General features: G+C 40.9%; 2 protein-coding genes across 3 annotated transcripts; one reads left to right on the forward strand and one right to left on the reverse strand.

Annotated features, from left to right (window-relative positions):
• The first annotated feature begins 6,732 nt into the window (after nucleotides 1-6,732).
• On the forward strand, nucleotides 6,733-15,591 carry LOC124265307 (protocadherin-11 X-linked-like). Its single transcript, XM_046700102.1, has 3 exons — nucleotides 6,733-9,462; nucleotides 14,135-14,243; nucleotides 15,125-15,591. The coding sequence occupies exons 1-3, from the start codon at nucleotides 6,733-6,735 to the stop codon at nucleotides 15,589-15,591; spliced, it is 3,306 nt and encodes a 1,101-aa protein (XP_046556058.1).
• A 15,403-nt stretch (nucleotides 15,592-30,994) lies between these two features.
• On the reverse strand, nucleotides 30,995-81,852 carry LOC124265136 (protocadherin alpha-4-like). 2 transcript variants are annotated; one of them, XM_046699931.1, is made up of 6 exons: nucleotides 81,711-81,852; nucleotides 60,430-60,547; nucleotides 40,864-43,683; nucleotides 33,406-33,519; nucleotides 33,152-33,275; nucleotides 30,995-31,822 (listed from the first exon to the last, which is right to left on the reverse strand). In XM_046699931.1, the coding sequence occupies exons 3-6, from the start codon at nucleotides 43,525-43,527 to the stop codon at nucleotides 31,407-31,409; spliced, it is 3,318 nt and encodes a 1,105-aa protein (XP_046555887.1). In that variant the 5' UTR covers nucleotides 43,528-43,683; nucleotides 60,430-60,547; nucleotides 81,711-81,852; the 3' UTR covers nucleotides 30,995-31,406. The 2 variants fall into 2 exon arrangements, with proteins under 2 accessions (XP_046555887.1, XP_046555892.1); XM_046699936.1 differs by lacking the exon at nucleotides 81,711-81,852 and adding an exon at nucleotides 70,354-70,645.
• Nucleotides 81,853-144,179: the final 62,327 nt, after the last annotated feature.

The following is a 144,179-nucleotide window of genomic DNA, read 5'->3' on the forward strand; positions in this document are numbered from 1 at the left end:
TATTCGTGGAAGGCGATAATAACGTTTATTTAGACCTTTATTCGTGTTAGAGACTACTTTCAATAATACAACTAACCCACCACGGCTTAGAGGCTTTCAGATTACATCTTTGATATCTAGAGGAGATACATGACATGATACCCATTGTTTGACATGTAGCCATCAGACCCACTTCAGCTTGATTTTCTTTATATCTCTGTTTGCTCTTCAAAATCTTCGTTTTTAAAAGCACGGATTATTTCTACTCGGCTACATATATCATTGTCCGACAGAGAGCTGGGTTGAAAGCTATTTGCTATGCGCGACGTGTCACAGGGTTATCTGTTCCGCAGGGCGAGCTTCTCCCTCCAGCTTTATTCATAATACGTGCTGAAAAATAGACGACAGACAATTATTTGATAATGCTATCCTTATCACATTGTAGTGCTGTTAATCGATATTCCTACAATGGATGCATGGGGTCGGGATTTGGAAGATTAGTCTATAAACGTCATGCCAAGATCTCTATGTTAGTTGTAGTGTCGGGAGGCCACCTGTAGCGAGTTACAGGGTTGGGTGTACCTTGTCAAGTAAAACACCGTCCCCCTGCAGGGAGACAGTTGTAAACCCATTGAAATGTACTGACACAGAAGTGTTGTCACTTTGTAATTGCTTACTATGTATTTGAGCGTGAATGTTGATAAACACTGCCATAAATGGGGCACCACGTTAACTACAATGAAACTATATATAAATTTATTTGGCCATATATTTTTAAAATCTTTCCTAATAGTTACCTATTTGTCAATATATATATTTATTATATAAAGTACATATACGCCAAAGAAGCGGTGATCTTTTGTTGTTATTTCTTGATGTTTTATGAAAAGTAGAAATGGTGCAGTGGGGCTTTATTAACCTCACGAGAGTCATATCCGGTTTTACATATGAGTGAGGGGTGAGTTAAGTTGAACGCCCTCTTGCACATTAAATTAGTTATATCGCGATGAGGTTGAGACGGTAAGAATGCTTAGACGGTAGCCACTTTGGTGAACTCAAACAAAAATGAGGGCGAAATAATGGATTCGAACTCTACTTGACCAACACTAAAATCATAAATTAATTCATACAGAAAAATCAAGGCCGATATTTTGTCATTGAAGGCTTAAAATATGCAATAAATTGTATGAGAAGACTGATAACAATAACTTCCAGATAGTGTAGTTCCCCTTCATGTCGCCAATACTCCAGGAGCTCCTGCACTTGGTGTCTACATCACAACATTTGAACTGCAGTCACAGTCTAAGTAAGACTTGCAGATGTTGGGTAGACATGTAGTACATATGTTCCCGTTCCCGTGCTAGTTCAAGTGAACATGACTTGTCTTGCACGAGTTGGTAGCGGTTGCCATCGATGCACACCCCGAAGCAACACTAGTTGATGGGGGTTCCTAAACGTTTGCTTATAATACAGGTGGAATCGTACACTGGACTTGACTTCTGATTAATGGAAATGGTTAGTCGCTTAATTTGGGACGTGTACGAAGATACACAACATGATTCCCACAGTTTGACATTGACAGACTATATTTCAGGCGATGAAACAGTTGTTGACAATAGCAACCATGAATGTTATTTTGATAAATAATTGGACATTTATACACTTAAATACCACATAGGTAGGCAAATGTATAGTCTGTCATACAGACCCTGAAACAAATATATCCAAGAAAGCCCATGCAAGCCTAGAATATGTGGCAAGTCTAGATTTTCACAGTTTCAGGAAATGAAGAAAGTCTCCGGGCACCTTTTCATTATATGTTATGATTATTTTTTTTATGAACATTTTTTCTCTCTGTAAAATATGTTCATTTCAAAGTCAAGACGTTAGTCTAGCAGATATGCAGTGGTGTATATGTTACAGTTAGATTGTGAAATCAGTCATTTCGTGAAATGACTATTAAATATTTCAGTCATTTTGTGAAATAACTAAGAGGGGCAACCATTCAACTATCCCTACTGCTCGTTCTCTTTCTTCCTGGGTTAACCTTGGTATTCTCTCTGAGTGACTTTATGTGCAGTGATATTGTAGTGTTGGACAGGTCATTTATACTGATTTTTCGCACGATCATTCACATGTATCCGACTAAGACATGTGTTTCGTCTTTCTGAGAGTCGGGGCCACAAAATACGTTTGGCGATTTGTTTCGTGCATCATGAACATTGGCAGTCGTTATCAAGCATATTTACATCAAATTTGATGGCTAACTTGTTTGAGTGGCATTTGTGGAGGTTGGGAAGTACAATATAGAACAAACTTTATGGATAACAAGTTCTTTTTATTCGCGAGTGCGACGTTTCGATACAGATTAGACATTTGGTGCTTGACAACGGTACAAGAATCTGTATCGAAACGTCGCACTCACGAATAAAAAAGAAGTTGTTATCCATAAAGTTTGTTCTATTTTAAATTTGATGGAAACGTCCAAACCTATTTATATAGCCAATAGCCAAATGGCTGATCCTGTTAGTCATTTTAAGAAATGACTGAAATTTTTAGTCATTTCACGAAATGACTGATTTCACAATCTGAATAGTATTCGAGAATAGGGTACTATACCAATAAATAGTTAGCACCAGTGTGTCATATTACAATGTATAAGAATACTGTAAGAAGATGACGATGATGTTGATGATGATGATGATGATGATGTCGATTTGGAGATTTAACGCGCGAATACTATACACATGATTCGCGCACTTAAATCAAAAGACTCTGGACATCAGCAGTGCAGACTGATCGATGCCCTGTAACCAGATCCCCCTTGACAGGTGGTAACTGACCGGCACGCTGACCATCAGCTGTCACTGATCTTCAACATGAGGTTCAACAACCACGATGTCCAGTAGGAAAATAAAGGAAGAGGAAGGGGCATGCCAGGCACATGGTCAGAGCAAATATAACAAAAGTTGTGTCAACTCTGGCTATTCAACACTGATATTAACAAATATTGTAACACTAGGTCTGTGCTAATATGTACCCACTATTAACATTTCCTGGTCCACTGTGCCAATACGGATCTCAATGGTATATGTTGGCTTGGTATTGTCGGGAGGTCATTAGGCGCATGTTGATAGCATGTCGATATCATGTACATTTCACATGTGCTATTTACTTAAGTCCGGACAGGTGCGAGGTGTAAGGCTTCATACGGGATTTCTAACTTTTGGAAAGGTCGGAATTTGCTGGCATTCTTGTAAATGTTGCTTTTGGTAAGAAAAGAATGTTGAACCAGACAGGATCAGTTCAAGAAGCATTTACAGTCACTGAAACAAAGGAAGTCACAAATAAACTTCAATGAAGGTTGCGATTTGATCATAGAACTCATGGTGAGGCCCATTTCTTCACGAGTTTATGAGGTACGTTATACGTTATTACATTGGCTGTTTGCAATTTTCATTTCAGTCATTGCATGCAGTTACATTCACATGACGGGAACAGAAGTTCAGTTTTGGAATCGGGTGGCATTATGCTAATATCGTTGTGAAGGGGGCAGTGGGGTGGCCTAGTGGTTAAAGCGTTCGCTCGTCACGCCGAAAACCCGGGTTCGATTCCCCACACGGGCACAATGTGTGAAGCCCATTTCTGGAGTGCCCCGCCGTGATGCTGCTGGAATATTGCTAAAATCGGCGTAAAGCTAATCTCACTCACTCACTCGTTGTGAAGGCAAATGATTTCATCTGAGACGCTGTGTGACCCAGTTAACTTACTAAACCATACCAAACAATGTTTTCACTTAAAAATGAAATTTTAACGTTCAGTTAAATGTAAATCGTTCAATCGTGTTATGTTTATAAAGGTAGGTGACTTGTACATAGGTCTTCGTGTGCTAAACATTTTATGTCTTCCATATTTAGCTGACAGGCCGTGACATATCTAAAATACTATTCAAAACGGAGTTACATCAAGCCTACTTCAGTTTCTTCCAAATATACTCGCTGAAGGATGCACGTCGTGACACATGAAAGGTGGTATTTCAGATCCATTAAGGATTACCCTGTATTCATGCATACAAGTTCACTTATAGATTCTGTATTCATTCACCTGTACTATCACGGGCCTTAAGCAAACGGTGGTATACCCCGCAGTATCGGGCATGGAACAAACAGTTATGAATGTTTAAACAAATGTATAGGCGGAGCCGCACCATGTTCACACAATATCAGGACATCTCTCGGTCATAGTGCAAACACACTGATCATTAGACGGCTGTGAAGTACTCGGTGATTGTCAGTGCTATGTACGGTGCTTAAATACTTGAGCCAACTCACTCGGGGTATCCGTATGTATATACGCTAACGATGGTTGATATGGGTCACCATCGGTCAACTGGTGGCAGCCAGGTGTCAGGACAATAATAATGTTAAGTATATACGATATACATGTCACATTCTGTCTGGAAGTACAAGGAGAACCAAACGTTTGCATGATTGCTGAGTTTAGGTCCAGTGTACCGAGTTACCCTTGTAACGTATGGAGTGAGTGAGTTGGATTTTACCCCGCTTGTAGCAATGTGGCATCTATAGCACTGCGGGGAACACCAAGTACTGGCTTTTAACATTGCATGTTGAATCGAACCAACTACAAGGCTTCTCGTCTACACCAGGCAGGCAGGTATCGACAGGAAGGATTTGGGTGTAAATTGGACTATGTTGGCAATGGGTAAAGCCTATTTAGTACACAATTACCCAAATACAGGGCGAATATCAATTAGCACTTCGCAATGAGCTGACACAACTTGTGTTGTAACATATGTTATGATGAAAATTCTGGTTGTTAAAATCAATGTATTCCACTTTAAACTGAAAATATTTGTTCCAATACATCTGAACAAGGCATTAATCGAAGCTGGGTTGCCTTGAAAAGTGTTCACACTTGAGATTCAGCAATATGTGTATATCTCATCGTGACTATTGTGTACTTTCAGTTCTGATTAGATGGAATTAGATGAACACTAATCAGAATTGGTATTACCGGTCTGTGTTTGTATTTGCAACACAGATAATGTGTTCTGTAAACCCAAAGTAGCTGATCAATGTCTTACCTTTATAAGTGCATGACAATATTGGAAATATAAATCTAAATTTAGAAATCCTAAACGTTGGTGGTAGTAATTGTTCGATCTGACAAATCAATTGAACATCATAAATATTTTGGATTTCATTAAACACACATAAGAATATTTACTTTGAATGTAAACTGACGTGCAAAAAGCATGTTCTTGAATTTGACCTAAAAAAGACAAACGCTATCAAGTGCCACCAAAATACTTCAAACGTTAGGTCCAAAACTGACACTCGTATACCCAACCACCGAATAACCATATCTTGAGTATTTCATGTTTTAGCCAACACCTAACAGTTTAGTGTCAAGCCACGAATGCAGGAGAGGAGTCAATCACCCTAAAATATACAAAGTATCAAAAACATTATAATTATATTTATATGAGCCTTGTTAATATCAAATCTATGTACAAAATAATCCACTAAATAATTGCCTCAGAAAAAAATGTTAATGACGGGATTATTAAACCGAGCACATCTCTTGAGCTAATTGACAGCCCCACCCAGGAGCCGTCGCGTATAACTGGTAGTCCAGAACACAATCATGTTGTGCGAATTGTCACATGAACACTGTTATAGCTCATATAAAATTTTAAATGATTAATTAAAACATAGCTTTACAACTGGAAAAGATTTCTGAATATTTTTAACATATAGATATCATGTACAACAAAATCTAATAAAAGTAAATGTTATACACTAAATTAAAACCGTTCGAGGTCTTTACAAACCAGTTTAATTGTAATGATGTCACAACAGAAAACTGATGAATACGATTTGTGTAATTCGCCAGACAAGTGATTCGCAATTTAAAGCAAAGACACTTCTTTGATAACTGTAGAGGCGACGGAAACACACCAGACACATCTGACAGCCATATTACATGTAACAGTTGTTCGTTTAGGGGAAGTGAAGACAATCAGACTAGGTCGGGACATTGTTACCGAGACTGATCCATTTAGCCGTGAGCACAGTTCTGGATATCCGGATATCCGCGTCCGTTAAAGCGCCCGGCGCAATAATCTTCAGACACGTGATATTCTTAGAGAGTCATGGCTGAAATATTGTCGATTTTAACTCACTCACTCACTGTTCTTAGAGAGGATGAAGTGTTTGACCTTGATAAGGATGTGAGTGAGTGAGTATGGTTTTACGCCGCTTTTAGCAATATTCAAGCAATCATCATGGCGGGGAACACCAGAAATGGGCTTCACACATTGTACCCATGTGGGAAATCGAACCCTGGCCTTCGGCGTGACGAGCAAACGCTTTAACCACTAGGCTACCTCACCGCCCCTGATAAGCATGTGTTAGTGGGGACCATTATTCTTACCAGCAGCAATAGTGTGCAGCATACACAATGGCGTTCGGATAACTTGCTAGTACTGTCGACCTCACCCGTTCAAAGTTTCAATCCCAACTTTCTTTCTTTCTTACATGCTCATGCTGTTGATCACTGGATTGTCTGGTCCAGACTCAATTATTTACAGACCGCCGCCATATAACTGGAAGACTGCTGAGTGCGGCGTAAAACTAAACTCACTCACTCTTTCCTTCTTACTAAAAGCTGCTTTACTGTTTCAGGCTTACTCACTGACGCACCGTCCACGCCATTTGGAACTAGCCTGACATGCCTTCTCCCTCTGTGATCCTCCTGATAGTGACCTTGACCTGCCTACCTGACCCTGCCCACCTAGTTCAAGTCATCTCATTTGACCTTGTAGAGGAGCAGGAGGTCAACGTTGCGGTAGGATCTGTCACGGACGTTCTGGAACTGGATGAAGAGAAGACGGATGACCTCTTGGCCTCTCTCCGGTACAGTGTCCTGCCTCATGGTTATCCCCACAGTTCCCTGTTCCGGATCACGGATGGGAGGGGGGAGATATTTGCCGTGGAGAGAATCGACAGGGAAGAGATATGCAGTTTTGCAACGTCGTGTTCTCTCAACCTAGAGTTGGTTGTGCAATCGTCAACGTTCCAGCTGTTCAAGAAGGTCCGGGTTAATATTGTAGTCATTGACGTCAACGACAACGCTCCCACGTTCCCGTCGAAGTCTGTAGCTCTGGACATCTCGGAGTCCGTGTCCGTCAATTCGTCGTTTGCGGTTGAAGGAGCAATTGATCCGGACACTGGACGCAATGCTCTTCAGACATATGATATTCTTAGAGCAGACGGAGTGTTTGACCTTGACATTAAAAAGAATCTCGATGGCGGCAGCGTTGTAAATCTTATTGTTAGAGAAACCTTAGACAGAGAGCGGAGGGATTTCTACAGAATTTATCTAATGGCGAAAGATGGTGGAATTCCTCGCAAGTCTAGTCTTCTAATGGTTAATATAACAGTCACAGATATCAATGACAACGCACCAGAATTTCCATTTGCACAATATAACGCCACTGTCAAGGAGGTGGTTTCTGTTGGCCACGTGGTTCTGGGCATTACCGCATCTGACGCTGACGCTAGTGTCAGTTGGAGACCATTTTATAGAATCAGCCCTCTCCAGTCAGGTGAGGCGAGAAAGTTTTTCAACATGAATCCTAGAACAGGGGAGATAACCGTCATATCCCCGCTGTCAGAGATCCAAGGAAGAAAACTGAAGTTCGTTGTGGAATGTGTTGATGGTGATACTCCACCGCTGGTTGGCCAGAGCGAGGTGGAAATATTCGTCCAGGATACAGAAAATACAGAGCCAGTTATAAATCTCAATCTTCTGAATGGCGGAATGGTGTCAGAGTCCTACAAGCTTGGCACAGTTGTAGCTCACCTTGCCGCAAGCGATCCGGACTCGGGGAGAAACGGCTACGTCAAATGTTCCATTGATAGCTCGACATTTGAGATCCAGAACCTCGACGTCAGTGAATACAAGGTGACCTTGAAGCGGTTCCTTGACAGGGAATCTGAGAGCGAAGTCGGTGGAATTATCACCTGTCAAGATGAAGGTGAACCTCCCCTGAACATCACTGAATCGTTCACAATGACAGTGTTTGATGAGAATGATAACGAACCCACCTTCACTAAAGAAGTGTATGAGATTACTATAGAAGAAAATAACCAACCTAACATCACCCTGCTGCAGGTGACGGCACTCGACTCGGACTACGGTGATAATGGGAAAGTACATTACTCCATCACAGAGGGGCGTGACTCTGGTGTGACGATTTCTCAACAAGGGGAGATAAATGCGCTACTCTCATTCGATCGAGAAGATAAGGCACGGATTCTGTTGATTATTATGGCTAAAGATAACGGCACTCCTAGTTTAAATTCTACTGCAACGGTTGTGATTAATCTTCAAGATGTCAATGACGTAGCCCCGACGTTCAGCCAAAGTATTTACTCATTTGAAACTCCTGAAAACCTGCCCCGAGGAACTCAGGTAGGTCAAGTGTCGGTGTACGACCTTGACGATGGAAGAAACGGCGAAGTGTTCTTAAGTATTGAATTATTATTCGAGGATATTGAAAGTTTCCCGATATCTGTCACCCAAACAGGGGAACTGAAAACAACCAGACCCTTAGACAGGGAAAGGGAAAATCATTTTGAGTTTGCAATACTCGCAACAGATAAAGGAAGAGAGCCCATTACAAGCACTGCTAAGATCTTTGTTGATGTTAATGATAAGAACGATAACGCTCCTGTTCTTTTCTTCCCATCTGAAATAAATGACACTATTTCTGTAACTTACAACACTGATCCGGGTACAGTCGTGGTGAACATTGATGCTATCGACAACGATGCGGGTGATAACGGCAAGCTCGAGTATATACTGACATCAATTGAGAGGGTAGAAATAAGACTTGAGGGCGTTGATTTTGACGATCAAACGGAAGAACTATTTAGCCTCGAGTCCGAAACAGGGGAGATAACTCTAATACGATATCCTACCCTAGATGATTTGGGAGTGTATTCTCTAAACATCATGGTTCGAGACCACGGTACTGTGTCGTTGTCGACGAACACCACGTTAATCCTAGAAATAGTTGCTAGTAACGAGACAATAGTAGCTCTGCTAACTGGTACGGCGGAAAGCAATAACAACACGACGATAGTAACGGCACTGGGATGTCTGACCGGCCTCGTCATCGTTGTAGTAGTCGTAATAATCTTTACTATTAGGATGATTGATAGGGAGAGAACGCTGAAACGTCAGCAACAGTTGCACGTGAAAGTGGAACCTCGCGACGGCGACTTGAAGTATGATGGGGAGATCCTTGAAAGTGGTCACAAGCTGACACGTTCTTTGTCGTCACCGAGGCTGTCTAGTCAGGTGTCCCATGGATGGAAGTTCCTGTCAGCGTGGCATCTGGGGTCCGGCGACAGCAGCAAGTTGGCGGCAGCACACAATTGGGCGAGGAGTAAGGTGAGACATTTGTACCAAAATACAGCAGTTCATTATATACACCATTCAAATAAACCAATCCAAATCTAGTTTTATCATCGGTAAGACCACATGGGTACAATGTGTGAAGCCCATTTCTGGTGTCCCCCGCCGTGATATTGCTGGAATATTGCTAAAAGCGGCGTAAAACGAAACTCACTCATCGGTAAGAGTTGAGACCGAATGCTTTAGGCCATCACGTTATGTGAAACAGACTTCAAATGAAAATGAAACAGTTTGAGAATACATGTGCTCTCATTTCATCTCTTGTTTCGAGGAACGTTTATCGCAATACAGCTGGTTGTCACATGTCTGTCAGTGTAAACATTAAAGTAACTCACAGAACCTTAATGGAAAGTAAACTGAACATTCATAAATAAATAGAAACGGAAGTCCCAAGGAAGACAACCAAATATATAAATCATCCATACACATGGACGAAACAATAATCAGAGGATCTGGTTTCCTGGGAATCCCGTAGTCTACAAGTTGACGAGGGGCTGAAGGTTTCCTTTAATTCCACTGTCTGTGAGATCCCATTGTCTGTGCACTCAGGCATGTGGTTATGAGACAGCACTGAGAATACTATCCCCCACAAGAGCAGCCCCTAGTTAACCTCCCCTCGTTGCACCCTTTATACGGGATTTAAAAAAGTCATTTCTCTGACCAGACCACTTAACTTGGCCAGGTGACATATTACTTTTCGCTATCTCGTGCATCTAAAACGTATTCAGAGTACTAGATGTATTGAATGTTGTCTCCAAGTGTGGATCGGTAGCAGGCAGGAATTTGGAGACACGCACTGGCTTGGGACGATATTGGGAAGCGTTGCTATGCAACGAAGAAAACAATCACGATCTGCTCGTGCATCGCGGGTTTCTGTTGCAATATGCGTTTGTTGCCATGGTAATACTTAAGGAGCAGGAAGAGTTAGATATGAAAGTATTCAGTTGAAATGAAGGAATTCAACATAAAGTGAGTCTGTGTGACAGATGTACAAATAAAACATCCATCAGTGTTGTTTATGTCAAGTTGGAGAAAAAGAACATCCTGTTTCTCTATCTCTGAGATTCTTTAAGGCGGACACATGGAGTTTATAGTTTGGAAGGCTTCCATAATGGATTCTTTATTACAACAGGTGATGCTGATTTAGACATGAATGAGAAGAATAAATGCAGATTCTCCTCGCTCAGAGCAGTATTGATTTACCACTAAAGCTGAACGAACTTACAGATTGCAACCAAATTATGTTTATTACCAAAAATCAAATAGTAAATAATCATTATAGATTAAACACTAAAGCTGAACAAATTGTACAGATTCAAATTCAAACATTCATTGTTTGTCATATTAAAATCTACAAACATACGGACCAAATTCAACAATGACGTCGAGCCTATTCTACAGATTTTATACACATTGCTTGTTACAATAAAACCAAGTGTATCACTTTTGTTCAGAGCGTCATTGATTCAACAGTAAAACAAAACACGAATTTTACAGTTTTTGTATTTTTGTATATACTAGACATTTTGAATAATATAATTTGGGAAAGGTTAGCGATTATTTCAGTGTTGGTGTTAATTTCCATAGACTACAACTTGTAAAACTTGTCCTGTCTTCTTGGTCAGTAACTGGGTTTAGGATAGTGTGGTTTAGAAATCGGATTTAGACAACATAGATACGTGTCAGTGCACCAACTGAAAATGTGCATTCCTATGTTACATAAAAGTCACGGTCAGATAGCTAAATACATTTCAAATTACCTTTTTATGTGTATAATTAATAAATTAAATTAATTGAAGTATAAGTAATATAATTTGTTTCCATAACTCTACATCTTTCGACAACACACTGACGCATTGACGTAACAACTCCATCACATCTCGTTACGACGTTCAGGTCTGTCAACATTCACAATAAAATGGTAGGCTACGGCGGAAAAAAAACTCCACCATGTTGTCGACAAAATGATAACCAAATACCATCTATTAGTGAAGAAAACCCTTCAAGTGATTTATGAACATATGCGACCAAGTTCAGGCACTTCATGAGACAAACACACTCATACATTTCAAAATCTGTCATGATTATAAGAACTTATTTCCTCAAACATTACAAGACACAACAGGTTGTCGGCCCTCCATTTGTCCCCCATTTTCCTCATCCAACAATACACCCTCCCAACTCCAGGGGGTATAATAGCCCTTGAGAAGACCGAACTCAACATCTCATGTCTCGTTATCGGCGCTGGCATCCCTAGTTTATCCCCTAAATCTTTATGGGTTTTCTACTCGCCTGGAAATAATTCACCCTTTATAGGGTGAACCCTTAAATCCTTTCAAGGGAAGATCTCCTTTCAGGAGGCCCTTTGTTCCGGTAAGTTTTTGTTGGCAAAAATAATGACGGCTAATTTACGTATGACCATTATAGGGATTCGGGCGCTGGTTCTGAAAAAAAGAAGCCGAAAAAGAAAGGTATTTGTATTTTGAGGACAAGCGGATTTGAAAATGAGATGGTCAAAGGAGAAGTTAAGGGGCTTTGGACAATGCATCTGGTTTTTTTCTTCTAACGACAAGATTTAGTGATTTTTCTGTATGAGAATGCAAGTCTCAGATCCAAGTGTGATGAATCACTTTGAGTCCTGCACCATGGCCTCCAGTCCACTTTGAAGTCTCTCTCTTTGCTGGAGATAGCATCTGACGTTTGGAGTAGTAACAGTGAGGAGTCTGGCCGTGAAATGTAGCCTCCGTGATCACCAGACGTCGTGGTGGTTTGCTGGGGCTAATACACTTAGGTGTGGTGTGATGTACGTGATTGCCCACCAAGTGCACATTTTCACTGATAATTGCTCATTAAATTAAGGGTTTTGGTTAGTTTGAGCACTGTAAAACTCGACATTTCGTATTTGAGGTCCGAGTCAGTCGGAGTGTCGATGTTCGACTACTGTATCGGTGATGATTGTGCTTGGACCATGAAACTACATCGCCTGAACGAATGTATCCAGATGGTCGAGTTTGTAGAAGACATCTCTGCAACTGACAATATTCATCAAATATATTAAATCTCAAATTACAATGTAAAGCCGCCCCAAGAGATATTTGGGAGAACATTATTTGGTTTACTTTCAGGTTTACTTCCCACAACCGTTAACTGGACGGTTCATCCTTGTATTGTTTGTTTGGAAGCAGAGGCCAAAAAGGGTCCCTTCTCAGACCAAAATCCAAGCGCCCACCCGATAATATTTCATGATCTCTTATCAGCCTGCAATGCGTCTTGAATGGAAATCACAGCAGCGACAAAGACCACTGGCATTACATGTCTCATCTGTCTGCCAAAGTTCACCCAAAGATTTGAAAGTATCAGTAACGTACAAAAACACTGAAGTCCGCATACTTAATCAATCAACAAAATGGAGTTAACAGTTTGAAGAACAGGTCAACGAGTTTTCAGACATCGCGTTTCCATGTCAATTAAGTAAATTTTGTAAAGTAGAGATACTGTCGGTGTAATATGATCGTGATATGTTTCATATTCCAATATTATTTGTACCACACAAAGCCAATATGACCACCTGCTTCACCTGTACAAACGCCATGCGACATTTATCGTTAACTTTTATTAAAAATTGGTTTCTGGTGAAACGGCTCACAAAACAAATCCTAATTAACTGAAAGCCCACGTGGTCTGTGACAAGGATATTGTTTACGTCTGACACTTTAAATGTTTTGGCTATCTACGGGCTTTCTCACGCGATCGCACGGTAGTTGCCGGCACGTGCAACGCTATACACATTTAGCTAAATCTGCAGTAAATGGCTTCATGATAATCCCGCGAAATTAGTGCAGCCTACCACGCGATGCGAAAGTTTCTATAGTAGTGTTTTATTTAGTCTGGAAATGGCTATCAGACAAGGGACAATGAAGCTCTGACAGTATGGGGCTAATCGCAAGGTTATTACTCCGCGTTCAATGTTGTCCACTTGTGAGAGTTTCCAGATTAGCTGAACTCTGAAGTGGACATTGAAATGTATGTCAAATATAAAGGTTTTATCTATGAAAGACTAACATTACATCCAGTAACGGGTGAAAAGTTCACCGAATCGTGTGATTTACAGACTAACAAGGCGCAGACCTAGGGAACCTGTGCTATTCACAGTTTTAGGATTCATCGACCACTGATTAATTTGATCAATATTTGAAAGTTAGCTTCACGCCTCCTTGGCCATATCACGACGGGAGGCACTCAGCATGGGTTTCTCACCTGTGGTGGGAATCGAACACGGACCTTTGGTATGACGAGCAAACACTTAAATTGTCACGTTGAATAACACTTGTGTATTGTGATGTCAAACTACTTCATATCAGAGAAGAAAATACGTCCTGTTCGATGTATCTTTGAAAAAGGTTGTTATTCTGATATTCTCACAATCCATTTGTGAAGCTCTAATACCACATTGGCCATGTTGATAACTTACTATATTTAATCTAATTATTATTATAAAAATTTCTTCTTTGAACAGTTTATGGATACTTTTGTGACAGTTTATAAGTTGGAGATCCGACTTTTGTAAAATCAAATCAACTGATATTATAAGCGGTTAGTGTGATCATATTTGTCTATTTTCTCTTCCTGCACTTCTTTCAAAACCCAGACAAGGAAGGTATCCGCCGACAGCAACGACAGTGGTAACAGCGGAAGCGACAGCGGCAAAGGGGGGAGTGACGACGATAACCATAGCAACGAGACTTCATCCCTTCAAGGTGACAATCATAGTATCAATATTTTCGTCATATTTAATTCATTCCGATGGAATTTTATACGAAAGACGTGATGTAATGCGTTGATGAATATCTGTTGAGATGATATTGGCATATTGTATGTATTCCGTAGTCAATGAACCAGTCAATGGATTCCGAGTTAGGATTCATTGTCTTAAAGCATCAGCATGGTTTTTCTGGTGTATATGTTAATAAAATTAATTTCAAACATATTCATTATCCATAGACGCTCCATTATAAAAAAATATATTATAAGACATTATGCCACTTATTTCTCTTGTTTTAAATGTTAATTATGTATTTTAGTTGATTTAGGTCCTGACGTTATACACGCATATTAATATATATCTGTCTTTGGTATTCAGTACATGTTTGTTTTCGCGTGATGGTTGTCATGTGATCGAACGGGGACGTTCTGAAAGTGGCATGTGCATTAAGAATGGTTCCGTGCCGGATATATACTGCTGCGTTCTGTAATGTACTCGCCCATGCACGTGTGATAGCACACTGGTGCCAAGCCTAGGTCACGAGCTCATGGAATTCGTTTACAGTGTATTAGTCAACTGAATCTCAAACATGTAGTGTACTCTTGTAGTCTCTGTTATGCCAGTAGTATGAGTGTCGCAGACTTCCGGTAGCAGTCGGTTTCCCACGTGGAACCATCAGTGATTCCCAGTGATTTATTCATATGATTTTTCAACACTATTTCAGATTTTACGGTCAACGGATTCATTTCATTGGCCTTTGTCCTGATAGTTGAAACGAAAATGGGTGCACCCTCCCTTTCTCAACAGTGTGCACCCCCTTCTCAAAAAAGCTATATTTTATATTTTGTTATATACTATTGTAATAATCATTTTCAGGCAACTCAACGGACAGGAAGCTCTTAGCAACTGACTACAATCCGCCCGAACCAGAGTACAGTGTCGTTATTCGACCAAATAAGGAGAAATTTGACTGCATGCAGAGCAGACGACTCTTGCCGAAGCTGGACGAGATTTCACTGCCCTCGGACGAGCTGTATGCCGACTACTGCAGTTTGGATACAATCAAGGAAGAACCAGAAAGTCCCTATAAGGAGATCGATTTTCATTTTGAGACCCCGGTTCCTAAATTGCGACAGCCGAAAAAACTGCCTCGGAACATCATGAAAGATAACGAAGATCAAGGACTCATAAGGGCTAAAAGTCGAAACGATCTGCGCATGTCCGGTGACAGTTCGGATGAAGAGACTCTGAAGAGGGCTAGTGTCGATGGCGTCAATTTGAAATGTGGCGATTCCGTCATATTTGATTTAGATCTGCAGAAAGTTGACGATATCTTCGTCTGATGTTACTATGACTGTTGTCCATATTTATTGTAAGTATGACATATTTACCATAATTAAATTACAAAATCATCCATCCATTCATGTACATATGTAAATGAAGATTCTAATCACAGTGAGTGAGTGAGTGGATTGAGAATGACGTCTTACTTTGCAATATATTGTGGCTATATAATGTATCGTTCCTGGGTCAGACAAACAAGGGGTTGATAGTATGAACATCTTTAACATACAACCAAGCCTCTACCCGAGCACCACACTCATACTATGCAACAAATGGGACCACCCAATCATCTTTTAATGCTTGTTAGTTGTTCCTTGCCGTAGTAAGCAATATTCCCTCTGAATGATGGCGGCCTATAAATATGGATCAGCCCCAAGATTCAGTGGGCGACGATGTCGTATTGGCCACAGTCATTTACCGACTATCTGCTGAAAACCCCCCATGTGTGTCTCTTTGCGAGCACCTCAAGCATTTCACGCCTCCCTGCAAGGGACTCACATTATGATGCAACAAACCTAAAAGATCTGTTCTCCTCTGAGCGCTCATCTGATAGTGAACCCTGATGATCTCCATGGTTGTAACTATAAATTGTAACAAATGCGACTAACAAATTGATTTGTATCTTTTTGAAATAAAACTCATCCGAGTATGTACTTACAATGTTTATTAATGCAGGTTCTCGTCACTATCGGGATGTCAGTTAACACAACTTATACATGGTTGTACATCTTTGTATCTCTCTCATGTTCATTTGATCGGAAATCGATCATTTGATCGGAAATCTGTCAAACATGTATTGACTTGTATGGACTGATTATGTTTATTAACAAATGCAAATTACAAAACATTTGCGAGGACATTATGCATTGAAAGTTATCTTTGTTGAAGAAATACATATATTTCAACAATCTGAATTACCACAAAATTGTATTTTTAGTGACGGATTTGTGTGCCGTGTTGGTAATATGTCAATGTGTTTTGATAACATGTCAATACATGTATATATAATGTGATGCTTTCATTATCTGACCATGACAATTTTAGTTTTGACAAACGACAAACTAAAATACTGTGTTAATCAACGTCACTACCTTGTAAATACACACGTAATTATTTCATTGTTCATACCATAATTTTACTCTCCTTCACACGCAAGAAAGCTATAGTGCTGACATTTCAGAAGGTATTTACTCATGTTTGGAAATATAATAATTCCATGTAAATATTTCATAACTTATATCATCAAGGTAATATATTCCAAACTCCATCGAATTTCGTCACACACATTATTCATATCATCAGATAATCACACTGTATTTGGGTTGTGAATGTGATGACTTATCTGTTCGTATCAATTAATGTATTTATTTAATGTATATATGTATTGCAGTTTGATCTTTGCAGGGCAGTGTCTGTATTGTTTTTATTTATATATATTTCCCTTGAAACATTTATTGAATAGATTCAATTGCTGGGTGGGAGAGAGATTGTATTTGATTCAGTGTACAGGTATGTGTGAAGAGTAGCAGTTCAACTTGTACACATTCGATTTGTATCAATTCCATGTACCGTTGAAGACAATCAATTCCATGTCAAACAGTAACGAGTCTCGACGTTCTCTAAAAGGTAATCACATCCTTGTCCAACGGTGGCAGCCATCAGAAACACACGCAGAGGCAAGGCAAGTGTTCACCAGCACAGGAATCTGATGTAGCCAAGACAGGGAATTGCACAGGGCATCATTTCTGTTACTGATGTGTCAAAAGTGGATTTTTGCTTCACTGTAAAACAAGAAAGCTCTACTGAGACCGTGAATGTTGTAACAGTCGTTATACATGTTCTGGCAGCTGTAAATACTAATAAAAGTAAAAACACATACTAATGTATATACAAACATGTATATAGATGCAACGTCATTGTTGTAAATAAAGCATGTAGGGTATTCATTGATTGTTCAGTTCTCTGTTGAAGGACAAATGTATGTGTGAAGTATTACATACCTGTCAACGCTTCGACAATTACAGACGCAACTATTTGTACTCTGGTCGTTGAGAGAATAGAGAGTTAGGTTTACGTCGCTTTGTACTGACTTATCCCTGCGTGTCAGCCTGATGTAGGAGGAATGCCGAAAGTGATGGAAGTCGTAGCCGTTTACCTCTTTAGAGAATCTCAAGACCAAGCGTAGGTCTCACACTCCCCGAACCATAAATATTTTCCCTACAGCCTAGGCCTCCCTGAGTGAGTGAGTGAGTGAGTGAGTTTAGTTTTACGCCGCACTCAGCAATATTCCAGCTATGTGGCGGCTTCTTTTCCTTATATTTTATGATTATAATTTAGGAACATTTTTTCTGTAAAATACGTTCATTTCCAAAACTAGATTTTAGTCGGGTGTTAGTGCGTCAAATCAGGGTGAACCTTGGATTCGAACCAGGGACACTGGCTCAGCTGTATCAGGTACACTGGACCGCGAATTACAGCGCTATATACCACTATGCCACTTGTGTCAAGGAGCGTAACTACCTGTCGCTACTGGTAGCGCATGTCATCACTGATGCCCATAGCCTTACCAGCTGGAATACAACACACATATGTATCTGCCACGCACCTTGTCACCTTTGTTGAGTAACGAACACATGTATGTATCAGTATATCCTGTAACAAAAACAAATCTAAACTTGACTTTCTTCTTTTTTTAATCGAAATTTACACGTTCTCAACATGTTCATTTTTTATATGTATAACTGATTAGATTAATCATTTGGACGAAGTTTCAATTAAGCAACACGTAAAGTTATCTCCAGGAAACAAAAACATTACATCAAAAGTTATCTGTACAAGCCGACAGGCTCCCATATTCTGAACTCACATTCACAGAAACATCAGTTGGCGTGTCACAGCCTATGTTTTATGATTGTCAAACGATAAATCAGCAACAACGCCACATTATCAGGAATCACTTGATGTATATTTATGTAAATCGAGATAAGTATAAGTGGCTTGACACCCCATGTATTTCAGCCAATTTTATCTGCCCCTCCTTAATTGGGATTTTTTGGCCTCTTGAGTTGCGGCTCCACCGGCAGGGGGCGCTGATTGCGACGAGTCAGGTGATATCCATATGAGTGGGAGCGCCAAGGGGGATAATGTGAGATGGCTTCAAACCATATCAACTTTTTGAAATGTTTTTTGTGTGATCCAACATGGCAAGCTGTTGGATGATAATGGGTTGAGGAGTGTGATATTTGGTTGGTGTCAACATCTGTTTTGTGCTAGACCTGAGAAATGATATTGTTTTCGCATACACTTGCTGTCTTCACTGATTATCAGTGATCCATGCAAATAATTTTCAACACTATTTTGCTTTTTACGCCCAATAAAATCTGTTTTTGTGGATAATCGACACTTATTCTCTGCACCGACGTTGACGATTATCATCGAATAATCATCATACTGTACTTGCGGTGTTGTTCGAGTTTCAGACAATGCTGTGAACTACAAACTGATACCAGAATGTTGGTATATCAAATATGTTTGCGCGTAGTCAAACATAAACGGTCTGGATACTCAAAATACAGGAATCGTCCACAGGAGTACGGGCTGGTCCTGCAAGAAAACATTATCAAACAAATCATCGCCTCTGTCCATACACCAAAACCTCGTTAAACCGGACCCCTGTTTCTCGATATTTACTACCATACAACTGGGGGTCTTGACACAGTAATCGACGAGTGCTAATATTATTTTAAACAATGCCATTCTTTTGTTCAATATGGCAGTCAAAGTAAACATAGGCTCAGTATTATTCGTATAATAGTGTAACGAATAATACTGAGCCTAAGTTTACTTAGACTGTTCAGTGTGGATTATACGATCAAATGTAGCTCCATTAAGGAACACGTTACACAGAAAATGAAAAATACAAAAACAAAACAAAAACAAATGTGAATTCAAAATATGTGGCTCCAGGCAAAAGGAAGTATACACCTGAAAATTAGATTTGACCAAACAATTACAAACCTAATCATGTCATTACTGCCCTGAAAACATTTTCCGAACTATCCATATATATTTGTAAAATTATAAACTAATATCCTTAATTAAGCCACTTAACCCAACCTTCTGTCCTTCCTTCCCCAATACAGAAAACACAAGTGGTCAGGTAATCAGGGACAGGTTGCTGCAACAGAACTTTGTGGTAACAGTCTATCCGCTATATCCGATTTCTTGTCCAGAAGGAACTGTGTGCTGAACCATAGGTATGCGATGTTTAATGTTTCTATGCAGTGCTTTCTACAGCATTATCGCATTGACGACATTGCCAGAGTCAACGCATTGTAACTGTTTCATGTGACGTAATTGTTGCTATGTCCGAGAGTAGACCCTCTCTGTACATACATCCATGAACACGGTTCTGTTCACTAGAAACTTACAGTTTCAATGACATACACACACAGAATATAAACATAAACGTGTTTCCTTTGACAGAACTATGAACCTCGATGTCTGAGAGACTGAATTAAATTGTAATTAAGTCGGAGACGAATCAGAAATGTAAATGTTTTAAAACGAAGAAATTCAGGCACGTGTACCTCAGTCATCCGTGTATTCGCCTATATTCTGTCTCTGTCTTGATTTAACTCTGAACAAAGATATGGTAAGTTTTAATTCTCACATATATTGTTATGTGTCTCAAAGTCTTTAATGTGTGTGTGTTATTTGGTCTGTTCGAAACATTCAGTGCTTGTTCACGTAATTGCAAGTGCCGTGTTATGTTGGCAAACCACTAGCCTGTCTCATATACCTGAACCACATTATATTCCCTACCTACTAGCCCTCCCTGCAATGCTAAAGGCCTAAATGAAGCAAGTCTAGATTTCAATCTCCCACTTCACCCTTTTAAATGTAGATGGGTTTATTTGTTACTATCAAATTTATATACAGTGAGACCCCAGATACCCGGACCCCAAAGATCCGGAAACCTCGCCTTCAGGTCCATTTTCATGAAAAACCAAGCTCTTACGTTATAAAAGTGACTGTCTATATCCTCCAAAATCGGCTTATAGACGGTAATATACGGTAAGCCTGGATGACAGAAATCCAGATATCCGGATATTCAGTTATCCGGGCGATTTACGTAAAAACGAATGTGTCCGGATATCCGGGTCTCACTGTATATTCAAAGACGAAGGGCTAGTCTAGCAAACCGTCAGATTCTATATGCACGCTCACAGGCATGTTTCTCGGGTTTGGGAAATGCTGCCTCGTCTACAAGAAATGACAAATTCTGACAGACAGAAAATATCCATTATAATTATAGATATCTTTTGTTAAAACAAATGGGAAATGGTTTTACATTTCCCGGCGGATGATATGCTTTCTAACATGTTTTATCATCCGGCCATTGTTATCAACAAACAGCATGCTCAGCTCTGACAAGTTTCAATTTGTTATGTAACACAGTCTGATTAGTTCGTTTAAAACGTACTAGGCGAGTCTAAGGTCTTTCTTCAAGACCACATATCACCATTTAACTGCTGCTTATCTTCATGTACGTTTGCACTTGAGCGGATTTTATACCACTCAAGTTGTTAGCTGGCTTCGAGTCGCCAAGATAAAACGAATTTTCATATTTCAAGTATTTCATTTGGCGTTTTACTGGCCCAATCTCATGTACATATCTACTGTTAAGTGTTGTTCAACATAAATATTTTCCAAATCGGTTCAATCTCCCACTCTTTGCCAAGCAGCTGTTCCCGCTTAAGCTGTTACTGTCAACACGTGCGCCTCAGATCTCCTTGGCAGAAGAACTGGAAACGAGGTCCGCCATTTTCAAAATGGCGGGGCGGATAAACAGTGCTGAATTAATTACTTTGAATGGGGAAATTTGTTTACTGTCCCAGCCAGTTCTTTCCAATGTGTAAATTGAATGTCGCAGTGAAATAGACAACCCCGGAAACATCCATCATCATGTGTAGGAGGAAATGGTCTGGTATGTTTCCCTGGAATAGACAGACGTCTTGTTTCCGAACAAACGACCTAGGTTTCACTCTGAGACTTACACATGTTGCAAATTTAATAAACAACGTTTAAATTCTAATCTGAGTTGATACTTATTTCAACGCTTAAAGCAGATTTATCTCAGAGATACATGACGATAAATCAAGAACGTGATAAAATATACGTTATAAATTCACGCCCACATACTTGTAAATGTATTATCAATATGTTTTTATTAAATTATACAAATATATAGAACGTCTGATGTCATAAGTAGGGATGCGCAATATAACCGGTTTACCGGTATTTACCGGTTCAGACATGAAAACGATACGTATTGCGATACGCTGATCGAAAACCGGTATTTTGACTTGCATTCGGAAAACTTCGTAACACTCGGAAATCTTCGGATATTTCCTTTTTTCATTTGTGTCAAATATTATTCACATTTTTTTTTTAATCATGAATAAAAGTTGTTATTAAAGCTTAATCAAGCATAGTGATTTTGCTGTGTATTTGCTCTATAAATCAAGCATTACCTCGATTATAAGTAGTTTTTGTTTAAAAATACTTCATGCAATATATTGCAATACATATCGTAATACATGCTTTCGCATCGCAATATATCGCAATATGAAACAATACCCACCCCTAGTCATAAGACGACGTATTGTTGTAGATTATGTCTGATTAAGGTCTCTAACAGGCATAGTGATATGGAAACACCGCTTGTCTGGAACTACTGATATCTCGATATGTTTTTCCAGGCGTCGAGAAAATGCAGTTTTACTGCATGTTGGTTCTATTTTTAACTACATAGGTGTTAATAGTTTATATTCATATTATGTATCAACATCCTCCGCTTATATCACGTATTTGTAGCTGTCCGATTGGTGGCTTTCATTTTCTCCCAGTCAAATACAATGTGTGCACAAAGACCCGATTTGTTTACAAACAACACCATACAGCTGTAATACTGATGCAACAAATATCTGCTCATGATATAGCCACAATTGCACAATCGACTCTGCTTTTGGCAGAGATTTCTTATGAATGTGGAAAGGGATTTGTCGCATCTATTTAACACATTGTACAGGTGTGCCGATTCGAACTCGGGTCGAGACGAGAGAAATCGTCAACTGTTTTGCTATTCCATCACCACGGTTTAAACAGCGAAAACACCGCGCAATCGATATCATTACTGAACGTCTACTTTTAGTCAAAGAACCGTTACCAAAATTCATGATGATTTATCATGTGGGAACATACCGTCCCGATTAACGGGGTTTCTCGGCATACTAGTAATCCAACAACGAGAAATGAGAAATGGGTGTGGAATGTTTCAACATGAAATGCACTTGAAACAAGGCGGTCCATCATCCATCTGTCACAACACACTCTCCATGTGCACACGTAACCCCAGCTGTAATTAACACACATATACAGGAACCGTCCTGTGGAGATAGCGATCAACTGAGTGCATGACACTGTATCTGACGATATGATCACTAGCGGGTGCCTATAGACAAAACAAAAATTATCTGCTCTTGTACTGGCAATGTCAGGGTCGCACACCGGTGTCAAAATAAAGGGGTTTTATTTGTCTTTTCGCGTAGTTTGTATACATTAAAAAGTGAATTTTCTCAGCCCACTGATCGGCAAACATGATAAATTTAGATTCTCTTGAATTATATAGAAATGATGTATGTGTACCCTTCACATGTTGAAGGTTGATCCTGAATGGATTCCCAACGTCAGGCTTCCTTCGTGTCCGGGACTCGGGACTGTTGCTGAAATGGCGTTAACGTGCTCACTGGGTTTATGTTATACTTGTTTATTTTCGATAAAAACTATAAATACGAAGACTACAGAATTCGAAGGAAGCCAGATGTAAGAAGCCAAATGTGGGAACTTGAAGAAGTCAAATGTCGGAAGCTTCGTGAATCAAATATCTTCCTTAATGTGGCGTCTCCGTTGTCATCGTCAACATTGATACAACGCACGTTCTCTTGAATAGACAATGCGGAAGCAGAAGTGACAATAATGCAAATATCAGTTATGCTTACTTACTAAGCACCTCATTATGCTATTAATGCTTGATGTTTTAAAGTAGTATATTTGTAAGTTGTGTGGACAGTTTGTATTGTTGTTCAATCATAAAACAATTAATACAACAGAAAGTTTGTTATTTGTGATTTGCAGACATGAAAAAGTAGATCAAAACTCGAAGATTCTTTAAGTTTAATCCCATTTTCACAAATTAGGTTGTACTAAATTATTTCCTTTATTTGCGTGGTCAAGTCAATGTCGTGTGAGTCATGTTGCACTGCACAGCTTGTGATGGAGGGCAACACGTAACACATGCTACTGTAAGTCACAAGCTGTGCAAATAGAAGCTGGTTTCGGACAGAAATGACCCCTTGTATATGCTTATTACAGTGTCCAGCCCATACTGTTATCTAACGGTCAAGTGGTCAATCAATCAAAGTCACGCATTGCATCAACACTGTAACACACCATCAAGTCAATATGTAAATTTCACTCAATCACATACTGGTCCTATTTACAACGTGTTTCGTTATCTAAGTCATACCAAACGCATCGCATGGAACAGCTAACTCACAGATCAGGGCGATTAGGTTGCGATTAGATTAGCTCTAAATTTGTACCCTCAAACCACATTAAGTCGAACCAGCAATTTTCAACACCCATGAATCAAGAGCTGGTTTTAAAGTGGTCATTACCGCCGATCGGTAAAGACCGGGCGTTGTGACGTCATAGTTGTTACGTCACTACTATTGAATGCTGAGTGACATCCCTCGAGGCTTTGAACGTGTCTGTTGGACAGAGCGTCTGGTAGCGTCAATAGTGGAGTTATATTTAGATGATTACAATAGAGAAGAGAGTTCTGTGAGATTAAACACTTCTTGTGGTGTTTAATGAAGTTTGGGCCGTGGTCTGTGATTAAAACGAAGTTAGCGTCAGTGTTATTGATGACGGAGGTGAGGGAGAGGAGAGGGCGTGGGGGTCGGGGAGTAATAGTGGGGATTAGGTGGGATGTAGAGGAGGGTCGAACCACTGATCGGTCAGCTATATCCCATTCCTAGGTCAGTTCAAGTTAGCCATTAATTTACTTGGAAATAATTTAAATCCAAGTGGCACATACTTATTTCCTTATCAGTTGTTATGTTTACATTCTTTTAATCACCATGTTGTTTATTAAAAGATGCAGAGTAGGCGAATTTTAAAACCAATCGTGTGCCGTGTCGCATCAGGGGACAAGTGCATGGAGGGTTGGGTTTATTGCAGATTTAAACAGTGAGTGGATTAGTGGGTTGCTGAGTGAGTGGTTGAGTGGGTGGTTGAGTGAGTAAGTGGTCGAGTGGTTGTGTGAGTGTTGTGTGAGTGAGTGAAAGAGTGAGTGAGTTAACAGCTCCAATATGTGCACTAACTTGGTGATAGTTTAAGGATCCTAATCGATCGAACCTGGAATTCGAACCCGGACCAGTGGTTCCGGTCAGGTTGACCACCAGGCGAACAGTATACAACTTATAAAATCATGCTAGACCGAAATATGCGTTATATTATGAAACAAGCACATAGATACTCCATCAGCATGGCAGTCTGTGTATATTTCACGGTTTCCATTCCACATTATGAAACACCTTCCGATGTGTACGTACCTGAAATGGTTTCCGGACAATACAAATAAAGTATTTGTTCACACCAAAGAGACACACGATATTGTACAATATAATATTTGCAAAATTTAAGCCGAACTGAAATATTCACAACCTAACTCCCTGTGAAACAAATCTGTTGGCAATGTGAATACAAGATGTCAGGTTCTTTGGGTTATGCATATGTAATTATCTATCTCTCAATGAAATGCAGAAACTCACAATGGAAAGCGATATGTTCTGAGGATTGTCATTTTCTTGTTATATTTTCTTAATATGTTGAATTGGTCCTTGCCTCGTTGGAAAATTCTATAAGAATAACCAGTTCCCAGTTCCTGTTTACAGGAAAACCTCGTTATTCCCGAATCTCCATCTTCCGGACAATGCATGAGGACGTCTGTATGTACGTTAACATTTACGTATATGTCCCTATCATCAATTGGCATGACCTTTCAGTAAGGCCGATTATGCTCCACATTTCGCAAACACTTGATGTCATCCTTATTTTACACGCATATCCATAAACACATGAGCACGACATATTCGGAATGGTTTTGTCACATCTATTGATAACAAGGGCATATGTTAATCGCCACGATTTACATACGATCTAGAATCCATATTTACAGAACTACTTACCATTTTCGCAAACATCTGGTGTCATCACTGATGTTCATATAATGTTCCCAACTATTTTGCTTTTCGCCTAATGGAATTTCTAATTCGACGGACATTGACAGCGGACTAGCCTTGCTCCAAGGCTGTACTGAAGGCTGAGCCTATGAATGTATAGTAATTCTATCCTTTGAAGAGGCAAGTCTAGATGAGCGGACAAGGACGCCAGACTGTTAAGAGGGATATTTTTATTTTTGAGAAATTATCATATAAACTATTAATTATTACCTTAGGGACTTAAGCAAGTCTAACAGCGGATAATCGAGGTTGGTTATTCTCATGCGTTCACGTTCATATGTGCAGAAAGTATTCAATTTGTGTTCATACCATTTTGAATAGGGCAATTATATTTTTCGTATGCACATTAGTTGGTTGGGATAACTCGATAGACGTTTGCTTGTTTTATTCTTATCCTATATGAATTCTGTAAATGTGCACATATGCGGGCATCCTTCATTTTCGTGATGATGTGTACAGTTTGGGGAACGGACATGTAATATTAATGACGTTGTCGATTTTTCTGTTGACAACATTGTCCTTCTCTCTCATTATTCTAATGACCACTGGTCCATTTGAAATCACCATTACTCAAACTTGACACCTTTCCAACGATTCCAGCAACACATGTTACGATCACATTCGTCGTCATCATGGGGGGTCATCACGTGACACCGTGCAGCGGAGAGAAATCGATCACGTGACAACACCTCCACCAGAAATGGTCACGCGATGTTATCGGAACTGTCTACGCGTCACTCGGCGTAGGAAGCGGTTTCACTTTTATTCCGAATAATGCTATCACTTAATCTCGGAAGACACCTATTCAGCTTGTACATTTCGTTGTCAATAGCGTGTTAATTTCAAGGTCTGTAGGTTCCTCGTCAGGTAGGGAGTGGACTGTCATATCATCACTGCCAATTTCCTCACTCCAACAATTGACATCGACTGTACACAATTTAACAGAATTGTCAAAATATACAGAACCGAGGCTTAAATGGACAAAGGCCGGCCCCAATCGAGCAAACGAGTGGTATTCTACTCTGATTGTGCGGCCACTGCACGGATAGAAGTAATCTAGAAATTGAATGCTATCTTGTCATCACATGGTCAATATCATTATAAAATCTGCTATATTTCAGCCTATAGATTGATAGCATCTCGCTGGGCCGGTGTAGTGTTACATGTCGACTAGTCTTCCGGCGCTACACCGGTAAACATGGAATGACTCATGGTCAGTATTTTGAAAAGGAAAGAATTTCTTTATTATGACCGAAAATAGCTAATAGGATATTAACAGACATATCCAGGGTGATATCTCCATGGTGAGACATACAGGAATGTGTACATACAGTTTAATATTAGTCTGTCATACAGACCCTGAAGCAAATATATCCAAGAAAGCCCACTCAAATCAAGAAAATGTGGCAAGTCTTGCTTTTGAAAATGAAGAAAGTCTCAGGGCTCCTTTTCATTATATCATATTTTTTACTATGAACTTTACTAATGTAAAACATGTTCATTCAGAGACTAGTTGTTAGTCTATTTAAATATAATCATGTAATTTACAATTTCTTCACTCAAAGGATGTTTTTCTCATGCTTCCTCAATACTGTATTTCACTGTACAGTTAATACCCACGCATTACATAGGTATGTTCTCTTCCATAGTTTAAAAGAGCTAGCTGTTTATTATATCGGTAAAAGCCCAGCTGTATAAATATATAGCGGCCAGTAAATAATGCAGTCTGGACGAGACCAATCAGACAACAACGATCCACGGCATCAGGATTCGAAGACATGGCACCAGGATCCGAAGACACACCGTTTACCAACTCCCCGAGCCTGCCCATTTCGTGTATATTGTCACCTCTTATGACATACATAGGCTGCAGAGGTATATTTCCCCACCTGAACGTATTACTCCAGGAACCGACTGTAACGTGTGTTTTTGGTTTTGGTAGTGACCAAAATATCGTGTGTCTGTGTTGTTTTTCAACAACGGGCCCATAGTTAACGGAGCTCGGTGGGTTCACGTTCTTGGTAGCGTCTTCCGATTCGTCTAATGCGTCGCTTTTAGCTGGACAATGTTGCATCTCTTTGGTGTGTGGAGATCTTTCATTTCGGGTGTGAGTTCGCTGAAGGTTTCGCTCTCAATATTATCCTAAGTTTGTGGGCACCGTGTGCCAGAGCAGCAAACATGGAGGACCTAGCCACCTCGAGCCTCCGACTCACACACTTGACACTCTGTGAACCAAGGAGTGGTTTTCACTATCAGCAATATTCCAGGGGCTCCTGTCACGAAGCAACCTTCATAAGGTTAACCATAACTCCCATTCTTTTAACATTGCACTAAGGTTACCTTAATGACTTACGATCACCTGGAACATGAACGGGGGATCACCAGGCATCGAACCCGGGCTTCCAACAAACGCTGTAACAACGAGATTTCAGCCCCCAGCCATAAAAGACAAGTACTCTGCAGAGCGATATAAAAATGAATTCTCTCTCTCTCTCTTAACAGAGTGTGGTGTAGCCAAATATAGTTAAAGGTTTCCTTCGTCATGCTATGGTCCGTGTTATATTATCCACATACATACATGTATCTTGTATTGTACAATGTGTAAAGGCACATTCCGTGTGTTCACACCCCGTAAAGAGTCGGGTTAAAACTCGTCTTCAACAACCCCTGCTTGTCGTAAAAGGCGACTAACGGGATCGGGTATTCAGGCTCGCTAACCTGGTAGATGCATGTCATCGTGAACCCACCGAGTGTATCGATGCTCATGATGTCAATCACTGGATTGTCTGATTACGACTAGATGGTTTACAGACCACCCTGGAATATGGCAGACTGAGGCGCCAAACCCCAATCCAGAATAAACTCGCGTTCCCAAAATATTGATAAAAACGTCGTAAAACCTACTCACTCGTGTTTTGGCACAAGTATGGGACTTGTTCTTGCCGCTGAAGCATTTTCAATATATTCTAGTTATTTATAAAATGTTATCTGAATTTGACAACAAGACAGGGCGTCGAATAACTGTACTTGTTTGCATACACAATGGCATCTTTTTACGATCACTGTTGCAATATTTAATATTATTTATGTTGAAATTGCTCGTCTCGGCGTGTATGATGACGACAACGCTTTAACCATTATGTATCTCCTACAATACACCCATCACATTACACTTTAAGTACCTTGTCCTACCTTGGAATATCAACATGATTAAACGAGTTCCTAACAAAAGCTCACACGAAATGCCAACAAAAGCTCACACGAGCATAAACCAGGTCCCCATTACCGCCGGACCTCTTATTCAGATTTTATTGCCAAAATATTCACCGAGCTTAGAACGACGGACTTCATTCAAGAGGAGTCGTGTGACAAAATGGATATTAGCTTTAGGAACAAAACATAGACTTGCCATCTCGCCTGTTGATAAATCATATTTTTATAATTTATGCTTAAGAACTATTGATAACGTTAGCACTTATTCACGATATTTATTCACTGGAACTTAGGTCTTCCGCGTGCGTGATCGACATAATCTCCCGCCACCTGTGAGTGTGGATGTTTGTTGAACGATAAACTGTGTAACCGCCGACATATATTAAAGATTGTGTGTGATCTCTCATCGATTTTGACTCAACAACAGATCTTATTAAATACATAATTATAAATAAGAACGACGGGTCGTTCAAGTCCTGCTATATTAGATGATGTGTCGGTGTGTATGTTCTCTGTGTCCTTCACGGTTGACAAGTTTGTAAAAATGTCTTTGATCAGTTGTACATCGCATACGATATCGATGACAAATGAAGTTCTTGAGTATCTAAATATATTGACACTCCTGAATAAATATGAGTTCATAAATACCTATGTCAGCATGTAAAATACTGACCTCTGTCAAGCCTCAAATAAGAGATAAAACTCATTCGTCTAACGGTAAAATGTTATCGAGTTATAACCGTTCTTGGTAATAGAATTCTTTACGTCAAATTACATAATTATCCTTACCACTAAAAGACTTGGGAAAGTGATAAGCAACAAGGACTATCTGGTAGATAAATGTTACTGCTATCGTTTCTTATCAACACTTTGATTGTACGTGCCTTTCAAGTGCTTATGAACAAAATAATAATTGATTTCAAACACATACCAATCATGTGTGAATTGTACGACAGAATATAGTTATAATTACCTCCACCATTCTCGTTTCTTTATTTACAGATGTGGTTATATATTTGCTACATTATCCATTCCATTAAAAAGTAATAATAGTACAAATATCTCTGTAAAATGATTATTTTGAGAAGCAACATCTTATGCAAAGAATGTATGTATTTAATCAGCAAATGTCGTCCCCAGTGTATATGAGATATGCATCAAACGTCAGCTCGTGTTTATGTATATCATAGAGACGTCCTTGTGGAAATGCGAGTCCTATGGAACACGGAGGTTATACTTGCACGTACACTACAGGACGTTTTCTAGTGATGTCAAGGCGGCGATGTGGCGAGCGAAACAATACAGTTCTTTCAATTTCAAAAACAATTAAGACATTTTCATAATTTGAAATATTTTAATATTTGCATCATTTGTGAATGACGAATGTCTATATACAAGAATGTATTTTAATGACACAGCTAACCAACATATCAACAACTCTGAAACAGACAAACTCAACAATTATCAACATGTACAGCAACCTTAATGAGGGCAACGTACACGACAGTTTTCACTTGAAGAAAACATATCAATATGTGTCTTTGGTTAAACTATTGATGACGTAAGTATCGAAACAAACTTTACCTACTTAATTTAATGTACGTTGAAAACCATTTTAAGATTGTTCAAACATTAAAATCCTAAATTTGAACAATTTACACATGTCGTATCGCAGCTCTCACTCACACGACGATTTACTATTCCAACTGGTCCCAGTTCTTGCACCGAAAAGTGTTCAACGTTACCAGAATTTGCCTGCCTGGTGGTCGCTATATGGAAACGTTTCGGCTCCAAGACGTCTTTTGGTTGGGACTGTGTGTTTTTCGAAGTTTGATTGTCAACTACGGGAACCTAAAAGCACTAAATTCGTTCATATGTGACGATCACAGATTGAGGGTATTCTCATACATAAGGCACGACCGAAAATACTGATTGATTAAATATTTGTATGCAATATATTGTCTTTAAGTACACAGTTGTATTCACAGAGTAATAATATCAGTGTCATATTGCCGTCTACAAATATCCTTGGTCGGTATTGCAGTTCGTTTTTCATTTACATCACGACATGCATTGTTGAATTCTTGATGCATGCAACATGGCGCCCATGAAAAGATGGCTGCTTGTAGCACCTTTGCCAACACAAACTTATGCATGTTGTGTTTTAATACGAACATATCACCAGAAACATTAAATTGCACTTTCATCCACATAGTCGAAAAGTCGAAGCATTACACAAGGACATCATTCATTCTTGGAATTGTAATATCATTAGACAGGTGGTCGTCGACCGTGTAGCTTCCCGACGTCGTAGTGTCGTCATCGTTGGCGTCGAAACTGAGGTTCACATCGTCGGAAAACATTCCCCTGGAATTCTCTGTATGACCATTTACATAGAAAGGGCCATCGTTGAAATCGTCACTCTCCATAAAGTTTCTGTCAACGGGAAGATCCGATTGGAATGTCACGTGTTTAGCAGGGCGTTGACTTGATGATCGAATATTGGACTGACTAGCATTGGGAATTTTTTCGAAACTGTTCCCGATGGTTCCTCCAAATGAATTAGTTGACATTTTCCCGAGTCCTTTCACATAGTCAGATGCTTTCTTCTGGCGGTACATTTGGCGGGAAGACAACGTTGTAGACACTGGAAAATACACAAACAAAATATTTAACTTATAAAAAAACATGAACAGAAAATATTTGGCTTTTTATGAGGAGACATACCTACTTAACTCTTACTAAGACTAGAGATGTTAGCACTTTATTACAACAATAGGACTGTCAATTTCCAATCTGTATGCCAAATATTAACAACACTGTTTATTAGCTCTGCTGATGTTTTTCCTGAGTGAGTGAGTGAGTTGAGTTTGACGCCGCTGTGAACATTTTCCCCTGCAAATTGAGAAGCTGGTGACACATTTTCCACTTTCTGTTTAAATTTGTTTATTCTCATCATGAAGTATTTATTCTACCGTTATCATATACAAGTGTTGTATTGTACAGAGTATTGTCAGAGTATGAATTATAGACTCAATGTATAATAATAACATATAATCTTCATAACCTTTGTAGGATGGATTAACGCCAAAATGTATCTTTCTATACTATTTGAAAATAAACATCATCACCAAACAGAAAAAACCCTGAAAACGTCACAAGGATAAATATTGTCAAAAACATTAAAAATATCTAAGACACAATTTCACTGGACCTTGTGGCTGACCCGTGGCTAAAGAAGCCGTCGTCCAACGCCTAATAACAGTATCCACACGTCACTGCACATGCCTAATTGACTGTCTCCATTAAGTGTCTCCGATAATCCCTATTGGATTATGCTGTAGTTGTGGGGCTGGGAGGAAGCCCACAGTGGTGACTGATGCGGGGATATGTCGTTAATGACTGTGACTACACTTCGGTCAAGTCTGACCTATCTGTGATAATCACCACTGTAAGACATGCAATCTACATGCTGTTATTGATCGATCATGATGGTCACTGAGTGCGGTCAGTCACGGAAAGCTGAAGTCGAATCTGGACTCGCTTTGAAGTGGCCAGGAATATATTGTTGTCGTTAACGCTTGTTTAGTCGGGATTAGGCTAATGGGAATTGGAAGCAAAACGACTCGGTCACTCACAGTTAATTATTGAAGCAAAAAGGTATTCTATAAATAAATGCCACGTGCTGTGGGCAGTGGGAAGAGAAAGTGAATCATACTTAAGAGAGCCTAATTCTGAAGCTAAACATACATTTACCATAATGGTTTTACTTCCTATACATAAATGTTGGAAGGGATATTGATAGGGTCGTGGTTAAAATGCTCACATCGAAGGCTTTCGTATTCGATTCCAAATATGCTTACAAATGTGGCGCACATTTTTATGTCCACTGTTATGATATTGCTGGAGTATTTCTAAGCGCGGCGTGAACTCTCGCCCAATCTATTATATTGACTTGGAACATTGAAATACATACCTTTCTGCGTGACTGGAGATGCACGTCCGTGACTATCCTCGTCACTTCCGCCCCGACCACTGTCGCTGGTTGTTGTCTCCCCTGACGTATCGCTGTTGGCATCGTCGCTGCTGCGTCTTGGAGTCTAAACGGAAAGGAAAATATCTTTAGTTCTTTGCTTAAATGATTCACACCAATTACATAGAGAGGTGTCAAAGAATTACAACAAAACGACCACATCTCTTTAAAGGTTCCGTATATCAGTGTGTACTTACGTTAGAATCCACGCCGTGCATTCTTAGCAGATCCTTGTGGATCTTGAGTGCCGTCGACCACTCGTCTGCCGTGGTGTTGCCAGGATACATGCCGTCGTCGCCAGGTTGGGTATTCTGTAAATTAAAACATTATAAATTAAAAAACTCGTCATATGTAGACTCGATCATTAATAAACAGCTGAGTGTTGTAATAAATACCGTTATACTGAAATAGAAGCGACAAGACCATTTCCGTCATAAAGAATATCTGCTTAACTCATGTGTGATTCCGAGTATACCACAAACATGTGTTTATGATGAAACCAGGTTCAGATGGACACACTTAGGGCCAAGGAAACGGACATTCCATTTTGTGTTTTGATAGAGATATTCCACGTTCAGCCCAGACATTCCGATGAGAAGTTGGAGGACGCCGATACACTACATCGTTACAAAGATATCTACATACTGAAATGTGTTATTTAGGTAGACATACCATTACGAATTAAGCGGTTTTCATTGTATATATTATCATCTAGAAGTGAATTATCATCTGAAAGTGAAAATACACATGCTGTCATACCATGGTGTCTAGCGGAGGTCATATACATATACTTTGAGTGTAAAAGTCGTACTGGGAACAAAGACATTAGAGCAACCGGTAAATATATAACTTTGCTGGGGTTGAATGGGTACGTTATTCACAACTGCTTTCCTGTAATTCAAATTGGTTTTGCTTTTTCTGGCCAGGCATGCTTCCATACAGACTCAAATGTCATCGCCAGGCAATCAAGTCGAGCAGCCGCATCGTGCCTCACATCTAGACTATTGTGTGCAACTGTTTGAAACTTCCTCGAGTCAGTTGTAAACTGTTTGTCCTTCAGATAAAGTTGGTGAAAGGGGGCGAAATATTATCACAAACCAGGATTTGTCTAATAATACGAGCATAGCGTTTGAAATATGCACAACGCAATACACCCGTCAACCCGCTCCCATAGGCGATTTAAATTCTACATTCGTCAAGAACAAAATCCAATTTGTCAAGCCAGTGCTAAGATTTAGTCCGTACAAAGTGTTCATTAACCGTGAAATTGAAATACAACGCAGGATAAATGTCTTACCAGGGTGTTGGTATGTACTTAATTTCCTTTTCTCGCGCTATCGGAAATTATGTCATTAGAGGGGCTGATTTGTCGGAAGAATGGGCACCGTTGGAGATAAGATTTCCCTGTGTCCCACCCGAAGGAAGGTCAGGGAATATCTCAAATGTCCACACACCCTATTGGGGTTTAATCGTGTGATATACTCATACACCTTCATCGAGTAACATATTTACTTTGACCAATCCCTGTAAATGTAGTCTTTGTTAACCTTTGCGTAACGGTAAATGATACTTGATCTTTGTGAACATGTCATGTAATGGGCAATCTCAGTTTCGTAACAACTAGTTTCTCAGACTAATAGACGATTGAACCTATGTGTGAACATTGGAAACGTTGATTATTCGCTTTTAACAAACATAATGAGGATTAAACGTCAAAAGTACAAATATTTTAGTGAACATTCTGCGTCTTTGTCGAATGTACCTTGATTTTTTCAACCGACAGATGCTCGTTATAGTTTTGGCTTTTACCATATGCACTGATGAAGAAGATGCTCAATTTTGAACCATAGGCATTCCTTATTAGAATGATAAAGTATCGGGCAAAAGAAAATATACACTTAAGAAGTGATTTGACAAGAGATCGTACCAAAACGTTACTTGGCTGAAAACAGTCGCCCAAAACATAAGTATGACACACGCATCAAATACATCACCGTGGAATGGTCATTTCTCATTTGTTTAATTTTTGTCACCAATACAAGTGGGCGTATACTTTATTTTGACTGGCTGTTTAGTATTAAACTGTTATTTAATAACAAGTATTATGCGCATATTTATACGTACATATTTCATTGGCTCTAATAAAGAATAGTTCATAGCATGCTTACTCAAAGAAATACGTGCATAGGTTATATCACACGAAAAGAATGCCTTTTCGTGATAATATTTTGGCAAATAATGGGATCTTCACGTCAGATTATCAGATGTTTTTTTATGAATTATTTAAGTAATACGTTATATTTCTTTGAAATTGGGATAAAGAAAGTATGACATGGTATGACTACAAACAAATTTTGAATGAAATTACCGTATTCACATATGCTTACAAATTAGTGCACCTCTTAAGCATGACGATTTCAACGGTATATTTAAAATATGTGTTAATGGTTAATACAAGTTAAACACGTACTCATAACAGTACAATTCGTAAGATATTTAAAACACCAAATGCTTAGATAAACAGATCTCGATTTTCCGACAAAAAAAGATTATATTAGGCGCAAAAAGCGAAATAACGGTAACATTAATATGAATGGATTGCTGACAAACGTTCCAACGTTTAAAACACATGTACATATGGGAGGAGAGGGGTTACACAATTTAAATATTAATCATGTCATGATTGTGAACCTTACAGAATAGAGCATGTTGTCAGGTTATGATAATCTATGATAATCTATATCCAGGGGGATTTAATAGAGATCTATTTTTTTCAACGTTCAATTTGGATATAACGCTTCAATGTTTTATTAAACTACCTGGACACATCATGACAACTTCGATTATCTGAATACATGTATACCTATCAAGTTCTTACACGTTGTCTGATGTCGATAGGTACTCTAAAACATTCTTGTCGGTCACAACTTGCTTATTCCGAGGTGATAAATCAGGCATGCGGTGCCATATCATTAACGCTTGGTTTAGGTGGGATGGGTCTGTGGGTGGGAGGTATGCCTGTGCACAGAACGTACCCGTGTCCCACAGAGACGTTTGAAATTTAAGATACGTGTCAGTGATTCCCTAAACATGACTCTTCGCTAAATATTTGAAGAAAAAAATTGAAGCACGATATTATCAAAGCATGAAAGTACTGTAAAATACAGAAACATAACAAAAGAGCGAGTGGTGCATACATCGTGACACTAATAACAATAAACAATATTGTTGTTTTTTGTATTTTCTATATTGATGGTTTGCATTTGTTTGTGGTCGTTAGGTATGATAATTTAGGCTCTCATTTGCAAATTACTTGTTAACAAAATTGTTTCGAATTCCATACAACATATTCTCTAATTCTGTGTTTCTAACAACTGGAAGATCCTTCAGCAATCAATGAACAAATATAACCCAGCTAACTACCGCCACATCAGCTGTGCAATCTACAAGAAGCCATGTCTGTTGCGTCATGCCGACACTCGAGATGTCTGTAGCTGACAATGCTTGTCAATTTCATCAATTTGCGTAATTAACCTAGAAATGTCGCAACGAGCGTCAATCAAAATGTTTGATCTACGAAATTGAACACTTATGCTCTCAACTACCGTGCCTTAAACACTGCAGTAGGTCAGGGGTCTGGTTTTCCGCCCGGGGAAGGGGATACGAACTGGGGTGTGGGGGGAAATGTTAACGAAGTATAGGCAATGGTGTGTATGTATGTAATTAATTGCAGAAACAGACTCGTCAGTTGTGTAAGATGATGTTAACATCAATACTGAAACCCAGGGTGGTCGCGAATGCATTAGATGTAATCTGCGATATCCCACCAGCATTTGTTAACGACAATTTTGTTTATTTTAAAGTGCGCAACGCTGTGGTTAGTGATTGTAGAACATGCTCCCTATAAGATATATCGAATTGCTGTAATTACAGGCAGCTGATACCATCGCCTGATAACGTCATTTTGTCGATAATATTATCAATATTTTGGGGTTCTAATTTTATTTTTGAACTAAAAATGTATATTTTTTTTTTAAAAAAAATAGTACACGTGTTTAGAAAAAAGCTATTTGAAAATGGAAAGCTGGTTTATATTTCAAATTTGCGTGTAAGCAGTAATTATTTGTCTTCTGTACAATAAAAAAGACTCGGTATATCTCGCTCGGCGTTGTTGCAAGCATTATTAGTTGCCAATCAAGTTTAATTTGTTTTGCAATTAACATGGTTCGGTGACATTATGTTATTGTATACAGGGGCTGATTGCTCGTTGAGACAAAGCATAAATCTGTTTAAGTAATCGCCCCAGGCATGTGGTAATGATAACTTAGGTAGACTATTTACCTTGTTATCAGCATGTTTACCTTAGCAGCACATGTCATTTTTTGACATGTCAAACCACGTTTGTTAAATAAAAACAATGTGACAGACGTGCGATTCAACATTATTTTGTAGATTTGAAAATATCAAATTCAAGGATATTTTTTTCAGTTCATTCCCAGTATACATTAAACATCCCAAGAAGCATCAATCACTGAGACGACATTTGTTTTCATTTACAGTCAGCACATGTTTTTATAAAAGTACTCAGTTGGATATCCCTGGAAATTTATCACAGATAATATATATCTATCAGCTTACTTTCTCAGGGCCTCAACTGCCGAAAGGGAGATAAAATTTGACAATACACTCCGTTTCGGCGACTTTTCTTTCCGTCTAAGACGCTCTTATCATCAATATCCCCTTCAAAGTGTTGTATTCCCCAACTCTCTGTGCTCGACAATGCCCCCTGGGCAGTGCTGTGTGAAGCGACGCCTCTTAACCCGTTCAGAGCGCTGGATGTCAAATATTTAGGGTGTCGAGGAGATGGAATGAAAGGGACATGCACAAGGATGGACAAGAAACGGGTGAAAAGTCTGTTCTTGTCGAAACGAACACGAGTATTTGCCGTCCAGACCATTAAAAGAGACCCTTTCAGTTGAAATGAACAAGCGTCAATTTCAGTGAAAGACACTCCACATAACCAGTGAAAGACGGCGACGACTTACTCAGTGTCAGTATATTCGGGTTTTAATCACCCGTCCCCACAACAGTAAACAGAAGCACATATATTGGTTTTATGATCTGAAAGACGGCTCCGGGTGATTTACTGTTGTAGTCTCATGCAGTGGCTGGATTAAGAGATTTTTGTCAATGACATATTTTACCTGAGAATGAAAGTAATCTCGAAGCGTGAAAGATAACAATATATTCTCCACAATACCATTACACCCTCGACCTAGTTCTTGGTGAATAAACATTTCATAACGTGTTATCTTAAGAGATATTCATGTAAAATATATCATTTGTGAAGCGTACTTAAAGAAGATATGCGTTTTACACTGAATCAACGAAGTGTCGTCTTAAATGTTATAGCTTTGAGAGGGTCGTTATCATTTGTAGAAATTTAAGTTTCACCCCAGTCGAGATATCACAAGCTATTGGAATTTTCGGTTCATTGATTCGTTTACTCAAGAGGATTGTTGAAATTTTATGACATTTCATTTAAAAGAATTTCATCATAACTACCCGAATTTATGATCTTAAGTTAAACTGAACGACCAGTACTTGCAGCGAGTAACTATGGCAACAGGAGCTATAATCGTTTTGATGTTTGAACAACTAATGACATTATACTGAAAATAAGTTTAAATAGGAGTTAGAATGTGATGGAATTACTTGCCCACAAATAAAAGGTTACGAAACAAAGCGACTAAGATTATTAAGAATTCAATCTTAAATTGAAGAAACACGAGACTGTTTTATTGCTGGATTCTGTTCAAAGTTAAACTTTTATCACTCACATATCGTAAAACTGAGTGCAAAATAAACACCATGTGTAACATGGATCGCCTATATTGGAAAGCGAAGTCACAGATAATGAAACCTTTGAAGCAAAGGTTCCAGGGGTATGTGCAAATATTTTAAAGGTCAACCACAGGAATATACAGCCATTGAAGGGCCGTTTCCTCCCCCTAAGGGTCTTTATTTGACCAGCGCTGACCACCGTGATGACCAATTCATTGGCTCATCGAAAAATTGTTACTTTGAAAGTCAACGACTGATCCTGTTTGCTCGGTCTCTGGAAGCACACAACAGTTGGGTAATCTTTAAGTGGGCAAACTGCTCTCGTTCTCATTTATGTTAAAATTGTGTAACATAGCGCACACGTTGAAGTAGGGCTGATGGGGAATTCACAGTATGTTTTCTTTGGCTGTGTCAATCTGTTCTAGCGGTACAGATGAAAGCGGGTTGTCATTAAGTATTGCACTAAAAGGTGTTTGTAGTTACAGAAGAATGGACTTTGAGGATTGGGAAAGAATGAGGTGTTTATATGGTAGATTACCCCTGGCCTGATGCAATATTAATGCATTTGCTACTGGACAATGAAACAGATTAAGGTGTCATAAAACAGTCGGGGGGTAACACTGCAGAAATGGACGTAGTGTGTTATCGTTACTTAGATTGGCAAGGACTGATTGGAGTGATTGATATGCCTACGAGGGAAAATATATATATTTCATGCCGAGATGTTATTTATCTCATAGATAAAGACGACGCTATTAAGATACGCTGACAAATGATTGATTGAAATATACACGATTTTATCTGTTCAAGAGATGAATTTCAACAGATGCAGCATCACACAGCCTCCGTCCTCGCAGAGTGCAGATCTAATTCAAATAACAGAGAATATAGTGAATACAGAATATAATTGTATTCTGCTTATTTACTCAAGTAAAAAATGCATTATCGTGGACAATAGAAATCATTTAATCTATTCATGAAACGAATATGGTATATTTAATTATGGAACATATTGGGACTTTATAAGGTCACGCTTGTATGTCACGTGACCCTGACTGCAGTACTAATTACAAATAGCCTGGCAAGGTAAATCTCTCATGCCCTCAGGGTCATATCTATATTCTGATATCGACAATATCATCAACGTCAGGGCATGACACCTACACTGGAGCTTGATTGACAGCAAGGTGTAGATTTACTAATACAATATGTACGAATGCATTACATGAACGCGTATTACAAGTCTTACATGAAGTAATATAATGGAATTAGTTGTGTTTCTGGTGGTATACGAATACGCTTTTTCCAGTTATTTTTAAGTGAACAGTATTATATGTAGTTACATGTATTACATCATAGTTTGGAAATCTTCAATCAAAACGACAAGAACGGTTAGTATATGAACAATTAATATTTGAGATATGTTACTTTAATTTAAAGGTTTGCTATTGAAATGAGATTAATATATAAACAATGACTATATTTTAACACTTGTTTCATTCTAAACACCTAAAGGATTGTAACACGACCACGCGATTGTCTTGTATTATACCCCTCTCTTCTCCTTTAGCACCTCAAGTTTTCTTTAGAAAATAGTATATTTTACAGATGTGTTATTCGGAATGAACAATTAAAGACTTGGCTGAACTTCAAGACAACAATATGAGAAAGTGTACATGTAGAAACCGATCAAAAACTTTATTGTGTTAATGCCACGTTTTCAACCATTTAATGTGACATGGTCATGTCGAGAGACAGAATTCGATACATGTCTTACGTCGAATATGACAAATAATTTCAAAACTATTTACCTGAGTGCCATCTCCAGGCCCTAGTATCAGCTTGCCATGGCTGTCTATCGACATGTGACTGGAAGCCTGGGAGTCGAAGGAGATGTCGTTGCGGATGACGATGGCGTCGTGCGTCTTCACCTTCACTTGTTCATTTTCAGCAGGGGTCGGGAGCTGTGGTACAGAATCCCCCCGTGGAGTCTTCCTAGCCCTGTCCGCCCGCTTTATAATGAGGATCGTGACAATCACCACCACGGTGACGATGCCGGTGAGGCTGCCAAGGATGACCACAACGATGGCGTTTTCCTCTGACATTCCAGGACCGTCGTAATACGTTTCATTGCTGGCGAAAATGTACACCTCCAGCGTGGCATTGGAACTTAACTGTGGAATGCCTTGATCAGTGACGATGATGACCATTCGGTATTTGCCGACATCTTCCTCTGATAATTTCCTTTTCAGAAGTAACTCCCCCGTGTGGCTATTGATACCAAACGTGTCGGTCTCCACCCCAGTGTTTGTTTCCCGATCCTCCCAAGTTGGGGGAACTCGGCGTTGCCCCCTGGCCACGTAGAACTGAAAACGAGCGTTGATCCCTTCATCAGCATCATTAGCAACAACGGATAGAATAGGTGATCCAGGGCTTGTGTGGTAGGGGATCGCGATTGACGAGTTGACAGGATCGGGAGATTGTATCTTCGGCGGATTGTCATTTTCATCACCGACTTCTACTACGACGGTAGTTGAGCTACTTAGAACGGGCACGCCTTTGTCCTTTGCCCATACCTTAACCCGAAATTCCTTGACCATCTCGCGGTCCAAACGCCGGGTAGTACGCAACTGACCACCGGGCAAGATTTCAATCGGAGGGTCATCAGAGTTGTCATCAATGCTGTACACAACTTCACCATTCACCCCGGTATCAAGATCCAAAGCATGAACCTTGTCAATTTCAGTCCCAGGCGCGCGGTTCTCCATAACCTTGAACTTGTACAAACTAGACTGAAAGCTTGGCTCCACGTCATTCACGTCATCGACGGTAATCATCAACGTCGCTGTCGCGTTTCTCGGAGGGTTACCTCTATCTCGAGCTACAATTGGAACTGCCATTTTCGGCATAAACTCCCTATCGAATTCGACAGCAGAGATCACCTCCCCAGTTTTCAATACATCAAGTCCCATTTTATCTGCGTAGGGTATAATGAAGTCAATTTCCCCGTTCGAGCCTGAATCTTTATCGCTGGCTCGAACTCTTGTTATCACGACTCCTTTGACATTCTCGACTACAGAGGCGGTGTACACATCTTTACTAAACACAGGCGAGTTGTCGTTTTCGTCCTTGACAAGAACCGTGAAGTCGATAGTAGTGTTGAGAGGAGGATTCCCTGCGTCCTGACACGTCACCGTGACGTAATGCTCCTTCGTCACTTCACTGTTCAACGGCCTCACGACGATTACCTTGTATTCATTAACGTCAAGTCCTTGCAGTTCGAACATCACGCTGACAATGTTGCAACGAATTATCCCATTCCTGCCAGAATCAAGGTCAAGGACGGCAATATGGGCGACAACGGTGCCTGGCTGAGCATATTCAGATACCAGGCCTCCGTACAGTAGATTGAGGTTAATGGATGGTGGGCTGTTAATAGTATCTTCAACATATATCTCAACGGTGGCTTGAGATATTAAAGGTGGACTCCCACCATCCACACATTCAACGTAAAACATAAACCTTTCTCCCTGGGCCCCTTCAAGGGAAGAGACAACAGTAACCTCTCCTGTCGTATCGTTGACGTCGAAATAGCGTTTTACGTTGCCCGATTGTAACGGGCTGAACCTGTAGTAGGCAACGCCGTTCTCTGGGATGTCCGTGTCCGTTGCCGTCACCCTGAAGATTGCCGTATGTTCCAGTGTGGTTTCTCGTACCGTGACGTTGTAAGATGCGGGGGAGAAAACGGGAGCGTTGTCGTTGACATCAATAACGTCGACCGTCACGCTGACGCTGCCGGTGGAGGCAGGATTTCCGCCATCTTTTGCAAAGATTGTGATTTGATGACTGCTGGCAGTTTCTCTGTCCAGCGCGTGCCTTACAACGAGGCTGACGATAGTTCCACCATCTAAACGGCTGACCACGTGGAGTGTAAATGGACTGTCATAGGGCGTAAGTTCATAACTTTGAAGCGAGTTGTTACCAATGTCTTTATCAACAGCCCCATCAATAGCCAAAGATGAGTTGATGGAAACAGCTTCCGATATTTCCAGATCTATGGATGGTTTCGGGAACACAGGCTTATTGTCATTGATATCTTGCAGATAGACACTGGTCCATATCTTTCTGAAATATTGACTTGTCGATGACTGAACTGCCACTTCTAGATCTAACACACACTGAAATGAAAAGCCACAAATATCTTCCCTGTCAAGCTTCAGCGCCGTGTAGATTTCACCTGTAGTGTTGTGAATAGTGAACAAGGCACTGTACGGGTATCCCTGCGTGAGGAAGCTGTATCGTAGAGTTCTCATTGCATCGTCTGATAATGCTGATTGCAAATCAGTGGCATCGGATATCCTTCCAACAAATGTTCCAGCCTGTTGTTCCTCGTCTATCCGAAATGTCAAATCTTGACTGACACATGTAGATATCAACACTGTTGTTAATATCACGACATACATCTTCAAACCCATATTGACAGCTTCACAGTTATCCCACTCGAATCATAATCCACGAACACTGGTAGAATCTTGTTAATATCACTCTGACGTCGTCTTCGGAGCTTGTATATTTCCTTGTGTCAATATACAACTGAGGTATATTTCACTGGTGATATTGTCGATTTCAACCTGTAACACAAGATACACACTTTAGAGAAATCGTGTTTGCAGCAAGATCACTCGACGATAATTAGGTTGTTCTTTAGCCCCTCTAAACATGAAAAGGGATCTAATGTGGTTTGTAAATCTCTGTCCAAACTCCCAACGAACGACTACCAAACATGCCTCTACAACTCGGGGTATCCGTGGCTGTCACAAACTCATCTCTCCTTGCCCACGCCTCGCGCTACTATCAACACTACCACGGTGTTTCAATGTGCTGTGATCATGTTTACAGCTCCTGTATACAGACCAAACCACGCCCCCAAGCCAGTCAACCAACCATAGCCCATCAGCTACTGACTCGCGCCGCAGGGAGCGCGCTTTTCTGACAATGAATGGATTCGCTGCTTTAGCGATTACTTCCCTTTGACAAAAGTGGGGTATGTTGAAGGGTGTTATTCAAGTTAATCCATCGTGCATTAATGGGTTGCTGTCGCTGTTTGATGAGGAATGTAAAGTATAAATATAATGTTTGCATGCGATTCGCAGTTTTCGTTTTGACAAGTGTAAAATACACATAATTCGTTCAATCGTGAAGATGTTTATATAACAATTCTTGAACAATTCTTAACGTTTCCTTGACAGTGTGAGTGAGCTCATACAACATGTATACCGATTATGAATTGGTCTGAGGTGTAAGGCGTTAACGTAATGACGAACCGGCGATGATGATAGATGACGCAGCATAGACTACATTACTTATATAGATACGTTAAGGATGCACCCAAGGTCTTGCAGGCAGTGTTGTTTTGGCAAGTAATTATTGAGAAGAACACCACCACCACCAATAATAATTTAATATTGATAACAACAACACTAACATCGACTACGTCCTACCATCATTACTGTTGTTGCTCCTACTACTATTACAACAATTACTACTACTACTACTTATACTACTACTAATACTACTTATACTACTACTATTACTACTACTACTACTACTACTACTATTACTACTTATACTACTACTACTACAACTAAGACTACTATTACTATTACTACTACTACCATTGCCACTACTACTGACCGCCTCCGTGGTGTAGTGGTTAGAGCGTCCGCCCGGAGAGCGGAAGATCGCGGGTTCGATACCCGACCGCGTCAAGCCAAAAAGACGTTAAATTATGGTACTTGTTGGTCCCTGCCTGGCACTCGGCATTAATGGGTACAACAAGGACTGGTCGGCTCGGAGTCAGTATAATGTGTATGAGTGGGGTATTCATGCTTCACTGCGGCATGGTATCTCAGTTGGCTAGCACTATAAAACCAGCTTCAGTCTGGGCTAGTACAAGCAGCCGCACATACACATACACACGCATGCACGTCGTGATATGAGCGAAATATTCTCAAGCACGACGTTAAACCCAATTTCACCTCACCTCACCACTACTACTATTACTACTACTACTATTACTACTACTACTACTACTACTACTACTACTATTACTACTACTACACTACTGCTACTACTCAAAGCACAAATCATTCTCGTGAACATTTCAACATTTTATGGTTCGAATATAAATATAACACACTGCATATTTCTTTATAAATATTACATATTTAGCATTTATAATTGTTGCATCTCAAGTATAAAAGGCCTTGTTCTTTGAGCGTTTGCTCGACATGCCGAAGTTTCTCACATGGGTACAACTCTCGATATTACCAGACCATTGCTAAAAGCGGAAATCTACTCATACATACTTTATATTAGCACTGATAACAACGACAAAGGCTCAAAGAGATTCCGGCCGACAAACCACTAACATATCACACGGTCAGTTAGGATTCCTCCTGGAGTGATGACGTAATGTTATATGTCATTGGTTGGGGCTTCTCCTGGAAGGCCTGTTGATGTGTTGATAAGTATGGACTATGGACTGATAATAAGGACAGGCTGTTCATGTGGTGTGAAGCGAAACAATGGTATCGGGATTTCATCAACATTTTTTCACATTATTGATGTGCACTTGTTGGTGTTGATGATCATCCATCATCTTTCAATATTCCGTGTTACGAGTGTATGAACATTGCGGCATTGTGTAATTGACTGTCATTGGTGACTGGACACCACTTGATGACGGTGACCATTAACGTGGACAGCTTCATATATGTTTCATACACACTGATATGATCTGAATCGTGAAGTCGGCTCTGGTTTTAACCAAGTTTATTCATACAACCGACTTTTCCTTCCTTCCTTCATTCTTGCGATATTGTATTTCCGACTGTAACGAAAATGATCTAATTATCAAATGTCAACCCGTGGACATAAAGTATTGAGCTGAGTGCTCCGTTAAACAACAAACAACATTCGTTCGTTTAATGGTTTTAGGGATACACGAGCGAACGGACAGTATTAGTCCACAGACACTCTGGTATATCATAAATATTGTGATACCTTAGACTTAAGCCTTGCATATTCACTCCTCTCCTACCTGATTTAACTCATCAAACAGCTTCACACAAAAGGTACACCAATTATCATTAGTCTAGATAATCCTCCAATCCTCTAAGCCTGTCAGTCTTTACCTATCGGCTGTAAATTACCGTTAGTCATCAAAGGCGATAGGTGTATGCGTACACCTTTCACTCTCATTCAAAGACGCGCGCGTGTCCCTCGAGAGTAATATGGGTATCTTGATACCCGGAAGATCCTAGGTCCCCTTTTGTTTAAGGGGGATTATGTCATCATGTCTGCTGAGAATCTTACACCTGCAAAACCCATGAGTGCATTTAATAGATTAGATCTGGATTAGCGGAGTAATTCTCTCATACTGAATTTAATAAACCATCATAAAACGGAGGTCGTAAATATCTCTCTTTGACACTTAACCACAACAATGTGACACGTGCTGATTTTATCGAATTCTTCGTTGGTATTACGGAAAAATCAATATTCTTATATTCAAAAGAGAAGAGATGTTATGAGTAAAACATGGTTGACAATATTACAGAAACTGGAAATATATTCGCCTAAAACTTTACTTTGTAACATCGCAAATCTCGATGCTTGTGTTAAAGAAAACTAGTCTTCATGCGCTTCCTTATTCAAGGTATATTTCAGTAGTATAATCATTACACGCATCCTTATGTGCGATTCACTATGCGTAACTGTAATTACCTATATTCAAATAGTGAAGTGGCACTGATCCTATGCTACGCAAGTCAGAGTCCTGCTCACATTACGAAGCAACAAGTGCCAATGTCTGTACAACCTGACAATGAACACCCCAGTAGGCACTTCACTCATGTGTACAAAGCTTCATAAATCGTTGTTTACTCTAGATGTCATCTCAAGTTACCAAAGTTCTCGAGTACCTCATTATACCCTATACATTTTCCTTTTTTCCCGGCTGGTTTTAAGCCAGTCTTACTTCCATATCGGATAATTAGCCATAATTGTCCCCCTCAGACGTAACCGAGTGGTCACTTGTACAACGATGCCACCTAACCCTGCGAACAATGATACAAGTTTCACGTATACATAATAACACTACCTGTATAAGACGCTAATGCGGGTACATCACGATCTCTGCGCCTATAGAAAACAAGACCGGACAGAGAATACAACCCTGTCACAGAGATAGAGATATGCCATACGCGTGAAACAAATGGCCGTCAAATTACCACAGCATCTGTTGAGGGACTAAAGTGGGTAAAAGGGGGCAGTGGGGTTGAAAGGGACCCCCTCTGTCACTGTCTAGCCCCCCGTCACTTGCCCTGTGAGAGTTTCTCCCTAACATTAGGGCCTGACAGGGGATTTGGAACCCTCGCTCTTATCTGCTAGATGGTCAGTGTGATAAGGATGAATAGCAAATTATTGTGTCGTTGCTTAATGTTAACCCAAGCTTAAATATGTTTTGTGCTACTTTCTTACGGATCAGTTTTGACACATTATATTATTTGAGCTTAAGATGTGCTGATAAACACATTTTCCAGTTTGATTTTGCAGAAAGCACTGGACGTGATAATGGTATCTTGGTGGCCGATATCTGACTCGACGAATTATAAGTGAGGTGATCGGATGCACACGCTAACATAAACGTTCGCTGACTTCAGGAGCAAATCTTTTTCAAAGATGACAAACTGAAGATATATGATATGAAAAGAAATATACGCAAATAGCATGTATACGTTTCATACAGAACAGAAATGTGACATATTTGTCATGCACATTAACAGAATAGCAGAGAATGAAATTATGGGAAAATAACAGTATTTTTTATGCATTTCGATGATTATCCTATCCATTTGATCAACTCAACACCTTTTGCAAACCTCCTGCTATGATTCTTGATATTAGGCAGCTTCCATTACTACACTACATAAACATAGCTATCACTTCGACACGAATACTTTAAATTTGCTTTTAAACCTTAAAGACGACATACATGAAACTTCAAATGTATTATTTACTTTAAATATACAAGGACTGTTTACAACCCCCCTACCCCCACCCACTGTTTTCCTGCAACTCCAGTTACCTGCCACACCTGACTTCTACCCCTTGCATGCACGTCTCCAGTGACCGAGAACACAATGGCACATTAGACTTATTTCACGGTAAAATCAAAGCTCAGCCACCATTGTTCCTCCTTGAAGCTGAGGAACTCGATCTACCAAGCGTAAAATGCTGAAAAACGTTTATCACTCTGTGCACGCACAATTTCAAGCACTGTCTCTTGGATAAGAGGAAGACCACGGTAGATTATTCTTGTTCGGACACTGCAAAGATTTCATCCAAGCCGCTGTTCAGTGGGCAGAAAATGTCCCCTCTCTTTACTTTCAGATTAACGAACACCCTGCAATTATTCGGCAATAAACAACGTTAACGTTTCAATGTTAACAATAACAGACGGGTTTACATTATCTGTTACGGTCGTGTTATGGTATTAGCTGTCAACGATCGCTATCTGTTGTCTGTGGTTCGGGCAGTTGGTAATATAGGGATGGGTTAAAAGATTTGTGAACATATTGACGGTGGTATGCGGGTCTTGATCCCACGTCTACCGGGTTTTACTCACGTATGAAATGGCGCAGGGAGATTTGGACCAAATAGTTCTGTAACAAAGGAGTTCTCTGGCAAAGGTCATTGTAAATTATAAGTGGTAACCTCTTTAACTGGCAGTCCGAAGTCTGTGTTATCTCAAAGTGGATGTAAATACTCCGTTGTCTCGAAGTCGTCATTTCATCCAGTTACCCGTAGTTCGAGACAAGAAGAGTGACGTCAAAAGGCCATAGTTCAATAAAGAATACACCATGATAATCTTTTATATTCTTTTAAAAGACATACTGATTTAATTGACTTCAAGTTAACAAGGTGTTGCGGTGAACGTACAAGCGGGACTTTACTGTCGTTACCCTTTTCTGTAATTACTGGGAAGGAACATCGGCTCATTTAACATCTGGGTGTTTATCTATCGTAGGTCCCGTCTTTAACAACCGGGTGAGTGAACTGTTTCTGAGCACACTACAATGGCGGGTAAGGAAATGGGTAGGATATCTCTACGGTTCTCTGCTGTGTCCAAGTTTCCCAGTTAAACTGGGGTTGGGAATTGGACCAGAGACATGAAATAGTATACACGGGGGTTTACCATCACGAGGTTCCATCTGGAATAATTGGGATGGGGAATTAGGGCAGCCTGGGGCCGGTGCTGGTCAGATTGTCAGATTAGAGATATTGGTCAGGTATTGTATTGGTCAGGATGTACAACTGAATGTCCTCCCACCAGGGGTTGGCATAGTGATGTGTCATGTGTCCAAGTGTCCATCCGGACGAGACAGACTTGACCTTGTTCCCATGGCGTATTACTGAAACTGTAGAGAAATAGGGTAGCGTGCAGGTAGATAGCATTAAGTAGAAGGGCGCATTACACTGTCTTCAGAGTTGAGCTCAGAGTAAGCCATGAGGGTTCAGGTTCTGTGATTGATGCCTCTCTTGGTGACGAAGAAACCTCTGGGATCTACTCATGCTGGGACACACACATTTCCTGTGATATTCATTGTTTACAAATATAATTCGGGATTACCTTTTCTCTGTCATTATATTTAACAGACCTTATGGACGCATTTTCATTCAAAATAAGAAAAGGAATTCTTAGGGGACGGTCGGTGAATGGAAACAGGCACGTGTCCCACTGTGGCTAACACACTGTACTTTCATGCCTGTTTCAACTTTCACTGAATGTTTGTGACGACGAGGACAAGCTAGTGCAATCGTAGTGCTATATAAGACAGTGGAGGTCGTTCTGTAACTTTATCAAACATAATAGTGGGATTAAGATAAAGATAAAAGATAAAATGTTTATTAATATGTGAACTCTCTGCAGTAACGAAACAACTGATATTGCGGTTGATGCATGCTGCTGATGTGTGGAATAGATAACATGATGTTGTGTGTGGTATTCCGATGTGGTGTTCTGTCTTCCTGTGGGATATTGTGTGAGAGACCTGTAAAATACAGTTTGATTATCACGGTGTAATTTTGTGTTGTGTGGTGTGGTGTGGTGTGGTGTGGTGTGGTGTGGTGTGGTGTGGTGTTGCCTTTTAGTCTTTTGTGTCATATTCCATGTGATATTGGATGATAATGATGTATTTTGTTGCGTGAACTAACTGTGTGGTATTGCGACATTAGACGCCAGTATGATAAACCTGCACTGTCCTGATATTTTGTTATATGTGATGTTGTGAGATATTTTAGATCGACGTGATGTGTGATGTTTGTGTGTGGTATAGCTACGTAACTGTCACAAATAGCATAATCACAAATCACCCTGTCAGTCAAACCTGGCATGCATGTCGAAGATCTGTGTATATTTCAAGTTCCGGTATCCGGTCTACCGCTGGTGTTAATAAACAGTTGAGGGTGTTGAGGGAGTATACATGTCCCGAGGCCATCTGAAACTGCCATACAAGGACGCCTTTATATACAAAACTTAGGCTTTCAAAACTGTGAAGCAGGAAGGGTAAACGGCACCTTAACGTAGTCACAAAGGGAGACAAGCAATGCAGGAAGACTGACAAATTGCTGGAAACCAGATAATAGGTTCATAATAAACACTCTCTATACACCGTAACCACTCCTCCTTCAGGCCCAGGTTGGCTGGTTTACCCTACCGGGTGGTTAGGGTTTTGGGTAGGGTAGATAGGATGGGGCGCCACGTCGGAATATAGCCCAGGGTTGCAAAAAACAATCCGTTTGTACTCTGATTTCGACCGTGGTGGAAAGATCAGTGAAGACAGAGGTGGATGAGGTAGGTGGTTGTGCTGGGTGTGTATTAGCATTCAGGTTGGGGACTGTGAAATCGCGGGACCTTGGGCGTTGGTCATCATGCGGTGCGTTGTTATCATAATCCTCGGGTGAGGGAAAAGGGGGTATTACAGGAATACCCAGCCCCGGAACTGTTATATAGGGGTGGTTAATGAAGGGGTAAGATGAGCCCGAGCGATAGCAAAAGTGGATGTACAGTAGAGAGGGGCCAAGGTCAGCCATTAGCATTAGTAGAAGGATCGGAGGAGGATGAAAAACACCCAAATTTATGACCTAGCAATTTCTAAATAATACAATAGAAACACGACAGAGCTTGCTTTCCGAGCATTTGAACGTAACATCTCTTGGTTTATGGTGCATATAATCTTCTGTAGTAGTTTAGAAATACAGTTAGGAAACTTTAATCACTGTCTTATACGCCTTATAAAGGGATTAGTTCCGCTAGGAAGGGTGAATATAACACTGACACGATGATGCTGATAAAGTGAGAGAGTGAGTTTAGTTTTGACGCCGCACTCAGCAATATTCCAGCTGTATGGCGACGGTCTGTACATAATCGAGTCTGGACCAGACAATCCAGTGATCAACAGCATGAGCATCGATCTGCGCAATTGGGAACTGATGACATGTGTCAGCCAAGTCAGGGAGCCTGACCACCTGATCTCGTTAGTCGCCTCTTATGACAAGCATAGTCGCCTTTTGTGGCAAGCATGGGTTGCTGAAGACCTATTCTACCCCGGATCTTTACGGGTCGATGCTGATAAAACCTCAGAGAAAATACATACATTTCAAATCCAGAAAGTAACCAGTCCCGATTAGAAACGGATTACATTGGGTGCATAAAGTCAAATTCGGGTTACATACGGTAATTGGTAATTGAAATTCAGTGATTAACGAATATCTAATTAGTCTCAAGACTGAACTTCGACATCTCTGTCGCAATTACAGTCTGTCTTAGTAGACAGGAATCAGGAAATAGGGTTTGGTTATTCGGAGAATGTTAACGACAAGCTGCTCCAGATGTACACACAATGTGCATTACCTAATCAGAATGGCATCAGTAGAAATGTACACTTTTCCAGTAGTAAATGTCAAATCCCAATTAACCCTATTAACCCCCATGTCGGTTTCAGCGCAGAGATAAACATTCAGGGGAAACAGAACCGTGTATGTATCTCCACGTATCACGCCCCAACATTATCCCAGCTGAAGAAAATCACATGTTTACAAGACAATAAACACACCCAGTTGTGGCTGGGAGTGAAACGAACCAGATTGTGTCATGCGCCTTGCGAAACTGATTACATGCACACGGTGAGTGACCGGGGCCGAGGGTCAGAGGTCGCCAGCCATGGGTGATACAGCGCGTTGATTTCGTTATGGATGTGGGATTGGATGTCGATTTCGATGTCAGCTGTCGAGATATTCATGATTGATGTCGGAATGGTGCGACGATTGTCGTGTGTTGGTGGCAGCTATCGACAACATGTAATTTGCTCAACACCTGGGTTATGTAAAGTACATCGTTGTCGATTTCACCTGGAGTTAATGTCAGGTAGTGCAGAGACAGGCTATTGATTGTAACAAATGTGGACATAGGTGTTTATGTACGTTTCATTGTGGGGTTGAATAGAACAGTTCAGTCGGCATCAGTGTAAATTCGAACTCATAAATCATAGGTTACTATTTACACATTGGAAGAGGTTGGATAGCTTAACGGCTATAGCTTTTATCCTACATGCTGAAACCTCGTGTTCGAATCCCGACATGGGTCCGTATAAAACATAAATCACATTTTACAGGTGATAAGGTGTACTAAAGTATGACATCATGGTGACTAACCCAGTAAGTGATGAATTACTAACAAAACTACACGAGTACTGACTGCAAACTTCCAAATAACAAAATACACTTTTCAAGTCACCGTCTGAAAGAATGTCTGACGTGATTGAGTGAGTTTAGTTTTACGCCTCACTCTGCAATATTCCAGCTATATAGCGGCAGTCTGTAAATAATCGAGTCTTTACCATAGACAATTCAGTGATCAACAGTATGTGCATCGATCTGCGCAATTGGGAACCGATGACATGTGTTAACCAAGTCAGCGAGTCTGACCACCCGATCCCGTTAGTCGCCTCTTACGACAAGCATAGGTGCTAAAGACCAATTTTAACCCGGAACTTCACGGATTGTGAATGATTGGATGTCATTGTATCTGGATAGCATGAATCGTTGCTCATTACATCAACCACTGGTTTGTCCGACTAGCTAGACTACATACTACTTAAGGCGGCGCATAGCAGCATCCATTCACGTGTCATTTCGGGAATGCTTTATATCATTCTTGTACGAGCACATGCCCGTATATATCTTGGTGAGTTTACATATATCCCGTTTTAACACTTCATATCAAAACACTAAACGCGGTTAAAGTGGTTCCTAAATATCCCCACGGCGCAAAAAAAAAAGCTTGAATAAAAATGTAAAAGAAATCCTTAAAAGCATACAACCGCTCCTATCTAGCGATAACAGTACTCCCCCCTGTCGCTAGACATTGCAACGAAATACATGCGTAGTTTATCACGTTTAACGCTGTTTTTTACTGTCTGGCAGATCAAACTGTTAGTTATAAACCATGACATCGCCTCTTGTCTTGATATTTATCCACGATAACCAAACCAACAGTATGTGTCACGCGAAAGCCCATGGCGGGAAAATGTGCGACACGAGAGCCGGCTTCTGCACCTGCGCACAGAGGGAGGTCTTCGTGTGAAGTGTTTCCAGCTGTAATCAACCTCATGTATAGACATTGCAAAACAATGAGCGCTCCCCAACGCCGTGTGGAAAAATTTCAACGAGGCGCAACTCAGTGGGGTATGTTATCTATTGAATCAAACCCTTAGAATTCTCTTGGTGTCAATTGAACATAAATAAATATCTTTGTTATTTCCGACCGTGCTCAGTACACAGATTCAGAAGAAGGGTTGAGCCTAGTTCTGTGGGAAAGCTAAAAAAGTGTTGTATTTTAAGACCATGGTCTAGCGTTTCAGGGAAACAATAATTTTATTGCAATATTGTCAATATTACGTTATTACGTTAATTCATGGCAAATATAACTTGTTCAATTTGCTCTGTGTTGTAGTCGACGTCAAGAGTCCTCTGTGTTGTAGTCGACGTCAAGAGTGCTCTGTGTTGTAGTCGACGTCAAGGGTACTCTGTGTTGTAGTCGACGTCAAGGGTACTCTGTGTTGTAGTCGACGTCAAGAGTACTCTGTGTTGTAGTCGACGTCAAGAATACTCTGTGTTGTAGTCGACGTCAAGAGTACTCTGTGTTGTAGTCGACGTCAAGAGTACTCTGTGTTGTAGTCGACGTCAAGAGTGCTCTGTGTTGTAGTCGACGTCAAGAGTCCTCTGTGTTGTAGTCGACGTCAAGAGTGCTCTGTGTTGTAGTCGACGTCAAGGGTACTGTGTGTGTTGTAGTCGTCAAAGGGTACTCTGTGTTGTAGTCGACGTCAAGGGTACTCTGTGTTGTAGTCGACGTCAAGAGTAATTTCTGTGTTGTAGTCGACGTCAAGAATACTCTGTAGTCGACGTCAAGAGTACTCTGTGTTGTAGTCGACGTCGACTCTGTGTTGTAGTCGACGTCAAGAGTACTCTGTGTTGTAGTCGACGTCAAGAATACTCTGTGTTGTAGTCGACGTCAAGAGCTTGTAGTCGACGTCAAGAGTACTCTGTGTTGTAGTCGACGTCAAGAATACTCTGTGTTGTAGTCGACGTCAAGAATACTCTGTGTTGTAGTCGACGTCAAGAATACTCTGTGTTGTAGTCGACGTCAAAGAATACTCTGTAAGTTGTAGTCGACGTCAAGAATACTCTGTGTTGTAGTCGACGTCAAGAATACTCTGTGTTGTAGTCGACGTCAAGAATACTCTGTGTTGTAGTCGACGTCAAGAATACTCGACGTCAAGAATACTCTGTGTTGTAGTCGACGTCAAGAGTACTCTGTGTTGTAGTCGACGTCAAGAGTACTCTGTAGTCGACGTCAAAGAATACTCTGTGTTGTAGTCGACGTCAAGACTTCTGTGTTGTAGTCGACGTCAAGAGTACTCTGTGTTGTAGTCGACGACGTCAAGAGTAATTCTGTGTTGTAGTCGACGTCAAGAGTACTCTGTGTTGTAGTCGACGTCAAAGAATACTCTGTGTTGTAGTCGACGTCAAGAGTACTCTGTGTTGTAGTCGACGTCAAGAATACTCTGTGTTGTAGTCGACGTCAAGAGTGTAAGTCTCTGTGTTGTAGTCGACGTCAAGACTCTGTGTTGTAGTCGACGTCAAGAGTACTCTGTGTTGTAGTCGACGTCAAGAATACTCTGTGTTGTAGTCGACGTCAAAGAGTACTCTGTGTTGTAGTCGACGTCAAGAATACTCTGTGTTGTAGTCGACGTCAAGAATACTCTGTGTTGTAGTCGACGTCAAGAATACTCTGTGTTGTAGTCGACGTCAAGAATACTCTGTGTTGTAGTCGACGTCAAGAATACTCTGTGTTGTAGTCGACGTCAAGAGTGTACTCGACGTCAAGAGTGTGTTGTAGTCGACGTCAAGAATACTCTGTGTTGTAGTCGACGTCAAAATACTCTGTGTTGTAGTCGACGTCAAGAATACTCTGTGTTGTAGTCGACGTCAAGAATGCTCTGTGTTGTAGTCGACGTCAAGAGTACTCTGTGTTGTAGTCGACGTCAAGAATACTCTGTGTTGTAGTCGACGTCAAGAGTACTCTGTGTTGTAGTCGACGTCAAGAATACTCTGTGTTGTAGTCGACGTCAAGAATACTCTGTGTTGTAGTCGACGTCAAAGAATACTCTGTGTTGTAGTCGACGTCAAGAATACTCTGTGTTGTAGTCGACGTCAAGAATACTCTGTGTTGTAGTCGACGTCAAAGATACTCTGTGTTGTAGTCGACGTCAAGAATACTCTGTGTTGTAGTCGACGTCAAGAGTACTCTGTGTTGTAGTCGACGTCAAAGGGTACTCTGTGTTGTAGTCGACGTCAAGAATACTCTGTGTTGTAGTCGACGTCAAAGTACTCTGTGTTGTAGTCGACGTCAAAGAGTACTCTGTGTTGTCACAAGTCGACGTCAAGAGTGCTCTGTGTTGTAGTCGACGTCAAGAGTCCTCTGTGTTGTAGTCGACGTCAAAGAGTGCTCTGTGTTGTAGTCGACGTCAAAGGGTACTCTGTGTTGTAGTCGACGTCGACGTCAAGACGTCAAAGGGGTACTCTGTGTTGTAGTCGACGTCAAGAGTACTCTGTGTTGTAGTCGACGTCAAGAATACTCACTCTGTTGTGATCGACGTCAAGAGTACTCTGTGTTGTAGTCGACGTCAAGAATACTCTGTGTTGTAGTCGACGTCAAAGAATACTCTGTGTTGTAGTCGACGTCAAGAGTACTCTGTGTTGTAGTCGACGTCAAGAATACTCTGTGTTGTAGTCGACGTCAAGAGTACTCTGTGTTGTAGTCGACGTCAAGAATACTCTGTGTTGTAGTCGACGTCAAGAATACTCTGTGTTGTAGTCGACGTCAAGAGTACTCTGTGTTGTAGTCGACGTCAAGAATACTCTGTGTTGTAGTCGACGTCAAGAATACTCTGTGTTGTAGTCGACGTCAAGAATACTCTGTGTTGTAGTCGACGTCAAGAATACTCTGTGTTGTAGTCGACGTCAAGAGTGCTCTGTGTTGTAGTCGACGTCAAGAGTGCTCTGTGTTGTAGTCGACGTCAAGAGTGCTCTGTGTTGTAGTCGACGTCAAGAATACTCTGTGTTTCAATCAGGGAGAGCATGCTCTGGTGATTGGGGTTGGTTTGATGTCCTTGTGGGTAGTAATAACGTTATGTCGGGCTGTGCTAATTGTGGGAGGGAATTCTGGGGTCTGAGGTGATTGATACTTTGGTAGGGCGGGGTAGGTGCTTACAAGCCAAGAAGGGCGAAACTGGGGTTCGAACCTGTTGTTGTTGGATTCTTGTCGGGATTCTGTGAGGAAGCGTCGGTACCACTGCAGGTGAGTGAGTATGGTTTTAGGCCGCTTTCAGGAGCAATATTACGACCGGGGGACACCAAAAGTCGGCTTCACACGTTGTGCCCTTGTGGGGAATCGAACCTTGGTCATCGTCGTCGCGAGCGAACGCTTTAACCACCAACCGACTGAGCACGATTTTAATATCAGGGTCGAGCGAAAACCTGAGTATAAAGGTGGATGTAATAAATTCATCTGGCATCTTGCCAGCTGACATGTTAGAACTATCATCATCTTACCGCGTCCGGGAATCAGATGATAAACACTGAGATCCCAACAGTGTAGGGCATGCATGTAACATCACCTACCCGAACATGTACACTTGTCATGACATACATGTTTCTGAATCGGGGTGTTTTTGATCTATATGAATTTAATGCCGGGAGAAGAGGCCAACAAAGAAGGGGCAGAAAGTAGACCTTTCTTTCAGCGGTCAGTAACTATAATTTGTGATCACATAGTCAACACCTATTGGCCAGGACTGCATTGCGACCGAAGGAAACACACATACACTTACTTTTGCGTAACCGTGAAGATCCGGGTCGGAATAGGCCTTCAGCAACCCATGTTCGTCATAAGAGACGACTGACGGGATCGGGTGGTCATGACTTGCTTGACACATGTCATGGTATCCCAATTGCGTAGATCGATGCTCATGATGTTGATCACTGGATTGTCTGGTCCAGACTCGAATATTTACAGACCACCGCCATATAGCTGGAATATTGCTGAGTGCGGTGTTAAACAACAAACAAACAACAAACAAACAACCTTCTATGCAGATTGTATGAGCGGCTTTTACTGCCGGTTGGGATTGACAGGCTTACTCTTTTCGCAAACACCTTGTGTCGTCACGATTTTCAATGATGCATTCATATATTTTTTCGCAATATACGTCCAGATGAATCTGTTTTCGCAGATAATCGAGACTGGATATTCTCTGGTGTCGACCATATGTATTTAATTGTGATGCTCTTAAATGCAAACTGATGTGTTAAGATGTTTTATCAATAAATTGAATGCTTGTGCAAACTAACGTATATTATGACTGCATCGGCGATATAGAGCCCAGTGATTGATGATCAAAACAATCTAAATACGTTTTTCAAACGTTAGATCCCCACGTCATAGCTCATGAAACAGGAATTGTGAATTATTAAGTAACGTTGACAGTATCAATTTGCGCGTGCTCTGTGCTGCGGGACAGTTATGTATGACGTCATCAAATATGCAGGACCTGGGGAATTAATACGGACATTAAGAACAGGGAAGATCATATTCCACGCAGCACATCTGTATGTGATTAATGTCTTAAATTAATCAGATCGTGCACGTGGCTATTGTGTTATTCACAGCAAAATATTTTCTGTAAAGAATATCTTTGTTTGATTAAATGATATTCCGTGCACACCAGGGAATCGTTTGTCTTGACGATGTAAGGCAGAAAAGTACCAAGCGGATTAACGAAGATGCCACAGTCATCGGCGTTAAACCTGACGCTACCGTTGTCATGGGAATCGTCCGGAACGGCAAATGCCCGGATTACATACGTTTGCAATTAACAAGTTGTCTCATTGACATATAAACGTTCCAAAATATGATATTCAGAATAGTATCTGCAAATCAAACAGAAAATAGTGCCATCAGAAGTGACGGTTTAATGCAAATATCTTAACGTGGGGGTCAAAGGGGAATCACGTGATGTCAGTCTGAACAGGTATGCCTGAAAGGTGGTTTATGTTTCACAACTGATACTTCTGTCCTACGGAATAAATATATCACGCGTGTTTATTGACACCTGCTAGATTTGAGAAAGGCGCACATGTCAACACATATTTCTATTTGTATTATTGGACATGAGACATATTTGACCCACCCACACACACTGGCGGAACATATTTCAATCAATCCAACCACGTGGAATCAGCACCGGTGTCGGGCTCGCCGCTGGTCGTGCAAATAATTTGACCGGAAGAGGTCAGTGACAATTCCCGGCATGCACTGAAGCCACTTCCTGGCGAGTCCTTGGAACAATTGATCTGTGTTAAAACATACCGGGCAGTGTGTACAGGTATTCAATGACCGCAGACACACTGTCCATTTATTGGTTATATCGGACGGAGTCAAGTGATAATTCATGTTAACTTTCTAAACAAGCAAGAATGTAGTCAATGACGGTTAAAATCAATGGCTAACAAAGGAACCCCCAATGAGAAAAACAAGACTCCTTGACCATACACACCCCACGTTAGACGGATACCTGACATACTTCACACACACACACGCACGCACGCACACACACACACACACACACACACACACACACACACACACAAATGACGCCTCTCATCATCAGATACATATTAACGACGCTCAGGTGTAATAATTCAACTCCTTAATCCGAGGACATTAACCAGAGTACCTATTATTCATCAATATGCATAGAGATAGTGTTATCATGATTTAAGATATCAAATAAAACTAGCACCCATTCACTACTTTGAATAATCATAACTTGAGTGAACTTAGTGAAGCGTTAAACAGATGTATTACACTCATATCGTTTTGTTGAACGCACTTTAAATTTTAACTTGTTAAATTTTCCGTATTTCTGTTAAAAATGTCATTCGATGAAATGTTACTTTTTAGAAAGTAAAATAACAGGGCGATATTGCACAGGTTAACCATTTTACAATAAAGGCCGATTTGATAAAAGTCACTGGAAATATTGAGTGTCCTCACTTATTTATAGCACTGCTTCTTCCTATACCGTACTCACTACTGGCTGGGTGACGATTACAGCTCTCTGATATTTCACACCAACACGTATCCGTCACATAAATATAAGAATCATATCTCTTTTTCCAATTTTGTTTTTACATACTTATGATTATACACGAAATATTGTGAAGATGAAGTACGATGAGATATATTGGGAACATGAATTTAAGATTGTAATGTTGACATAATGGGGGTTGATCAGATATGATGGTGAACTGATGTACAAATATAGATTAGCACATATCAACATGTATCAAACATGAACACCAGGAGATACCCGGCATCCACCAAAGCAGGTACCAGTGAGAGTTATAGGAAAACATCACTGGTGACACCGGGTGTTATAAGGGACCTCTTTGGCCAAGGGGTTTGTAATTTTACAATCGGACAGATTCTTTAAGCCAAACAAAACGTAACTTTCACCTTACTTTCTGTAACAATTTCTCACAATTCATCAAACACTATGAGTATTTCACAAACAGACATGTAGACACAGCCAGCAACATAATCTGCTCAGTGGTCGGAAAACATATGATTAGTACGTAATCGTACATGTAGAAGCGCTGTTGGGTAGAAGTTCACTTAAAACACTTACCTTTGGATAAGGACGTTATACGTCTACTTCAGCTGCTGTGAGGTATAGTGTGGTATGCCTTGTCCACTGGTCAGTGTGTATGACCAACTGTCCACCCAGGTCTATTACATACCTGTACCTGTGGCCAAGAAAAACAACCTTTCATTAACATCTTGTTACTTGTGCCTGGATGATTGTCCGAACTCGGACATAAGAAAACATGGGCTGACCGCTGGGCATTTCGCCCTCGAATCAATTACACTGATCCGGCCCATTCAAACATTCTTTACAAATAAGTATTCGTATAATGCGGTGTTTGTTTTCAGGCTTACTCCGATCAGTAACTAGTTTGTCACAAATCGTCGCCTCCCGCATTTACAACGTTAAGCCGCATTGATCAACACTCGATGCTAATTGATTCGCCGTAGTCGTAATTCAGTCAACTCTTCAATCTATTGTTGATTAATGCTCACTGGATAGCTAAAAAGTCGCGATAATTTCTTGGGTAAACAACAGGAATCGTCACTTTCCGTTGGCCGCCTACCCATTTCACGCGCGGAAGTTTCATGCTAACCCTCGAGAAATAAAATCAACACAACCGACGTTCCTCTCCAACGGATGTCGCGTTGGAACCGTGGTCGATGGCGATGTCGTCGTCGGGATGCAGAGCAGCAAATATGTTTTACGTGGCTGAGACGTCGCTGAATTCGTTGTAAAGTATTTGAGGAGTGAAACATCGATACGTGAAATATTATGCCATGCAGTTTTGCAGAATGTCAATGAATTTAGACGGATTGTGATGTTGAAGTGTTACCAGGTGAATTGGATTTCAAATATTAAATAAAGTTTGAGTGTTATTTTGTGAGTTTCAAAGTTGTTTAGGAATTAGATTGTTGATATTTGAACTATCATTCAGAGAAACTTGGGTGGAATTGTACAGTGAATTATTTATCCGCTTTAAATCATTACATGGTTCATATCATGATGAGACACAAATTAAACTACTCCGACTAGATACTAGATCCTGAGGATGTGTGAATCAATTATAACACCGGGTGTTCACGTTCACAGTGTGTTTTCTTTATCATACCCTACATGACACAATGCACACATCACGAACGATGCTTCTATTTCTAAAATAATCTATTTTCAATAAAAGAAACCACTTTAACCATACTTATTCAGGACATAAGACTAAAATGTCTGCGGGAGTATTGGGTGTAGACGAATAGATACATTACATGAGCAAACAATAACAAATGCTTGATGTACAATGATGAATTAAATTAGGCTAGTTCCACTTTCAATACATGGTCCAGGGATTAACACACCGGGGTTTCACAACGCCTCAGTGTGAGACAATACACTCACTCAACAATACACCAACACCGGTCATCGGTTGTCCTTGTTTCACACCTGTCCATCAATGGAATACCACTGACCAACACTAAAACGTGTCATCTTTCAATAGAACTCACAACTTGTTGCTAAAATGAACTTGTTTTGTTGACAGATTGTCTTAAACACTAAACCTTTTGAAGCGGGAACGAAGTGATAGTATTCCATTGTTCTTTGAAACTGTCTTTTTGAAGTTGAAACATTAAAGGATGATTGCTTAAATATTTTAATACTCAGATAAAGAGACTCCTGTTTTCAAAATAGCTTTTAACGACTTTTTAACGATAACACTATCCTCCTAATGTTTTTCGACATCCAGTTCGAAAACACGACTTTCGGTAATTTCTATTGCTGTTGAGTGTTGACAACATATTTCCGTTTGAAGATAATTTATAGAGTTAGCACGGAAAGTTATACACTGTATGTGAGTTATAGAATATGGTAAGAAGCATTTTCCACTCCCTAAAAGAAACAAACCCCTATATTAATGGTTCCGAATTCGAATTTTGAGAAGTTTCCAGTTAATCGCCTTTTCCACTTATTTGATAATGATTGCACCATACCGTCACAAGATAAGCTTAACTAGAGCGACCCGGTTAGAGCAGGTCTTTGACGCGTTGTTACGCTGTTTGTAAGAGGAGTCGGGTCGGATCTGATGGTCAGGAGTGTATACAAACACACATACAACACAGTTGGCTTAGGTTGTGCTCATGCTTTCAATCACTGGTTTGACCGGGATATTTACACGCCGTTATGACATACACACAGACGGAGTATCGTCGACTGCGGCGTCGAACATCCCTTACACGCAAGTTGGAGAAAAGAGAAAAGAAATAATTCTCAAAGGACCTGTAGGACATAACGGAAGGGAAATACACATGTTGAAGTCAGAAACCATGGCGACAGATTTTAATGCCGGTTTGTACATTATGTCGATGTGTTGATACAGGAGTACCGTCCGAAGTGAAACAGGTGCTAGACGTTTACCGTTATGTGAAACCCATGAGCACGGGCATAGACCTGACAAATCCAGTCACAGATCAGAACCAACCGGGACTCGAACTCTCAGTATAGACAAACTAAACATTGGGTTGATGTAAACATACGGACACGCATGCAATGTTGTCAGGTAATATTATCTTTTACGTACTACTATATTTATACAGATATCGAATGCAGAAACTCACCCGTTCACCACTAGGATAACGGTACCTTAAAGCTCTATTTTAAGCACCTTGTCACTTTTTAGAATCTTTTGGGATTTACGTTTCTTGAGCTGTTGCATTTTATACTTCTGTTTGCCAGTTTGCGCTCAAAGCGGACAGCATTGTGTAAATGACAACGGTGTTCATTTCCGATCCTTGAAGTTGAGAACAATAAATATGACTATTTGAGTTCTAAACATTCAACTCATCCCGATTCGAACTCCGATATTCTGAAAGTTCTCCAACTAAGTCCTATTCCGTTCTTTTTCACGTTCAGAAATTACATCCATTCACAACACGTCCGTATTTTCAACTACAATGGACAACAGTTTAAAAATGTTATTTTGTATTTTCTGGCCTTGAATCGTTATGTGAAACATTTGAAGAAAATAAAACATCGCTAATACATGGTAAGACACCGGTCAACAACAGACAATGAAAAGTGTAAACAGATGAAACAAAGAAACGTTCTGTGGTATGCGCGAACGCTGTGGTGCAGCATCTCACAGTCACAGGTGAACATATAGTTCAGAGTTACCTCCCCCTTTATTACGACTACCACAAACAAGCGAAAACAAATCCCCCTGTTTAATGTTGTGTGGATCTACTTGAAGATATAACAAATCTCATTTAGATAGTGGTGTCGTCTACATAACACTCAAGGTTACATTTAAAGAAGACTAAAACCACATTTAATCAAGAGTTATATCGAACTTAAACTGTCGATAAAACAAGGTCTGTCACAAGTAATGTCTAACACCGAGAAATCAGTTTGTTTTAAACTCGACACTTATAACGTTGGAACAGGTGTACAAGCTGACACAGAGGAACTCCCTGGAGTGTTACTGAACTTCGGTGAACCTTAAACTTCAATAAATATGTAATACTATATATACCATCCTAAAAGATCGTTTTGTCAATTATTTCAGTTACATATATATAACCATTAAAACAGCAGCCATGTCCCTATATTACAAGACATATATTTCGTACCAAAGGTTTTTCATTTCAAAACTAATGGGAACTGGAAACGTTTCCTGGTTGCCACCGGTGGACAGGAGACACTGACCTTGTCATGAATGCCTTATGTCATCGATATTTGAAATGATGACAAAACCCATGCTTATAACATAGTCGGAATGGTACACCGAACTCTTGAAGAGGAGAATTCCTAGCATCATTGGAAAATGTTTTTTCTCGCTTTTAGTTAGCAGATAATCTGGACTATACCTAGACTATGGTGAGTTCCACAAAAAAGCTAAGACAATAATTAAGCAAGGCTTCACGTGAGCCTGCCCATTTCTGAGGTCGTGGAAGGTAGAATACTACCTTCTGTTGTACTACACCCATAAAACATACAAGAAGTGGATATTCGGTGGTGATGAATCCTAGCTGCCTTTTCGACCTGAAGTTTGCATTGTTTCAGCCTGGCAATGGGTAAGTCCTAATTTTAAGCGCCCATTTACCTGACAGTTTAGATGTAGATTTTAATACTTGAAACAAAAGCATTCTGTGAAGGTAGTCGGACATGTTTAGTCAAAATACAGACAGATATGTGAGTGCTTGACATGTGTTAGATGTATTATGTAGAAGGCGACGTTGCATCACATCACCTCTCACAAATAAGCTCCCATCCCTGTATCAATATTAAACGGTTCCGTGTCTCTACTGTTTTCATGTTGTTTGTAAATCGGAAAATATATCTGTTTTATAGGATAAAATGTTGATTTGTGTTCAGTAAACATTTCAATATTTGCAGTTCTGCATGGAGATTATAATATTGTTTACGTTCTTTGACATTGCAATATAACCTTGCATACATAAGCACTATGGACTTTAAATGCATGTTCGTGGAGTCCCAATATTTATGTGTTTTCTGAGCATGCTTTGCTACAGAAATGATAATATCATGATAGAAAAATCAAAGGGATTTAGTAGATTCCTTTCTTTCGCCTCCTCAAATTTCAAGCGCTTACAAACACCACAAAACACGATCTGAAAAAGTGAAAAATAAATAGACTTCCTCCTGGAATGCGTATAGCTAAAGGCCCTATTGTTCTGTGATGCACAGAAGTGTTTGTCCACCGTCTTCGTTATCACCACGACAGTATTACAGGTTGCAGACAGGGTGCCTGAGTCATGTACAGGACACAACGATGACACAATATTGATATGCCTATTGACATAGTGAACACAATGTCAACACAATGTTAATGCCGTTAATGAAGAGAATAGTGGATTCATGTTAAGAATCCTTTAAAGTTGGTCTTAAAATTATCAAAATACAGTTCTTGCGAATTTATTTATCACAAGTAACTGACTGGGAACCCTGCAACATTTGGGTGTAAACAATATATCTAAGATGAATAAATGTAAATATCAAGGTTACGGTATTTTTTAAATCTTTTTTATCTGCATAACAGACACACATTACAAGATACAAGGGAGGGCAAATGCTATGTAACAAAATATATATTCCAATTGGTTTGTAAAATGTAAAAATTAATACTAATTCTTACACATCTTTGTCTCTATTTTGCCTTTTACCCCAAAAGAAAAGTTTTCGGCAGATAATCAGTTATTCTTTTTGTAGTCGGTCTTCAAATGCTTGTTTGTGAAAGTTGTATGTACATGTATAATGATGTTCAGCAAAAAGAGAATAATCAACAGACTGGGCTTTGTTTGGGAATTACATTTGTACCTCCAAAGCAAACCAGAGCTTATCAGGAAACAAGGACAACACAATGTCATCAGGTGTTAACATTACACTTAATTAGTTGTTGACATAAAGCACTTCACCTCCCACAGCCATTAAAGTCAGTCTTCAATACCTGTCTCCGGTACATGAACACCATCTGGAATAAGTAGTCTAATAAGCAAATTCTAGTGAAAAAGCTATCACTGTTAAGGTTACTTGTTTGTTTCCAGTATTGACCACACAAACCGATGACTGATATCTTGAGCAACCAAGTATTGAAGTCATATAATCAATAAGTCACCGATCCTGACCATCCGATCCGCCGGGTCGCCTCTTACGACCAGTATAGGCTGATAGTGTTGATACCGGCACGGTAGGGGCCACGAATTTAACATAGGAATAGAGGTATATAGCTCAGCTGATGCTATATATATATATGTGAAATATATAACAGTACACGAATTCCGTTATCTGTCCTCTTCAATTAGAAACAATACATGCGGCATGTCTTATTGCAGTAAGTTCACAGTTTGGTGTTCAGTGCACCACTCTAACATTGTTCCTATTCAGTAGATCAAACGAAGCATGTTATTCCGTACAAACGAAAATGATCACAGGGTATTGATTTTGACATTCTGAATAAATCAGCATAGTGTTAAGATCGAATGGTTGCACTTCTAAAGGAGACACGCTTCATTTGACGCTGTGAATCAAATCACTTGAGGCAAATGGTATAAAATATACATCTACCCAAGGCATTTTGTGCCTGGAGTATTAAATATTTACATTGGTACCTTGTTCAACTGTCTTTATAAGACCGCTTTGTTTCTATTCTATCTTTTGAAGTAGTTTGTAGTTTGAATATGTTTTTAAAGACTTACTGTGCTTGTTACACCGCAGTATAGGGTCTTTCAACTGTCGATTGGTTCTTTTATGCTTTCTATTCGTCTTTTAAATCCATATTGTTTATTTCTAATTAGTTGATTGTATTGCATCGTCAGAGAACAAAAGGAAACCAGGACTCTTGTGGGTGAGTGAGTGAGCTAGGTTACACGCCGCTTTAAACAGTGTTACAGTTATATGAAGGCGTGTCAGCTGGATGAGTGAGTGAGTGAGGTTACACGCCGCTTTGAACAGTGTTACAGCTATATGAAGGCGTGTCAACTGGATGAGTGAGTGAGTGAGGTTACACGCCGCTTTGAACTGTGTTACAGCTATATGAAGGCGTGTCAACTGGATGAGTGAGTGAGTGAGTGAGGTTACACGCCGCTTTGAACAGTGTTACAGCTATATGAAGGCGTGTCAACTGGATGAGTGAGTGAGTGAGGTTACACGCCGCTTTGAACAGTGTTACAGCTATATGAAGGCATGTCAGCTGGATGAGTGAGTGAGTGAGGTTACACGCCGCTTTGAACAGTGTTACAGCTATATGAAGGCGTGTCAGCTGGATGAGTGAGTGAGTGAGCCAGGTTACACGCCGCTTTGAACAGTATTACAGCTGTATGAAAGCGTGTCAGCTGGATGAGTGAGTGAGTGAGGTTACACGCCGTTTTGAACAGTGTTACAGCTATATGAAGGCGTGTCAGCTGGATGAGTGAGTGAGTGAGTGAGCCAGGTTACACGCCGCTTTGAACAGTGTTACAGCTATATGAAGGCGTGTCAGCTGGATGAGTGAGACAGTGAGCCAGGTTACACGCTGCTTTGAACAGTATTACAGCTATATGAAAGCGTGTCAGCTGGATGAGTGAGCGAGTGAGTGAGTGAGGTTACACGCAGCTTTGAACAGTGTTACTGCTATATGAAGGCGTGTCAACTGGATGAGGAATGGGCACTAAGTGATGCGTATGTGATGTGGCTTGTACGCTGGGTCGACTGTTTGAAATTGTACGATATTTGTACTGATCTTAGTGCTAGGTCAATGTAAAAGATGGGATCGTGTTAGTAGTAAGGTCGGAAACGATCAAAACTGTCAGCCCATTTCTTAGGGCCTCGTTGGTTGTGGATTATTTTCAAGGTTTCAATATTTCAATTATTGAAAATGAAGTTAGTTGATGATGATACATGTACCATTTGTAAAGCCGTCCCTGAAGATATATCACATGTCTTCTTTGAATGTCAATTTGTTCGGTTAAACTTTTGGGTTAAAGTTGAAGAATGCCTTAATGATAACCTTCAAACCAATCTGACACTATCTAACTTCATCATTATGTTGGGACTGCCGTCAAATAACCAAGTAGTAAATCACATTTTACTACTTTCAAAAAGATTAATCTATACTTCAAGCTTTAAACAGCAAGATATATCCTTTGCAGAATTTCTCAAGTTACTTAAAGACATATGCTATATCGAAAGGTTTATTGCAAAGAAAAATAATAAATTTAGTTGTTTTACTAGGAAATGGCAACACTTAAATATGGTACTCTGACATTTTAATTTAGCACAGATGCAGTTTGACCTACTCATACTATTGTGTCCGCTACAGTAATAATATTTTCCAACTTAACTCCTATTTATCTCTATATGTACACCCGCATATGTGTATACAATGTTGTACCAACTTGATGATATAACTGCCAACACATGTCACTCTTCTGTCTGTACATGCAACTTGAAATGGAATAAAAAAAGATTAAAAAATACATAAAAATATTGGTATCTCGACTAGAAAATTACATCTGGATTCCTAACTATAAATTTATATCCCCTTTCACTGCTCAGATAAAATATTGGGCAAACAAAAATAAGTAAGTATACCAGAATTCATGTGTGCAGTTGAAATATAAACGCATACTTCGGTGCGATGAGACATATCGATAGTAAGGTCGCGATACGATACAAGACATTTGATAGCTTCATCCTTGTCCTATCAGGAGCCAAATCCATTGTGAAAGTGATCTACAAGAAGCTGATCCTCGACAGGTGCATCGTCCTCAGGTCATGTATCGTTACGTATCACCAGGTCATGTATCGTTACGTACCATCAGGTATGTATTGTTATGTACCATCAGATCATGTATCGTTACGTACCATCAGGTGATGTATCGTTACGTATCACCAAGTCATGTATCGTTACGTACCATCAGGTCATGTATCGTTACGTACCATCAGGTCATGTATCGTTACGTACCATCAGGTCATGTATCGTTACGTACCATCAGGTCATGTATCGTTAAGTACCATCAGGTCATGTATCTTTACGTATCATCAGGTCACGACACGATACTCTGTTATATAAGGATGACCTGTAAACAAGTATTCGCAAAATATGTACAACAGGTCACAAGTAATCGTTTTCATGACTAAATACAAATCTACCATGTTACTGTTCGCATACATCCCTACATCAGTGTTTAATAGAAGGGTCTTGGTCCACAGCGTCTTGTTTCTTCTCACCCGACTGGGAGTCGAGGTCACGGAGAACTAAAGTCAGACTAACAAAAACCTAACTGACTGCCGCGGGTCGTGTACGCTCGGTTTTAGAGTTGCTTCCAGCGTAGATCTACAGCAAACACTGTTATTCCGGACTCAACCCTTTAAGTGACATCGTCCAGATTAACAATACTCCGGACTAATGAAGTCTGTAAACCATGGATTTGTAGGTAGGTGTTTTACACAGAGGGCTCGTCACTGAATATTAATCCGTTGCGAGTGAATTCCACCTTTAAAGAAACACTGGATATGTTTGAAAACTATAATTTGCTCCCCAAAATGATGCCATTGGGAAAATGTCCTCAGGTTGAAAAAATATACTTTTGTCTGGACATGATGACAGAAAATGTGTTGTGGTTTTCCCAGAGTTGACCAGACAGACAGGTCTGTCTCTGCCAAATATAGAAACATCTGCCCGGTCTGCATTCATTGCTAAAATATGGTACTTGATGTTACCCTGCCTGCTGCTCGGGGATGAAACGATGACAGGTTGGCTAGGGGTCATTACTCATTGTCTGAGTGGCGTATACATGTTAAATGCTGGCATAGGATCTCAGTGGTCTAGCACGATGGAACCGACATTAGTACAGACGCATGCACGATCACGCACGCACACACATGCGTGCTTGAAACCGTTAAATGTGTGATAATCTTTAACGCCACGTTTCGCACATAAATCCCCGTTTGTATATTACACGGTTCCTTGTATCTACCGTTGCCATGTAGTTTCTAAATCCCATATGTCTGTTTCACGGGATAAAAGTTTAATTTGTGATTATTTTCTCTGAACATTAGCATCGACACAATTGGAAGACTGCCAAGGGAGTAAAATGTTTCGCAGAAATAATGGGAATTTCTTGCAACACATCACTGTGGCACCTGGAATCGTCAATATTGGACCGTGGTTCATAAAACACATGCTTAATATTTAGTGGGAATCATACATGAAATTACGATTTTGGAAATGGTTTTGTCGCTTTTTATCTAAGGAGATTTCTTAAAATGAAAATAGCTCAACACATATCGCTACAGAACATCAGAGAATCATCACTGCAGAAACCGATTCTATTGGGCGCAAAAGCTAAAATCTGATGAACATTGTATTAATGTATATCACTAAACATCAGGGCACAGGGAGTTCGCTGATAGAAATTTCTTTAAAACAAAATCCTTAAGAAATATATGATGCTTAACTAACACATGCACCATTCTTACCAGAGTCCTTGTAGAATTACTTCTTTTCAAAGAAACGAGTTCCACCTTCTTGAAAGAATCCGTTTGAAACACAGAAACCCCGTCACATAAATCCAAAGTCAAGAAGTCCAATAGTCATAAACACAGTCTGAAGCTACTCGAGAAATATCTAAAGCGAAAAGCAGAAATTACTCCGCCGAAGTCTTGGATCGCCAGACGCCTTTGGTAAGTCTCCTCAATTGTATTACCTAACTTCGCCGTTGAAGAGCCTCATCGATGTTTTCTGACTTCCTTTCAAAAGAGTTGTGCTTGTGAGACACCGCCACCACCTGTATAACGGAGGAGGAGTGGCTTGAACTCTTGGCTTTACTAGATCAAATCCCGGGCCTCGGAAAACATTAAAGTGTGTCATGGGTAACAAAGGCAATCCTTGTTTCAATTCTTGGGAATGGAGACTTGGCGTTGTTTGTCTTTGAGGGTAAACAACGCTGGGGAAACACTGACAAGACAACACCGAGGCTGTTGGAAAAAGGGGGGCAGTAAATAATCAACACAGCCATGTCGATTCACGTGAAGTATGCGTACCACGCTACTGACGAATAACATTGTAATTAAGAGACAATGAACCATTCCGAAGGGACGGAATGTCGATAAGCGTGAAATATAGTACCTGGAATTTGGTACTTTGTGGGGGTAAATTTTCATGTGAAAACGTTTCATTTTGACGGAAAAATTTCCGTATTTGGTATGTCCTTACGTATTTGGTGTGTTTTTACGTGGGGTGGATTGTGAAAGTTAGTATTCCTTAATACGTTGCTTCATGTCATGGTATTCCAGCAGTTCCAGCCTTTGCGGTCATGATTTTACAACTTTTGAAGAATAATCGAACACACTCTTTCTGTTCCTAACTCGAAGAGTGTCTTTAAATTAATAGCCCAACTCTTTTTGGAGCACAGCTATAGCATACAAAACCATATGAAAGCCTTCTGATGACTGATGCGATACCCTCTTTCGGTAGCCGTGGTTAAAGTGTTTTCTTTCGGTTCGGTTCCCCCATGAATATGCACAATATTTGAAGTCCTTGTCTGAGGTCCCTGTGGTGATATGTGGCTTTGACCGAGCGTTTGAGAGGGTAAACAAAATAACGGGGCTCGAACTACCACTCTATGGGCAGATCATGGGGCGGCAGTTAACATAAGTTTGGTTTCGTCACTTTTCACTCTCATGTCATATGTTTACAATCAGGTTAAGAAGGGAGGAGGGACGATGGAGTAGCTTAGTGGTTACAGTGCTTGCTCATCCAGCCGAGTGCCAGGGTTTGATTCCCCACAAAGATCTGTATAATATTTCAGGACCATTTCCAGTGTACCCCGTGCCGATATATTTTGAAGACTACTAAACCTGGCGTAAATTCCTGCTCACTCACTTATTTGAATGGTCACAACTATGGTGATAAATGGTGCTGACGAACCATGGATCTGATTGTAGGAGAATCTGGCACCCGAACCCAGGATGAATGTAACACATTCCCCAGACCACCTATATATCCACCTATATGGATTCTTGCCTTTGGATAGTAAGACGTGTTTATGGAAGGTAAATCATCGGATGTAACAAAGTCGAATATCTCTTAAGGTGCGATACACAGGAGTTTAATACAGACATTGTTCGTGTCAACAGTGAATTACAGTTATGACGAAGTGATGTGAAATGTCTCTGTATCATACCTATCCAGATGGTCTTGGTGTCATTTAGGTCGATTTCGTAATTTAATGCTCAAACATATTTAATGCTCAAACATATGTGATTTAAAAGTTACAGCCATTCTCGAAATCACTGCTAATTCCCCCTACACTGTGTGACTTGAACTGTTTTATTCAAATGAACAAGTGGGTAAATATCGGTCAATTCTATGAACTACAGATCAGGCATGTTTTGAAAGAGTTTGTATTCGTTTCAAAGAAATGGGTTTTAAAATGAACTTTTCGAAAATTCGTAGCGGTTGCAAAGAGTGCTTCTTTGTGTCGCTATACATTTACTTTGGCGAATAAATGACTAAAATCGCGACTGCTTTAAACTGAGTGGCAAACAATATTTCAAAAAGACAATGCACTTGTTTGTATGAACATATTTAAAAATAAAACCCTGTTGATCCACAGAAATACTAGGCACGCACGGAAAAAGATTAACACTTTCAAAATTGTAACTTCACACTATAACATACCAGGATCTTATTTTATCCGGGAGCTAAAACGGTAAACACCGTTTAGACCTTGTTGTCCCGACAAAGGGTTGACCATCACGCTTGTCAAACGGTTCAGAATTAGAATGTTGAAACAACATCAAGATGAGAAAATGCGAGAATGTTTAAATTACGAAAAGGCGGGAAATCTGGTAATGAATGCTTCATTGTGGTAAAGATGCGGGCCAATAAACTGATGCATTTAAACAACGTGTCACTATGCCTGACACAAATGAGGGTATTTGAGGCCATTTAGAAGTCCCGTACTGTAAAGACATAAAAACCATGAACTTTTACATGGTTTAAGGAGCGCATGACCTTAGACCATGGACATTCTAGCTACAAAATAGTAGTAAACGAGTTGTTATATTTATGACAAATATTATTTACATCACAACGTGTGAGAATGTCATGAATATGTCCCTGTTACGTTTCATATATAGTCGCAGAAAGTTGGACACGCCCTTCCAACCCATTCCAACCTCTCATCCCGGTGAAACAACAAGTTTCACAATACAAAACCTGAGTATAAATGTTTTGAAACTAAGAAAGCCATACATATGTATCAGACACATAACACGACTGCAGTATGATCGATATCAAATTGTTGGGTATCATTCAGTGTTGAGTCTCTGTCAATAACTACATTTTGAAAGGTCAAATTGTGTTACATGAATCATCGTAAGCTGCCAATTGATCACAGCAACTGAAGAAAACAGCCATGGGATACAGTAAAGCTTGTTCAGGGAAACGTGATTCAGATACAGAGAGATTTAATCTGAGATAGAAACCTAGCACGAAACATCGGGCAATTTGGATAAAAAAAACAAACAAACTGTGTGGTTACATTAGATATAGAGAAACTAGCATTACATATTGAGAAAGTTGGGTAAGGTACAGAGAAATTTGGATCAGACATAGAGAAACTTGGGTTAGTTACAGAGAAATTTGGATCAGACATAGAGAAACTTGGTTAGTTACAGAGAAATTTCGATTCTATATAGAGAAACTGGGGTTAGATACAGAAAAATGTGGATCGGATATAGAGAATATTGGGTTAGATACAGTGAAACGTGTATCGGATACAGGGAAAGTAGGATCAGATCTGGAGAAACTTGGGTTATTACAGAGATATTCGGATCAATTGTGGAGAAACCTGCGTTATCTCAAAGATCTCATCACAGAATCCACCCCATCAAGAGCTCTTCGATCCCAGATCATTCGACAAGGGATCTTTCGGACACACAGTTCCATGTCTGTGGAACTCTCTACCTGTCAAACATTTAACTTTCTGATTCTCTCGCAAGTTTTAAATCTCGCTTGAACGATTATCTCTTCAAGAGCACCTATTGCTAAAACTTCAAACCCACAATGTATATTTTGTTGTATATCATCCTCTGATTGTATTTTAGCCCCGTGAGCATGTACAAGTCGCATTATAAATGTCCATTGGTATAATGATTAGATATAGAGATGCTTGGGTTAGATACAGAGACAGTTAGATAAGATACAGATAAATGTGGATCATAAGTAGAGAATGTGAATCAGATACAGATGGATATCAGATGTATTGTCCACGGCCCATATTGCCGTGAGCTGATGGATAATGACGATGCATTGATAGTTACAATCCTACCGATCGGATGTACTTAAGTCAGATATATTAAGATTATATTTTAGCTGTAAAGAAAAAAATACCCAAGTCTGTTCATCCACTATATAGCTTACCTCCACATCACAGCCTCACTTTAATATTCTATATAGATATATAAAACTATTGTCGGAGAACAGGGATCAATGTGGTGCTGTTTGTGAATAATAATTTAATATGAATTCTGATAAATTTATTCAGTTTACGAAATCGTTTTTGAATAACATATATCGTACCTTGTGCATTTCCGCTCTTTCCTACTTGCACTGAACAGGGCCAACAGATCAAAGAAACAAACAAGAGAAACAAATAAACTTTTACCGCTTCACGTATCTTTGATAAACGTACCTCTACGAGTACTGGCCATTGAAGACCTTCCCATGTTGCTCAAAATCCCTCCATTTCCTCAGTTACCCTATCAAATTGATGGACAGACCAAACATTTGCCAAGACGTCAAGGAAGACACATACTGTCCGTTCCCGGTAACTTCTTCATTGATGAGTTCGAGTAAACAGCGCTCGCACTACCCACTTACGAACACGTTTACGCAACTGCCTCCTTACGTTACAGTCACAGTGCTGTGTTTAGAGGAACTGGAATGGTTGTTCATCAGGTCAACATACACGGCCAAGACCCGGAAATTGAACAAGGCAGATGGCACTGCAGAGGCTCAAACAACTGACTGTGGAGAACTGGGCACTGCAAGGTGCAGTGTTTACACAGTCTTTCTTTTTGTATTTAAGTGCTAATTTGTTTCTCTTTTTTTATCAATCTGCTTTAAAGTTGGGCATACAAACTAAATTAGAACAACTCCAATACTACTGTAGGGATCGTGGTTTATTGCTTTAGCTGCCATAATTCAAATTTTCTTAGGCCGAAGATGCAACGATTCTATCATATTATTTAATACATGTAAACTGCTAATACAAATTATGTTCCTATCATGCGTATACTTAAGTTACAAATATCCTGCATTCTTCCACATTATTTGTGAATAACTAATTTGCGTAAAACAAGTCGGTTGTAAAAGCAATCAACAATCCGTAAAACGCCGATGCACGAAAAAGCATCACTTACTTATACTCAGCTATGGACTCTCCAACTGGAATAGTTTTTACTGAATTACATTCAACGCATTTCGAACATTGTTTTCCTTAGTTCAAACGAGTCTCTATGATTGCCAATCTCACTTTAATAAGCATATCATTTGTCCTCCCATTTAAGCCTATATCCGACACTGATAGACATGGAGAAAGTCAAACCATGCCTGTCAGTACTTCTTGTACGAATGTCTTAACTGCACTACCCTCTAATTCAAACGTCTCCACAATTGAACTTTGAAATTTGAAATCATTCTATTTTGACATCTAACACCACAATACACTATGTTCGAGTTCCCTTAATCATGTAATTTTCGCTTCAATTGCTGGATTACAGGGTCTGCCACGGTGTAAAGGGGTAACACAAAGAGGTCATAGTAAGGCGTTGGGTGCTCAATCCTTAAAGAACCCGTGGACATGTACAGAATTTCACTGTTGTGTCCCCCTTCAAGAGGTGTAGGATTCCATGAGTAGCCTTATTAGAAGCTTCGCACAATACCCGAGGCACTCGAACCCTCCTTGAGAGTTAATTGAATTTACACACTAGCAGGGGGGGCTTCTTCGAGATGGAAATCCAGACTTGTTTTTGGCCGCTGGAAATTTGGAAAGGCGTCAATAGAACCATGGAGCCGTGAAGGATGACATGGCCGATCATGCTAATCACCGTATAACCATTTCATTATGATGTTCCATGGGGACGTTGGACATGGTTAATGTCACTGAATCAATACCGTCCTGTGGACAAGGTATTGCTCAGGGGTGACAGGGTTAGGATGGGAGGGGTGTTTGGGTAAAAGACTGAGTGGCGGGGGGAGGTACGGCACTGCTAATTACTGGGAAGGTTGATGAAATACAATCTTTGATCTTTGGTGTTTTTTTCAACGGAGGTGTATTTCGTTTGAAATGAACGTAAATGAGATTAGAAATATTTTTTTTCAACACGGATGCATATTCACTTTGTTAAATCAGGCGAAATATGTAAGGATTAGAAGATATAGAAGATGTCACAGTTCAATCTCACATGATCAAATATTCATCACGATGGGATGAAATGTAACCTCTGAACCTTTGGGTGGACAGGAGCTTCAGCCAGTGGTGAGAATTAGAACCTACACACAAAGAAGAAAAGGTTGACTACGGGTATTGCGGCTAACTGAGTATGAGAAAATCAGCAGTTACCACATAATACCAGGTCAATCTTCAAATAACAATAGTTCTGTTGTGAATACATGATTCAGAATAACCATTCACATATCTTTTTCACTACAACGTGGTAAGGATATAACATCCTTTATTTTTAAGCGGTAATAGTTTTTCACTAATCACTTTTTTCTGAATGTCGTTCTTCAAGTACGTGTCACAGTTCAAAACTTGTCCGTGATCAGCTTTCTGTTTCCTTGTGTATATGACGTTTGTGGCAAAGGTTTGGACCTCTAATGAAGAATCACATCATGTAAGATAGCCTGTGCAAACTGAACGGTTCGAGAAATGAGTACTTTTAGAAAACTGATGGACACATACATGTTCTGTTGTTCTGCTGATTTCCCTGCACACATGGCATATTGTGTATCTTACATATTGTGAACTAAGTGCTTGAGATGAGTGAGCTGCGTAACGACACAGTTACACCACAGCTTGTCAACTTGATGTCCGAGGGAGTAAAGTTTTTACACGTTTTACACTTTGCTGAAATCCACGAGCATGCACTGGTGTGGTGTTCTGGATACAGAATTATAGACGACAGGGTCAATCCAGTCCCCAATTTCACACAGATCAATGTACTATAATTTTCATAACCGGGTACTCTATTTTTAGCCCTTTACATCTGAACACAAGACGTTAACATCCTGAGAAGGTCTTACCATACCCACCAGCTGACCAGCATTATCCAAAGACAATTTCATACCTCTTATCAACTTTTTTCTGCGACCTTAACCATGTATTATTCCGAGAAGTGTAACTCCTTGATTTTTGCAATGATATTTCAATGTCGAATTTGAAATAAGAACAGTCGTCACAGCTATAGGAAAAACAACAACAAATGTTTAAAACACAAAACAAATTTCCACAAACATATAAACTTCCTCTCAAAATGTTTCCCTTATACCTCAGCTGCATCTCATGTCATCCACAAATGATGAAAGAAGGTGTCTCAGGCACGTCAATCTGTCCGTCAATTGACAAGTCAAATTAATCAATATCACCCGCAACTATGTTAAACCCGACAACTAAAACCACAACCCACTTTGTCGTAAGTCAGGGCACGTGGCATTATAATATTGATCGTAACAACAAAACGTTGCATCGGCCTTAGAAAGACAACAAGCCGAAACGTTAAAATAGAGCCATAACAAACGGCTTTCCCTGAAAACAAATCGTTAGATGTAACAGGCAAGCAGGAAAACACCAACCTTGTCTACACCCTAGCAGAACTTGCGCAATTAAACCTGTTCATTTAACTGTACCAAGTGTTTCAAATTTGCAACACATCTAAATTCTTTTATTTAATTTTGTCTAGTGTTTGGTGTTGGCTTTGATGTTTTGTTGATAGTTCGATTGCTATGATTAGGCGGCCTGCACCGCAGTTAATACAGGAAGTTGTCATTGCGTTTGTTTTTCAGTCATTGTTATCTGTTTTATTCTGTGAGATGTTGTTATTTGTGGAACAGTGAGAAATGCTTCAGCAGACAGCTATTACCGCAATAGGTCAAATGTGGCACTGAAGACACCAACAAGAACACTTTTTGACATGCTGTTGTTTCTTACCACCCGGTGTCATCATTGATACTGTATTGCTTAGAGCTGGGGTGGGGCTCAACTCGGTACATATGTGTTAGAATGAGTATCTATAAGGTGATACTCATATTCATAATATGGCATTAAAATAAATATCCATAATAAAAAAACATATGTGTTATAGAATCAAGAAGCGGTAACATTAGCATTAAGTGTTAACTATTGTTTAAAAAATCCCCATCATTCAGTTAAATTCAATATACCGATGTGGAAAATATTGGGAACGAAATGTGGATATACACCTGAAACACTCTGTGTCCCGTCACTCAGCAAGGGTATTCTCGCGTCAAAATATCTCAACTATATCGGCCGTTATAGTTTATATATGTTTGAATAACCAGACGTCTGTTCATAAGTCCGCTGAAATGTTAATCTCGACGGAAGTTATTGAAGGTTTTACTTAGGCGTTTATAGTCGTGATATCAAACAAATAAAATCAATAAATTTGTTATCAACTAGTGTTACTCCTCGATCCTGGAACAGTATGTTATACAATTTGGTTACTATTGTCCACAACCATCGGCAGCTAAGACATGGGATAAATTCTGCTGGGGCATCTTAGAAGAATCTGAGGTATTTTCCCCCATAATCCCCAGTATGGTTGTCTGACTGTATTCGCGAATGAATGATAAGGAACCGATTTGTTGACAACATGTTTTGATTAATGTTCTTGTCGCTATGTCATTACAGACGCGTTGTTCAATTTAACTCACAGACTCACAAAAAATATTGTCTCACATCGATTTCTGGACTTCATATATGGTTTCTATCAAACCAATAATGTCAACGTTTTTGTTGAAATATACTTTATACCAATCGTTTTACTTTACTTATGAATTAAGCATGTCTTACTTTGTTTGTATTGTATACTTTACACATAAGATTGCATGTGCCCCAAAAGCTAACATGGCCTGTTTGAACATTGCACCTAAAACAGCAGTAACAATAAATATATGAGTGGTCTTTCTTGTTCGAACGCTCCCTGGAAAGAACATCAATTTTATATTGTTCTCAAAAACTGACAAGGCAAGGGTCTATGAAGAAAATACAAATTGTATAGTTATGTCAACATCTTCTACTTGAATGTAAACAAGATCCAGTTCATGAAGTAAATATGAATTTATTGGACGGTTTATAGACAGGTAAATATGCGTTCTCTTTGTTGTCGGAAGGTGTTAGCGGATGTTTGATAAAGATCGTATAAAGCCATCACGAGTGCTGTGTTGACTCCCTGGATTAATGTAAACACTATGTAGACTGTTCAACGTGGACAGCCTCTGGTCACTACAGAGTACGGGGACGTCTTCATCAGAGACACCATGGGCACGAGCATAGCAGAGGATGACGCTTGTATTGAGGGGAATCATATAGGAAGGAACCATTTTAAAATCTATATATGTTTGAATATGTGTTTAGATTTCAGAATTGTTTACATTCATCCTTGACACGGTTCGTGCATGCCACTGTACTTAGCCGCTCTGGTCTCTTTGTCCCTTTCCCCGAAGCGATTGAAGCGCTAAAGTGTACGTAACGTACATGTTATTTCATAGATTGCTCTCGTCGTAGCCTTCAAGATCAGTTTGTGGAGCGGTACTTTGGTGGTTATTGTTACTGCACCACTTTAAGTCAAGTATGGCCACTTTATTGTTTTTAGAACGTTTTTCTCCTTAGGATTTGTTGTTGTATGTCCGTTCGTTCGGTCTTTTGTAATATTTCTCATTTGAAACTGGCTTTCTGATTTAAGAAGAGGTAGGGCGGTAATTTCCGGGTTCGACTCCAAAAATACATGTTTGAACAATGTGTGAAGTCCATGCATGGCGTTCTAAGTGATGTCGAATAGAGAACAGTGTTGTGGCTTATTGACCTCTGTTTATGTCAAAAGATATTTTTTGCTTTCTTATTTTGAAATGCCTTTCCCCATTTACCCATTTCAAAATCAGTTTAGCTGCACTAGAGAGGCGGATCCACAAAACTTATGTTTCTGAAGTAAAGGATATCACTTTGAACGAAACCTCACTAACTTTCCCCGCCAGTATATCAGAAATGAAAATGACTTGAAAGCAGTTCAATACGAGATACGTTGTCCCAGGACAATTACCAACAATCTTTCATTTAGTTCACGATTGGAGTTTTACCTAACACAATACTTTCCACAATACTTGTAAACGCCCCCAACCCAAAAGTTTAGTTTGATAAACGGTCACCTGGTTTGAGAATACAATCTATAAAAGAAGTAATAAACGGAAGAATGTCGCAGTTAGTTGTCGCAAGTCGGAATTCCTTCTATTGTCTGTGTGTCATGTCGCACGACCAAAGTAATGACACTGTTACACACTGAGCTAACAATCAGCTAAAAGCGCCCGTATCCGAAACATGGCAAGCATTTGTTGCACGTGCATTACGCGTCATTAATCTTTGATAACTTTTATCAAACAAGAACACATTCTTTAGTTTTGTCTTGTGAAAATGAAACAAATTCGTTCTACGGACCATACCTCATTGATCGTGGTGTCATGGACTCCTGATTCCTTTGTGGAGGAACTTGATACAGGTTAATGTAATAAAAGCGTGAATTATGAATAGAAACTGAAGTACTTCTCATTTATACTCTCCTGATAATTGGTAGAAGAATGAGGCAGATGGTTACTAAGGTTGAAGATAAGGCGATTTATATTACAAGAGGCTTTTTTAATTCCCTGATAATTCGCCATTTTCCCCCCCCCATACTGAAATCAATGATACCTTCATGTGGACCCACTGGGTATTGACTAAATACTTGAGGATCGGCAGAAGGAGAGTACCTATTTTGGTTCTGTGAGTTCAACTGATACAAAATGAATCGGTTTCACAAAATTAGAGGAAAATTAGTTTGAATGTGCGATATTATTATAACCCTATCAGTTGCTGCATGTAATTATGCACAGGTTTGTTTGTTTTAAAATTCGTTTGGTTCAACGAGTTTTTGCATAATTACAATCACCCAGTCGTGCCTCGCCTGTTATTCCGAACGTGTCAGTGTTAATTAAAACTGTTATTTTCTTAATATGAATATGTAACGATTGTACTGGGAATTCATGTATGTGTGGAAGACAGATTTGTTGCTTCAACTAGAAGAAAATACACATTATGAATAATCATATACTTGTCGCATGCATGTGAATGAATTATCGAGACTTCAGTACCTTTTGACATTAAAGAAATCGATATTACAATGATACTGTATATACTTGCTAAAAACATCATAGAAGCATAGAATTTAAAAGGATACAAGAAAACGTGAATATTTCTGAAATTACTCATTTAACACAAATGTTATCATCGTAAATATTCCTATAACTTTACAAGCAGTGTTTGTGTCAACATAAACATCCCAAGCACGTGTTTTTGAGAGCTGAAGGGAAACTAAAATACAGTTTGTTATGTCCATTATAGGAAAACCAACACGATACCTCTACGTACATGTATAACGTTTCTCACCTATACGTTCTCATGTATCATGAACAATTACATATGTACTGGTGCTACAGTATTGTATATGCAAGACCGTATAAGAAACAATTGACGTGTGAACGACCAACAAAGTCTTACCTGTATTTCTCCGCACCATCATCAACACATGCCTCGGCCGTTTGAACGTTCGTGTCACTACCCCAGCATCTTGAACACAATTAATGGCACACACCATCAGGTCTGAATCATGACACTGAGTGCTAGGTAGCGTCTGTCGCATGCAAATGTGTGGCAACTGAATATTAATGCCTAAACACTGAGTAATTATAAATGCTCATTTGTTTGCAACGGTTGACATCACCACGGTGGCATATCTCGTTCCAGAGGTGACGCGTCAATATTCAATTCATCGGAGTTAAATTCTTGCCGGTTTTGATAAATGTTTTCTAAATTATCATTTATTTTTCAAGTTTATTTGAGAACCACGTATATATAACCCATCGAATACACCCGTGCGTCACATGCGGTTGAAAACAATGTAAATATTTAATGTGGTCTAGTTTAAACTCTTTGAATATTTACACCTGTACCAGGTAAAGCCATACCGGGGTAGTGTTTCATTGGCTAGCGAAGAATCTTGTGTCGCCGCTCAGGTGGAACCCACTAGTCGCATGGCTGGTCTTTTTCATGGCGTGTCGCAATGGCTGACTGGTGTATCGATTTTGGTGAAGACGCTTGTTTTTTCAGAGATCAGAAACCTTAGCTTTCTGGCAGTTGAATGACAAGAGTCTCCAATGACTGCTGTTCAGGCGAGACTCTCTCTTCGCGGCAACGTTTTCGGAATAAACCACATCAAATTTACATAGTTGACTGCTCTGGGGATTACACGTTACGTCCCTATGTTGATAGGCTTATTTGTGCCCAGTGATTTGGTGTCACGCTTGAATTTTAGGCTGACTTTAATAAGCGTCTTTGTTTTATAATTTAGGCTTTGGAGATTTGGTTTGTGTGGGTTTGTTGTGTGCTGTCCGTCATGTCAGGGTCACAGAGTGGCGTGTGCTGACTTGATACTGACTTGAAACATCGGGACAATACAGAACTCCAGCGAGATCCGGAGGAATTATGGAAATGATGACTTATTTGAATCACAATGTAATAATCCATGAAATATTCAACATGTTCAATGGTAATTCAAAAGTCGAATTTACACAAGCGTCGAAATAATTATCTATTGACACACGAGTTGTTTTTTTGTCAGGATCTTACGGTTAGATGAAAGAAAATAAAACTAACGGGAAATATCAGATATTGACAGAAAACCAGAAACAAACGAGTAAGAAGGAACTTTTCAGGCCGATTTAAGCCATGTGTAAACCATATTACCGAAAAGACGTGAACTGATAACCATGATCAAGGAAACTCTCAGGTCAACAAAAACAGAGCGATCTCTCTCATTCATTTGTGAAGCCCACACTTGGTGTCCCCGACGTGATGTTACTGGCATATTACAGGCGGCGTTACAATCTGTTCACTCACTCACTCAGCAGTGCAGCCATATGACAGCGGGAGACATCAGAGCCTCACACTGTGTATCGACGTTGACCACCGAACCATGTCACTACCAACCCCGTCTAATCAGTAGTCAAGCCATTATACGGTGTGGAACAAGATGTCAGCTTATTCTTGCACCAAACCAGATTCATATGCATTCCTAGCAAGCGCTTAAAAATTTAGACCTGTCGCCCACCGTTATATTTCACCATCATATATTGTATTATTCAGTCTAATAAAATCACCGTTTATATTGTTGGTTATAATTTATTTGTTGTCAATTCCGTGAATTTTTTATACCGCATATTTCATGTGAAAAGGGCGAGAGGAATGACTAATATCACGTTGAAATACCATGTACCTACAGATACTCATTGATTATATATTTCATTTACAGATACAGTCACTACATGTAAATGTCACACAGTGGACACTGAGGGGTAAAAGCACTTGCTTGCCACGTTAAACGCTTGGGTTCGATTCCCAAACTGGGTACAGAATGAAGTGAATTATTGGCTCTCTTCGCTGTGAGAGGGCTGGATAATGCGTAAAGCGGCGAAAACCACTCTCATTCATTCTCTTAAACGTGAGCAGTGGTCTGTTCTGTAACCAATATATTTCTTACGATTATTCCAAAATGTGCATGCATTACAACTATTTAGATGGAATAATTAAAACAAATATTTAAAAGTCACCATTACTTTTGTCTGGACACGCTCTACAAATCCCAGGCTGTCGGACATCAAAATGACCCCAACCGAATTGCTTTGACCACCCGTCGCGGAGCCCAGCACGTTCCAGCCACACTGGACACCACACACACTCCCCGCCACCTTCTGTTAGTGTTTGCTTAAGGAATTTCCCGTGTCGTTTTGCGCTATAATCTTGTTACTTAGGGGATGATGGCAGTATTGGCGAGGACTTGATCTTCCCTGGTCGGTAACAAGATGCAATCACAACACTCACGAAGATAAGATACGGCAAAGGTTCAAAAGTCACCGGGATCCGTTGGAACCCGAATCTCTGGTTCATCAGCAGCTTTGTCTGGGGGAAGCGTGGTGCCAGGATCCGGGGGATGGTCCCGGGGTTTGTGAAGATAAATCAGTTTAGCAACGTTGACAGAAGATTATTTTTTTGTTATCGTTTTGAGTAACAGTTTCGGACGTGTTATGTTTTGGATACTTTTCAGGGCTACGTTTCAATGCCATTTTGTAATGTTGGACTCAACACGCACAGGTTCCTTCTTATCACACATGAGGCTAGGATAAATATAGCATGTTAGTTTGTCTGGAGGATGTGGTGTTTAAAATTTGTTGTCTGTAAGTGTGTCAGTTACATTGGTAATGTTTTCATTACAGTATCGGTTACAGACCTCAGACCTTTGTGTGGTAGTGTTTTCAACTGATGGAATGACATGAGGTATAGAAAAAAACCAAGCACACCTCTGACTAGTCTGTCATACAGACCCTGAAGCAAATATATCCAAGAAAGCCCACGCAAGTCTAGAAAATGTGGCAAGTCTAGATTTCCTCAGCTTCATTCTGAAAATGAAGAAAGTCTCAGGGCTCCTTTTCATTATATTTTATTTTTGTTTTTCTATGAACTTTTTTCAGTAAAATATGTTCATTTCAGAGACTAGTTGATAGTCTAACCTCTGACAAGACATCCACTATATTTTCAAAGACGTCTTTGTTATTTTCACACGAAACATTGAAACCAATCACAGTGATACATATATAACACGGACATAAAGTGTTCTCTTTGTTGTTTCTATCAGTATATATTGAAAAAAGCCTCACAACAATGTAGGGTCACAGAAGTAATCAAATTATTTCTATTCTTTAGCTATGTAAATAGTAATAATTTCAGAATATGTTTGAAATACTAATATCCTGATCAGTGTGTATTTCACTGTAATTATTTGACCATAATAACACGGAAGGTGTCCAGTATGTACATGTGACGTATATAATTCCTAATATGTTATAAAAATAGTTTCAGTCAGTCAATAACATGATATAACATTACTAATTATCAAACACGTGGCAGTTTTTGTTAAAGAAACTCATCCAAGCGAAACTATATTTTTTTCACAATAAAATACAGTATTACGTATTATCGACGTTAATTAACCAAACCATTTTTCGTAATGAATTATTCCAGATACATCAGCTGATGTTATGGATGTATCACTGCGAGGTTAATCAAGGCTGTGATTAACACCATCGCTAAATAAAATACAGTGTCTCAGTTTCAACAGGGAGCAATCATTATTTCGCTCGATCGCTTTCGTCCTTCTTATTCTATTCAAATATGTTTATCCTAGCTCGCGGATGTCTCCCCGAGGAAGTGACATTTGTTCACGGATCGAGTCGCCAGGTTGACAAACAGCCCAATCTGTTCCGTCCAAAGGTGGAGAAGAAAGCGAATTACCTGGATGGCTTACCAGGTGTAATCCAGGTGGTAATTAGCCACGGACAGTGGTCATCCTGGCTCGTGCCCTGGGCAGCCACGTGACTACTTGTCATTGACATATTGACATATTCTGTGACGACAATAGCGACAGATGCGTGAGAGGGGGTGATGATCACACTTTAAGTGTTAAATGTGGTGTAAGGTTCTTCCAAAGGTGACAGATGAAGTGAATGACATAAAATCTCCTTAATGTTGGTTAAGATTCCCACATTGTGTCGTGGAATTGTCACCCAGCGGAAGTAATGGAACTGGAATGGATGTGCGGTCATGTCATGGATTCGTCGTTGAATAGGGAAGGATTTGTACCAACACATATGTGATTTAGTGATTTAGGTTATGTGTGGTTATGTTGTACATGTCGAGGGGGGAGAGGGGGGCAGTTGCATGCAGCCAATTACCCACCCCGGCATTTCCTGAAATATAACACGGGAATCTGAGGGTTTCAATACAACAATGAAATCGCATATCCCCCGTTTTACTGAAAAAATGGTTGGTGTAACAAAAGGCATCCATTCATTGTTTTAGTAACAACATACGACGTCTGTGACTAAAGTGTGACTAACTCCCAAATGTCACATACTCTCCATTTTTCTACGAGCTTTCAGGACAAACTTGTCATATGTTTAGTGGTATTACAATAATTACAGCGGGCTGTAAATGCTCGAGTCTGGACAGCACAAACCAGTGACTTTTCCCGACCACCTGTTATCATCACTGTTTGATTGGGAGTCATAAACACTAGCTCTGTCATCCTGTCGCATGATGTCAATCACTGGAATGTCTGGTCCACGGTCGATTAAAAACAGCCGTCATACAGTCGTAATTTGCTGAGTGTGTCGTTAAACAAACAAACATATTCATAATATAGTCGGTACTGCACAAACGACCCTACGTTCAGCAGAGATTTCTGATTGATTTGGAAAGGGTTTTGCCGGGTGAACTTTGCCCACGGAACTTTGCCCTCATTTTCCCTTAAAATGTTCTTCCTATGATCATCTGTGTACATTATATATTCCTGTCAACTGTTATACTTATCCATCTTTGTATACATTTAATACAAATTAATTATAATGTCTGTAATCAATTGCACTGTGCTACGGAATCCAGCTATGTATTTATTTTACGCGGAATAGCCCTTTGTTGGCTGTATGACAACAACTGTATTGTGGGCGGATGGTCTACATACCCCTGAAAAAAAAAAAAAAGAAAAAAAATATTCTATTGCAACCCAAACAGATGGGTGATCACGACCAGCCATTTCATGAAACCCATGGTTTCATGCCTCACCTTCGTTGTTGGTACGATGGCAATCTTCAACAGTGACTGTATGAATATTCCAAAGTTCTGGTGGAAACATGGTGCTTCTCTTCCTAATCTCAATGGTGACTGTTCCTCTCCTATGACCCCTGGAATTTGAATGGTGCGAAAGCTTCCAGTTACAGATGTGGAGTTGAAGTAAGCTGCAAAACACTCATCCCACCTTTGACATCTTCACAGGCAGAAATGCTAAAGCATCTATCATCCTATAAATAAGCTTATTTTCTTGGTCATTTTTGTATAGTTGTGAAAGGCCTAATTCTTGGATCTTCCTCCATGTGTTCTGAGTGAGATGGTAGAAGCAACCTTGAATGTGGACATGCTCCCCAAAGATAGATATGAGTGCTTTAATCACAGCAAGCTCCAAGTCTAGACTGATGTGGAGTGGATCACAGTTGAATCCAGCTGTTCACACTTGGTATTCACTGCCATTTAAGAAAGGCATATACACATGCTATTGAAGTTTGTGCCAGTAGAGCGCGGACCACATACAGTTGAGAGAAAGGTTTTGGTGCTGAAGCAAATCCATTAATCGCTGACTGCTCCTGGCCAGGTGGTAACTCAGTCAATCCGGTGCAGCAAAACCCATCATCCTGTTAGGTGCTTCTTTTCCACTGTCATGAATCATAAATTCTTTCTCCTCAAAATGGGTCCACTTTTCATCAAGCTCAAGCTGACGGAGGGATGATGGATCCTTAGGCAGTTCCCTCTCTTCTGTTTGCGGATTGCACGTTTTACAGAATTTGTATTTCCAATTGCAGCCCTCACTTCTACTGGTAGTCTGTCATACAGACCCTGAAAAAAAAACATATCCAAGAAAGCAGCCTATGCAAGTCTACATTATGTGGTAAGTCTAGATTCCACAGTTTACAGGTATGAAGAAAATCTCAGGGCTCCTTTTCATTATATTATATTTTTTATTAGAGCTGTTTTTTGTTCTGTAAAATTTCTTCATTTCAGAGACTAATTGTTAGTCTATTCTACTGGCACATGAACTACATTGTCAGCAATGATCTGGGATGGTTTACCTCTGGTAGCTGTAGCACGATCCTGCATGGTAGTTTAGAGTTTTGCTGCTGGTCTACCTCTGGTAGCTGTAGCATGATCCTGCATGGTAGTTTTGAGTTTTGCTGCTGGTCTACCTCTGGTAGCTGTAGTACGATCCTGCATGGTAGTTTTGAGTTTTGCTGCTGGTCTACCTCTGGTAGCTGTAGCACGATCCTGCATGGTAGTTTCCTGCATGGTAGTTTTGAGCTTTGCTGCTGGTTTACCCGTGGGTAGCTGCAGCATGATCCCGCATGGTAGTTTTGAGTTTTAAGCAGTAGCACGATAGCAGAGTTTGCGATCCTGCATGGTAGTTTTGAGCTTTTGTGGTGCTGGTTCCCGCACCTCCTGGTAGCTTGTAGCTAGTTTTGAGTTTTGCTTGCTGGTTTACCTCTGGTAGCTGTAGCACGATCCTGCATGGTAGTTTTGAGTTTTGCTGCTGGTTTACCTGTGGTAGCTGTAGCACGATCCTGCATGGTAGTTTTGCTGGTTTACCTCTGGTAGCTGTAGCACGATCCTGCATGGTAGTTTTGCTGTTGGTTCACCTCTGGTAGCTGTAGTACGATCCTGCATGGTAGTTTTGAGTTTTGTTGCTGGTTTACCTCTGGTAGCTGTAGCACGATCCTGCATGGTAGTTTTGAGTTTTGCTGCTGGTTTACCTCTGGTAGCTGTAGCATGATCCTGCATGGTAGTTTTGAGTTTTGCTGCTGGTTTACCTCTGGTAGCTGTAGCACGAACCTGCATGGTAGTTTTGAGTTTTGCTGCTGGTTTACCTGCGGTAGCTGTAGTATGATCCTGCATGGTAGTTTTGAGTTTTGTTGCTGGTTTACCTCTGGTAGCTGTAGTACGATCCTGCATGGTAGTTTTGAGTTTTGCTGCTGGTTTTCCTCTGGTAGCTGTAGTACGATCCTGCATGGTAGTTTTGAGTTTTGCTGCTGGTTTACCTCTGGTAGCTGTAGTACGATCCTGCATGGTAGTTTTGAGTTTTGCTGCTGGTTTACCTCTGGTAGCTGTAGTACGATCCTGCATGGTAGTTTTGAGTTTTGCTGCTGGTTTTCCTCTGGTAGCTGTAGTACGATCCTGCATGGTAGTTTTGAGTTTTGCTGCTGGTTTTCCTCTGGTAGCTGTAGTACGATCCTGCATGGTAGTTTTGAGTTTTGCTGCTGGTTTTCCTCTGGTAGCTGTAGTACGATCCTGCATGGTAGTTTTGAGTTTTGCTGCTGGTTTACCAATGAATGTATGACTTTCTTGAAACTTTTTTAGTATACATATATCCATCATAGCAAAGTTTGTGACCACCCCCGTTATTTAAAATAATTTTCATAATGTAATGCTATGTAAATTTGTAAGCACTGTTAATACCAATGAGATCAACCTTATATACTTTATTCAGCTTTGGTGAAGTGCAAAAATATATATCCTGAGCAGAGTATTGAGGTGGGTGATTAGTATGGTAAGTATTGATTGTAATTAGAAAAGTGTTCACTAATAACGCCGAACACCCGGGTTCGATTCCCCACATATGTAAAATGTGTGAAACCAATTTCTGGTGGCTCCTCTTGTGATATTGGTGGAATACAGCTAAAATGGTGTAAAATTATATTCACTCACTCACACAAACATACATACAAACAAACGCAATGTAACGCGCATGTAAGTGCACGTTTCGTCCAATAAACATATCTTAACTGATTTAGTTTTTACACTTCATTTTACACACTCTTACCTTACAAATTTAGAAATATTCCCCGCAGAAGATTCAAGGTGTGTTTTCTGTATTTAATTGGCAATTTACTGTACCGAGCGAGTAAAAAGGAGTGTTTTGACATCAAGTAAACAAAATGACTTCTTTATTTCATGCCCATATGATCACTACTGATAACCCGAGTGTCGACAGCCTAGAGTTGCATACCTATACCAGGATCACAATCAGGAACAAGTCGTGTCACATCAAGTACAGGAAACCACAAAACATTTCCTGAAACAAATCCACATTTAATATTTGTAAACTATTTTGTGACATCATGCATTTTCACCGCAGGGGAATTGTGGATATAATCTGTAAACATCAAGGCAACATGTTGCAATAGATATAATGTTGAGAAAAACTTCACTTACACACGCACACATTGCAAAATATTTAGACAAGAAAATGGTGAGAAAATGCTGTAAAGCATCACAATCTATCCGCACATAGGTTTTTGTATAATAATGTTTGGAACACAGCAGACAAATCTAAACATTCCCTTCCTTTTGAATTGCGGTGCTCATTTCAGTTACAATATGTGGAAGATGAAGATGGGAATGTTTAAACCACCGACATATATCACAGTATGCGCCACAACGTTATTAGTTTGAGGTAAACACAGATGTCACACATATTGGTATAGCTGTAACAGTAATACAGACATATTTTCACAAAAGTGTATACTTGCTTATAGGTTATGCTAAAACAATTTGATGAAGCGTTGCCTTGGAAATGACAAAAATACAGCAAAAATTGCCCGCAAATTCACCCATTTTGTAATTTGTATAGAAAGTTTCAAAAATATATTTTAAATAGCTCAAGAGTCGTTCCCCTGAAACAAACGCATCTTGTCCATGTGAGAAGTAAAAACAAATACTTTTAAAAATGATGAATAAAATAAAAAGACGAAGATTTACGCTATGAAAATCGAAAGAGCATTTCGAAATGACGCCATAAACAACATGCAAAACTGAGTTGGACGCTCAGTCGAGGATTTTGCTTGTCATTAACACGGCGCCAGAACACTACAGGTCAACCTACCAGGTGCGACTGAGATGTTCTCACCACCACGTGGACATAAACGGATATATTTATTAACATAATCCCCTTCTAAATTATTTGCTAAAAGTGTACGCTTTTGCCAACGATGTTGGTGGAATTTTATGATTTTATTTAATCATTTGGCTGTCCAAACTGTTCTTCACGGCTGCTATGACGTCATCATTCTAGTAGAATTTGGTTTGGGTACAGGTAAGTCTGACGGAGCTAGATCAAAAGAAATGAATGTTTAAGGACTACAAATCAACATTCGTGGATTATCGGTGTAGCAATGTCTGATTTATTCACAAAAGAATTGTCTTTAATACACATATATTAGCTCTAGGCACTTAAACACTTTCTCAGCTCTCAACACGTTAGCTCTATGCACTTATTCACTCAGCTGTCTCTACACGTTAGCTCTATGCACTTATTCACTCAGCTCTCTACACGTTAGTTGTATGCACTTACTCAGTCAGCTCTCTACACGTCAGCTCTATGCACTGATTCAGTCAGCTCTCTGGTCTGTACTGATTCACGCAGCTCTCTATACGTTAGCTCCATGCACTTATTCACTCAGCTCTATACACGTTATCTCACCTATTCACTCTACACGCTAGCTCTCTTATTCACGTCAGCTCTCTCTACACGTTAGCTCTATGCACCTATTCACGCAGCTCTCTCTATACTATCGTGGTGGCGCGTGGTCCTCTGCTCAAAGCTCAGGTCACAAATCGGTGAAGTTAAGCAGCGTCGAGCTCGTCGAGTCCTTCGATGGGTGACCGTGTTTGGCAGCTTGATTCCTGAGAGTTTCTAGGACTTGAGTCCTACCCCACAACGAAACACATGTGACACATGTGGTCTCACCTTAGGCAAGTGAGTTTGTTCAAAATTGTCTCTGTTCACCCAGCAGGAAAATGGGTACCCGGTGGAAAAAAGTCATATGACTATAACCTTCTAGCGCCTAACAGGCAGCTTGGGTTATCCGGGGTAATAATATGCTGTGCCTTGATTGTTAGCGCTATGAGCATACCTAGTGTGGAGTTTGGCGCTATATAAATGGACACATTATTATTATTATTATTATTATTATTATACGTTAGCTCTATGCACGTATTTCAGTCAGCTCTCTCTACGACTCATATAGTGTACAATCACACAATTTTCTCATAATGTTTATTCACCACAGGCGTGTTAAAAACAACATAAACAATACTGGTTTCAAATCAATCCCTGCTTCACATCTACTACCTGTTGTCGACTACTATGCATACTGAATTTGGTACACACGGCATCAAAGTAAAAAGCCTGTTCAGGCTACATGCCAAAATTCCCCGATTTAGACTATTTCCTTTTAATACAGAAAATGACCAAAACTATATTATATATATATATATATATACACACACAAAAGACAAAAGTCTGAAGATCCTTAGTTCAGATATAATTTCTTCAATTCACATTTATATATATATACACACATATGACAGACACACATGACACACACACAGCACACACATATATATATATGAAGAAGTGATGAAATACCGAGCGTACGGTCTTCCCGTAGAAGAAGTTTCCGTGAAATAATTACTCACAGAGAACTTCCGTATATATATATGATATATATCACATGTTATATGTATATATGTATATATGTATAATAAACTGACCGGCAAAAGAAAGTATACAAGGTTTTCAAGAGGTCATTATCATTGACCCAGACTACCAAGACACACAAAACATAATGCAGTCGTGTTAACAACATCTTTACTCAACCTGAGCTAAATATCACACGCATACTACAGAAACACGTGGCGTCAGACATGCGCAAGTTCACTGGGGGTCCTGAAAACCTGTGTTCAATCACATGCAGGATAAGCAGGTACTGAGTTACACACAATAAATGTTCACTACCATCACTTTAGTATCCAATATGTCCACCCCTTGCATCAATACAGGCACGTAGCGTCCTTCTAGTCGAAGACGTCAGACGTCGACTGTATCAACTGACACGGTGATCAAGGGAATTCGCCGCTGATGACGTTTCCTTCAGGAAACGGTTTCTCAGGTATAATGCGCTCAAATGCCGGTCTTCAGCTGGTCTGTTACTCGCGTTCTCCCACCTCTTGGTCTGTCCTGTGTCTGGCCCGTCTGCCTGTAACGTTACAGCAGTCTAGAGACGGCTACACGGGTGCAGCCGAAGGTTCTTGCAACGTTGGCGTGTGTCGACCCCATCTGGAGCATACCTATGGTCCTCTCACGTTCAACTGCTGATAGTCGTGGCATATCTGTGCTGATTTTTTTCAAACTGCACGTGTAACCTGTCCGCACACTCACTTTTATATCCATAGTGCATGTGAAACTCTGACAGAGGCCCCAAATCATGGTTTATACAATTGTCCACTTCGACATTTTATTTACGACGTGCACGTGCATTTCACTGCAGGTATCAAATTGCTACGTTGGGGCGACATGTTTCAGTGTATAATTTACCAACAAAAATATTTCTGTAAAATTTGAGAAACGGGAACATTTGGTCTACTTTCTTTTGCCGGTCAGTTTATATGTGTGTGTTCCAAACCGACAGCGGTGGGCGATGGGGTAGCCTAGTGGTTAAAGCGTTCGCTCGTCACGCCGAAGGCCTGGGTTCGATTCTCCACATAGGTACAATGTGTGAAGCCCATTTCTGGTGTCCCCCGCTGTGATATTGCTGGAATATTGCTAAAAGCAGCGTAAAACTAAACTCACTCTCTCACTTGAAGAACAGTCATAAACGTTTGTAGTGCGGGGATGTTTTCACGATTTTAAGAACACTTCAATGACTTTAGATTGGCCTAATATCTTCTGGTGACACATTTGTGGAAGTCTGCTTGCCAAGAGTGTAGTGTCCTGTCCCAAGAAAGAAAACTTTGATGCGAGGACATCAACGCCGCAGCTACATAGTGTCATGTCATCATTACAGCAAACAACGTAAACAATACTGGTTTCAAATCATTCCGTTTTACTTCTCCCACCTATTGTCGACTACTGTGCACACTGATTTTGGTAAACACGGCATCTTTAAAGTGAAAAGCCTGTTCAGGGTACATGCCCAAAGCTCCCAACTGTGTTCTTTTTACCCTGTGGTATTAGCAAAGTAGACTATTCCCTTTTAATATGGTACAAAATATAGAAACTGACCAAAACAGTATGCTGTGTGTGTGTCTGTCTGTCTGTCTGTCTGTCTGTATGTGTTCTGAACCAACAGCATGACATTGTCATTGTTTAGACAATTTGAAATGCACAATTTGCCGCCGTGATATAATATTTTGTAATGACCACGTTTACGACATTTATAGTTGGCTTCAGTGACTGGGGTTTCACATCGTTCTGTTCCAGCAAAATTACAACGAGGAGTGAACGACACTGTGGACAAGGGGATATGTAGTGGAGTGTTCATATGATCCATCCCTCCTCCCTTGTTGAAAACCAAGCAATGGACTCCACGGACATTATCATTTTTCCATAAAACTATAACGCATAAATACTTCAAAGTTGCCCAACGGTTTCCTCTAACTGGAGTACAGAATTGTAAATTTGATTCCTTTCGACGTTAAAAAGTGCGAAAAGTAAACACCGCGAAAAACAACAACAAATACACAATGTGGAACTGGTGGTCAGGCTTTGTGTCTGTGGCAGACTGTGTGCCCCCATGAAGCAGTTGATCATGCTTTCATTCATCTTGTGGAAAGGTGACGCACAGCCTTGCTGAATCCTTCTCTTACCCATTCACATACACTTGTCAATAACCCAATGTGTACCAACAGTGTCACTGACAATAAATGGAGTAAATCATCCGCAAACTGACTGTCGGCAAGTTGTAATCGCCAACCAAGAGTGATCAGTGACGTTGGCAAGACTCCGCGATTTTACGTCCGCATCTACAACTTGGAACTTGCCCAACGAAGTGAGTTCGCTCCTCGTTTAACTGTTCGTATTCTCAACTCAACAGTGATGTATCACGCGTTCATATCATATGTGAATATAACTATACACCAAAACGTCGTGTTCCTCATATTACATGAGCTGACATCTACAATTTCCCCTTCATGTGTACCACTTCTAGATGGGCGGTACATGATAGTCCGGGTTTGGGCTGGGCGCCGATACATGTTAACGTTGTGAAAACGAACGTTATATAATTCTTCGCAAAAGGCAAACACAACTTTGGTTTACACTGCCAATGTTTGGCTACGATGGGAATACCTTGCTCATTTACTCACATGTTTACATGCACACTCACGCGCGCGCACACAGGCAAGCAGTCGTGTATAAGAAGTAGACCATATTAGTTTCTACAAGTACTTGTTCTTATTTCAATCAGAGTGTTGGCATATTTATAAACAGAAACTGAATAATGCTGGTTACCAGGAAGTTCTAGTTTCTATTTCTGTGTCATTAAAATATTGAAACTGTTACTTAAATCAAACTAAAATTATTTCATATTTCTCGAGTACTGAAACAAAACAAGTTTCAAGATATCTTGTGCATTTCCTTGTGCATATTTGTGTCAACCGTGCTATATTTGAAGTTACAGTAGCACCCGTACAATATTTGTATTGATATTGTTACCAGCAGTACACCCAATGGAACTGCCACCCGAACTACACCCAAGGTTGATACAGCCACCCGTACTACATGTGTACTGATACTGTCACTTGACCTACATCCAAAATTGACATTGTCATCCGTACTACATTAGTATTAATACTGTCACCCGTACTACATTTGTATTGATACTGCCACCCGAACTACATTTGTATTGATACTGCCATCCGAACTGCATTTGTATTGATACTGCCATCCGTACTACATTTGTATCAATACTGTCACCCGTACTACATTTGTATCTATACTGTCACTCTTACTACATTTGTATTGACACTGTCACCCGTACTACATTTGTATTGATACTACATTTGTATCCCTGTCACTACACATTTGTATCTATACTGTCACTCTTACTACATTTGTATTGATACTGTCACCCGTACTACATTTGTATTTATACTGTCACTCTTACTACATTTGTATTGATACTGTCACCCGAACTACATTTGTATTGATACTGCCACCCGAACTACATTTGTATCTGATACTGTCACCCGAACTACATTTATATCTATACTGTCACCCGTACTACATTTGTATTGATACTGTCAACCGTACTACATTTGTATCTATACTGTCACCCGTACTACATTTGCATTGATACTGTCACCTTACTACATTTGTATCTATACTGTCACCCGTACTACATTTGTATTGATACTGTCACCTACTACATTTGTATCTATACTGCATCCCGTACTACATTTGTATTGATACTGTCACTCTTACTACATTTGTATCTATACTGTCACCCGTACTACATTTGTATCTATACTGTCACTCTTACTACATTTGTATCTTTACTGTCACCCGTACTACATTTGTATCTGTACTGTCACTCTTACTACATTTGTATCTATACTGCCACCCGTACTACATTTGTATTGATACTGTCACCCGTACTACATTTGTATCTATACTGTCACTCTTACTACATTTGTATCTATACTGTCACTCTTACTACATTTGTATCTATACTGTCACCCGTACTACATTTGTATTGATACTGCCACCCGTACTACATTTGTATCTATACTGTCACGCGTACTACATTTGTATCTATACTGTCACCCGTACTACATTTGTATTGATACTGTCACTCTTACTACATTTGTATCTATACTGCATCCCGTACTACATTTGTATTGATACTGTCACTCTTACTACATTTGTATCTATACTGTCACCCGTACTACATTTGTATCTATACTGTCACTCTTACTACATTTGTATCTTTACTGTCACCCGTACTACATTTGTATCTGTACTGTCACTCTTACTACATTTGTATCTATACTGTCACCCGTACTACATTTGTATATATACTGTCACCCGTACTACATTTGTATTGATACTGTCACCCGTACTACATTTGTATCTATACTGTCACCCGTACTACATTTGCATTGATACTGTCACTCTTACTACATTTGTATCTATACTGTCACCCGTACTACATTTGTATTGATACTGTCACTCTTACTACATTTGTATCTATACTGCATCCCGTACTACATTTGTATTGATACTGTCACTCTTACTACATTTGTATCTATACTGTCACCCGTACTACATTTGTATCTATACTGTCACTCTTACTACATTTGTATCTTTACTGTCACCCGTACTACATTTGTATCTGTACTGTCACTCTTACTACATTTGTATCTATACTGCCACCCGTACTACATTTGTATTGATACTGTCACCCGTACTACATTTGTATCTATACTGTCACTCTTACTACATTTGTATCTATACTGTCACTCTTACTACATTTGTATCTATACTGTCACCCGTACTACATTTGTATTGATACTGCCACCCGTACTACATTTGTATCTATACTGTCACGCGTACTACATTTGTATCTATACTGTCACCCGTACTACATTTGTATCTATACTGTCACTCTTACTACATTTGTATCAATACTGTCACCCGTACTACATTTGTATCTATACTGCCATCCGTACTACATTTGTATCTATACTGCCACCCGTACTACATTTGTATTGTTACTCATCCGTGCAATATCTGTAGTAATAGTGCCATGGGCTATACATATACGGATACTCACGACGACTAAGGCGACACAGCAACATTTTTATACAACCAACGACATATATATCACGGTCAAACAATGACACAGGCGACACAGCAACAAGAGGAGACGACTGTACAACCATTGACACAGATAGCACAAACAATGACACAGGCGACACAGCAACAAGAGGAGACGACTGTACAAACATTGACACAGGTAGTACAAACAATGACACAGGCGACACAGCAACAAGAGGAGACGACTGTACAACCATTGACACAGATATCACAAACAATGACACAGGCGACACAGCAACAAGAGGAGACGACTGTACAACCATTGACACAGATAGCACAAACAATGACACAGGCGACACAGCAACAAGAGGAGACAACTGTACAAACATTGACACAGGTAGTACAAACAATGACACAGGCGACACAGCAACAAGAGGAGACGACTGTACAACCATTGACACAGATATCACAAACAATGACACAGGCGACACAGCAACAAGAGGAGACGGCTGTACAACCATTGACACAGATATCACAAACAATGACACAGGCGACACAGCAACAAGAGGAGACGACTGTACAACCATTGACACAGATATCACAAACAATGACACAGGCGACACAGCAACAAGAGGAGACGACTAAACAACCATTGACAAAGATATCACAAACAATGACACAGATGAAACAGCAACAAGAGGAGACGGCTGTACAACCATTGACACATATATTAGCTTAATATATTAGCTCTAGGCACTTAAACACTTATTCAGCTCTCAACACGTCAGCTCTATGCACTTATTCACTCAGCTCTCTCTATACGTTAGCTCTATGCACTTTTTCACTCAGCTCTCTCTACACGTTAGCTCTATGCACTTATTCACTCAGCTCTCTCTACACGTTAGCTCTATGCACTTATTCACTCAGCTCCCTCTATACGTTAGCTCTAAGCAATTATTCACTCAGCTCTCTCTATAAGTTAGCTCTATGCACTTATTTCAGTCAGCTCTCTACGACTCATATAGTGTACAATCACACAATTTTCAGGGAGAACATTATGGAGAAGTGATTACAGTTAAACATTTACCCGTTTAACTGTAATCACTTCTCCCTGAAGATAAAAGTGAAACATGTTGGAGAAGATCCGTGTCGTGTGATTATTTCAGAAACTTCTTCTTATATATGTACTATTGTACGCTCGGTATTCTCATCACTTTCTTTATATATATATACATACATACATACATACATACATACATACATACATACATACATACATACATACATACAAACATACATACATACATACATACATACATACATACATACATACACACACACACACACACACACACACACACACACACACACACACACACACACACACACACACACACACACACACACACACACGTACTATTGTACGCTCGGTATTCTCATCACTTTCTTTATATATATATACATACATACATACATACATACATACATACATACACACACACACACACACACACACACACACACACACACACACACACACACAACACACACACACACACACACACACACACACACACACATACATACATACATACATACATACATACATACATACATACATACATACATATACACACACACTATTTTGGGGTTGTGAGGGTGGAGGGGTGTGAATAGGGAGGGAGGCAGGTTTAACGATATTTACCAATAAGAGTAAATGTAAATGTCTTACCATTGAAATAGAGCTGTACGGATTTACTCATATTCCTGCCCAAGATGTCACCTCTGCAGGTGTAAGCTCCAGGGTCTTTGTCCTTCCAGTTTTTAAAGAACAAATATAAGCTGGCACCATACCTGGTTGTGTCAAGGCTACAAACAAAGATAGGACAAGATAGATTCGCCATCATTTGAGCCACGTTAAGGCAAACTGGTTTCGGTTCTATTCTCATTCAACTGTAAACAGGAATATGTATAAAAACGTCCAACAAGAGACAACGTATAGATAACATAAATATACCCAAAACAGAAAACTCAAATTATTAGTAAATTAGGTGACAACTTTTGGCTAAGTTTGGGTATTTGAGTGTTTGACTGGAAGAATGCCTGGACTTTCAAACTGTAGCTGCAGGTGCCTGTGATATGCAAAGATACTTCACCGTTGTGAAATTTATACATGTTAATCCATGCACACAATTTCATGTCGATTGAGGCCAATTCAGGTGAGATGAAAAAGACCCTTGATTCAGATATAGTAGTCTTGAGATTGGTTGTAATGTCAACCAGAGAAGTTGAGGAGTCAAACAAATAGTAAAGTTCCAGATGTCCGCTGTTCCTCCAGGGCGAGCACCAGGACCGTTAGAACATCCTCACAGCATTGTGGCCAGATACACTGGCGCATACAACAGCTGGCGCATTGAAACTTCAGCCTCTCACGTACATTCCAAAGCTATTTCATCAGAACGTCCATGTGTAAGACAATCTAGTGTCTGTCTCAGGGCTGCCTGGTTAGATCGGAGCTCATCTTCACTGGTAAAGGTAGCAACGTTCTAATCCGTGTGAAGACGGGTTTTGTTTTTGCTAGCAGTTGAGCAATGTAGGCTTGGAAAGATTCAGTCCGATCAAAATTAGATCTTCGTTCACGCTACCGCTTGACAAGCATGAGGACAGTCCATCACTACTCTCGGGAGAACGGCCTTTCATGCGACAAGATTAGGGAAGTGTCATTCCGAATGTATTATGTAATCATGCAACCTCGGAATGGTTCACATGGGGTATTCCCATCGACCGTGTACGGGCTGAACGACTGAATCCGACTAAATCAACTCAAACATTTCACAGCTCATGGTAGCCTCCCTCATCTATTAGATATTGTTTGATGTTATTTTGCTCTTGTTTTCACATTTTGCATCGAGACGTGGTTACAATTTTGTTCAAAGCGTGGGCTGTTTCTTATTCATTTCTTTATAGGGCACGTTTGCAAAACCATGGAACGCATGATCAATAATCGTCTCGTTTGGTTCTTGGAAACCAATACTTTTCTAATTGATATACAATGTGGTTGCCGTTAAAACCGTAGTACCATTGATCGTTGGGTGCGTTCGGAAGCTTTTGAAAAAAATGCCATAATTAAAAAACAAAAATGCTTTTTTCGATTTGGAAAAAGCATACGACACTACATGGTATTTTAAGTGATTTACACGATTATGGATTGCGAGGCCGTTTGCCTCAATTCGTATCGAAGTTTTTAAATGACATACGATTTTAAGCCCGCGTGGGTTCCAACCTGTCTGGCCATTATAATCAGGATCAGGGTGTCCCACAAGGCAGTATTTTGTCTGACAGACTATTTAGTGCACAGATTAATAGTTTATCAAAGGGCTTAAACGATTCAATAGATGGATCGTTATTTGTGGATGATTTTAATATTTCTTGTCGTGGCATAAACATGCATACTATTGAAAGTCAGTTGCAATTGTGTTAATAAATGGTGTTTAGAAAACGGATTCAAATTTTCAAAATTAAACACATTTTGTATCCACTTTCGCCGAAATATAAACCTCGCAGGGTCCCGCAATTAAGTTTAGACAGTACACTTATTGAAATTGTAAAAGAGGCCAAGTTCCTGGGTCTAATTTTCGGTCAATATTTGACCTTTCGGACACATATGCAATATTTGAAAAGTAAATGCCTTAAGGCATTAGACATTTTGAAAGTTGTTTGCAACTCAAAGTGGGAAGGGGATCAGAAAACCCTCCTCCAACTGTTTCGAGCACGTATATGATCCAAACTGGATTCTGGCTCCATTGTTTATGGTGGAGCCTGCAAAAGCAGCCTTTAAGTCTCTGTCCATCATCAAGGTCTGCGACTATGTCTTGGATCTCTCCGAACTTCTCCCATTGACACTATTTCTGTCGAGGCCGATGTGCCAGCTTCGCTGTGCCAATTATCTTTGTGGTATATCACAAAACTATATATTAATGAGCCAAATCCTGCTTACAATTGTGTTTTAATCCTCTCATTGAGGATTTGTATAATAAAACATCTTCACTTGTTCCACCTTTTGGGATATGAAACAAATCATTCATTACTGCTGTTGGCTTTCTTCTCCTCCTTGGCATTTAGTAAGGCCCCAAGTCGACCTTACCTTGACCACATTAAAAAGTCAGAAACAAATGAATTACAATATAGACAGGATTTTAAACAATTAAGAAATGATTATAATACATACAAATCTTTATTGTTTATGATGGTGGCACATCTGCTTGTGCCACTGTCATCGGATCCAGAACAATAGCTTACCGGATCATAGCTCTATTTTCACAGCTAACACCACATTAATAGCACTTAAAAATATTAAAAATCACCATAAATATGAATAATACAGACTATCTTTCTTGCCTTCATGCGTTTCAAAAATTGCCTTTTCAGCATCCACTTTTAATTGAAATAAATAAATTCTATAATGATCTTGCAACTTGCCAATATGACATCGTCTTTTGTTGGTTACCCAGCCATGTTGAAATCAATAGTTACAAGATGGCTGATGGCAGTACTCATCAAATCTGACAGCACTTCTTATCCCATACTCAGATTATAAAGATGTTATTAGATCTTACATCTGTGGTCTGATTTCAGAAGAAGTGGAACACCCAAGTAGGCATTAATAAATTACATGAAATAACACTTTATATTGATTATACTTACTTGGGTTGTCAGTCCAGATTTGAGAAGGCCACTATACAACATTGTCGTATTGTCCATTCAAGATAAACACATGAATACTTGCGTGAAGGTGAGGATCCTCCATTTCGCATCCCTTGTGGTGAAAGAATCAAGGTCAAGCATGTCCTGCTTGACTGTATTGATTTTTCCCTCACAAGAGATAAATATTTCAAAGCTTTATGTATTAAGGACCTTTTTGATAATGGCAGTTTTCATTTAATTGTTGCATTATTATAAGAAATTGATGTGATTGATACAGTTTCCTTTGTTTTGTAATTAGTGAATGTATTTTGATTTGCTAGAAAGAATAAACAACTGTTGTCTGTTAGTGGCAATACCTTCAAACGGGGTTGAAGTAGCGTAAACTTATTGTCTCCCTGAGAGGGTAAGTAAGTCCAATTCAATCAAAGTATGTTTCATACTACGAACTTTTAATCACAGAATCTGTGTCCTTTATATGTTTAGCTAAAATTGACTACAATCGCCAGCGGCTGAAGGAATGGTGTAAGTCCAGCTAGGGCCCATGCAGGGTGCAGAAGTACAGTAAGTCCCCATGGTCCCTTGTATGGTGATCTAGCTTCAGTTGTTGGCGATCTTTAGCCGTTTTTTTTCAAACATTGTATTGTCCCGAAATAGTTAATATGCAAACATATGTAGTGCAGATAACATGATAACAAAGGCGTCATCGTTCATATTTGAACAAAGGTCATACGATGAAATATTCACAAGTAACAATAGACTCTGAATTTCGACATCAGGTAACTGTCATCAAGAATGTCACTCATTTGTACAATCCACTTTTAATAGCACAAACAATCATAATTAACGTTGAGTGACCTCATACCTATCCCAGTGCATCAAGTCGACAAGTGCAGTGGTTAAAGGCAACAACTTGTGACGCGAAGAAGGGAGAAGAATAAGGCTGAATTGCGTTCCCACCCCCTTCCCCTCACCAATACCTTATTGTCATGATTCCCTCCCGCTTGTTACCCCTCGGTCCGGTTATGAATCCAATGCTTTGGTCGTCCCATTCCTTCCTATTGTTACGCATCCCAACCACCTGTCATCCCTTACTCTCTTTAGTCCATGTTTCCCCGCCTCTTGTAATGATTTCTCTCTCACACTGCAGTCGTTCCAACTATAGGCGGTAACATGGTCTCATAATCACTACCATTGTGTACAACGCTCGGGAAGCAGTCACCGATAGTTGGCAGGGCATCAGAAGGCGCCTGGGAGCCAGATGGGGGTTCTTGTAAAGGTGACAATTCTGTGTAGACCAGATTTCTATCAGGTCGATCCGTCAGAGTTGTATACGTATTTTCAGGTGTTGACTGGACGGTTGGTTCTAGGTAGTCCCGACTTGGTTCTGTGTACAGTTGGTTATTCGGTGCGTTGTCGTCATCGTCTTTAGCAGCTGTGGCTGCAGCATCTGTAAAGATACCATTAGCGCACATAATACATCGATATCTGGCACAGCAGAATGTCATTATATACACGAACCCGTGAATATATTAGTTGCAGTGAGGAGAGTCTCCCTACCATTTATACATATAGGGTATACAAGGTACGTAGACAGACACAGGTCAGACCGGATGTACTATACTCCGCCATTCAGTGAATTGAATGTTCCCTGTCTTTTAATCAGAAGAATTGTTCAAACTGTTGAACCAACTTCTAAAGGGTAACTCTGGACACAAGCTTCCTGAGCACAGTGCTCCAGCTGTTCTGGCTGAGAAATTTGCTACATTCTTTCAGGACAAGATACATCGGATAAGAACTAATCTTGATACAGGATACAGTCAAACTAGTTCTACTCCTGATGGGGGCAAGTTCTCTGGTAATGTGCTTGAAAGCTTCGGACACGTTTCTGTCAACCTTGCACTTGATATCATGGAAAATGCACCATCTAAATCTTCACCACTGGATCCCATTCCTACCTGGCTGATTATATGATAACATGGGCAGTGCTGGTAATGTGATGACAAAGGTAGTGCTGGTAATGTGATAACATATACTGTGCTAATAGTACGATACGAAAGACTTCACTGATAATTACCATTGTCTACAACGCTCGGGAAGCAGTCACCGATAGTTGGCAGGGCATCAGAAGGCGCCTGGGAGCCAGATTGGGTTTTTTGTAAAGGGGACAATTCTGTGTAGACCAGATCTCTATCAGGTCGATCTGTCAGAGTTGTATAGTTACTTTCAGGTGTTGACTGGACGGTTGGTTCTAGGTAGTCCCGACTTGGTTCTGTGTAAAGTTGGTAATTCGGTGCGTTGTCGTTATCTTTGGCTGCAGCATCTGTAAAGATACCATTAGCACACATAATACATCGATATCTGGCACAGCAGAATGTCATTATATACACGAACCCGTGAATATATGAGTTGCAGTGAGGAGAATCTCCCTGCCATTTAAACACATAGGGTATACAAGGTCCGTAGACAGACACAGGTCAGACCGAATGTACTATACTCCGCCTTTCAGTGAATTGAATATTCCCTGTCTTTTAATCAGAAGAATTGTTCAAACTGTTGAACCAACTTCTAAAGGGTAACTCTGGACACAAGCTTCCTGAGCACAGTGCTCCAGCTGTTCTGGCTGAGAAATTTGCTACATTCTTTCAGGACAAGATACATCGGATAAGAACTAATCTTGATACAGGATACAGTCAAACTAGTTCTACTCCTGATGGGGGCAAGTTCTCTGGTAATGTGCTTGAAAGCTTCGGACACGTTTCTGTCAACCTTGCACTTGATATCATGGAGAATGCACCATCTAAATCTTCACCACTGGATCCCATTCCTACCTGGCTGTTCAAGTCCGTGCTACACTATCTAGCACCTGTAGTCTGGGACATTATGAACTCATCACTCTCCTCTGGTACTGTTCCAAGTGTTTTTAAACATGCAATTGTCACGCCAGTTATAAAGAAACCTGGAGCTGATGAAAACAATTTGAAAATTTTCCATCCAATTTCCAACCTTTCATTTGTATCTAAATGTTTAGAGAAAGTGGTAGCTGGCAAACTGAAGGCGCATCTTGAGACACACCACCTCGCAGAATCGTTCCAGTCAGCCTACAAGACAGCTCATAGTGCGGGGACAGCTTTGGTGAGAATCCACAACGACATCTTTGTCAATATGGGCCAGAAGAAGGTGACAGCGTTCGTGCTCCTTGGTCTGTCCAGCGCATTCGACACCACCGATCATACCTTTCTTCTGCATCGACTTTAACATCGCATTGGGATTACAGGAACTGCGCTCAAGTGGATTTCCTCATATTTGCGAGGTCGCACACAATCTGTAAAAATCGGAGATGTACAATCATCAAAGTCACCATTGTTATATGGTGTTCCCCAGGGATCAGTTCTCGGCCCCCTTCTGTTCACAGTCTACATTCTCCCCATTGGTGACATTATCAGGAAGCATTTCATTGGCTTCCACATATATGCAGATGATACGCAGCTCTACATTGCTTTTGAATCACATGATGTTTCACTCATTATAAAAAAACTTGAGCTCTGCATTCAGGACATCAAATCGTGGATGTTATCTAACTATTTGATGTTGAATGAGGAGAAGACAGAGTTCCTACTCACTGGCTCCAAATATCAGCTTATAAAGTTGAAGACTTTTCCATCATTTTCACTTCGTATTGGCGACACAGACATTCCACCATCAGAGAGTGCCAGGAATCTTGGTGTCATGCTCGATTCTAACATGTCCATGGATGCACACATCACCTCCATCAGTAGACCCTGCTACTACAACATCTACAATATCAGCAAAGACTGCCACTACCTCGATGCTGACACCTGTAAACTTCTGATGCACTGTCTTGTCACTTCTAAACTCGACTACTGTAATTCACTATATGCCAACCTCTCCACTAAATCAATCCAGAAACTACAAAGAATCCAAACTTCCGTTGCCTGATGTATCACCTACACTCCTCGACATGACCATATCACACCAGTACTAGAGTCACTACACTGGCTCCCCATCTCGGCAAGAATTTCCTTCAAAATCCTCATTCTGACTCATGACTGCCTCTACAACGATAACTTTCCCGACAATCTCAAACAACTCTTCTCCGTGTATGTACCTCAGCGAAGTCTCCACTCCTCCTCTGACTCTCTCCATAACCCAAAGCATAACAACAAACCAACTGTCTGATCGAACCTTCTCATTTGCCAGCCCTGAATTGTGGAACTCTCTTCCAAAGGAAATCAGGAACACGTCATCGAAAGAAACTTTTAAATCTCTGCTAAAGACTCATCTGTTCACTGCTGCCTTTCTGTAAAAGCTATATGAACTGTTTCCTTCCCCAATATTGTCACAGCGCCACTGAGCATCTCTACGGTGGATATTAGGCGCTTTATAAATACACTATTATTATTATTATTAGTAGTAGTACTAGTCGTAAAAACGGTAGGCCGTATGTAGTCTACTCAGCCCATCGATAAACAGGATAGACCCTATATGTACTGTATTCTGTCCTTTAATAAACACGGGGCAGACCGGATGTACTGTACTCCACACAACTGTAAACACACTGTAGACAAGATGTAATGAACTCGGCATTTAGATTACCTTTCACTCTATGATGTCTTCTCCTTGCATACAATAGTCCGAGTACACCAACGACGACGACTACAAGTCCAGCTGCTGCTCCTGCCGTGGCGAACAGGTAAAGGGGGGTCGTGGCTGGATAATAAAGTCATTAGATTTACTGAACACTCAAACCATGGGACACAGGGCAAATACATAAATCCTGTCACTTAGAACACGTGTGACATAAGAGGCATTCACAGTAGATAGAGTATCACTGATATACCAGGCAGCAACATACACGAAAAGTACAGGTTTCACATGTGGAAGTTTGGAACTAGTTAATGAAACTGTTAAGATATGCATTCATTCTAGTACCGGCACATTATCGATTTACCCGATGTAAAAAAATGAATTAGTTACTTGTGATATATGTACTGTTTGGGGTCTAAAACACTTTTTATGTTGAAAATGTGCAAGAACAAACGTATATATTCGTCTAAACTTGCACAAAGCTACTATAAGTTTCAAAGGGAACGCTTTCTACCTCCAGGTATTGGTGTACCAATGTAAATCCACAGCACGTAGGCTTTAATCTGAAGTTTTAATAGTCTTAATAGAATAGTGTTAAGTAAACCAAACATAGTGAAGAACTTAACTAAAGCGCCGATAACCCGAGCTGGAATTTTCAGTCTACAACCCAACCTCCGTTGAAGTGTACCAACTATCACACAAATGATATTTGTCCCTAGAAACCTCAACAAAAGTTTAGCCATCCTTTCCCGTAGCAGATCTAAACGTTTGCCTGTAAGCGCCATAGACGAGTTCTGACGAGTTGATGTCTAGTTTGTTTGGCAAATTCGACTAATTGTGAGATAGAGAATTATTCTGTGGAAATTTATCTGACAAACCTCTCTCTGTTTAGCATCATAATCATCCAAAACATTTGGGATATTGTTTTTAGCTATATCGGACGAGCCCCTATTGTGTGTCTCAAGTTCATACAGTTGAAACACATTCAAACATCCGAAAATCTGCATATGTAAGAATGAGTTGTGAACCAAGCCGACACAGTGATGAAGGTCACAAAATAGGTCCAGGCTAAGAAACAGGGCTCAAGATCTTCACAGAGCTGTTGGTCTGGGGGTAAGATGTAAGTGTCTTACTTTGACACGGTCCTCCTGAGAGGGTACGTAAGTCCCAAAACTTTCAAAGTAACATTTTCACGTACCAAGTTTTTAAACGTAGTATTTTTGTTCTTTTAAATTTCGGCTTAATTATCCTACAATCGCCTGCAGCTGAAGTGATGGTGTAAATCCAGCTAGGGTCCATGCCCGTAGCAAAAGTAATGTAAGTCCCCATGGTTCCTAGATTGGTGATCTACCTTCAGTTGTTGGCGATCTATAGCCCGTGTTTTATATTGTATTGTCTTCTTTAATTGGAATGTTCTAGCTTTGTTCGCTAGTTTTATATTATACCTGTGATTATCTAGTATTTTTACTGTCCATCGTCGACAGGTTTTAATCTTCAAAATATTTTCACTTTTTATTGTATAATTGTTTTCGTCACGATATGGCTGAGATATTGCCGATGTGACGTTAAATATTAACTCACTCACTCACTACACGTTCTTTATTGGTTATCCGTAAGTATACATAACCGTAGCTCGTTATACTAAAGTCGGCACCAGGTGGTTTGCGACCTAAACTCTGTTATATCGGTCAGTGGTTTATACGCTTGCTCGCTATGAACAAAGTCGATTCTTTCTCTAAGGTTGTCTAACTGTTTCAGAAAAATACTGGAATGTTCCAGATCCTCCAGAACGTTCAAGACCAGTCTCTACACCAAATCTAAATATATTAACTAGCACACAGAACTATACAATATTAATATAGCACTGTTCCACAATGAACCATGCGGTCTCCATGACAGTAATGAACAAGCAGCAGAAGGAATGGACACGGGAAGCAAGTCAAAACATTGATTTCACAACAGTCTCGTTTCTGTTGATTGGGTCCCGTCCCATTGCGCAACTTAGTACAATAACCAGTCCAGAATTTGGGACCAATTCATTTAACTGGATACATTATTATTAATCAGTACTATTTGATACATCTCAGCACTTGTATATTGCAACACTTCTCTTTCTAATCCTTGCAGACACGTCGTGCAGCGTGCTATGTCGTACAGCGAGTTCAGACAAACGGAAACCTGGAAATCGTGGAAATCTCAAAGCGAGGCTCTCTCGCTAGAAAAGTTTGGCTCTCTGGTACGGACTTGATAATACATCAATCCATTGTTCGTTATAACATTACACTGAATAAGCGCAAAGAACACATAACAGGTGTAACCAGTGCGCCAGAAGCATTAATGAAAAATCTTACGACCTCAAACAGGGGCAGTCTGTGACCTCTAGTTAAGGTCATGCGGCCTACACCTCGCCATAAAATATAGAAATACGTGGTTATTAAAGTCTAAAATTACAATTCATTTGTGCAATACCAGTTCTCATGAAACAGAGAATTTGGAATTCAGTGTGACCATAGTTGTTTGTGATTTCTATTTTCACTTTCACACGAGAAAAGCGGATCGGCTGAAAAGTAGGTCATTGTCTGAATAGGTTAATGAGACTCATGTTTCGGTTTGATAAGCAACAGATACAGAAATCAAGAACAATAGAAAACATAAACACGGAACAAGGAAGTACACTCAGTGAAAATGGAGTCTGAACAAAGGACGCAGGAAGCCTTAAATGAATTGATGTTACTTACATAATACATGTACTGTGACAGTTCTGGACGACTGTTTACTCTGTCGTGTTCCACTACAGGTTGTGACAAAATTGGTGGCGGTGCAGACATATACCCCGTTGTCTACTTTCCGTATGTCTTTCAAATGAAGAGTGCCATTTTCAGAGATCATTGGTCCTACGCCTTCCTTTGACCACACTAGTGACGTCACTTCCGGGTGTGCATCTGCTGTACAGTTGATGGTCAGATCTTCTAATTCGTTGACTATTATCTTGGTGTGGCCAATTTGGACGGTTGGTGGATCTATGGAATGGGTGGTTGGAATTCAGTGTTAGGTCAATATCATTACAAGACTGTCTCACTTATTAGCCAACTAATACAATACACTACAAATCATGCTGCCTCCTAACTCGACACTCACAGTAACAAGTAAGGGGTTATAATGTAATTAGGTCTGACTCGGCCAGGGATCGAAACCACATGCAATTGCACCACCTGAGCTAATTTACATATTGCCCTTCACATCACTCTGACTGGTCTGGGGACAACTGGTGCCCCTGCGGCCTGAGGCACTTCCATGTGAATCTGTGTCTGGATTCGCTGGTCGAATCCCAGATGGGTTTCAGGATCCGTTTATCCTACAGTGTCTATCATGTCAACACTATTGATCGTTAATTCCTCCAAGGTACCTTTTTAGTACTTTGAGATATTCTAGTCCATCTTATACCACATACGATCGACAGTAAAACATAGGTATATGACATAATGGTAAAACAAACAGGTCCGCAGTTTATACAACATATCACATTTGATACTTACAGTGCACGTCAACTGTATCATTATCTGCTCCAGGTGGGAATATCCCATTGTCAGCTACACATCTGTACAGCCCGGAACTAGACTTGTACACTGTGGGTATAGGTGTAGATCTGATTTTGCCAACAATATTCCCTCCATGGTACCAGGTAAAGTTAGACGGGAACGGGTTTGCTGCTGTCACGGAACAGTTCAAAGCTGCATTCTGATTCAGCAAGAAAGTGTATCCGGTGCATGGCTGCACTGGGCGTATGTGCAGGGATGGGGATCTGAAAGGATGCTGAGAGCCATCAGCAGAAGCATGTAACAAGTCTCTGTATCATTCTTACAAAGATGTCCTTAAAACTGGCGTGGAACATGCAACATCCCTGGTTTAATGTCCTTGTCATTGACTCAACGTGTCCGAGTTACCCTCCTGCATCAAGGTCGCCATCTTACCATTCCAGGAACGATTGGCTTCTATTGGGCAGAATTGTTAAGCCTGAACACATGGACGGACAAATACACAAGGTTGACACACCTCGCTCTCGACTGTGACTGTGGCTCAATCCCTTGTGTGACAAGCCACATTTGCGCGTGACGTGAACGCTGTTCATAGATGTCACTGTTACCGTATTTTCTAATATTGTTCGTTTCTCGTCATGTAATTCCATCCCCGGTACTAATTTATTTTGATCATCCCTTTGTCGTGCACATTCCAAAAACTGTTGAATTTATTTGGACATAGATTAGCTAGATATTAACGGTTCATTTCAGACTTTGGTCTCATATCTGTTGTCCGAAGACGTGTCTGATGACACCAGTAACTGTTGAATCTAATATTTTCAGAAGCTTCAATGGTAAACTTGATGAACAAATGATGTCATGGTATGGGTGCATCTGTATTGTCAAACAATGCGTGTGACAGGTGCATTGGGTATCCTTCTGCGTTTGACGTCTGAGGTATACTCTTTATACATTCGTATTGTCAAACAATGTGTGACAGGTGCATTTGGATATCCTTCAGTGTTTGACGTCTGAGGTATACTCTCTTATACATTCGTATTGTCAAACAACATGTGTGACAGGTGCATTGGATATCCTTCAGTGTTTGACGTCTGAGGTATATCTCTTCTTTTATACATTCGTATTGTTAAACAGTGCGTGTGACAGGTGCATTGGATATCCTTCTGTGTTTGACGTCTGAGGTATACTCTTTATACATCTGTATTGTCAAACAACGATGTGTGACAGGTGCATTGGATATCCTTCTGTGTTTAACGTCTGAGGTACACTCTTTATACATTCGTATTGTCAAACAATGCGTGTGACAAGGTGCATTGGATATCCTTCAGTGTTTGACGTCTGAGGTATACTCTTTATACATTCGTATTGTCAAACGACGTGTGTGACAGGTGCATTGGATATCCTTCAGTATGTTCTAACGTCTGAGGTATACTCTTTATACATTCGTATTGTCAAACAATGCGTGACAGATGCATTGGATATCCTTCAGTGTTTGACGTCTGAGGTATACTCTTTATACAGTACAACCAGAAATTATTGAGAATTTAAAGATCGTATATTTTTCATTTTTTTCACTCATTACTCACGTATTAATGTGAATATTAGCAGAACATGACTCCAGACTCAAAGACAGGTGAACAGTTAGTATTTTGTCAAGTCACCATGAGCAGCAATGCAGGCTTCAATGCGGCGGGGCATACTACTGATCAAAGAAGTTAGAATGTCGTGGTCCATGCTGTCCCAATATTGGACCACCTCTTCTTTCATTTCAGCAATATTTGTCAGATATTTCTTAGTGACACTTTCCTTCATAAGTCCCCAAACATTTTCTATTGATTTAGGTCAGGGCTATAGCTTGGCCACCTTAATAATGTCATATTTTGGGGTCCGAAACTAGGCCTGTGAATGCTTTGAACGATGTTTTGGGTCGTTGTCCTGCTGGAAAATCCAAAATTTCCATAGAACACGTGAGCAGATGGAAGTAAATGTCCCTTGGGAATATCTGTGTACCGCTCACTGTTCATATTCCCTTCAAATAAACAGAGGGGCGTTGCCCCTAACACAGATATGCAACCCCACACGTTAAATTTCGGACTGTACTTTGGGCGCTGATACAAAGGTTTTTCAGTTTGTTTGGTTCAGAATTTCAGTGTATAGGAAACAGCCACAGAACTTTCATCTGAGAAAATCACATTGTCCCAGTTAAAAATTTCTGCTGTGCACCAGTTCAACCTTCGCTCCTTTTGTTCAGGTTTCATGATCGGTGATGGAATTCTTCGACTTTTCTGCCAACCCATTGCATGCAGCTCAGTTCTAATTGTCTCCCTTACAGACAGCCACAGTTCCTCTATCAATCATATCCAGCCTTAAGTTTTCTAAACTCCTTCGTTTGTTTTTAGAAACAAGAATACCAAGCTGCCTCCTGTCACCGACAGTCAATTTTCTGGGCCTACCTGCGCCTCCCTGGTGCTCAATGCCATATCCATTTGCAATATTTTTCAAAACACGATAAACAGTGGACAAAGGGATGCGTGTCCTACTTGAAATCACTTTAGCTGATCTGATGTCCTTGTTATAATACTCTAAAATCAACTTCCTCTTCTCTAAATTATCCATACTGAGGATCACTGAAAATGTCGTCTGCTAGCAAGTAAACAAAGGGGGATAACTCTTCACAAACTAATGAAAAAGGATTAACGGAGTTGTCTCTCTTGAATGAAACCAAGCACTTGATAGCTGGTCAAGGTTGTTTATACTAGAAATCCTATTAAACATATTCCTAAAATTCTCAATAATTTCTGGTCATACTATACATTGCCCTAACGTTTCCACTAAACTGAAGGAACAATGCGTTCTGATGATGCATCCTTCAATGTAACATCACTTGTTGTAGATATAGCATCACAATGCGAACTGAATGATCTTTATTACGATGCACACCCAATTAAAGTGTTGCTGTTATGACATCATAAGGTCTTTTTCCGAATGTTCTACACATAGCCTACATTACATAAGCTACCTGTTAACACGCCATGAATTTTGTGTGAATGTTCTGCTTACAATTGACATTTACTTAAACTGTTGCTGTTATGACGTCATTAGTTCTGTGTGAGTGTTCTAGTTACAATCCTACATTTAAGTAACTTGTTGCTGTTATGACGTCATTAGTTTTGTGGAAATGTCCTACTTGCAATGTTCATTTACTTAAACTGTGGCTGCTGTTATGACGTTATTAGTTTTGTGTGAATGTTCTACTTACAATTTACATTTAATTAAATTGTTGCTGTTATGACGTCATTAGTTTTGTGTAAATGTTCTCCACAATTTACATTTACTTAAACTGCTGCTGTTATGACGTCATTAGTTTTGTGTGAATGTTCTACTTACAATTTACATTTAATTAAACTGTTGCTGTTATGACGCCATGCGTTTTGTGTGAATGTTCTACTTACACAGTACGTCCAGATTGATGGTGTTGCTTTTGCATCCCTGCCGACTGACACATCCATTTTAGATCGGTCTCTCGTCGATAACTTCCTGATGGTCAGAGAGTAAGTGTGCGGGGTAACTCCTCCCCACGTGAACATAAGTAGCTGCTGCTGTTCCCGACCTGATGCCGGTCTCCACATCAACGCGGCAGACAGAACCATAAGTGTCATTTTTTCATGATTTGAAACGACATCAGTCCTTTACCTCCGACACCATTGACATGACAGGAAAACGTGAACGGATGACCGAGAATTGCACGTGGAGAGGTTTTCCAAAGTGATGTCAACACCTTGAATAAAAATGAAAGAGTTAAGCGTTATTACGTCGTAACATTGAACTGTTATTGATAAATGGTATTTGGTGGTCTATGCTATTACCATGTCACGGAGGTTTGTGAAGGAATCAAAGGCAGTTTATAGGAGCACACTGTAATCGAAAGCCATTGATTAATAACAGTAGATGAAAAGTATCACTGATATACCAGGCAGCAACACACACGAAAAGGAGACTGCCTCCGTGGTGTAGTGGGTTAGAGCGTCCGCCCGGAGAGCGGAAGGTCGCGGGTTCGATCCCCGACCGCGTCATGCCAAAAAGACGTTAAAATATGGTACTTGTTGGTCCCTGCCTGGCTCGGCATTAATGGGTACAACAAAAGGACTGGTCAACTCGGAGTCAGTATAATGTGTCTGAGTGGGGTATTCATGCTTCACTGCGGCGTGGTATCTCAGTGGGCTAGCACTATAAAACCAGCTTCAGTCTGGGCTAGTACAAGCAACCGCACATACACATACACACGCATGCACGTCGTCATATGAGCGAAATATTCTCAAGAACGACGTTAAACCCAATTTCACCTCACCTCACCTCACCTCACACCTCAACAAACTGTTTAGCATTCATCCTTTTCCCGTAGCAGATCTACGTATCTATTCGTTTGCAAAGCTGTGTTGGGCGAGGGCGGCTTTCTGCCTCCAAGTATTGGTGCCATAGGACGAAGTTCTGACATAGTGAAGAACTTAACTAAAAGCGCTGTTGATGTCTAGTTTGTTTGGAAACCTCAACAAAAAATTCGTAGCAGACTAATTGTGTAAGTCATAGAGACTGACGAGCTTATTCTGTGGAAATTTATCTGACAAACTTTATCTCTCTCTGTTTAGCATCATAATCATCCAAAACATTTGGGATATTTTTTTAGCTATATCGGACGAGCTCCTTATTGTGTGTCTCAAGTTCATACAGTTGAAACACATTCAAACATCCGAAAATCTGCATATGTAAGAATGAGTTGTGAACCAAGCCGACACAGTGATGAAGGTCACAAAATAGGTCCAGGCTAAGAAACAGGGCTCAAGATCTTCACAGAGCTGTTGGTCTGGGGGTAAGATGTAAGTGTCTTACTTTGACACGGTCCTCCTGAGAGGGTACGTAAGTCCCAAAAACTTTCAAAGTAACATTTTCACGTACCAAGTTTTTAAACGTAGTATTTTTGTTCTTTTAAATTTCGGCTTAATTATCCTACAATCGCCTGCAGCTGAAGTGATGGTGTAAATCCAGCTAGGGTCCATGCAGGTAGCAAAAGTAAAGTAAGTCCCCATGGTTCCTAGATTGGTGATCTACCTTCAGTTGTTGGCGATCTATAGCCCGTGTTTTATATTGTATTGTCTTCTTTAATTGGAATGTTTTAGCTTTGTTCGCTAGTTTTATATTATACCTGTGATTATCTAGTATTTTAACTGTCCATCGTCGACAGGTTTTAATCTTCAAAATATTTTCACTTTTTATTGTATAATTGTTTTCGTCACGATATGGCTGAGATATTGCCGATGTGACGTTAAATATTAACTCACTCACTCACTCACTACTTTGACACGTTCTTTATTGGTTATCCGTAAGTATACATAACCGTAGCTCGTTATACTAAAGTCGGCACCAGGTGGTTGCGACCTAAACTCTTGTTATATCGGTCAGTGGTTTATACGCTTGCTCGCTATGAACAAAGTCGATTCTTTCTCTAAGGTTGTCTAACTGTTTCAGAAAATACTGGAATGTTCCAGATCCTCCAGAACGTTCAAGACCAGTCTCTACACCAAATCTAAATATATTAACTAGCACACAGAACTATACAATATTAATATAGCACTGTTCCACAATGAACCATGCGGTCTCATGACAGTAATGAACAAGCAGCAGAAGGAATGGACACGGGAAGCAAGTCAAAACATTGATTTCACAACAGTCTCGTTTCCTGTTGATTGGGTCCCGTCCCATTGCGCAACTTAGTACAATAACCAGTCCAGAATTTGGGGACCAATTCATTTAACTGGATACATTATTATTAATCAGTACTATTTGATACATCTCAGCACTTGTATATTGCAACACTTCCCTCTTTCTAATCCTTGCAGACACGTCGTGCAGCGTGCTATGTCGTACAGCGAGTTCAGACAAACGGAAACCTGGAAATCGTGGAAATCTCAAAGCGAGGCTCTCTCGCTAGAAAAGTTTGGCTCTCTGGTACGGACTTGATAATACATCAATCACATTGTTCGTTATAACATTACACTGAATAAGCGCAAAGAACACATAACAGGTGTAACCAGTGCGCCAGAAGCATTGTGAAAAATCTTACGACCTCAAACAGGGGCAGTCTGTGACCTCTTAGTTAAGGTCATGCGGCCTACACCTCGCCATAAAATATAGAAATACGTGGTTATTAAAGTCTAAAATTACAATTCATTTGTAAATACCAGTTTCTCATGAAACAGAGAATTTGAATTCAGTGTGACCATAGTTGTTTGTGATTTCTATTTTCACTTTCACACGAGAAAATTCGGATCGGCTGAAAAGTAGGTCATTGTCTGAATAGGTTAATGAGACTCATGTTTCGGTTTGATAAGCAACAGATACAGAAATCAAGAACAATAGAAAACATAAACACGGAACAAGGAAGTACACTCAGTGAAAATGGAGTCTGAACAAAGGACGCAGGAAGCCTTAAATGAATTGATGTTACTTACATAATACATGTACTGTGACAGTTCTGGACGACTGTTTACTCTGTCGTGTTCCACTACAGGTTGTGACAAAATTGGTGGCGGTGCAGACATATACCCCGTTGTCTACTTTCCGTATGTCTTTCAAATGAAGAGTGCCATTTTCAGAGATCATTGGTCCCTCACGCTTCCTTTGACCACACACTAGTGACGTCACTTCCGGGTGTGCATCTGCTGTACAGTTGATGGTCAGATCTTCTAATTCGTTGACTATTATCTTGGTGTGGCCAATTTGGACGGTTGGTGGATCTATGGAATGGGTGGTTGGAATTCAGTGTTAGGTCAATATCATTACAAGACTGTCTCACTTATTAGCCAACTAATACAATACACTACAAATCATGCTGCCTCCTAACTCGACACTCACAGTAACAAGTAAGGGGTTATAATGTAATTAGGTCTGACTCGGCCAGGGATCGAAACCACATGCAATTGCACCACCTGAGCTAATTTACATATTGCCCTTCACATCACTCTGACTGGTCTGGGGACAACTGGTGCCCCTGCGGCCTGAGGCACTTCCATGTGAATCTGTGTCTGGATTCGCTGGTCGAATCCCAGATGGGTTTCAGGATCCGTTTATCCTACAGTGTCTATCATGTCAACACTATTGATCGTTAATTCCTCCAAGGTACCTTTTTAGTACTTTGAGATATTCTAGTCCATCTTATACCACATACGATCGACAGTAAAACATAGGTATATGACATAATGGTAAAACAAACAGGTCCGCAGTTTATACAACATATCACATTTGATACTTACAGTGCACGTCAACTGTATCATTATCTGCTCCAGGTGGGAATATCCCATTGTCAGCTACACATCTGTACAGCCCGGAACTAGACTTGTACACTGTAGGTATAGTGTAGATCTGATTTTTGCCAACAATATTCCCTCCATGGTACCAGGTAAAGTTAGACGGGAACGGGTTTGCTGCTGTCACGGAACAGTCCAAAGCTGCATTCTGATTCAGCAAGAAAGTGTATCCGGTGCATGGCTGCACTGGGCGTATGTGCAGGGATGGGGGATCTGAAAGGATGCTGAGAGCCATCAGCAGAAGCATGTAACAAGTCTCTGTATCATTCTTACAAAAGATGTCCTTAAAACTGGCGTGGAACATGCAACATCCCTGGTTTAATGTCCTTGTCATTGACTCAACGTGTCCGAGTTACTCCTCCTGCATCAAGGTCGCCGTCTTACCATTCCAGGAACGATTGGCTTCTATTGGGCAGAATTGATAAGCCTGAACACATGGACGGAGAAATACACAAGGTTGACACACTCGCTCTCGACTGTGACTGTGGCTCTCAATCCCTTGTGTGACAAGCCACATTTGCGCGTGACGTGAACGCTGTTCATAGATGTCACTGTTACCGTATTTTCTAATATTGTTCGTTTCTCGTCATGTAATTCCATCCCCGGTACTAATTTATTTTGATCATCCCCTTTGTCGTGTGCACATTCCAAAAACTGTTGAATTTATTTGGACATAGATTAGCTAGATATTAACGGTTCATTTCAGACTTTGGTCTCATATCTGTTGTCCGAAGACGTGTCTGATGACACCAGTAACTGTTGAATCTAATATTTTCAGAAGCTTCAATGGTAAACTTGATGAACAAATGATGTCATGGTATGGGTGCATTCGTATTGTCAAACAGTGCGTGTGACAGGTGCATTGGGTATCCTTCTGCGTTTCACGTCTGAGGTATACTCTTTATACATTCGTATTGTCAAACAATGTGTGTGACAGGTGCATTGGATATCCTTCAGTGTTTGACGTCTGAGGTATACTCTTTATACATTCGTATTGTCAAACAACATGTGTGACAGGTGCATTGGATATCCTTCAGTGTTTGACGTCTGAGGTATACTCTTTATACATTCGTATTGTTAAACAGTGCGTGTGACAGGTGCATTGGATATCCTTCTGTGTTTGACGTCTGAGGTATACTCTTTATACATTCGTATTGTCAAACAACGTGTGTGACAGGTGCATTGGATATCCTTCTGTGTTTAACGTCTGAGGTACACTCTTTATACATTCGTATTGTCAAACAATGCGTGTGACAGGTGCATTGGATATCCTTCAGTGTTTGACGTCTGAGGTATACTCTTTATACATTCGTATTGTCAAACGACGTGTGTGACAGGTGCATTGGATATCCTTCAGTGTTTAACGTCTGAGGTATACTCTTTATACATTCGTATTGTCAAACAATGCGTGTGACAGGTGCATTGGATATCCTTCAGTGTTTGACGTCTGAGGTATACTCTTTATACAGTACAACCAGAAATTATTGAGAATTTAAAGATCGTATATTTTTTCATTTTTTTCACTCATTACTCACGTATTAATGTGAATATTAGCAGAACATGACTCCAGACTCAAAGACAGGTGAACAGTTAGTATTTTGTCAAGTCACCATGAGCAGCAATGCAGGCTTCAATGCGGCGGGGCATACTACTGATCAAAGAAGTTAGAATGTCGTGGTCCATGCTGTCCCAATATTGGACCACCTCTTCTTTCATTTCAGCAATATTTGTCAGATATTTCTTAGTGACACTTTCCTTCATAAGTCCCCAAACATTTTCTATTGGATTTAGGTCAGGGCTATACCTTGGCCAATCTAATAATGTCATATTTTGGGTCCGAAACTAGGCCTGTGAATGCTTTGAACGATGTTTTGGGTCGTTGTCCTGCTGGAAAATCCAAAATTTCCATAGAACACGTGAGCAGATGGAAGTAAATGTCCCTTGGGAATATCTGTGTACCGCTCACTGTTCATATTCCCTTCAAATAAACAGAGGGGCGTTGCCCCTAACACAGATATGCAACCCCACACGTTAAATTTCGGACTGTACTTTGGGCGCTGATACAAAGGTTTTTCAGTTTGTTTGGTCCAGAATTTCAGTGTATTAGGAAACAGCCACACAGAACTTTCATCTGAGAAAATCACATTGTCCCAGTTAAAATTTCTTTGCACCAGTTCAACCTTCGCTCCTTTTGTTCAGGTTTCATGATCGGTGATGGAATTCTTCGACTTTTCTGCCAACCCATTGCATGCAGCTCAGTTCTAATTGTCTCCTTACAGACAGCCACAGTTCCTCTATCAATCATATCCAGCCTTAAGTTTTCTAAACTCCTTCGTTTGTTTTTAGAAACAAGAATACCAAGCTGCCTCCTGTCACCGACAGTCAATTTTCTGGGCCTACCTGCGCCTCCCTGGTGCTCAATGCCGTATCCATTTGCAATATTTTTCAAAACACGATAAACAGTGGACAAAGGGATTCGTGTCCTACTTGAAATCAATTTAGCTGATCTGAAGTCCTTGTTATAATACTCTAAAATCAACTTCCTCTTCTCTAAATTATCCATACTGAGGATCACTGAAAATGTCGTATGCTAGCAAGTAAACAAAGGGGGATAACTCTTCACAAACTAATGAAAAAGGATTAACGGATTGTCTCTCTTGAATGAAACCAAGCACTTGATAGCTGGCCAAGGTTGTTTATACTAGAAATCCAGTTAAACATATTCCTAAAATTCTCAATAATTTCTGGTCATACTATACATTGCCCTAACGTTCCCCCTTAACTGAAGGAACAATGCGTTCTGATGATGCATCCTTCAATGTAACATCACTTGTTGTAGATATAGCATCACAATAGCGAACTGAATGATCTTATTACGATGCACACCCAATTAAAGTGTTGCTGTTATGACATCATAAGGTCTTTTCCGAATGTTCTACTTACAACCTACATTTACATAAACTGCTACTGTTAACACGCCATGAATTTTGTGTGAATGTTCTACTTACAATTGACATTTACTTAAACTGTTGCTGTTATGACGTCATTAGTTCTGTGTGAGTGTTCTAGTTACAATCTACATTTAAGTAACTTGTTGCTGTTATGACGTCATTAGTTTTGTGGAAATGTCCTACTTGCAATGTTCATTTACTTAAACTGTAGCTGTTATGACGTTATTAGTTTTGTGTGAATGTTCTACTTACAATTTACATTTAATTAAATTGTTGCTGTTATGACGTCATTAGTTTTGTGTAAATGTTCTCCTTACAATTTACATTTACTTAAACTGCTGCTGTTATGACGTCATTAGTTTTGTGTGAATGTTCTACTTACAATTTACATTTAATTAAACTGTTGCTGTTATGACGCCATGCGTTTTGTGTGAATGTTCTACTTACACAGTACGTCCAGATTGATGGTGTTGCTTTGCATCCCTGCCGACTGACACATCCATTTAGATCGGTCTCTCGTCGATAACTTCCTGATGGTCAGAGAGTAAGTGTGCAGGGGTAACTCCTCCCCACGTGAACATAAGTAGCTGCTGCTGTTCCCCGACCTGATGCCCGGTCTCCACATCAACGCGGCAGACAGGAGCATAAGTGTCATTTTTCATGATTTGAAACGACATCAGTCCTTTACCTCCGACACCATTGACATGACAGGAAAACGTGAACGGATGACCGAGAATTGCACGTGTGGAGGGTTTTTCCAAAGTGATGTCAACACCTTGAATAAAATGAAAGAGTTAGCGTTATTACGTCGTAACATTGAACTGTTATTGATAAATGGTATTTGGTGGTCTATGCTATTACCATGTCACGGAGGTTTGTGAAGGAATCAAAGGCAGTTTATAGGGAGCACACTGTAATCGAAAGCCATTGATTAATAACAGTAGATAGAGTATCACTGATATACCAGGCAGCAACACACACGAAAAGGAGACTGCCTCCGTGGTGTAGTGGTTAGAGCGTCCGCCCAGAGAGCGGAAGGTCGCGGGTTCGATCACCGACCGCGTCATACCAAAAGACGTTAAAATATGGTACTTGTTGGTCCCTGCCTGGCGCTCGGCATTAATGGGTACAACAAGGACTGGTAGGCTCGGAGTCAGTATAATGTGTCTGAGTGGGGTATTCATGCTTCACTGCGGCGTGGTATCTCAGTGGGCTAGCACTATAAAACCAGCTTCAGTCTGGGCTAGTACAAGCAGCCGCACATACACATACACACGCATGCACGTCGTCATATGAGCGAAATATTCTCAAGAACGACGTTAAACCCAATTTCACCTCACCTCACCTCACCTCACACGAAAAGTACAGGTTTCACATTTGGAAGTTTGGAACTAGTTAATGAAACTGTTAAGATATGCATTCATTCTAGTACCGGCACATTATCGATTTACCCGATGTAAAAAAATGAATTAGTTACTTGTGATATATGTACTGTTTGGGGTCTAAAACACTTTTTATGTTGAAAATGTGAAAGAACAAACGTATCTATTCGTCTAAACTTGCACAAAGCTATTAGTTACAAAGGGAACGCTTTCTACCTCCAGGTATTGGTGTACCAATGTAAATCCACAGCACGTAGGCTTTAATCTGAAGTTTTAATAGTCTTAATAGAATAGTGTTAAGTACACCAAGCATAGTGAAGAACTTAACTAAAGCGCTGATAACCCGAGCTGGAATTTTCAGTCTACAACCCAACCTCCGTTGAAGTGTACCAACTATCACACAAATGATATTTGTCCCTAGAAACCTCAACAAAAGTTTAGCCATCCTTTCCCGTAGCAGATCTAAACGTTTGCCTGTAAGCGTCATAGACGAGTTCTGACGAGTTGATGTCTAGTTTGTTTGGCAAATTCGACTAATTGTGAGATAGAGAATTGTTCTGTGGAAATTTATCTGACAAACCTCTCTCTGTTTAGCATCATAATCATCCAAAACATTTGGGATATTTTTTGAGCTATATCGGACGAGCCCCTATTGTGTGTCTCAAGTTCATACAGTTGAAACACATTCAAACATCCGAAAATCTGCATATATAAGAATGAGTTGTGAACCAAGCCGACACAGTGGTGAAGGTCACAAAATAGGACCAGGCTAAGAAACAGGGCTCAAGATCTTCACAGAGCTGTTTGTCTTGGGGTAAAATGTAAGTGTCTTACTTTGACACGGTCCTCCTGAGAGGGTACGTAAGTCCCAAAAACTTTCAAAGTAACATTTTCACGTACCAAGTTTTTTAACGTAGTATTTTTGTTCTTTTAAATTTCGGCTTAATTATCCTACAATCGCCTGCAGCTGAAGTGATGGTGTAAATCCAGCTAGGGTCCATGCAGGTAGCAAAAGTAAAGTAAGTCCCCATGGTTCCTAGATTGGTGATCTACCTTCAGTTGTTGGCGATCTATAGCCCGTGTTTTATATTGTATTGTCTTCTTTAATTGGAATGTTTTAGCTTTGTTCGCTAGTTTTATATTATACCTGTGATTATCTAGTATTTTTACTGTCCATCGTCGACAGGTTTTAATCTTCAAAATATTTTCACTTTTTATTGTATAATTGTTTTCGTCACGATATGGATGAGATATTGCCAATGTGACGTTAAATATTAACTCACTCACTCACTCACTACTTTGACACGTTCTTTATTGGTTATCCATAAGTATACATAACCGTAGCTCGTTATACTAAAGTCGACACCAGGTGGTTGCGACCTAAACTCTTGTTATATCGGTCAGTGGTTTATACGCTTGCTCGCTATAAACAAAGTCGATTCTTTCTCTAAGGTTGTCTAACTGTTTCAGAAAATACTGGAATGTTCCAGATCCCCCAGAACGTTCAAGACCAGTCTCTACACCAAATCTAAATATATTAACTAGCACACAGAACTATGCAATATTCATACAGCACTGTTCCACAATGAACCATGCGGTCTCATGACAGTTATGAACAAGCAGCAGAAGGAATGGACTCGGGAAGTATAAGCAACAGATACAGAAATCAAGAACAATAGAAAACATAAACACGGAACAAGGAAGTACACTCAGTGAAAATGGAGTCTGAACAAAGGACGCAGGAAGCCTTAAATGAATTGATGTTACTTACATAATAAATGTACCGTGACAGTTCTGGACGATTGTTTACTCAGTCGTGCTCCACTGCAGGTTGTGACAAAATTGGTGGCGGTGCAGACATATACCCCGTTGTCTCCTTTCCGTATGTCTTTCAAATGAAGAGTGCCATTTTCAGAGATCATTGGTCCTACGCCTTCCTTTGACCACACTAGTGACGTCACTTCCGGGTGTGCATCTGCTGTACAGTTGATGGTCAGATCTTCTGATTCGTTGACTATTATCTTGGTGTGGCCAATTTGGACGGTTGGTGGATCTATGGAATGGGTGGTTGGAATTCAGTGTTAGGTCAATATCATTACAAGACTGTCTCACTTATTAGCCAACTAATACAATACACTACAAATCATGCTGCCTCCTAACTCGACACTCACAGTAACAAGTAAGGGGTTTTAATGTAATTTGGTCTGACTCGGCCAGGGATCGAAAACCACATGCAATTGCACCACCTGAGCTAATTTACATATTGCCCTTCACATCACTCTGACTGGTCTGGGGACAACTGGTGGCCCTGCGGCCTGAGGCACTTCCATGTGAATCTGTGTCTGGATTCGCTGGTCGAATCCCAGATGGGTTTCAGGATCCGTTTATCCTACAGTGTCTATCATGTCAACACTATTGATCGTTAATTCCTCCAAGGTAATTTTTTAGTACTTTGAGATATTCTAGTCCATCTTATACCACATACGATCGACAGTAAAACATAGGTATATGACATAATGGTAAAACAAACAGGTCCGCAGTTTATACAACATATCACATTTGATACTTACAGTGCACGTCAACTGTATCATTATCTGCTCCAGGTGGGAATATCCCATTGTCAGCTACACATCTGTACAGCCCGGAACTAGACTTGTACATTGTGGGTATAGTGTAGATCTGATTTTTGCCAACAATATTCCCTCCATGGTACCAGGTAAAGTTAGACGGGAACGGGTTTGCTGCTGTCACGGAACAGTCCAAAGCTGCATTCTGATTCAGCAAGAAAGTGTATCCGGTGCATGGCTGCACTGGGCGTATGTGCAGGGATGGGGGATCTGAAAGGATGCTGAGAGCCATCAGCAGAAGCATGTAACAAGTCTCTGTATCATTCTTACAAAAGATGTCCTTAAAACTGGCGTGGAACATGCAACATCCCTGGTTTAATGTCCTTGTCATTGACTCAACGTGTCCGAGTTACCCTCCCTGCATCAAGGTCGCCGTCTTAACATTCCAGGAACGATTGGCTTCTATTGGGCAGAATTGTTAAGCCTGAACACATGGACGGAGAAATACACAAGGTTGACACACTCGCTCTCGACTGTGACTGTGGCTCTCAATCCCTTGTGTGACAAGCCACATTTGCACGTGACGTGAACGCTGTTCATAGATGTCACTGTTACCGTATTTTCTAATATTGTTCGTTTCTCGTCATGTAATTCCATCCCCGGTACTAATTTATTTTGATCATCCCCTTTGTCGTGTGCACATTCCAAAAACTGTTGAATGTACTTGGACAGAGATTGGCTAGATATTAACGGTTCATTTCAGACTTTGGTCTCATATCTGTTGTCCGAAGACGTGTCTGATGACACCAGTAACTGTTGAATCTAATATTTTCAGAAGCTTCAATGGTAAACTTGATGAACGAATGATGTCATGGTATGGGTGCATTCGTATTGTCAAACAGTGCGTGTGACAGGTGCATTGGATATCCTTCTGTGTTTGACGTCTGAAGTATACTCTTTATACATTCGTATTGTCAAACAATGCGTGTGACAGGTGCATTGGATATCCTTCAGTGTTTCACGTCTGAGGTATACTCTTTATACATTCGTATTGTCAAACAACGTGTGTGACAGGTGCATTGGATATCCTTCAGTGTTTAACGTCTGAGGTATACTCTTTATACATTCGTATTATCAAACAACGTGTGTGACAGGTGCATTGGATATCCTTCAGTGTTTCACGTCTGAGGTATACTCTTTATACATTCGTATTGTCAAACAATGCGTGTGACAGGTGCATTCGATATCCTTCAGTGTTTGACGTCTGAGGTACACTCTTTATACATTCGTATTGTCAAACAATGTGTGTGACAGGTGCATTGGATATCCTTCAGTGTTTGACGTCTGAGGTATACTCTTTATACAGTACAACCAGAAATTATTGAGAATTTAAAGATTGTATATGTTTTTAATTTTTTTCACTCATTACTCACGTATTAATGTGAATATTAGCAGAACATGACTCCAGATTCAAAGACAGGTGAACAGTTAGTATTTTGTCAAGTCACCATGAGCAGCAATGCAGGCTTCAATGCGGCGGGGCATACTACTGATCAAAGAAGTTAGAATGTCGTGGTCCATGCTGTCCCAATATTGGACCACCTCTTCTTTCATTTCAGCAATATTTGTCAGATATTTCTTAGTGACACTTTCCTTCATAAGTCCCCAAACATTTTCTATTTGATTTAGGTCAGGGCTATACCTTGGCCAATCTAATAATGTCATATTTTGGGTCCGAAACTAGGCCTGTGAATGCTTTGAACGATGTTTTGGGTCGTTGTCCTGCTGGAAAATCCAAAATTTCCATAGAACACGTGAGCAGATGGAAGTAAATGTCCGTCGGGAATATCTGTGTACCGCACACTGTTCATATTCCCTTCAAATACACAGGGTGGCGTTGCCCCTAACACAGATATGCCACCACACACGTTAAATTTCGGACTGTACTTTGGGCGCTGATACAAAGGTTTTTCAGTTTGTTTGGTCCAGAATTTCAGTGTATTAGGAAACAGCCACACAGAACTTTCATCTGAGAAAATCACATTGTCCCAGTTAAAATTTCTTTGCACCAGTTCAACCTTGCTCCTTTTGTTCAGGTTTCATGATCGGTGATGGAATTCTTCGACTTTTCTGCCAACCAATTGCATGCAGCTCAGTTCTAATTGTCTCCTTACAGACAGCCACAGTTCCTCTATCAATTATATCCAGCCTTAAGTTTTCTAAACTCCTTCGTTTGTTTTTAGAAACAAGAATACCAAGCCGCCTACTGTCACCAACAGTCAATTTTCTGGGCCTACCTGCGCCTCCCTGGTGCTCAATGCCATATCCATTTGCAATATTTTTCAAAACACGATAAACAATGGACAAAGGGATTCGTGTCCTACTTGAAATCAATTTAGCTATACCTGAAGTCCTTGTTATAATACTCTAAAATCAACTTCCTCTTTTCTAAATTGTCCATACTGAGGATCACTGAAAACGTCGTCTGCTAGCAAGTAAACAAAGGGGGATAACTCTTCACAAACTAATGAAAAAGGATTAACGGATTGTCTCTCTTGAATGAAACCAAGCACTTGGTAGCTGGTCAAGGTTGTTTATACTAGAAATCCAGTTAAACATATTCCTAAAATTCTCAATAATTTCTGGTCATACTATACATTGCCCTAACGTCCCCCCTTAACTGAAGGAACAATGCGTTCTGATGATGCATCCTTCAATGTAACATCACTTGTTGTAGATATAGCATCACAATAGCGAACTGAATGATCTTATTACGATGCACACCCAATTAAAGTGTTGCTGTTATGACATCATAAGGTCTTTTTCCGAATGTTCTACTTACAATCTACATTTACATAAACTGCTACTGTTAACACGCCATGAATTTTGTGTGAATGTTCTACTTACAATTGACATTTACTTAAACTGCAGCTGTTATGACGTCATGCGTTTTGTGTGAATGTTCTACTTACACAGTACGTCCAGATTGATGGTGTTGCTTTGCATCCCTGCCGACTGACACATCCATTTAGATCGGTCTCTCGTCGATACCTTCCTGATGGTCAGAGAGTAAGTGTGCAGGGGTAACTCCTCCTCACGTGAACATAAGTAGCTGCTGTTGCTGGTGACCTGATGCCCGGTCTCCTCACGAACGCGGCAGACAGGAGCATAAGTGTCATTTTTCATGATTTTAAACAACATCAGTCCTTTACCTCCGACACCATTGACATGACAGGAAAACGTGAACGGATGACCGAGAATTGCACGTGTGGAGGGTTTTTCCAAAGTGATGTCAACACCTTGAATAAAATGAAAGAGTTAGCGTTATTACGTCGTAACATTGAACTGTTATTGATAAATGGTATTTGGTGGTCTATGCTATTACCATGTCACGGAGGTTTGTGAAGGAATCAAAGGCAGTTTATAGGGAGCACACTGTAATCGAAAGCCATTGATTAATATCTCACTGTTATATGTGCTCTAGTTGGGATTACACTTTCTCAGTAACCGGACAACTGGTCATCAAGACCACAGTTTCGGACCTTTCGGCCGTGATAGCCGTGCCAGTTTACATTTATCAGAGGGGTACCCAAACTGCGTGTTCTAGACTACCAGTGGAAATAATTTGTGGAAGCCTTGGTGACTGAGTCGGATAGGTGGTTAACATTATGTGCTGGCGATTAGATGCCTGATTTTGAGGGTGAGTTTCGAATTTGTACTTCACTGCGAAATTGTAAATATTAACACGTCACAATTTAATTCTGGACTCACAAAAGTCCAGAATCTCTCAGCACTGTGGGCACTTTCTGACAAAGGATTTGACCAAATTAAACATGCAGTTGTTATGAATATATGCCAAGGATGAAAAAACGAAACAATTTTTTTTCGGAAACTTTCAATTTAAACTCGAACAGGTGAGGTGAGGTGAAATTGGGTTTTACCTCGTGCTTGAGAATATTTCGCTCATATGACGACGTGCATGCGTGTGTATGTGTATGTGCGGCTGCTTATACTAGCCCAGACTGAAGCTGGTTTTATAGTGCTAGCCCACTGAGATACCATGCCGCAGTGAAGCATGACTACCCCACTCAGACACAGTATACTGACTCCGAGCCGACCAGTCCTGGTTGTACCAATTAATGCTGAGCGCCAGGCAGGGACCAACAAGTACCATATTTTAACGCCTTTTGGTATGACGCGGTCGGGGATCGAACCCGCGACCTTCCGCTCCCCGGGCGGACGCTCTAACAACTACACCACGGAGGCGGTCAAACTCGAACAGTGGCCCATGGGCGAGAATGTTTAATTTTGCTCAGAATTCATGTTTTGGAGGTTGTAAATGAATGAGTGTATAAGTGTTTATAAGCATCATGACACAAATTTCAACTCATTTTGACTTAATTCGACTAACATAGGGCGATATTAAAAAGTCTCGCGCATGGGCGAAAAATATGTTGGTCTATGGGCAAGGATATTTACTTTTACTCAAAATACATGTTTTTCAATGTTTTGGAGGTTGTAAATGAATGAGCGTATGTTTATAAGCATTATGACACAAATTTCAACTCATTTTGACTTAATTCGACTAACATAGGGCGATATTAAAAAATCTCGCCCATGGGCGAAAAATGTGTTGGCCCATGGGCGAGAATGTTTACTTTTACTCAAAATACATGTTTTTCCATGTTTTGGATGTTGTAAATGAATGAGTGTATACTTATGAGTATCATGAAACAAATTCAACTCATTTTGACTTAATTCGACTAACATAGGGCGATATTAAAAAATCTCGCCCATGGGCGAGAATGTTTAATTTCGATCAGAATTCATGTTTTGGAGGTTGCAAATGAATGAGTGTATGTTTATAAGCGTCATGACACAAATTTCAACTCATTTTGACTTAATTCGACTAACTTAGAACGATCTCGCCCATGGGCGAAAAATATGTTGGCCCATGCGCGAGAATATTTACTTTTACGCAAAATACATGTTTTTCCATATTTTGGATGTTGAAAATGAATGAGTGTATGCTTATGAGTATCATGAAACAAATTCAACTCATTTTGACTTAATTCGACTAACATAGAGTGATATTAAAAAGTCTCGCCCATGGGCGAAAAATATGTTGGCCTATGGGCGAGAATGTTTAATTTCGATCAGAATTCATGTTTTGGAGGTTGTAAATGAATGAGTGTATGTTTATAAGCATCATGACACATATTTCAACTAATTTTGACTTAATTCGACTAACTTAGAACGATATTATAAAATCTCGCCCATGGGCGAAACATATGTTGGCCCATGGGTGAGAATATTGACTTTTACTCAAAATACATGTTTTTCAATGTTTTGACGGTTGTAAATGAATGAGCGTATGTTTATAAACATCATGACACAAATTTCAATTCATTTTGAATTAATTCGGCTAATTTAGAGCGATATTAAAAAAATCTGCATTATTTACGGTAACATGGATTAGCTAATAGCGCATTGCCGGGAGACCCACATTCACACGATCACTCAACCATACCCATTGCCGGTTGAGCCAAACCATTTTCAACTCTTGTTTTCTTAAAAGTGGCTTTCCCGGGCTATAACTATCAGCACACCCCAATCCGACCATCTGTCATTAATTACCTGTCATGAGCTATCAGTTGTATTGAAGCTCTCGCCTATTGTTTCATTACTTAATTGTTTCACGGATAGGTATGTAGTCACTCCAAATTCACCATATGTGCGTGACTGTCCTCTCCGACGTCCGCGCCCACCTCTCAACCTAGCAATCTCGATCCACTTTCTGCTCACTATCAAGCCATCTATAACTTCACCTCTCTCTCCAACCACCTGTCTTCTCAGAGGTCCGCGCGCCTCTCTATTCCTTCATTATTTCACACCAACTCTACCTCCCAACAACTACTGTCTCCTCCGAGGTCCGCGCGCCTCCAGCCACCACCGATCCCCGCCACCTCTCAAGCACCAACTATAACAAACTCCACGGTCGAGGCCGCCAATACTCAACCAAACAGAAAACGCCCCCACATCTCGCCTGAAGCTTCACAACACTCCAACAAAAAATCATGTAACAAAGATACACCACCCCAACCACTACCCACCAAACACCTACTACTTGCTTTCACCACAAACACCAACACACCACTTAACCAAACATACTCTACCAACAAATTTGCCCTCTGTCTCAAAAATCAAAATATTACATACAAATACAAAAACTTCTGCGGCACAGGGTTTAAGGTCACATTTCCAGATGAAACATCATTTAAAAATTCACTCAAACACACACTCATCGACGGCAACACAATAAAATGGGAATACCCAAGGTTGCAGACACAAACACAAGGAGTAATACATATAGATAACAGGGAAACACCAGCAGACATACAGGAATATATCCACATAGCAAACAACATCAGCACCCAACCAAAAATCATTGATTATAAAACTATTAACACAAAGCAGCCATCTGCAACCAAACCAAACACCAAAATCACTTTTCTCACGTTTCAATCCACTACATTACCTAACTTCATCACATTCGGAACACTCAACTACAAAGTACCCCCACTACGCAAAAAAACCACACAATGCAAAAACTGTTTTCAATATAACCACACAACAGACCATTGCAGAAACTACTCACTATGCCCAAGGTGTGGGTCAGACATGCGCGACATCACAGAATGCACACTCGCCACATACTGCATACGCTGCAAATACATGGACACTCAGCAAATCAAAACACATGCCCCATAAAACAGACACAAATACTTAAACTAAACAAGCACCTCAAACACACTGACCTACCCAAACCAGCAACCTACAACCACAGAACCAACTACTCTCTCCTCTCGCTATCATCCTCTACCCCCTCAAACATCTCCTCCTCCTCCAACACCTCCACCCCCCCTACCATCCCCCAACTCTTCCCACCAAATCCCATAAATCCCGCCAACCTCCATCCCTACCTCACTCCCAACCCTCCTCCTCCCCAACCAATCAAACCACCACCCCACCACCCTAACCCAACCCTCCCAAACCAACCAAACCCAAGTCCCAACCCAATCCCAAATACCAACCCCCAAACTCCCAACCCACTAAAAAACACTACTTCCAGCCCCCAGTCCCACCCCCCAATCCACCCAAACAACCCGCTCCAAAACTGCACCCCACCCCCCAACCCCCAACCAACCACTCCCTCCTCATCCTCCATCCCCCCCTCTCCTCTCATTCACTGCATCTCCAAAACCACGTTCACTCAAACCTAAAAAATCCACTACACCTGCCCCTCAAATAAACCTTACACTCACTCCACAAAAAATCAACCACAACCTCAACCTCATCATAGAATTCATTACAGCAGCAATACTCATGCAAAACCCAACAGCCAAAAAACTACATAACATTGCACGCAAAAACAAAATATATCACAAAAGTCTAGCCAGCCTCATCATCGCAGTCAAATCCCTCTCTTAAACAAGTCACCACTAAGCTACTCTAGCAACTAACCGCTCAATCAAAATTACTGCCCCACCCATGGCTTTTTATAAAGTTTTCTTCCAAATTGCTGCAGTCATGGCTCTGATGCAATGGAACTGTAACGGCCTTCGAGCAAACGGGCATGAGCTTAAGGCACTTATCGCCCAAAACAAAATTTCGCCCCAAATAATCTTCCTGCAAGAGACAAAATTATCACCAAAATTCGCCTTTAAAATTCCAGGCTACAATTATATCAGGAAAGACAGACCTCGGCCAATACACCTCCCAGGACCCCCAGCTGGGGGCCTGGGGATATTTATCTCAAACAAACTAAACTATTCAGAAATTGATATTTCAACCACTAATCTAGAAGTCCTGGCTATCAAAACAACAATTAATAATAAATTATTAACATTTATAAATATCTACAGAAGACCTCCATTAAACTTATACCTCAAGATTTAGACAACATAGCAAAATTCTTAACGCCCAACACCTTTATCCTTGGAGACCTAAACTCTCACCATCCATTATGGGGCACCAAACCCTATACTGATAATAACGGCTTCCTCCTATCAAACTGGTTAGACGACCAAAAGCTCATCACCCTAAACGACAACCAACCTACCAGATACCCTCTCTCCCACGTTCAATCACCTACAGCAATCGACCTAACTATCACCACCCCTACATTTTCAAAATCTTGCCTATAGGAGGTACACTCAGACACCTGGGGCAGTGACCACTACCCCATCAAAATTACCATATCTACATTACTTGCTCCAGAACCACAAACAAACCCTAATACTACCCCCACCCCCAGCACAGAAATCAAATACAATGTACACAAAGCAGACTGGAATAAATTCACTAAACTATGCAAACAAGTAGACCCATCTAACATTATTAACACAGATACAGAAACTTTTAACACACAGCTTACCAACACCATTATTGACATAACAAATACATGCATACCCACCTTTCGGACCACCCAAGCACAGAAAACAGTCCCATGGTGGAGCCCAGATATTATCAATGCCAGAGAGGCACGAAAAAAGGCCCTCAACAAATCAAAGAGGGACCGTTCAAAATTATATTTGGCCAAAAAGACTCAGAAACGACACGAAACAACTAATCAAGGCAGCAAAAAAGGAACACTGGAAAATTTTTTGCTCAACCCTGAGGTTAAACCAACACAACTCCAGAAAAATGTGGAAAAAATTTAAAGCTATTCAGGGAAATTCCAAAACTATAATTCAACCAAACCTTCCGAACCTCCCCACAAATAAAGAAAAAGCTAATACAGTTGCTGCCCACTTTTCGAAAACTAGTAGCTCCACCAACTACACAGCAAATTTCCAAAATATCATCAAAAACCAACCACCCTACTCACCTGAACCACCCCACTCACACCTACCCATAAACAAAAACATAAATATACACGAACTCAAGGCAGCCCCTAAACATAAAAAACAGCCTCAGCCCCTGGTCCAGACAACATCACATACACCATACTCAACAAACTACCACCAAACATGCTCAACTTAACACTTACACTATTTTACCAAATCTGGACCACAGGAAACATCCCATCTTCTTGGAAAACAGCTAAGGTGGTGCCAATCCTAAAGCCAGGGAAACCCATCAACTCCCCAGATTCATTTCGACCTATATCACTCGCTTCACATCTATGTAAGTAGTAGATACAATGATTGTCCAGGACCAAGTCCAACAAAAGCCTCTGCAAAGCCTTATTTCACAAATAAAGCTTTTGTTAGGCCCTTAGATCTCACCAACCATTGTCTACTACTTTTGAACCCCCAGTTAACTTCCCGACCCAACGTGACACTACTGTGCCGCACGTGGCACTACTGTGCCGCTATGACCGCGAACTAGCACGTGACACTATGTCGCGTTGACCTCGATGAAACAGTTTAACGTGAATCGCCTATGATCTCTTTGGTGTTCGTAATAAAGGCTTGCTGGGCTTTTTGTATCCCCTGTTCTATGTACTTTTTTTCTCGTCTTCGCTGATAGCAGACTTACGAGACCTGGACCGGATTTCTTGTTTCATCTTACGGTTCTTGTCGAGTTCAGAGAGGATTGAACGAAATTCCTCCTCTGAGATCTTACTGTCGGTGAGTGCTGCCGAAATACGCTCACTTACCGTGTTCAGCTTTGCTTCGGCTAGAACCCTGATCTCGTCATGTTTCAATGCCTTACGATGCAGTCTGCGGGATACAAACTTAAACACCAACCCTGCCACCCTTACCACCCCAGCTGTTATTTCAATACCTAGCACTATAGGTGCGGCCACGATGGTGGCTAACAACCCAACACCTGCCGCCCCTAGTCCCATGCTGGTTGCCATAAGGGCAGTATCAGTCCCGTCCACGATATTGAAAGCTCTATGGTACTTCTTATATAGTGCTTTCCGCGTGTCGCGGTCTTGTTCTAGTTGGTGTTTTACATCACATAACTGTCTCAAGCGGAACCCGTCTACGGTTTCCAGTGTCTTCGCTACTTCCTCTACGACTGGGTACAGCCCCATCCTGTGTGCATATAATATATTCTAAAAAAGATATCTTTAAATCGAGTGACATTTAATTCTTGCACAGTGTATTTGAGGCTTATAAGGTTTAGATCATTGTACAGGGAAATAGGTGAGAGGCTAATAGGTAACTCTGCGTCCACATGAACACTATCGGAGAAGCTTAATGGGGTGCTTTTTCGGAGGGTTATAGAACCCGTTGAGGTGTCCGGTTGTATGATGATACGGCAACGTTTGTCCCTGTTTCTGACGCCCCAGCGTATTGTCACCCCGGGTAAAAGTTGCCGTTCTGTATCATCAAAATCACCCGAGGCAGATTTCTATGGCGAGTGTGGAGCCCTTTTCACAGTCATAACGTCCAATTGGGAATCTGGGACGTCAAACCTTAACTCGTCCTTCAAGAATACTGAAACTAACATGTTACTCGTGTGATCCTGTGTTACCTGAGTACTTATCCTATGCTTAGGAACGAAAACCCCAAGCAAGATACCGTTGTTGCTAATTTCGGAGACCTCCCTCCAAGATATAAGGTGCGGTGAGGGTTATGTTGATCAACCATTTGGGTTCTATAAAGTCGAGCAGCAGACGCGACCGCCAGTACACCCCGTTGCGTAAGCGCAGGACGTACGAGGCGCCATCCACGCCAGGCTGATCGAATCCCTCTATGCCTCCTAGACCCCCGAGTGTGATTTTGGGTAGATGATCGGCCATTGCCGCCCACCTATACACGTTGTCTTTCAAGTGCAGGATGTATAAGGTGTCTTCCTCACCAGGCTGATCGAATCCCTCCGTGTCACCTAGATCGTTAAGCGTGGTGTTGGGCCGATGATTGGCCATTGCTATAATACTATTACGAGATAGTTTCCAATTGTTTTTCTGATAATTTCTCAGGGGTGCACTTCAACCCCATGAAGTGTATGTTGTCGGGTAGGAAGATCTTGGTGAGTGATATCATGTCTTCCACGGTCACGATGACCCCCTGCAGACTGGTGTGTGAGTCGACACCCACCCGCACGTAAACAGTGCAAACCTGATACTGGTGCCGTTTCACCCACCCGAGTTTGACCCCCTTCACGATTTCGACTTCATCCGTCGATGGTTCCCCTAGGTAGACTTTGATGATCAGCGTGGAGTTCACCGGTAGGCTCGCCAGGATGTTGGCCACGCCAGCGAATTCAGACACCAACTGCAATGCCCAGTCTTGCACTCCCGGTTTACTCGATAGCATGTTGGCTGCCATACTGGCGACTGGGCTGATGACTACACTACGTCTCTGAGCCGGGACGTAAGCCACGAGCAGGGTTCCGTTGTTCACGACTTTGTTTAGGTAGTTGTCTATGTTCTCCGTGAACACGTAGGGGGAGCCGAGCCTAATATTGAGAAACCAGTCGCCTTTAGGGGTAACAACACCCACTTGTCATCGTCGGTGAAGACGAGCGTATATGGCTTGTTTTGGGCGACGGCCGTTCTCTCAACATCTTCTAAGTCGAACAGTTTGCCTCCGAACGATGGGTATACCATCCATTTATCATCATCGGTGCGGACTAGGGTGTACCCAGTGTTGACGGTCGCTCCTGAGGTATCTACTATATCACTTAGGTTTCTAGTACCACCGATGGAGGGGACTTCATCGCGTTTGTAAATGTTGTTTTTCAGTTGCAAGGCGTACAATTTACCATCTACTCCGGAGTCGTCGAATCCGCGTGTGTCCCCGAGGTCGGAGATCCCCGCATTGATGCATTTTTTCAACTTCATCCCGGGACCTTGTGCGCTAGTCATTTTATGTGCAGCGTTATGCTGAGGTATCCTATATTCACAGGATTATGATTTATATCTAACACCGATATTATCAGCTCAGGGATGTTACCCCGAGTTAACCTCTTATACTGCCGCGGTGAAAATGACTCGGTTCTGCCGTCGTTGTATTTCTCCGTTTTCACCGGTATGGCTCTCAGTATCGTGGAAGGGTGACCCCCTTGAATGTTGTCCGTTGTGCTCAGCTGACCGAGATGAATGCACAGCTCTCGGTACGGCACTAGGTCTGTGCCTGTGCCTGTGACGGTAGTTGTTGGTTTTATCTCATCCGGCGGCATACCGAGTGTCCTCGCCAATGGTCGGCCGAGCCTCAAGGGGTTTCTTCCATTGTTGATTAACACCACTGTGCCGTTTGAGTCGTTCATCTTGAGTTCAGCTCCCAAGGGTTTGAAGACCTCGTCGCTTAGCGAGCACATGCTGTAGTAGCCGTCAGTTATCTGATTGCGGGCGCCACTGATGAACAGCTTGTTGTTGTTGACATTGATGTTAGTCCATCGCGGTAGGTAGGTGATATCGCAGAGTGTGACTTCGAGTTGACCCGACGTGTTATCGATCGCATGCATCAGCTGAATGGCCTCGCCGCTCGTTATTCCTGGAAGTGTTACGTCCATGTTAGAGTATATATATCCATTATATAATACTTTAAAAATGTACAAGCCGGGAGTGTTTTACCCTAAACTGGACATAGATTTCCCACACAAGATCGTGGTCGCTGCTGGGTTGTATTTCGACGCCCAGTTTATAGATGTATTTGCTAGGTATAGGTTTTCGGTGACTAACGCTAAGGTAGTTCATGCTTGGTTCAACAACCCCATGCAGTTCTGGCAGAATCAACTCAACTTCGCTGTGTGGTGCGCTACAACGGGGTGTGGTGTGACATTGACCGACACTCGGCGGGGACCGTGGAGTCAGTCTGTGTTCACGTTCCACGTGTACTACCAGGTCAGGCGTATCCTCAAAGAGATCAGCGCTCCGATCCCACAGGACAAAGCATGGGACGCAGTTAACAACCAGTACGATAGACGGGCCTACAAACGCATTTGCAACGAATTCAAACTAGACCCGAAGACGGATTAGCGTTTCGCCTGGCCCGAACCATGGGTTGGGTATCCCCATCGCTCACAATATGCATATCGCAGAAGCCAGCAAACAGCTGGTGAAAGATTGGGGTTACAAGTCGTATCATATCACAACAAACGAGTGGGATGACCGTTACATGGCTTTCGACAACAGCAAGGATTACCGAGTCTGGAGGTTTGAGCAGGGGCCCGCGGATGACTGGAAAATGTTCATGCTGGACACGTCGAAAGGGTTTACTCGTGCCGGCACCGAACGCTTGAACGACTCGATTCGAAAGTACGTGTGGGCGCTGTTGGGTGCGCAGACGCAAACGCGTTCCAACATCCTCGGTAAGGGGACTGCTTAAGACGCTCAGAAACAGTTCGTTGTTAACGTTGAGGATGCTATCAATGCTCCAGTTGATCTACCGAGTGCCATCAAACACTACCAAGACGTGTTGGAATCGCCCGGTCGAAAGTCGACTACGTGTTCGACGTGGGACTGTACATGGCTCCGGGCGATATGCAACTGAGAGTAAAAAAAGTGGTGGGCTACAACGAAATAGTCATAGCCACGGCAGACCAAAAGTTGGGCGTCAACCCCGATGTTAACACCCCCCAAGTCCCGCCACCCACACATACTGGTGCGATGGGTATAGTGGCGCCACCCCCGGAGTCCAGGGTTCAACCCACACCCCCACAGCCCCAACCCCAACAATCCAATCAGCAGCACATCGACCGTAAAACAGCCCTGGTGGTTGGCGGGGTAGCGGTCGGGGTGGGGCTTATTTGGTTAAAAATTCCTTAGCCGCTACGTACACCAGACCCGCCACGGCGACGATTGCTGCCCACAGGTTTTGACCGAGCCACGTGGCAGTTTTAGCCAGAGAGCTCAGCAACCACGAGACGATGCTACCCAGGATGTCGGGCAGGGCTTCGGCGGCCTTACCAGCCAGTTTAGCCAGGGCCTCCCCGAGGGATTTCAGGTGTTTTTTTATCCAGTCTCTGACGCCACCACCACTTGGGGGTGTTGGTGTTGGTGTACCACTGCCGCTGGCAGGCGTCAATGACAAGACTAGGGTTGATATGATGAAGCCCAATGCAGTCAGAAGGCTGGCGATAGTAATCCCTTGCTGTCGGAAGAGGATTTGGATCCTGTCAGCTAGCGTGGTGTCCTCATTTAGGACTCGATCGATGGTTTCCCGTACACGACTGATCTGGGATCGGAGGGCTTCCCGGTTCGAGGAAGCGGATTCCAACCGAGTCTGTCTCCGTCTTCCAAGTTTTTATTCTCTCCTCGATACGACGTTTCATATCATCGTCCTCCGTTTCGGTGACTTTTATTTTCTCGCGAGCGATGTGCTCATCAATTTCGTTCAGTTTCCCCATGTTGTTCACGAGTTCTCCGCGTACATGTTTCAAGGCTTCGTCTAGACCTCGCAGTTCCCTAAGGGTAAATTCGAGGCCCGGCAAGGGGTTGGCATGGTACGATACGTGGCCAATATTTTTCGACGGCTGTCCGACGTTTCTTTAGCACGTTGGGGTATATCACCTTCACCGCTGAGTTCGGCCCTGGCTGCTTGCAGATCTTGGACGACCTTCGGGGGAAGCTTAGGCCGTGCGCCACCGTAATCTATGAAGCCTAGTTCATCACGGATCAGTTGACTCCCACCAGGGCGACTGGTGAGTGTTGACAAAGCATACGGTCCTTTCCCGTCTTTTTTCATGATATCGACCCCCGGGTGAGCCTTCAATCGCAGCGTGCCCTTCTTATCGATGGTAAACTTGGCATAGTCTCGTACCAACGGCTTGATGTTGTCTCTCTTTTCAACTGCGGTGTAATAATCGTCGACGGCCGGCTGTACAAGTTCAGCACTTAAGGGGTTGTTCGTGAATGTGGTGTCATCCCACACACTATCATCCCACATATCATCCATCGGGATGTACTCATGACCGCCTTCAGCCATTATTTATATTAAACTTTTATATTTTATCTATATAACAATGTATGGCAGGAAACTAGATCCTTTCCGAAGATCAAGATAGCCTCTAGGCGTCGGAGCCGTGCGCCAGTCGGTGACCATCACCAACAATCCCAGCAAGATAGACCAGAATCAAACGCTGCTGGTTAGATTCCCAAACCTGGGTGAGAATGACCTTATCGTACCAGGCACGGTTCGACTGACGTTCAACCTCACGTTGACCTCCGACAACGACAAACGTGATCTCGTGCGGAACGTAGGTCGAGCCATCATCAAGAAAACCACTATCAAGATCAGCGGTAATGAGGTGCTGAGCATAGACGACAGCGACGTGTTTTATTGCTATGGGGACCTCTGGAAAACCGAGGGAGAACGCATCAATGACGTGTACCAAGGCATCAGCAAATCGACTCGGTTGCGCGTGGGGTTCGGCTTCACGGCAGACCAGCTAGACAAGATCTCGGACGGTGACAAGGCCATCGCCCAAGCGTACGGGAACAGGTTCTGCGTGCCGCTCGACTTCGAGTTGCTCTCAGGGGCACGCGCCGTTTTACCAGGCCGCGCTGGGTGATAGGCTTGAATACGAGCTCACGTTTAACGACTACAGCAAAGTAGTGCGTACGCCGAACGGTGATGAGGCCAGTTACACCATAGACAACATCTCTCTGGAGTTCGACATGGTCACTAGCCCGGAGCTGGCCAGGCAGGTTCGAAACCAGTACTCGGGGAAGGTGGCCATCCTGTACGACCGCATACTGAGGCATAGATCGGTCGTGCGGGATAAGAGCGACACGCTGTGGAATATCAACCTAAACGAGCACGCGCGACCGATGAAAGGCATCCTGATAGTCCCAGTGGAGGATTACGAGCCGTTCCGAAGGAACAGCGAGAAGTTTTTCAACCCCGCAATTGAAAAGGTGGAAGTGACCATCGAGGGCGTGCCCAACCAGCTGTTCAGCGCCGGTATGAGAGCACACCAGCAGTGGGACGAGATAATGAAACTACCGACCCGGCACCAACACGTCATCAAGGACCTGGAACCTATCCGCCGTGCAGATCGGTGAATACCTGACCACCATGGGACATGCGATCCACGGATGACGATAAACTGCACGGTAGTGGTCGCCGCATAGACAACGGCAGCGAGGGGATAACAATCCAGATCACCAAGAAGGCTCAACCCGCGAGCAAGTTGAAATTATATCTGTACGTTATTATGGACGTGCAACTTAATATAGAGAATGGGAGATTCATGCAAGCCATCTATTGATTTGCCTGGCTGCAAGCCATCTATTGATTTGCCCCGCGACCCACACTGCGCCATAGTGTGTGGACAGACGGGCTGTGGGAAGACCGTTTTCGTGCTGGATATGTTGGAGGTGTACTACCGGGATGTGTTCGACAACATCGTTATCATGTGCCCTACTTTGCACATGAATAGAACGTACACGGAAAGACCTTGGGTGATGACGGACCCAGACGTACACAGAGTCGACCCGGGGACACGTCTGCAGGACTGGTTGAAAGCTTATCACAACAAATTCGAGGCGGAGTCGACGCTGTTTATCCTGGACGACTGCAGCGCTAATCGGGAGATAACAAAAAAGAGAGACATGCTATCGTACCTGGTCTTCTCCGGCCGGCACGCAAAGCACAGCGTCTGGGTACTAACACAGAAGTTCAACTCGGTATTGAAAGACCTCAGGGAGCAGACGCGATGGGTGGCCTTATTCCACTGCAAGGACAGGGATTTGTTCGAGGAGTGTTTGAGAGAGAACGATGTGATGAGCAAACTAGAACGGGAACTTGTGAAGAAACAGCTCGCTGAAACTAAACATGCTAAGCTCGTGCTCAAGACCGACCAACCCGTGGTCTATAGGGTGTTTTAGCTTAGCAATGCTTAGCAAATGCTTAGCAAAGCTTAGCAAAGCTTAGCAAAGCTTAGCAAAGCTTAGCAAAGCTTAGCAAAGCTGTGCAAATGCTTAGCAGAGCTTACCAAAGCTTAGCAATGCTTAGCAAATGCTTAGCGTTTAGCACTTATCAGTTATAGTTATGGTTGTTTTTGAAGTACTCGTCGTGTGCAACTTAACCTTCATTTCGCTGTGCTTAACCTGCATCGGGTATTATATTATTTATTACATTATAAGATGGAGTGTGATGAATTGCTAGAACAACTGCTGGAGGGGGATAAGCCAGGGGACGATGATAAGCGAGGGGATGATGATAAGCGAGAGAGACTGGTAGCGTTGGCTGTTGGTGGCAAAACCAAACATTACTTTGGGGACTACACTCCCGATAAAATTCACAAAATGTCAACCGAAGAAATCGATAAGCTGTACGCTAGATACGAGGCTAGACTCGGGGCCGAGATGACAAAGACTATAGGATCGGCTATGACCCAGATATACACTGGTATTCCGTCGTACTTCCTTCCCATTCCCCAGGAACGTCGACTTTACCTGTGGGAGGACCTCTAGAAAGACCCTTTTATTGAACACGACTTGAGCTCTATCAGCTGTGTGCTGTACCACAAATACGGTATGTTTTAGCCCCGGTGATGGCGGCGATTATCACAGCAAAGCATTGCCAATTTAAGGAGGGGAAAAATAATAATAATAGTATACAAGATGGATGCTGCCCAAGAAATGACACAGGAGGAGACCCCCAGGGAGGTGACCCCTTCAGAGGAAACCCCACCCCAAACCACTCCCGAGGTGACCCCTACAGTCACCAGGCAGAAGAACCCTAAGAGAGTAGCTGCCGGTAAAAAAAGGTGGTCTAAGAGTAGCAACGCTCCACTGTGGAGCCGGGCTCCACTCCTGTTGATTGCAGGCGCAACTGCTGCCGTGGCTATCTCATGGTTATATAATAAACAACCACGGGAGGGAAACCCTCCCCAGGAACCCCCACAATTAGAGGTCAACCCACATATCATGTTATAAATATATATTTTTATATCATATACATAATGTCTGAGGGGAAAACGTTCGTCAACGATGCATACCACGCCACCGTGGTCGCCAGTCTAGCCGTAGGGTAAGCTAGGTTGACCAAAATGGTGCTTAAACAACCGACTATCAAGCTAGATTTCAACCTGCAGGATATGGGTATGCTCATAATGAACCTGGGTATGGCGATGGCCACCAAGGACATCCTAGTAAAACAAGGGATCCTACCGGAAAATATTTTGAAGTAAATGTAACTATATATAGGATGGCTACGATAGCCATGATGGTTGGCGGGGCGTTAGTAAACGCCCTGGCATTTTCCGGGAGTAATTTCCTCTTCTCGAAACTCCACACGGAGTCACACGGCTGAGATACAGGCTGAACGGAAACGCACGACATAGCTGTGGAGCGATTACAAACAGCGCAATCTGAGTACGCGAAGAGACGTGTACAGAGGATCGATTACATTAACGAACAACTCAGGCGTGAGAACCATGCCGTTAAAACATTCCACGATGTCGACGACGCAGCGAGAGAATACTACCTACTAACCGGTAAACAGTTAGAACCACTCCATAAGCCCACACTCGCTCAGTACTACACACCATCCCCGGGGCAAATGGACCGGGAACTGGTCTTTATCGCGCTGGGTCTAGCAGCGACTGCGTTGGTTGCAAAACAATTAGACTAAGTACTCATATGAGTATACCAAAGATGAGACCCGCCCCGTACCAATGCGAATACATACTTATGGGGAAGACCGAGTCCTGCGGTAGGAGATGCAGGACTGAGGGGTAATGTTGTTTCCACATGGGAAGCCCGAACTACACATGTTCTGTGTGTGGTATCGGGGTGAAAGGGCACTACTGCCTATGCAAAGCTCACGGGGCAAAGGTAGTCAGACATCATCTTATCTACGAGATGAAAATGGACTACAGAAAAGAACGTAGACGCCTCCTCAGGATAGCAGTGTAGTGCCCCAATTAGAGACTATGCACACCTAGGTATAACAATGTTCGTGGAAGTTGAGCCCAGGGAAAGTCGTTGCCTGAGAAGCTGGCAGATGGATGTGGGGGAAAGTATAGATATCAGTGCCCTCAAACCCATGATTGTTAGCGAACTATATAAGGGGTGCTCATTTACAATCATGGTGAAAGTAGGGTTTGATGTACCGTGGGCTGGGCACACTTGGAATTACTTTGATGGTGGCCGAGTAGATGTGCATGGGGATATAGATATACTTGTTGACGACTCGTTGCAAGTAATACAAAACACCCTACTATGCTGCGCATGTTCCGGGTGGGTCGAGGGTATAATTGATAAGGCCTATCTAGATATTTACTAAGGATTTTATAGCGTCTCTATTTTTTATCAAGGTACCTCCCTTGCCGGCGTCCCAATTAGAGATTGATATACATAAGTGTACACAATGTCTACTACTCGTGAGCTCAAGCAGATCGCCAGGTGGCGGGGTGTAATTGGTTATTCTAGAATGAGGAAACCACAGTTGTTGAGGTTACTCGTCCTACAAGCCCCTCCCACGGTAAAACAACTAAAACTCGGAGCAAAAGAGCTAGGGTTGACGGGTTATTCCCGCCTGGGAAGAGACGGGTTAGTTGCATTATTAAATGACCCCGGTCGCGTTCAGCTCCCCACTGTAAAACAGCTAAAAGTAGAGGCACGTGATTTGGGGTTAGCTGGTTATTCCCGTATGAGGAAGCCACAGCTTGTAGAACTATTATGGCAGAATAGAGCTAT

This window comes from Haliotis rubra, unplaced genomic scaffold, assembly GCF_003918875.1.
Source record: "Haliotis rubra isolate DU_JTF1 unplaced genomic scaffold, ASM391887v1 Scf121, whole genome shotgun sequence".
Lineage (NCBI taxonomy): Eukaryota > Metazoa > Mollusca > Gastropoda > Lepetellida > Haliotidae > Haliotis > Haliotis rubra.

What these genes read in the sequence shown, in the direction of transcription:
- LOC124265307 (XM_046700102.1), top strand. Translation starts at nt 6,733, where the DNA reads ATGCCTTCTCCCTCTGTGATCCTCCTGATAGTGACCTTGACCTGCCTA. An exon ending in ACAATTGGGCGAGGAGTAAG is followed by an intron (nt 9,463 to 14,134) that starts GTGAGACATTTG and finishes TTCAAAACCCAG; the next exon opens with ACAAGGAAGGTATCCGCCGA. An exon ending in CGAGACTTCATCCCTTCAAG is followed by an intron (nt 14,244 to 15,124) that starts GTGACAATCATA and finishes AATCATTTTCAG; the next exon opens with GCAACTCAACGGACAGGAAG.
- LOC124265136 (XM_046699931.1), bottom strand. Translation starts at nt 43,527, where the DNA reads ATGGGTTTGAAGATGTATGTCGTGATATTAACAACAGTGTTGATATCT. An exon ending in TGCACGGCGTGGATTCTAAC is followed by an intron (nt 33,276 to 33,405) that starts GTAAGTACACAC and finishes CTTTCCGTTTAG; the next exon opens with ACTCCAAGACGCAGCAGCGA. An exon ending in ATCTCCAGTCACGCAGAAAG is followed by an intron (nt 31,823 to 33,151) that starts GTATGTATTTCA and finishes TGTATTTTCCAG; the next exon opens with TGTCTACAACGTTGTCTTCC.